This window comes from Mirounga leonina, unplaced genomic scaffold (assembly GCF_011800145.1).
Source record: "Mirounga leonina isolate KUSES-001 unplaced genomic scaffold, KU_Mleo_1.0 Mir_197, whole genome shotgun sequence".
NCBI lineage: Eukaryota > Metazoa > Chordata > Mammalia > Carnivora > Phocidae > Mirounga > Mirounga leonina.
The window spans coordinates 5,605,784-5,741,644 of NW_023270494.1; the positions used below are offsets into that span (position 1 = coordinate 5,605,784).

A 135,861-nucleotide genomic window follows, 5' to 3' on the forward strand; every position below is an offset into this window, starting at 1 on the left:
GATCCCAGAGTCTTGGGATCCAGCCCCGCATTGGGCTCCTGGCTCGGCGGAGAGCCTGCTTCTCCCTCTTCCTCTGCCTGCCAAGTACTTCCCCTGCTTGTGCTCTGTCAAATAAATAAATAAATAAAATCTTAAAAAAAATAAAATCTTGGGGCGCCTGGGTGGCTCAGGCGTTAAGCATCTGCCTTCGGCTCTGGTCATGGTCCCAGGGTCCTGGGATCGAGCCCCACATCCGGCTCCATGCTCTGCGGGAGGCCTGCTTCTCCCTCTCCCACTCCCCCTGCTTGTGTTCCCTCTCTCGCTGTGTCTCTCTTAAATAAAATCTTTAAAAAAATAAGTAAGACTTTAAGAATGTTGAATAATAGGGCGCCTGGGTGGCTCAGTTGGTTAAGCGACTGCCTTCGGCTCAGGTCATGATCCCGGAGTCCCGGGATCGAGTCCCGCATCGGGCTCCCTGCTCGGCAGGGAGTCTGCTTCTCCCTCTGACCCTCCCCCCTCTCATGTGCTTGCTCTCTCTCATTCTCTCTCTCAAATAAATAAATAAAATCTTTAAAAAAAAAAAAAAGAATGTTGAATAATAAAAGGGGGGTAAAGTCCTATTCACACATTTAGTGAGTAGTAAACTAGGAAAATATGTAAAACTTTGGGAATTAGGAAAACCTGTTCAGGACTTAAGGGAGGTCCTCCGTTTCTGACTACAAAAATCTCCCATTGACTAGAGGCTATACAAACAAGAGTGTCGGTTTATGAAAAAGTCCGAATTGCACAAAACCCCTTTTGGAAGGAGAAATGGCCAGTTTGCAGCAGGGATGGTTTGCTTGCAGGGCGAGGCTGGAGGGCAGGAACCCTGCTGGAGGCTCTGGCTCACTTCCGGGACCTGTAGGTAAGAGCAGGTTGGAGGGGTTAGTGCGTTCACCAAAAGGCTTTGCTTTCCAGTCAGTTTCTAGGATGCTGATGCTTTCCTCAAACAAGGTAGAAACTTTTTTTTGTTTTTTAAGATTTTATTTGAGAGAGAGAGAGAGAGAGCACGTGCACGAGCAGGGGGAGGGGCAGAGGGAGAGGGAGAAGCAGACTCCCCGCTGAGCAGGGAGCCCGATATGGGGCTCGATCCCAGAACCCTGGGATCATGATCTGAGCAGAAGGCAGACGCTTAACGACTGAGCCACCCAGGCGCCCCAAGGTAGAAACTTAAAAATTACTATTATTACAAAACAACCCAAAAGATTTTAATTGTGGTAAAAACATATAACATAAAAATTACCATTTTAATCATTTGTAAATGTACAGTTCAATAGTGTTAAGTATATTCACATTGTTGGGCAACAGGTCTCCAGAACTTTTCAACTTGAGAACTGAAACTCTATACCCATTAAACAGCTCCCCATTTCTTTCTCTTCCACCCCCTGGTTAACTACCATTCTATTTTTTTGTCTCAATGAATTTGACTCCTTTAGAAACCTCATATAAGTGGAATCATACAGTATTTGTCTTTCTGTAATTGGCTTATTTCCACTTATAATGTCCATCTATGTTGCATGTGGCAAGAGTTCCTGCCTTTTTAAGGTTGAATAATATTCTTTAGTATCTAAATACCACATTTGGGGGCGCCTGGGTGGCTCAGTCGTTAAGCATCTGCCTTCGGCTCAGGTCATGATCCCAGGGCCCTGGGATTGAGCCCCGCATCAGGCTCCCTGCTCAGCGGGAAGCCTGCTTCTCCCTCTCCTACTCCCCCTGCTTGTGTTCCCTCTCTGTCACTCTCTGTCAAATAAATAAATAAAATCTTAAAAAAAAATAGTGTACAATGGTGATGTGATATAAGAGATCTATATTTGGTCATTGTCCATGATTCCTGGAGCAGCTCTGGAGTGATAAAAGCGAAAGGAGTGTCTTTTGTTATTCATAACAGGCCCCTTTCAACCACAACAGAGTTTATGTTAATGAGGTGACTTTTGGAAAGCCACGAAGGATGGGGGCGCTCTTTGTCAGGGGAACCAACCACGTGATTAGAGTTGGAACTTTTGGCTTGAACACTCCCCCACCCCTACCCCTGCCCCTACCGACCTCTGGGGAGGAGAGGGATGGGCTGGAGATTCAGTTCCATCACTAATACTCAATGATTTAATCCATCACACCTAGTAATGAAGCTGCCATGAACATTTTAACCAAAGGGGGTTCAGAGAGCTCCCAGGTTGCTGAACACCTGGCCTGCTGGGAGGGTGGTGTGCCCAGAGAAGGCATGCAAGCTCCAAGCCCCTTGCTCCATACTGAGCCTCTATGCATCTCTTCTATCTGGCTCTTCCTTAGTTGTATTCTTTTATAAACCAGTAATCCATTAAGTAAACCGTTTTCCTGAGTCCTGTGATCCATTCTAACCAATTATTGAGTCTGAGGAGCGGGTCATGGGACCCCCCAATTTATAGCCAGTTGTTCAGAAGTACCAGAGGCCCGGCCCTACAATGAGCATTTGAGTGGGGGGGTCCCCCCTCTTGTTGGACAAAGCTCTCACAAACTACAGGCAGTTGGTGTCAGAATTACATGATGTGGAAAGCCCATACATTGGTGTCAGAAGTGTTTTGTGGTTGTTGTGAGTCGTAGTGTACAGAGAACAAGGGGTTTTTTCCTTTTTTTTTTAAAGATTTTATTTATTTGACAAAGAGAGATACAGCGAGAGAGGGAACACAAGCGGAGGGAGTGGGAGAGGGAGAAGCAGGCTTCCCGCCGAGCAGGGAGGCCGATGCGGGGCTCGATCCCAGGACCCTGGGACCATGACCTGAGCCGAAGGCAGATGTTTAACGACTGAGCCACCCAGGCGCCCAAGAGATTTTAAACATATACAAAATTAGAGGGGATAATGAACCTTCCTGTGCCCATGACTGAGCCTCAGCAACTGCCAATGTGTGGACAATCTACAACAGGAAGCTGGGAGGGCAGGGTACGAGGGTCGGGAGCTTTCAGTCCAGTGACCAAGGGGGCGGGAACCACCTCTCCTTCCATCCCTCTGTCCCTCCAATCACCTGGGCACTTGGGCCACAGCCTGGTTGACCACTCTCTCTCCACTCACAAGGAGAACCAGGAGACCCGAGTGGTCTCAGCCCTGCAATGTGTATGTAGTTACGAGGCACGAGAAGGGAGTGATGAATGCCCAGGGGAGCCTGGGAGGGAAAGCCCGAGCCGCATCTGGAAGTGCTGCAGGTGCACGGGTGGGGACGGTTAAAGGGCAGTAGAGAAGAGGACCTGGAGGCTGGGAGGCTGGCAGTGGCGAGGCTGTTGGCAGCCCTGCATTGCCACACTGAAGGGGGGCCTCTTGGGTGGAAAGCAGGGGACCATGTGACCTGGTGAGAGCCCCATGGTGAGGGGGGTGTAGGATGAGGCCAGATGGGGTTGGATGGGAGTGGGGAGGCTGAGACAACATACAGACGAGGTCGGAGCAAACTGCCACGAGAGGGAGGAGGGCCGGAACTAAGCAGGAAGGATGGTGACGGGGAAAGGGCTTCCCAAGGGGCCCACGTGAGTGGGGACAGCACAGGATCCCAGGTATGGATCCTGAGGTCGTCACTATAGGTTAGAACTATAGGAAGAGGGCAGGGATGCCTGGGTGGCTGGGACAGAGTTCAGTTTGTCCAGACTGAGTTCTCTGTGAGAAGGGGCCAACCAGGCAGAAATCACTTGGGTCCCTAGTGCCTGCAACATCCAGTCTCCACAGAAAGGTACTAGTAATTCGACCCCATGCCACCCTCAGTGGGACTAAGGTGGGCAGAAACTAATCCTGTCTTACAGAAGAGTAAAGTCAAGTTCAGAGGGATTTGAGGCCTTGACCCAACTCACAAGGCTTCTAAGGGGAACAGCATGGCCACCTGGGGCTGCCCAACTCATTGGGCGAGTGGTCATTACTGCTCAGGGGCAGGGCAGGGGGTGCCCAGAGGATAGCCAAGGGCCATGACTCTGGCCAGTCTTTTTTTTTTTTTAAAGATTTTATTTATTTGACAGAGAGAGCACAAGCAGAGGGAGAGAGAGGGAGAAGCAGGCTCCACGCAGAGCAGGGAGCCCGATGTGGGACTCGATCCCAGGATCCTGGGATCATGACCTGGGCCGTAGGCAGCCGCTTAACCGACTGAGCCACCCAGGCGTCCTGTCTCTGGCCAGTCTTATCTGCTGTGCAGTCTGCGTCTCTCCTTGGTCTAAATGAAAGAACTGGATGGGCCAGCAACAAACAGTTGTACCTCACAGTTCATACAGCTCGTGCATAAATCACCTCGTGGACGCCTCACAGTCGCCTTAGGAAGCTTTATTCCGGGGACCTGATCGGGAAGCCTCACAGAGCTAAGGGCCCAGGACACACAACTCAACACAACTCGTTCAAACCAGGATCCAGAGCAGAGGTGCCGGGTGTCTGCCGGCCACTCCCGCGGCGCCGCACGGCCTCCCGCACAAGCCCGGGGGCCCTCGCACGACGGAGGGGCCTCCGCTGGCGGTCGCAGCTCCTCTCCAGGGTTGCTAAGTCCCATCAAAGGAGGGGAGGGTGACCACTGACCTCTCTCAGCGCCCACGTGTGTGGAGGGGGGCGAGGCGGGGAGGGATGCCCATGAGTCAACAGTGATTTTGGGGATGGGGGGCAGGATCGTCCTGCTCCTCTGGTGATGCAGCAGTTGCCAGACGTCATCTCAGCACCTCCTTCCAAATGCTCCGCCTGTGCCACCGAAGCAACACGGCTCTTCCCGGCCCGGCTTCCCTCTCTGACACGGAGCCCTTCTGCGGGCCTGGAGAGTGGCCAAGGAGCAAGGAAGGCGAGTGAATTCCTTCTGGACTCATGGGCCGACGGCAGCTGGAATCGGTTTTGGCCTTAAGAGGAGCCCGGCGGCCGCAGGCGCTGCCCAGGCGCTGCTGTGGGGCCGAGATAACAGGCACAGGAAAGGTGGGGTGGCAGGAGCCTCCCAAGAGCCTGGCTTCCACGTAAACAGTGAGTTGCCGCGGGCCGAGGCAGGAGGTGATTCATGACGCACACCGCGGGGAGCCTGCTGGCCGCGCTCGTTGGGCACTGAGGCACCAGGCAGCCCTGGCCAGGCGCTCAGGCCTCCCGGGCTCCCTGCATGGGCTGGGGATCCAACCCAGGCCTTCTGGTAACTGGCTTGACTTCAAAAGCTGGGGTGTGTCTAAAAAGTGGTTGGGGAGGGCTCAATCCCCCCCCCCCGGAGGCCTCGGCTCTTGTCTGAGAACTGGCCGGGTTTCAGGATCAGGGCAGCGCAGAGCGGGAAGAGCCCCCCCACCCCCCCGGCTCTCTGGACTCCCGCCTGCCCGCGCCGAGAGGCAGACGCTGGGAGTGAGCACGGCAACTTCCTGGGCCACCCCCACGGACTAGTGCCGCGGGCTTCGGCCGCTCTACCACCAACCCTGAGGTAGCCACCCCAACAAGAGGAGCTGGAGAGAGCACTCGGAACTTCCACTTCTGCCTCAAAACTGACCACAGAAGAGGCCCGAGCTGTGAGAATATGGCGCTTCTGAGAGGGCACCGGACTCCGAGTGGTGTGTGGACACTGTCCACAGCGGCCGCCTCCTCTGTGCCAATGTCCCCTTCCCGGCTGGGCGGCCGCACAGAGGCTTCCCGGGGGGTGGCATCTGGGAGCAGATCCCAGTCCTGAAGTCAACAAGGCGGCACCTGGGCACCGACGTCCGTCGCCGGGTTGCACAGTCTCCTCAGGTCCTGGAGCGGCAGCTCCCCTCGGAGAATGTCCGAGCCACCCCAGGCTGGGCCCTCGGGTCACTGCTTGGCCTTTTTCACGATGGTGCCCACGGCGGAGATGACCGTGGTCTTAGAGCCACTGGCACTGGTGGTCACCGTGACGACGGCGGGCAGGGTGGCCGTGGTGGTGAGGATGGTGGGCTGGGCTATCGTCGTCACTGGGATGGCCGAGTCCCACTTGCTCTTCCTCTTTTGGGCATCTGGAACAAGGCGAGGGAGGCGTCAGGGCCAAGACAAACCGAACAGCAACAGCCCCTTTTCTAGCAGGGCCAGCGGTCAGAGTCTGGGGGCCCAGCCACAGAAATGTGAGGGGCAGCCAGTGAACGGGGGACCCCAGCCCAGGCTCCCAAGAGGCCTTAACAAGCTCGGGAGTCAGAACAAAGCACAGCAAGGTGGAGCCTAGGCCCAGATCCCCAAGGCCCCTGCTCCCCCAAACAAGGCAGGGAAACCCTGGCTCCATGTGTGGTGCGGTGGGAAGTGGACAAGCCGCCTTCTACCTGCCACCGCTGTGCTGGCCGTGCTGGTGGTCGTGGCTGCGGCGTTCGTCGTGGTACCTTTCTTGGTGCCCGTCACAAACTCGATCTGGAGGGAGAGAGGAAAGAGGTAAGGGCGGTGCCCAACTGTCTATCCACGTCCTTCTGCTGGCTCACTACCTTTTGTTTTTTTAAGGTGAGGGGGAGAGGGAGAGAAAGAGTCCTGAGCAGGTGCCACACCCAGCATGGAGCTGACTCGGGGCTCGATCTCACGACCCAGAGATCCAGACCTGAGCCAAAATCAAGAGTGGGATGTTTAACTGACTGAGCCACCCAGGGGCCCCTTTTATTTTTTAGGAGTGGGGAGGGACAGAGGAAGACGGAGAGAGAGGACCTATTTTTACTACTTTGAGGAGACTTTTTTTTTTTTAAAGATTTTATCTATCTATCTGACAGAGAGCGAGAGAGAGCGAGCACAAGCAGGGGGAGCGGCAGGCAGAGGGAGAAGCAGGCTCCCTGCTGCGTCCAGGAAGCCCGAAGTGGGGCTCGATCCCAGGACCCTCAGATCTTGACCAAAGCCAAAGGTCATGGTCTGACTTAACTGACTGAGCCACCCAGGCGCTCCGAGGAGAGCCTTCCAAACACACCAAGGAATGCTCCCGGTGTCACCAAGTTTCTGCACATGCAGGGCAAACCGACTTGCTGCCCTGCCTCACATTCTGGGTGGAGGTGGACCCACCCGCACAGGAACAGCACAGCTTTGATCCCCGGGCGCTGCAGACATGGCCCACACTAAGCCTGGGGTTTGGAACGGGGAGGGAAAGGGCCAGAAGGGACATTCCACCAGCACTAAGAATGAGAAAACCTGATCACCCCAGCAGCCGCTCCGAGAGCTGCCAGCACACCAGGGCTGCAGCCCCTGCCTGGGGGTGGGGAGGCATCCTGGAGCCTCAGCTGGTGCCCTGAGGACATTCAGTCTCAGAGCCAAATTTCTGTTCCCCAAAGGATTCAGATGGTGCTGCTTGGGAAGAAGTGGTGCTCAGGGCCCTAAAATAAGGGGTCACCTGGCCACTGGACACGGTACCTTCAAGGAGGCACTGAGGCGGACTGAGGAGATCAGATCTGGAGGCCAGGAAAGCGCTCTCAGAAGGAAGACCTGCCAGTCTATCAGGCCGGGGAGGACCTTGACGCCAGCAGCGAGAGCCAGCGGGGCGCTGCGGCTGCGAGGGGAGCAGGGAGCTACAGCAAACCCCAAGACCCCAGGAAACCAAATGGAAGCACCTGAGAGGCACGCTCAAACTGAAGGTGAGGGCTGGGGAACGACACTGCACATACCTGCCCCTCCCAGCAGGACATTCACCCGTCACTTACTTTGGTTCGTTCCTTTTTGGCCTTTTCCAATTTGTCCATTTCAATCTTCTGGGCTTTAGCTACAAAGACAAGAGAAGATCTGAGAAAAGCAGCCCTGGGAACAGCTCCCATGTGAAGGGCCACTTTAGGCCGAGGGACCCCACACCAGCACTTGCCGTGTCCCCTGTGCTCTTGCTCAGTGCACACAGGTAGCCTCCAGGCCACGGGGCTCACTGTCCTTTCGTGAGGGACAAATGGAAGCGCTGGCCCTTGGCCAGCATCGAGCAGAGGCCTCACACTGGAAGGCTCAGGGGCTGGGACTGTGCACCCTGTGGGGAGGGGCCGGCTGCTCCTGAGCCCCAGCTGACTGTCGCCACGTGGGGATGCAGGCCACGTGTGGACGACCTTCCCGCTGACCAAGAGAAGCCGGGACTACAGATTTGAGGTAAAATGTTGGCAACTCATTCAAATTAAAGCAAAACTTGTGCGGGCCAAACAAAACACACCTACAGGCCAGATCTGTTCCATGGGCTACTGGGTTAAGATCTGTCAGTGGAGGGCTCGGACTCTGAAATTCCTCCCCGTTCTCCCTGAGGGACACTTGAGAAAATGCTTTCTCACTGGCTTCAGGACATGCTGTCCCCCCACCTGGGACACTCTCCCTGCACCTTCGAACTTAGCCCGTACAGGACTTCCTCGGCAAGGCTGTCCCCCCTTCCGGCCCCCTTCACCTGCCTGCACCCCCACCACACCCCTCACTGCTGGGACTGCTCCCTCTTTGCCTTCTGTGCCAGGTCATAAGCCTCCTAAGTCACAGTGGGTCTGTTTCATTCAAGGCTGTATGCCCACCTCCTTGGACATGGCCTGACACAGAGGAAACCCTGAAATACATGTTGGCTGGCTGACTGAACAGACAAAAGGACAGACGGATGGACGGCTACCTACCTAATGCCTCATAGTAGGAGTCCTCAGACCAGCCGTGGGGGTCAAACATATCCTGCAAAAGAAAGAGTTAACATTGCACCCAGCAAGGGTCATTGGATGACAAATGGCTTAGAGACCCAAGTCCCTTCTCCCCAAGTCTTTCCATGGATTTTTCCTGGCCTGGAGGCCCCTGCCTTAAGGGCACAGGGGCTCAGCTGTCATCCCTGGTCTCCAGCCACAGGGGCGGCCGATCTGCTCCCGGAGTGTTTGTCTGTGGGCTGGGCTGTAGAAGCACAGCGAGTATGCACTCAGGCCCCAACCACTCAGGGCCCCGGGGCCAGGTCTGTCGCTGCAATCTCTCTCCTGGACTATTTCAGAGCCACGGGGGCTCATGCAGGGGAGACGGAGACTGAGCTCTTCAGTCAGCACTACTGCTACATGGGCCTTTCAGTGGCTCCAGGCCGAATCCAGCAGAGTGAGCACAGGGCCCTGGACAGCCCCCTCAACCCTCCGCCTGTGTGTGCAAGGCATACCTTCGGGTAGTTGGTGCCCAGCTCATCGATTGCACAGAACTGGATCAGCTTCTCATAGATGCTGAAAGAAGAACAGCAGAAGGCACTGAGCAGGCCCTAGTCCCATGCCTTGTGTGGCAGCAGATTTTGAGAGATCAGAACTGTCTAATTCCTGGGCTCAGACGAACCCTTTAAACCAGCTGAACTGTTCCAAGCAAGCTTCCTGATAGAAGAGGAAACATTCACTGGCCTGACATTAAATCATTCCGAGTCCTCCCCACTCCCAGAGAGATGGGTCATTAGCCAGGCACCAGGACAAGTATGGTGTCCAGGTGAGGGCTGTGTTTTTTTGGTCTTATCCAGACAGCTGACCTAGAGTTTGTGGGGCTGGGCCGGGGCTACCATACACAGGCCCACATAAGGGCTGGGGCAGGTCCCTGATGTCACCATACCGGACTTTTTACCACGTGTGCCACCTGCTAGGGCCCTGGATGGAATAAAACTTGAACACAGCTCTGTTCCTAAAACCTGTCACCTGCATGCAGCATCAGTGACAGTTTGGAGGAGAAAGAGGAACCCATAGGGACTGTCTAGTCCAACTCCCTCACTGTAGAGATGAGGAGACTGAGGCCTCGTGTGGCTGTATGCCTTAGGAGCAGAGCGAGGAGGAGAACCTAGCTCAGGCCTCTCGGCGTCCACTCTTCATCCTGGTTTCTGTGTTACTGCAGCCTGGGTGGTGGCCCCCTTGGGCAAAGGCGGGATCTTAGCTGGGCCTCTCCCTGCCACCTCCACGGGGGCATTCCAGTCCCTGGGCCAACATCAGTGACTCAACTGACCCTGTAGGCCCATGAGAAACTCACCTGGGGTTCCGAAATTCTTTTTTCCTTTGGATAATGTAGTTCATATCCATTCCTTCCTTTATCTTCCGCTCATAAAGCTTCTGGATCTTGTCCTATGGAAGAGAAACAGAAGGGCGCTTATGACACCGCCCAACCCACTGGCAATCCCAGCCTGTGGTCACATGTGCTGGGTGGACACTTGGACCCAGGAGACCCACAGAGCCATGCGAAGCCCTATTCCAGCCATATTGTCTTTTTCCACCCAGCCTGCGACCAGCGCTGAGCACAGATAAGATAAACCGAGACCGGTCTGTTTTCATTTTGCTTTCTCCTGACTCCCTCTAGATGGCTGACAGAGGAAGCAGTAAAAGGTCAAGGCAGAGAAACCACGGAGAAGAGAATGGATGAACCCCCCCTTGTCAATCGGCTCCTGATTCATCCAAAGAGGATGGGCAGGGGGGCTCAATGCTGGTTTTGAATTTTTTATTTTTATTTTTTAAAGATTTTATTTATTTGACAGAGAGAGACACAGCAAGAGAGGGAACACAAGCAGGGGGATTGGGAGAGGGAGAAACAGGCTTCCCGCTGAGCAGGGAGCCCGATGAGGGGCTCGATCCCAGGACCCTGGGATCAGGACCTGAGCTGAAGGCAGACGCTTAACGACTGAACCACCCAGGCGCCCCTGGTTTTGAATTTTAACACGGGGTTAGGTCCTCAGTGGGAGACCTGGGAAGGTTACGTCCTTTCAGAGGAAGGAAGGAGTAGTGTTTTTTTGGATTTGGCCTCACAAACTTCCCAAAGTGTCCTTTGTAGGGAGGCTCACAGATGGCCAGTCCCCACGACAGAGGCACTGTCAGGGGTCAAGAGCCCGTCTCATTAACCGCCCCCCTGCCCCAGACCCCTCTTCTGGCTTTCAATGGGCAATAGGAGAACCACCTGGCAGAGATCCAGGCCAGTCCCACAGATGTCTCAAGGCCCACAGAGAGGAGGCCAGCAGCAGCTGGCAGCCGCACCACCCAGCGCAGGAAGAGGCCCCAGAAACCCGAGTGTCAGGGCAGATTCACCTCTGAGGAGGAGCAGTCTTACCCAGCAACGCTGGGGCTGGCCCAGGGCAAGGTCTCTCTGCAGCCTCCCCCACTAGTGGTGGCTAAATGCACAGACTCTCCAGAAGGAAAATATTTGGGGTACTCTTCACCTGCAAGAGGAGGTGGGCAGGGCTGGAGGTCCTGTGTGACGCCCTTGGGGTACATCAGGAGAGGTGATCCACTCCCTTTGTCAGAAGGCTGAATCTTTCTGCCGAGACTGGCCAGAGGAAGCACTGAAGTGCAGAGAGAGGTTTGTAATACATTTACCAGGGAAGAGACGACCAAGAGTGACAAACCTCAATGTTTATCTCTTCAAGGGCAAAGCAGGAGGCCTCATACAGAAGGCTCAGGAAATTGAGGCCAACCTGTATCTTACAGATTACTTTCCTGGGTTTCCTGGGCCATCAGATGGGTTCTCCCATTTCAGGTCAACTAAAGTGTTCACTTAAGGTCATGGTTTCTACCATTAGGAAAATCTAAAAATGAGAAATACACTGAACTTGAAGGCTGAGCCAGCTGGTTGTCTCTGTCTGGCAGACTGCCGGACTGTCCCTACAGGCTGTGGCTTGTTGCCTGGTGGGGAGATGAGGTGCTATGCTCATGGACAACTCAGCCAAGGGAGGAGACTTCTGGGAAAGGAAGAGGATCTGCACTGTGCCCCCAGCCCCGACTCTGGCCCTGCCCAGCCAGCTGCATTCCGCAGCCGCAGGTCCCCTTAGTCATCCATCCGTTAGGATGGTGCCCTGGGCCTGTGTGTGGCCAGAGGCACCAGCAGAACCTATGGGATCAAAGGCAGAGCAGGTGGACCGGATGCCCACGATGGGCAGCCCTGGGTGTCTGCCCTCGTGTCAGTCACGAGGTTCCACACACAGGGGAACCCGCAGAGGGCCAAGGAGAAACAATCGCAGGTGCCGAAAAGGAGGTGCAAGGCCCAGCTGCCCCCCGAGGTCCTGCTCCCAAGGGAGTAACTGCACTAAATGCTCCAACTCCTTGGGATTTCAAAACCTCAGGCCAGGTCTGTATGCGATTCTGTCAGGAGAGGAGGACAGGACTCTTAGGCACATCAACGGTTGTGTTTTTGCATTTCTATAATCTATTTTCCATTCTCACGGTCCCTTGGTTTCTTAGCAAAGTTCCCCACTGGTTCAGCTGGGTCACACAGAAAACGGCGGTATTTTCTCCGTCTAGGCTTAGGACCCCACTGAGGGCAAGCTGGGGTCCCACTGGAACAGCACCAGGGGATGTGGCAGAGGGCAGTGGGCTCAGAGCAAACTCCTGACGCAGGCTAAGACAGGTAACCAGGACGTTCAGGCACCTGCCCGCCTGGCTGTCTCTCCTACAGAAGGCTATTAAAGTCAGACCAAGCCGGACACCTGAGCAGCCCTTCTCCCCCACATGGGCTGTGGTGGCCGAGCTCCGCACTTACTTGTAAGTGGTTCGAACACCTGCCAGGGGGCTCGGGCGGGATCTTGATTTCATCGGGTGACATGTTCCGGACTCTTTCAGAAAAGGAGGCTGTGAGAGAACAGAGTGAATTCCTGTGGATGTATGTCGGGGAGGTGGGTGGGTGGGTGGGTAGGATGGGGCTAAACATGGTTAGGAAAAGAAAAGGCACATAAGACCTTTTTAGGGAGAGAGAAAGGCTATGAAACAGTACAACAGTGTTCAGAGTGGCCCCTCTGTCATCTGAGTTGAGATCGAATGACCAGAAGGAGTCAGCCATGTGCCGACTCGGGGGAAGAGAAGTTCAGGCAGAGGGGACAGGTGTCAAGAATGCACGCTACCATGTCCCAGCAGTGAACTTTTCAGGAAAGGGTCTGTCCAGGGTGCGCTGGTGAATGTCTAACAACCTGCTGGGGGAGGAAGGGAGGAGGAGCTTTGATCTGCAGCATCTGCCAGTTTCTGGGGTATCAGCTGATGCTCCTGTTGCTGGACCTAGGCACAGGAAGAGAGGGGAGCACCAAAGGCTGACAATGTGAACCAGCTCCAGCTCCCCACTGGCTATGTTCCTATAACACCCTCCCAGAATTCTGGAAGCTCTTGCCCAAGATAGAGGAGAGAGAGTTCAGAGTTCCTCTAGGATTCAAAACATTAAAAACTGCCTTGTGCATAAATGATGCTTTAAAAAGTTACCTGTTGGTTATTAACTTAGTCCTTTAATCAACTCTCCTTTGGTCCACCTCATTCTTGGGAACAAAAGGCCTGATCCTGATGTGAAGAACCTCAACTCCCAAGGGATAATTCCCCCGGAGATCTGCCACTGCCCACCCAAGTTGCCTGCTCGCTCTCTGTTCTCTTCCCCATAGCCTCTGGCCACCCTGGACCTGCAGAGTGTGCTCTTGATCACTCAGACAATGCACTGCTTGTTTTAAGATTCTGTCTGTGCTCTTTAAAACATTCTCTCATGAAAAGGACCATACAATGAGCAAACAGCAGGCGGAGTGGGGTGGGGCAGGAAGAAGGGAAAGAATGAACAAACCAGCACCAATAACACCCAGCAAGTACTTATTGGGTGCCAGGCCCTGGGCAGACTATTTTTTAGCCCTGAGTAGCTGCCGGGTCTGGCTGCTGATAGCCTAGCACAGCCTTTGCCTTCTTCTCTCCCAGCGCTGGGTTAATATTTTCTTAGCAGATAAGGTACTTGGATCTCCACTCAGAGTTTCACTATTACTATAAAGAACTCAGTGCTAAGCAGGGCTGAGGGGATGGCTCCGTGGGCTTTGCCAGTCTCAGTTGCTGCAAAACACGCTTGCACACACTGCAAAGCCCGAGGCTGGGGCAGAGTCCCAGCACACTACACATGCCAACTCCCATGGTCGGCAGCGGGTTCTCACTGGATGTGTCCTGACAACACTAGACCAGCCATTTTGGGTGAGGGAAAGAGGACAGGATGGGGTGACCTATCCTGCTGTGGACCCAGGACATCAGTGCAGCCCAGGAGCGGTTTCCACCAGGGGACTACGTGTTCCTCTTTCCCCGGTCCCTTCTTTCTGTCTCCTAACTCTTGAAGCAATGGCAGAACCCAGATCTGGCTGGAGTTCAAGTCTCGTCCTGGCTTCCCCCTTCTTTTCAGCCCTGGGAGGGGCTGGGGTTCTCAGCGAGAGGCTCAAGCAGGCTGCAGAGGCCAGATGAAAGTGGAATTGGCTGGGGTGAGCTGGTCCTCATTATTTCTGGAAGGCAAAAGCAAGGAGGGCCCGGGCAGGCTTTGGGCAAAAGCGAGGAGGGTGCAGCTCTTCCCTGGGGTGGAGTGAGAGACAGAGAGAGAGAGAGAGAGACAGAGAGACAGAGAGAGAGAGAGAGAGTGTGTGTGTGTGTGTGTGTGTGTAGGACGGAGAGACAAAGAATGCCCTTTGGCATTTGCCAGGAAAGCCTTTTGGAAAAACAGGGTGTGACACCGTTGCCATAGCAACCTAACCACACTAAGTCTCAAGTGGTATATAGTATGACAGGGAGGGAGAGCCCCTCCTGAGCTCCCAGGTTAGGAACAAAAGAATTCCTATGAAGTAACTGGCAAGTGAAGGGACAGTCAGAAAATTAGGTAAAAAATTTTCCACAGCTTCCAGGAGCAATCTTTCAGGGATTCTCCTTCCTAAGTCCCAGCATGATTTGAAGAAGAAGACATCAAACCCACAAATATGGTCACTTGTGCAGCCACAAAGCCTCAAACCATTTTCCCAGGAAATCCATCGAGAAATGTGTCCAGGCACTTGGGGCAGCTCCAGGTACCGTGGCTGCTCCTGGGTGTGCTGGGGGCATTCTAGAAAGGCAGCCGTACTCAGGATCTGAGAAGTCTACCTCGGTGATTCACCCCTGTGCACACCCAAGCCAGGAAACAGTCATGGTATCCATAGCTGCCAGGTATGAATCTGAGCAGGAGCAGCTCGTCAGTTGGGCTTACGTAATGGTGGGGAGTAAGGAGTGCCTGGGGGGGTACTGTAGGGCTGGGAGCAGGAAGCAGTGGAGTGCTCTCTAGTTCACCAGAGACACGGAGAACCCAACTGGATTACCACCCCAGGCCGCCGTTCCAGGTGTGACCACGGGGCATCAGTGGGCCATCTGGAGGGCATGCGCGCTCAGCTCTGCAAAGCGGCCACAGTGCTGGAGAGACCTATGAGATAGCTTCTCTGCTTTCATTTGCTCCATTAAACCTGGGGCTGTCTACACATATGAAAAGCCTTCCCATATTGGGGGAACAACCCGAGAGTCCTATCTCCAGAGGTATTAACGAAAGGAGCTGAGTGCAGATAGAGCTGAACTACGACCTCGTCAGTGAGAAATGGTAGGAGGAACCAAGGCTATGAGGCTTCAAGGTCTACTGGGGTAAATGGAGAAAGAAACTATGGGGGTAACCCGACCGTGAAAGAATATACTTAGCAGTCAAGTGAAACTATGGATATGTCCAGGAACAAGGAAGGATCTCAAACATGGTAAGTGAAAGAAGCCAGACAAAAAACAAGATGGTCATTTCATTTCTATCTATGGTTCTCAACGGGGGGCAATTACCTCCCCCAGCCCCCAAGGGGATGTCTGGCAATGTCTAGAAACATTTTTCCCTGTCACATCTGGTGGGGGAGGGGAGCACTAGGGGCATCCCGAAGACTGAGGATGCTACCTACAACATGGTGTCAAACACAGGCCAGGCCCCCATGACAAGGAATTCTCCAGCCCCAAATGTCAAGAGTGCCAAAGCTGAGAAATCCTGCTCTTTAAGAAATTCTAAAAAAGGCAAAACTATAGGGAAGAAAGTAGATCACTGCTTGCCCGAGGCCAAGGGAGGAAACAGTCTGCAAGGAGAGGGGTACAGGGAATATTTTGGAGTGATGGAAAAGTTTTTTTTTTTTTAAACATTTATTCATTTTTAAGTTAGCTCTAGGCCCAATGTGGGGCTTGAACTCGTGACCCCGAGATCAAGAGTCGCATGCTCCATCAACCGAGCCGGCCGGTACCCCTGGAGTGACAGCAGTGTTTTAGACTGTGATTGTGATGGGGGTTAACACTGACTATGTGTATCTGCCAAAGCTCATAAGATGGCACAAAGTGGCAAGGAGAGAACAGGTGGAAGCTAGGGGAAGAAGAAGTCCGGGTGGAGATGGCTGATGTGGCCCCCCCACCCCCCACCACACTGCTTGCCGGACACCGCAGCCTCGAGCAGAGCATCAGGCTCCCGGGCAGGCTGTTTTTGGACCCCACAACCCCACCCCAGTTTCTTGGGAGTATACAGCAGGGACTGGTGAGGCGTGGAGGGAACGGGAGACCAAGGCTCTGATCCATACCTGCCCCTGTGGATTACCCACTTGCAGGAGGCCGTGCTTGGCTTCCTCTGTCTGCAAAGCCAACGGGCGCGTCCCCTGAGGGCTATTTTCTAAGGAGTGAACACTAAGGTCTAGGAAAATTCTGGTTTTTTATAGGATTTGAAAGACCCACACTCAGGGATAAAGGCAGAATCCCGCTGAGGGTCTGGGCTGGTCATTGTGGTATGTTCCTACCCAAGCCTTCCTCAAAAAACAAATGTAATGGAACAATTTTTAGTTCTTTTAGTTAGGAAAACCAGAACGGGTCCCCACCTCCCATACCCCATGAAAGGATCCTGTCCAAAAACAGGACAGGTCCAAGGGGCTGCAAGCCACAAAGCCTCCATCTGGACACGCAGGAGTAGCTTCTGTAGGCCGCATTCGTAGCAGCCCTGGATAAGCAGGACCCTTGCTTTGTGAAGGTTAACAGAGCAGGCAGGGAAAGATGGTCACAGTCATCACAGAGAGGGAGGGTCACCCTGTCCGTGAGGTTAGGACAGGCTTTGGAAGAGCTGTTACAAAGTCCACAATCAAAATGACAGAGTTATTTTGGTCCCTGCGGACTTTCTAAAAAGGGACTGCTGGAACGGACTTTCTAAAAAGGATTAGGAGGCTGGGGTTAGCACAGGACTGGGATGACATGTGTGCCATTTTTCAGAAACATAACTGCCCTGCCCTCCCAAGTCACATAAGGTCCTAGACTCTGGGGCTATGAGGCATGTTCCCTCCTGGGTACAGAGCGAAGTGCCAGCAGAGGCCACATTTGCTCAGTGAGTACCCGAATATGCCAGCAAAGTGGGGCGGGGGCGTACAAGGACAGAGGACAGGCCTAGGGCACAAGGGGAACGAGCTCCCAGCTGAAGGAGGCCCTAAATCTATCCTGACAACATTGGCAACCGACCAAAGCCCAATGAAATGCACCATGAATATGACTTTCAAAGAAGAATTGTTCCCTGGGTGTCTTACTCAGACATCTTAGGAAATGCCAAAGGCCCCGAGAGAGCACATGAAGAGAAGGCTCTCAGGAGACCAGTGGCCTTGGCTGAAGCAGAGAGAAGCCCCATGCAGTGGCAGGCCCGGGCATGGCGGGAAGCCAGTTCACTCTGGGCAAGCCTCAGACATCTGACCCTGAGACTCCCCCTGGGGTACTTACCAACTAATTCCTGAGGATCTCGCTTTTCTACTTCTGGGTTATCCTGCAAAAGAGAAACAAATACAAGGAAGTAAGCCCGGGACTCCTGACCTGCAGTTCCTCTCTTCACTGAAACCACTCAGGATTTTAAGGGAGGAGAAAAGGTGCAAGCGACACAAGGAATCTAAGAGCGAGTCGGTGCTTTGGGGGCCTTCTGGGACCCCTGAACCTCCTAAGCCCCCTCTATCATCAGAGCAGCCAAGATGCTCCACATGCCTGCTTCAGTCTCTCCTCCACAGCCTCCAGCAGGGACCAATATCCACCAATGCCAAGGAGAGCAAACGCCAGCCATCCGTCCCCTGGACACATGGACTCTGCCCACTGTCTCCCCTGGGGCCTGGTCAGCCACCCCTACCTGGTACTAAGGAAGCAAGAGATGGCAACTTTCTAACATGAGAATCCGAAGACTAAAGCACAAAAGACTATCTGCTCCCAAGAGATTGTTCTCACTTTCAGTTTAATCAGAAAAGGGAGACTTTATCATCAGGCGGTAGCTCATGGAACCCTGGAGCGGGCATGTACTGGGCCTTTAATAAGTGACTGACCCAGGCCCCAGAAAGGCCCTGGCACACTGGCGGCTTCTCTCCTGGCTCTCCTGGGCTCACCTCTCGACTCTTTACATTGGCTTTATCTCTCTCCAAAGAAAAAGCTTTCTCTGATCCTTAGCGCAAACTTCCGCCCTACAACACCTACTTCTGCAGGTCCTTCAGGGCTGGCCGAGTGCAGAAACCTAAGAGCAAAGGTTTCTTATCAGACGGTTTTCTGGACTCGCTGTGTATTTCACTGCTCAAAGTGCTTCATTCAAATCCAAACCACATCCACCTGGAGAAGGCTATGGTCCCAGCCCCCGTCGCAAGCCTGGGCACAGGAGGTGAGGGGGGGTGGGGGGGTGGAGGTGGGAAGGCCTTCCCTTGCTTGCATTGTCCCAAATGTCCACTGGCAACAACACACCTGTCTTCCCCATCTCGGGGGGAACCCGGCCCCTCACACACATTCCGATCAGGGCTCTCAAGTGCCACCACGTGCTAAGGATCAAAGTGGCAGAAGCTGGGCTCACAGGTAGCTACTGGATCTCCTTTCTTTTCCCTTTGGTGGAGGGACAGAGGGAGGAGACAAGACAGTAACAACTCTGAACAAAATGGGCACACGGCCACAGCTGCAGAGTTCTGCATACTCCACTTACTGAAGAAATGTTACACCAAGTGACGCTTCAGAAAGGAAGGTGCCAGGAGGCCACCAAAATCCGCCCATGCTATGGCTCCCTGCCAAGAGCAAAGTGGTAGTTCTTAACCCCCTTCCCCAAAAAGTCCCTCCTGACTCTGGGACAGGCCCAAACCCCTCACCCTTCTGAACACTGCAGCTATTCATTTGACCTGAACGGGCCTAACGTCCAGGCCAGGCTGCTTAGCAACCTGTCTCCCCCAGGCACCCGCCCCCTGCCAATCAGGTGGGCAAAGAGGAGGCAGGCCTGTGCTAGGGAACAGAGGGGTTGGGAGGCGTGCCTGGAGGACTGCCATACCAAATTCAGGTTGGTCATCACTCAGCTGCTCTATAGAGAGTGCCCGTCTCCAGAGGCTCCACAACAATCTCTTTGTAGCAGGGACTCCTGAGGAACCAGTGTTAAAGAGCGTGGCAGCAACAAAACCTGGGCCTGTAAAAGGTCCTTAAATTTTCTCTCTAGGGGACAGCTTTCTGGGTGCTAACTGTGGGAAAACATCAGTTGGGTACATCCTATCTCCCCTCCCCCGACCAGTTGGCGGGTATTCCAAGGACTGACCGTTAACCATTCAAAGGCCCCCTGGGGGCTCTTTCCCAAAGCACTGCAGGGCACCAGCCCCTCAGCTGGCCCGAGGAAGAAGGCAAGACAGCCATGTGGAATTCCACTGGGTCTACTACTCCAGAGGCACAGGAAGTTAGTCACCAAACACAGTGTCTCTTCTAAAGGGAAAATACTTGTTCACCTGAGGGCTCCCTGGGCAGGGCTAAGGGCTGTGAGCCACCTGGGGGCCTCCAGCAGCCTGTGCCCCAGCGATGGGAGGGGTCGGGGTGGGAGGGGCGGGGATTCCTGAATTTCACAAGGTCCTTGCCTGGCTTAGTTGAGGATGTTTAGTCACATCTCAGGAAGAAAGGCAATGTTGGGGCAAAATCACCAACAGGAAGGTGTTCCCCCTTCTTTCAGTCTTTCCTTTTTTGGCTTGGTTACTCATTCTTTCAAATTAATCTTTCTGCACAAACACAAAAAGTGATAAAATTGATAGTTGTTTTCAATTTGCCAACTGGTCTACTCTTTGCTTTTTTATTCTTATAGCAATGTGTGCACGCACACATGCACATACATGGGTGTGGTGTGTCCAGGGTGTACCTGGAGCCCCACGGAACCATGGACTCCTACTCAAACCCAAACCCGACATCCCCAGGAACATCCCCTCCCCTGCAGAGGACTTCAGCTCCATGATCCCAACAAGCAAAGTGCTAACCTATGAACCATGGACCCAACTCAAAGTGCAAGAAGATTCCTTTGCCTTAATAGAATTCTATAAACTGAAAATATAAATGAGCCACCATGGACTGGGAGCCATATAGTTTTGCTCAAAGTTCTCCTGGAAAGACTATGGAATCTGTGGTTGTTCAGATCTCTCCTCCGTGTCACAGCCACCCATGGGACGCCCAGGCCCCAACAATGAAACAATGGGAATCTGTGCTCCTGGTGGCCACATCTTGTTAGGTTTTAGAATGTAATTCTTCTGTCCTCTGATGTGAATAAGCTGGGCTGTGAGCCTGCTGAGCTCCTGGCCAGGATGTCCCCAAAGAAGGCCAACAAGCCAGGTTCTTTTGGGTCCAAAAGCAGTTTAACCCTACATCCTGCCCTGAGCACAAGGACGCTCAGTTATACCCCACACAGAAGGGCCTAGAGCCAAACACCAGTGTTCTTCAAAGGGGGATGAGCCCAGAACTTCAAACAATGCTGAAGAACCATTAGCAAGGAAGGAGAGCTGGGGGGTCTGCTGAGATCACAGAGGATGGCTGTCAAATACCCCAAAGATGCTTTTTGGGACCATTTACCCTCAACTGTCCAGTAAGGTAAATTTCATTCAATAAAAGCAGCCTCAGGGGAAGACAGTCCTGGGGGCGGAGGTGGTCCACACTCAAGAAGAAGACCTAGAGAGACACCCTCCTACCAGTCATGCCTCAGATACCAGGAATTCAGTACAAAATGAACCAAGCATCCATGATAGTTATTTTGGAAGGCAGCCATAAAAAACATCAGGTAAGTATTTAATATGACACAGCTAAGGAGAGAGACGAAGATTCATATGATTAAACTCCCAGGCGTTCAACACAATGGTTATAAACCCTCCATAGGTTCTCTTTGTGCCCTTAAGGAGGCCAGAAGGCAGCAGTTAGGAGGATACAAGTAAAAAGCAAAAAGAAACCACTGTTCCTTTTCTTCTCCCAAGGTGGTGTTTTGAAATGCGCAGGGGGTCCCTGTCTTGACGTGTATGAATCCATCCCCTTGGCCTCCAGGGGGATACTCTCAGTTGGTCAATGTCATGAACTCAGCCAGGAGATCTATGTACCAGACAGGTGTCTGAGTCAGCCGGGAGGCACGGAACCCACAGCCCAGAGACTGGGACAGACTGGATGCATGGCCCTCAGATGCAGCAGGCCGAGGGCTTCCCCCCCACAGTTCACTAGGAAGGTGAAAACAAAGCATCTCACTTAGCAGCTCCGAGAAGGAAAGACCAGGTAAACCACTTTCAGCTGTCTAGTTCAAGTCTACTTAAGACACAAAGAAAAACAAAACAAATGCACAGCTTCTGAAGAAGCCAAGTGAGAACACGGGAAAGGCAGGAGAGGGAGTGCTGAGCTGGCCAAAGACACAAACTGAAGCAAGGCCTCCCCTCCTGGCTGTCGGCACTCCTCTAACCTCCCCAGGCTCCCCCTGAGCCTGAAGCCTCAGCGACCAGGGCACCAGGGCACGAAGTGGCAGAGGCAGACCAGGGGGTGGCCCTGATGAACAGTGATCTGAACGTGCCCAATTCTGGTTCCTTAATCAGCTGTGTCCGAGACCCGTAAGAATGCAGCAGCCACAACAGGGACCTCGTTCTCAGGGACTGCAGAACCTGGAATGTGGTTCCCCCTGCAGAGAATACAAAAAAGTCCAGCCACTCAGAAACTATGACTGGAGCAGAGTAAGGAAGTAGAAACAATATGGCTCCATGACGTGGGATAAGCTGCTGGGAGATTTGAGCTGGGAGGATTTGCTCAACAGAGAAGTACCAGATCCTGGTCAAGAGAATGGAGGTTTATTTAGAGCCAACAATACTTCATCGATCCTTCCCGGAGCCAACCCCACAAAGCACGCTCAAAGGTTCAGCGTCCGACTAGAGACAGGGCAATATAGCCTCCAGCAGCTGGATTCTGCCAAATCTACAAACGCTGCTTCTTTGCCCCAGCTTTAGGGAGCATTAGGCACAGAGAAAGTACTCTGAACAGAGGGCAGAGGGCAGCCTCTCCCCGCTGCTGGGGGAAAAATGCTACACACTGTACGTTTTCTGTTAGATGACTGACGTAATCCTGCTTCTTAAAAGTAGGTGGCAGCTGGGGAGGCAGACTGGTAAAACAATGCCTTCCAAATCTTCGATTCTCTCAGACCTGGGACTGGCCGAGTAGTTATTAAGTCCTGGTGATAGCTCACTTAGAAATGATTGCTCACTGTGGCCCGAGGCCCTGGGGACTCCTTGCAGGTCATGTCAGCCCCCTTCTCTCAGCACAGAGCCGCACCAGGGCCCGGAGAGAACTTGCTCCCTCTCCGGAGAACACATCCTCCCCACTCTTGCTGAAAGTAAGCCTCTTTGAGACCTCAGTCCTCAGCTCAAGGAAGTCGTCTTCTGGCCCACCCCCACCCAGCTGATGAGGACGTTTGCTCTGTTCTGGGCCCTCACTGTCTCAGTTACCACTGTGTTCCTAGCACTTGCAGGTTCATGCCCTGCCCACAACAGGTGCTCAAACACTGCTCAACACTGATGAAACACACACACACACGCACACACATGTAGAGACACTCTCCTTTGTAACGGGCCAGTGGTCCATTCCTCAGCCGGGTTTAGGTTCCACAGCTGCCTTCAGCTGCAGTGCTCCACTCCGCCCCCCCCCCCAACTCTAGACGCGTTTAAACCCACAGTTAGCTTCAACGTGCAACTCAATGTCAGACAGGGAGGCAGCAGAGAGGAACTAAGAAAGGGGCCAGAATTGGCGATAAAAGGCTGATGAAGAAGGAAGAAGGCGGCGGGGGCAATACTGAATTAAAAAAACCCTTTAAATCTAGCTTGTTGCTCCTAATCCCTAAAACAAAAAGACAGAATTATTGTACACTCAATCCATTTACTTATTTCACAAATCATTTACTGAGTGTTTATTGTGTACCAGGTAGCGGGCCAAACACTGGGGACAGAATATGAACGCAACTCAATCTCAGGGAATAATTGTAGGTGTTATGCTAAGCACTTCAGTGAAAGACTTAATTCTCACAACAGCACCACGAAGTGTGGGCAGACAATGTTGCAGCTTCAGAAGTGACTAGCGTGCCTAGGAAGCCCCCTTGAAAGCATCAAGATGAGATGCATGTGTGAGTCACTTTGGGTTGTCAAGAAAGCAGTAATTCTGGAACTTCTGTCAAAACAACCTCCAAGCTCCAGAAAAAAATTTATGTGGTTTGATGGACAAGGATGGGGCATATTGAGGACTACCAGAAATCCCGAGGCTCGGGAGAAGTCACCGAACCCCATGCTGCACACGCACAGCCCTCCAAGGCACAGATGCCCCGCGTCTGTGCCCTGTGCTACCCACACACGCAGGGGTGCCTTGCAGAAAGCCCGTCCCCAGCACATTTCCTTCAGTTGTATCCTGTTCGCCGGAATTGGGTCACTGCCACGGCACACTGCCTGTCTGGGGATGGAAACACTCAACTTATCAGAAAAATGGGCGGAAGTTGGTGGGGTCAACTTTGGATCCAACGGACTCACCTTCAGTCCCAGCTTACTGACGGGAAGGCTTAGTTCCCCAAGCAGAGGTTTCTACAGGAAAGGGTTAAACAGGCATCCGCTAAGCCAAATTAAGCCAGCTCTAGAACTGGCCTCGTAGACTGAAGAAAAGAGGAAAACAGTTTCTTTTCCCTATCTGAAAAATTTAGCTCAACAAAGCTGACATTGCTCAGAGTGGTGCTGATGCTCTGTCATGTGGAACCATCCAGACTTCAATGTAAATGCAAGGCTCTGGCCAGGAGCCATTTCCAAAGGGGAGACTTTGTGATCTGACTATTCCAAGTGTAACCTCACATTTAATTCAAGACATTCACTTTGATTCAAGACATCTGAAGACTCTGAGTTTCTAGAAAGTTGTAGAAGATGTTCAGGGAGGGTCATTCCACTCCTCCCTCTTATACCTAGGGTCTCTGGGCTTGGGTAAAGAGGTCACCTCACATCAAGAATTTGAATTAAGCTTTCGGTGGTGGGTCAGGTTGCACTTTTTTCTTAAAGGTTTTCCATAAAAACAGTGTCTCTACACTTCAAGTTGTTATTTGGGGACAGGGTGGAAGGGCCTGGAGCCACACAGGACAAAGGAAACAGCTCTGTAAGGCTGAGGACAGAAAAGTGAAGTCTTTCTGACACATACGGCAACAGGGTCACCGAATTAAAATAGCATTATCCCACCTGAGAGGTCAGACACCAAACTGAGGTGTTAAGATTAACCTGTAGGACAAAAGTAACAGATACCAGAAAGCCAGAAGACTGGAAAGGCAAACTGGTCGCCATCTACAAAGTGGCAGGAAGAGGAATTCACAATCTACAGGGCCAAAAGCAAAACCAGTACCTTTAAAGCACTGTTTAGGAAAAATTTACCTAACTCCAAAGTTAGGAACGCAAACGAGCAAAATCTTATCGAACCCAGAAATTGCACAGCAGCATTTCAAGGGACAAGGATTAGAACACAGAAGGAGGGTGGGAAGTGCTGGATCCCTCCCCCAAAGGACAGGCAGCTTGCTTTCTGAATCACAGAATTTCAAAAAGATAAATCCTGACTAGGGAAGGAGGCACCCAGCCACACCTTGGTTAGTAATCTGTGGCATCTGGGCCCGAAGGGAAGAAGTATGTTGGGGCTTGTAGGGCTGAAGGCGGGCCGACTGGGCATGTAGGGGCTCTTCTGGCTACAGACCCACAAAGGAACGGGGTGGGGCTTCTGGGAGTCTGAGCTTCAGTTGACTTGGAGCGAGTGCAGTCTGCTGGCAGTTCAGTGGAGCCCAGAGGGGAGGTGCGAGGGAGAATAATGGTCGTTCTCCTCTGCAAGAGATCACCACTTCCAGCAATTGCATTTCTACCAGAAGTGTTCAGCTTAAGATGTAGCCAGACCTTCTTTGGAAGGTGGCTAGACAAAGGATCTAGCTTGGAATTCTTTCAATCTGGACAACAAAAGAGCTACTTCCCTCTACAAAAGAGCCACAGCCTGCACCCTCCCCCTCTCCCAATCTCTGTCCCGTCTGCTGCTCGGATCAGGTCACCACTTAGAACCACAGTCTCCAACCTGGGGTGGGTGGGTTCTCCCCAGCATGGAAATTCCATGACTCCCACTTCTTCAAGGGCAACCCTAGCCTTGTTAAAGATGAATGGCCATTTGGCCATCGTGGTGAGAGCAAGGAAACATGAAACGTTAAGTAAGTAGGCTTGGGCATTCTCAACAGTTCAAAGGCCACATTACAACTTCCAGCAAGAAGTTCTGAGTGGATGACTCCCCCAATCCAGCAATGGTCAAGGGCCATTTCCGTCTCTGGTCCTAGGTGAGTCATGCTGTATTTTTTCTTATCAGCACTCAAAGGGTCATGAGGTACAGGAGGCACAACATGGGGGAAGGCAGGGTAATAAAACCAAGATGGAGGGACCAAGTACATATTCTCCCTCCCAGGCCCTGAACAACAGACCTCACTAAAAGCTAACATATATCATCCAAATCTCCCAACAACTCCATGAGGCAGGCATTATTATTCCCATCTTACAGATGATTAAACTGAGGCAAAGTCCAACGAAGTGGCTTCTCGTCCATGAAGTGGCAATGCTGGGACCCAGTCCCGAGTTTGTCTGACCCAAAGCCTAGCAATACCGCTTCTCAACTTCTGATGTCCTCCCTCTAGACTATGAGGCGGCAGATAATAACGGTTTCTATGAAGCCTTTGGTTCAACCACTGGGGAAGCCAACATCAAAGACCAAGGAGGAAAAATACTTCTCCAGGAACGACTCCGTAGGTCACAGAGCAAAGGAGGTGTTAAGCTCTCAACTTAAGGGGAAGACAGCCAGAAGTATTACCTTTTAACTATAACGAGTAGGGGAAACAGCTCAAGGGTCCCTGGTGCTCCAGTGAGTTATGTCTGAGTTGACCTGAATGGAATGGCTGGTTCTGAAGAGTTAGTCATATAACCAGTGGGTGCTGCCACTCTGTCCTTAGCCTAGAGACTTCCTGGGCGCTTATGGAAGGAATGCTACCAAATCCTGACTGCTACTAAGCCCTCCTCCCTTACTGGGTGAACAATCATGGGGACTGTGAGGAGAACTCAAGTTTTAAAGAGTGAGTTATTTCTTCTGACCCATGTAAAGAGTACTAGAGAGTCTAACCGGAAAGAAACTGCTTCCATGGCATTTTATTTGATAACAGTTATAAACATAAATTAATTTTTTGCTACTAGAGCATACGAACTCTGGTTTGTATTCTAGCTAGCTCATACGAGAAGAGCTATGGGAACTGATGTGAAAAAGTGTGCTAATGACTGGTCTCGCCCCTAGAATAAAAGCTGGATCTCAACCTTTTCTTTTTTTCCCCTTTGAGGGTTTTTAGAAAATGACAAAAAAAAAATTTTCTTCTTAGAGCAGTTTCACTGAGATGTAACTCACGTCCCATACAATTCTTAATTCTTAAGTGTTTAGCTTCTAATTTTTCACTTGTGTCCTGCTATTATAATTATTCAGACTGTGACAACACTGAAAACATTTTCTTTTTTTTTTTAAAGATTCCATTTATTTATTTGACAGAGAGAGACACAGCGAGAGAGGGAACACAAGCAGGGGGAGTGGGAGAGGGAGAAGCAGGCTTCCCACGGAGCAGGGAACCCGATGCGGGACTCGATCCCAGGACCCTGGGATCATGACCTGAGCTGAAGGCAGTCGCTTAACCAACTGAGCCACCCAGGCGCCCGAAAACATTTTCTATTCAGATGGAAACAAAACTGGATGCAAAATATGTATGCTATTATATGGGCACACATAAAAGAAGAATGAAAATGGATTGTGGAATTAGATGACTTTTTGTCTTTTACAAAATATTCAATTCCTGCTATTATAATAATTTGACAATAAAATAAAAACAAAACCCTGATACGATAACCAGCAGAAAAACAGGACCATATAACCCTTTCGGGGGTCAAAGACCCCTAAGAAAAAGTCCAAGTTTAGGCTTTAATAGATAACCTTTGTTGTACCATCCTGAGAAGTAATTCTCAGTAGAACATTCCACAAGCATGGGTTCTCCTGAAGTTCACCAAGCGAAGGCCCACAATGACCCACCTGTGAAGGCTGGAAAAGGACTCATGGTTCCTATACCACACCATACAACCTGCCCCCCCCTTTTAAAGATTTATTTGAGGGCGCCTGGGTGGCTCAGTTGGTTGGGCAACTGCCTTCGGCTCAGGTCATGATCCTGGAGTCCCTGGATGGAGTCCCGCATCGGGCTCCCTGCTCGGCAGGGAGTCTGCTTTGCCCTCTGACCCTATCCCCTCTCATGTGTTCTCTCTCATTCTCTCTCTCTCAAAATAAATAAATAAAATCTTAAAAAAAAAAAAAGATTTATTTGAGAGAGAGAGAGGGGAGAGAGAAAACGAGCATGGGAAGGGAGGGGCAGAGGGAGACAGAATCTCAAGAAGACTCGGTGCTGAGCATGGAGCCCGATGTGGGGCTCCATCTCACGACCCTGAGATCACTACCTGAGCCAAAACCAGGAGTCGCATGCTTAACCAACTGCACCACCCAGGTGCCCCACAACCTGTCCCTCTTAAGTATCCTTCATGATGAACTGAACCCTATGCCACTTGCTTATGGAAAGCCTTAGCATCTCCCTATCTGATTTCAGAGTCCTGGAGGTAGAGCACACTCAAAGCCCAAAGAGGAAAACATTTGCTCTGCAGCAATCCTGCAGAAGCTGGAACGTGTTCTGGAGCCTCTTTCCTTAGATGGTCGATAAAGAGAATCAAGGGTTTCTTTTCTTTTTTTTTAAATATTTCTTTTTCTTTTCTTTTTTTTTTAAAGATTTTATTTATTTATTTGATAGAAAGGACAGCCAGAGAGGGAACACAAGCAGGGGGAGTAGGAGAGGGAGAAGCAGGGTTCCCGCCGAGCAGGGAGCCTGATGCGGGGCTCGATCCCAGGTCCCTGGGATCATGACCTGAGCTGAAGGCAGACGCTTAATGACTGAGCCACCCAGGCGCCCCGAGAATCAAGGATTTCAATGGGAAATGCTGCCCACCTGCAATTGCTGATAGGCTCCTGGAAGTTCTTCCTAAAATCAGTAATCAGTAACAAATTCCTTGGAAACAAGCTCCACGGGCAGTTTCCAGTCTCCAGATATTTGATTCTGAAACTTGAGAAGATCAATAAGAATGCTGGGTAGGGAGACACCTGGGTGGCTCAGTTGGTTAAGCATCTGCCTTCAGCTCAGGTCATGATCCCAGAGCATCGGGCTCCTTGCTTGGTGGGGGGCCTGCTTCTCCCTCTGCCTGTGGCTCCCCTTGCTTGTATTCTCTCTCTCTCTCTCTCTCTGACAGATAAATAAAATCTTAAAAAAAAAAATGCTGGGTCAGGGGAGAGGCTGGAGAGGAGAGGAAGCGGGGGATTACTGAGTCAGCTCTATCCATTGCAGATCCTTCCTCTAGACTTCAAGCCTATTAATAACACATGGCGACTGAGACACTTGACCTTCTTAAGAGAATTCAAGTGTGTGAGGTACAGTAGCAGAAGGTGAGACCCGCTTATTCGGCTGAGCCAGGACTCCAGGGAGGGTGAGGACCAAGTCTCATGGCTCTGGAACTCAGAGACAATCTACCACTGCAATTCCCAAACTGCCATCAAGGCACCCCAGGGTGCTGCAGCAAACTCACAAAGGTACACATGACGTTTAAAAATTTCAAGGGAGGGGCGCCTGGGTGGCTCAGTGGGTTGAGCGTCCAGCTCTTGATTTTGGCTCTGGTCATGATCTCAGGGTGGTGAGATCGAGCCCCATGTCGGGCGGCTCCACACTAGGTGTGGACCCTGCTTGGGATTCTCTCTATCCCTCTGCCCGTACCCCCCGCTCACGCTCTCTCTCTCAAAAAAATAAAAAATTTCAAGGGAAACACAGCATTAATCAACATCTATCAGATACCACACAAATTCATGTATTATCTTTCCACGCGGCTACCAAATTGTGAGGGTAGGAATATTGTTTGGAGCTAATTGTTTGGTATTTCTTTTGGCCTGTGAGTTGTGTGAAAAATTCCTGAAACACCAAGGATGCCATGAACTGAGAAAATGTGGCAACTTCTGACCTACAGGATGAGGGCATCTGAGCAGACCCAGTTTTGTTAAAAAGCCCGCCAACAGCTGCCTTTTAGACTGTTGAACGCACGCCTGCACGCATCACATCACATGAGCTGAGGGCAGCTGAAGCTATGTGCCTGTGGTCCCACAGCTGGAGGGAAGCCAAGCCAGTGCTCAACCTAGGTCTTCTGACTCCAAGTCCACTAACCTGGCTCGAAGGTATGAACTCACATTTCTGCACTATTTTTGGGGTCAAAGAATTTTTTTTTTTTTTTTTAAGATTTTATTTATTTGACAGAGAAAGAGAGAGTGCATGCACAAGCAGGCAGAGCGGCAGGCAGAGGGAGAGGGAGAAGCAGACTTCCTGCCGAGCAGAGAGCCTGACGTGGGGCTCGATCCCAGGACCCAGAGATCATGACCTGAGCCAAAGGCAGAGGCTCAACCAACTGAGCCAGCCAGGCGCCCCTTGGGGTCAAATAATCTTAGAAATGTTTTATTTTGGGGTGTCTGGGTGGCTCAGTCAGTTATGTGTCTGTCTGCCTTCAGCTCAGGTCCTGATCCCAGAGTCCTGGTATCGAGCCCTGCATTGGGCTCCCTGCTCGGCAGGGAGTCTGCTTCTCCCTCTCCTTCTGCCTCTCCCCTCCTCTTGTGTTCTCTCTCTCAAATAAATAAATTTTTTTTAAAAAGTTTTAATTTTAATCAGAATTATACACACCTTTAAAAAAAAAATGCCAGAACCATATTTTCCCCCACCCGATGCCACCTCCTTGACCCAGAGACACTATTTTGTTTTGACAGATGTTTGCTCTTCGGGCCAAGAGGATTCTTTCCCTGGGTCAAAGCCGGACTGCAACACCGCAGGGAGGTCGGCAATCCCACCCTGCAGAGCGAAGCCAGCCCTCCCAGCTAGCTGGCAACGGGCCGCCCCAGCTTTTCCGTGCCAGGTCATCAATGCCCGTGTTTGTTTTCAAAGGAAGGGTGTGTCAAGAGACAGTAAGCCAGTGGAAATACCTTCATCCACAGGAACTGTGGGAGTGGGGAAAAAAATAAACAAGGGAAAACGTTCCAGGGTAGCCGTGGTAGACCACGCACAAAGGACAGTGGGAAAAGAAAGCCCATATGCCAAGGGCAAACAGATGGAGGAAACACTTAAGCCATCTGGCACCCCTGTCCCTGCTGTAAAGAGCTGAACAGAGGCCTGCCACTTCCGGTCTGACTTTTTCTAGGACAGCAGTGCCACCTTCTGTTGAGTGATCAGATCGGAGTCAGAGTGCTTACAGAGGAGGTAAGACCAGAAAACTGGAAGTTGGAGAAAAAGACAGGATGGAACAGAAGTACAGAAGCATTCTGCTTCCCTTGGAATGCTCAGCCACCTCCTCTGCTCTAGTTAGGGGCAAACTCAGCAACCCAGAGCTCGATCCCACCTCCCCAGGCTGATGGATCAGAACCAAAAGCTCCCTCCAGAGGTGGGTCTGGAGTTATCGTTTCTTACTCAAACCCCCAAATATGGGACTTTGCGCTCAGAGGTAACCCCAAACATCAGAGTGATAAAAATTAGGGCAATTCCCAGTCTTTATACTCTACACTTGTACTTTCTAAAGTCAGCAGATAGTAAGTGAAGTGAGAGAACATTCAACTTTGCTTATCCATAATGCCCAAGCCCCCTCCCAGGAGACCACTTGGGGTGGGGGGTCAGTCCAACCCCAATCCACACATTTCTTTAGGACATTCTTGGCAAAGGCCTTCTTAAAACTTGTCTGAAAAAGGTCCAGAAACAGGGAGCTCACTACCTTGTGAAGCAAACGTGTCTCCCGTAATTCTGTGTGTTGCTTCAAGGTCTGCATGTGGCCCTCACCTCCCCTCCCCTACGGGACCTTCAAACAGCAGACGTAACTGCAGGCACTTCCCCAGTAGCCTCTCTCAGCTCCTTAACCTCTCATGTGACGTGGTTTCTAGGCCCCTCTAGTCCATTCACCGTTATGACTGCTCTCCTCTGAATGCACTCCAGTTTCAAAATGTGGAATTCGATATTCCCAAACAGGCCCAACGACAGGGTGAGCAGCCTGGGAAGCAAGCATGGGAGGTACTGGTGGTGGCGACCCATGTGCCAGACACTATTAAGCTAATTATCGGTTCGCGTTTATTCAGTTAATCCACATAAAATAAATGAGGCAGGTTTTATTATGATGCCTGTTTTCCAGGTGACAAACCCTGAGGTTAAGGTAACTGCCGCACCCCCTCCCCCAACCGGGGCTGTCTTGTCTTACTCTGGATACTCTCCCCTCTCAGCTCAAGGCCCCGTATGGCTGACAGCCTACTGGACAATTCCAGAGCAATGCAAACAGTTCCCAAACAACTATTTAGTATTACTGACCCAAGATTCTTGTTTCTGAAGAACAGTGGTTCTCCAAGTTGATCTGTGGACCCCGGGGGGGTCTACGTGATCAAAACTATTTCCCTAATACTAAGACATCCCTTGCCTTTCTCACCGTGCTGATGTTGGTAGGAGCAATGGCGGGTCAAGCTGGCCCTTTAGAACAAATTGAAGCAGCTACACTGAGATTTAGCAGTAGGCATACTCTCAATTACAAAAAAAGCCAATTTCACTTGAGAATATCCTTGGTGACGCAGTCAAAATGATTAATCTTATTGAGTCTCGACCCTTGAGTACAAATTTATTTATTAATTTGTTTGCATTTTGTTTGATGCCATGAGAGGTCGCATCAACACCTCTGCACCCCGAGGTCCAATGGTTACCTCAAAGAAAAGCACTTAGGTGAGGGAGTTACTAGCTAATCTAGTTGATTTCTCCATGGAACATCATTTTTACTTGAAAGAATGACTGACAAACTACTGTTAGTCAAATTTGGGTAACTGGCAGACATTTTCTAAAAAAAAATGAAGCCTGTCACATCAAGGAAAACTCTAACAGAATTTATTGGTAATGATAAAATTCAAGATCTCGAGTAAAAACTAGCATCTTGGAAAATGTATATTCCCCACTGCGAACAGACAGCTTCCCAATACTTAATGGCTTGTCTGATGAGATTAGTAATGTCATTAACAAACATAATTTTTTGGATATCAGAGAACAAAATACATCAATATATGTACTATATATATCGTATAGCTCGGAGGACCAACATTTCCCAAATCACCAGCGCCCGAGGATGGAGATCATGGATGGGTAAAACAGCCATTCAGAGTGCAAGGCCGACCCATGGACTTAAATAAAGCAGAATACAAAAAGTTCACAGTCGGTTGGGCACCTGCCTTTGGCTCAAGTCATGATCCCAAGGCCCTGGGATCAAGCTCCACATTGGGCTCCCTGCTCCGTGGGAAGCCTGCTTCTCCCTCTGCCTGTCATTCCCCCAGCTTGTGTGCACACGCTGTCAAATAAATAAATAAAATCTTAAACAAAAAAGAAGCTCAGAGAACGTTTCACATTCCATAGTGCAAGCAACTTTTAGGAAACCATCGCTTGTTGAATTCTGATCAAGTATCAAAAAAGATCTACAATCACCTAAAGGGCTATTAAAATATTTCTCCTCTTTCCAATGACCTGTGTGTGAAGCCAGATTTTCTTCAACTACTTCAACCAAAACAACACACTGCAACAGACTGAGTGCAGAAGCAGTGATGAGAACCTAGCTATCCATCTAGATGGACATCAGATGCTAGGGAGACCCATAAAATGGGAAAGCCATGTGTCTTTGCATCAACTTTTTTCGGTTTCAGAAATAGTTATTTTTCGTTAAAATGTGATTTATATTAATATGTAATGGGTTTAGGGGTGCCTGGGTGGCTCAGTCGTTAGGCGTCTGCCTTTGGCTGGGGTCATGGTCCCAGGGTCCTGGGATTGAGCCCCGCATCGGGCTCCCTGCTTTGCGGGAAGCCTGCTTCTCCCTCTCCCACTCCCCCTGCTTGTGTTCCCTCTCTCACTGTGTCTCTGTCAAATAAATAAAGTCTAAAAAAAAAAAAAAAAAGAAATGAGGATTTAATTGTATAAATGCTTGGAAACTAGGGAAAAATAATTTATAAAGAAATATGTAATGGGTTTAATTGTTATTTTAAAAAGACAACTATTTAAAATTTTTCTGTTTTTTTTTTTTTTTTTAAAGATTTTATTTATTTATTTGAGAGAGAGAATGAGAGAGAACACATGAGAGGGGGGTCAGAGGGAGAAGAAGACTCCCTGCCAAGCAGGGAGCCCGATGCGGGACTTGATCCAGCGACTCCAGGATCATGACCTGAGCCGAAGGCAGTTGCTTAACCAACTGAGCCACTCAGGCGCCCAAAATTTTTCTCAGTTTTAACTTCTAAAATAGTAAATACCAATAGATAAAACCAAAATGAAGTGAAGCTCTTTGGGATCCTCAGTTTTTAATTGTGAAAAGACACCAAAATGTTTTGAGAACTGCTGTAGTAAAAAACCAAATGCAGATTTTAAAAAGCCAAAGCAGGGGGTGCCTGGCTGGCTCATTTGATTGAGTGTCTGACTTCAGCTTGGGTTGTGATCTCAGGGTCGTGGCACTGAGCCCCGTTGTTGGGCTCCATGTTCAGCAGGGAATTTGCTTGTCCCTCTTCCTCTGCCCCTCCCCCTGCTCTCTCTCCCTCTTTCAAACAAATAAAAATCTTCAAAAAAATAATAAAAATAAAAAGCCAAAGCAGGAAGGAGTGCCATCTGGTGGAAAAGACAGTTATGACATCAATCCATTTGCTAACAAAATAAATGGCGCTTCTAATCCATCCTGGTGACATTCCTATTTTAGAAACTTCACATACTTAAGGCAGAAATATTCAAAATTGAAGGTTTGGAACTCAAAAATACTGTTAAAAGCTGGGGCGCCTGGGAGGCACAGTTGGTTAAGCGTCCAACTCTTGGTTTTGGCTCAGGTCATGATCTCAGGGTCATGAGATCGAACCCTGAGTCAAGTCTGCTTAAGACTCTCCCTCTCAAGGGGCGCCTGGGTGGCTCAGTCGTTAAGCGTCTGCCTTTAGCTCAGGTGATCCTGGGATCCTGGGATCGAGCCCCGCATCGGGCTCCCTGCTCAGCGGGAAGCCTGCTTCTCCCTCTCCCACTCCCCCTGCTTGTGTTCCCTCTCTCGCTGTCCCCCTATCTGCCAAATAAATAAATTTAAAAAAAAGAAAAAGACTCTCCCTCTGGGGCGTCTGGGTGGCTCAGATGGTTAAGCGTCTGCCTTCGGCTCAGGTCATGATCCCAGGGTCCTGGGATCGAGTCCCGCATCGGGCTCCCTGCTCCTTGGGAGCCTGCTTCTCCCTCTGCTTCCCCCTCTCTCTCATGAATAAATAAAATCTTAAAAAAAAAAAAAAAAAAAAAAAGACTCTCCCTCTCCCCCCACACCCACCCGCGTGTGCATGCATGGGCTTTCTCTCTCTAATAAGTAAATAAATCTTAAGGTGCCTGGGTGGATCAGTTGTTAAGCATCTGCCTTCGGCTCAGGTCACGATCCTGGAGTCCCGGGATTGAGCCCTGCATCGGGCTCCCTGCTCCGCGGGGAGACTGCTTCTCCCTCTTCCACTCCTCCTGCTTGTGTTCCCTCTCGCTGTCTCTCTCTCTGTCAAATAAATAAAATCTTAAAAAAAAAAAAGGTAAATAAATCTTAAAATATATATATATTGTTAAAAATCAATTAAGTATGCCAGAAGAGTTCTGGAATAAAGGAAGGGTTGGTAGGGGTTTCAGGTGGAGGCCACTGCCTGAAGACAGTCTGAGGCCAGCTCAGGCAGGAGAGTAAGCCAGTACCAGGACTAAGGCACGGGGAGCACAGAAGACTGTTTCCAGTCCTTGGGATGCCATGAACAGTCATGATTTTTGGACTTGAGGACATGTGAGCTGGAGAGCTCTGTCTGACCCCTTCCACACTCATCCTCCAAAAGAACTACAAGTCACTATAAGGGTGGATTCTGTGTTCTGTTCTCCGAGGGCTTCTCAAGAACAGAAATTGTTCCAGGACACTTTAAAGAATTTATTTATTTATTTGACACAGAGATAGAGACAGCGAGAGAGGGAACACAAGCAGGGGGAGTGGGAGAGGGTGAGGGAGAGGGAGAAGCAGGCCTCCTGCTGAGCACGGAGCCCGATGCAGGGCTTGATCCCAGGACCCTGAGATCATGACCCGAGCTGAAGGAAGTTGCTTAACCGACTGAGCCACCCAGGCACCCCTCCAGAACACTTTTTATTCCACAACCAGACTCGAAGTTCAAATGACTGAATGAAATACAGTAAGGCACATCAAAGGGTGAGTATAAATGACACGTCTTCCCAGCCTTCATGTGGTACTGAGAAAGGCTGACACGACGCACGTTAACAGATTTCCCAATTCTACCCCCCTCAGCCCCAGCCCTGGGTGTTCTTCCTCATTTCTGGGGGACGTGCTGTTTAGTTTGCTGTATTCCAGAAGGGGTGACAGTGAAGTACCTATACCTTTTTCTCTAGCCAACTTCCCCAGAAGGCCTTCCAGCCTTAAGCAAAGGCCAGCCACTACACAACAAAGGCTCCAGGTCCCACACACCCTCCTTTTCCTCCACAATGAAGTTCCAGCACTTGGGAGCTCCTCAGGTTTATCTCCCGCATGGGCTCTAAGGCCCACATACCCCAAACACTAAGACAGAAGATTACTACCACTACTGCCAATTTTCTTCCGCAAGCCCAAGCAGAGCTGTGGCCGCCCTTGACCCAGGCCACAGGTCTGCCCTCCTGCTTATAATGCTTGGATGAGTTAAGCCTGAGTTCCTTACTTGGCACAGAAAGGAGTGGCATTTGCAATGTCTAGGGCTCAAGTTTTTTCTTTCTTCTACATGCTGGGGCCCAAACTTTATTCCCTGGTAAAATGTGTTATCTGCATCATCCACAGCCTTTCACAGGCTTATTTCAATGGTCGCATACAGTTCTATCCAAACACAGAATCAGTTCAAATTTGGAACAGCTCGTGCTATATTTTCGGATATACTACTGTTTTGATTATAATTTGGTACAATTTTCCGAAGTTCTACTATGTCGCCTTGAAGGCTTCAGTTGGTTTCAAAGTAGCTTTTAATCACAAAACTTGGCCCGTATTCCCGAGGCCTAGAGTGATAGAATTAGACTTTCTCTTTGAAAGAGAAATGTTTGTTCCCTAAAGAATGTGTCCTCAACAGGCACAGTACAGCAAGCCTACCTGACACAAAAAGGGGTGGGGCAGGTCTTAACCATCGTCACAATAGGTCAAGGAGCATGACAGGAAATGCTGCTAATTACTCCCAGCTGCTACCAAGAGGGAAATATCAGAAAAAATGGCAATGTCGGTTTCAGAAAGACCATTCTGTTTACCTAAAAGTGGATGGGCACAGGCCTGGGGAAACAAGGATTAGGTGCAGCTTCTCTAGCAGCTGGGGAGAGGCCTCACTCTGTCTGACCCTCTCATGTCCCTTCCTCACTTCTAGATGACTAAAGAGTACAAAAGGCAGCCCTATGGCTTCCTGATTCTAGAAACATTCCCACATCTAACTCACCTGCAGGTGCAGTGACCCCACCAAGCTCACCTGGCTACGGAGCAGATGCAGGCTGCTATGCTCAGCCAGGCCTCTCGCCTTTCTAGTCTGGAGATATGGCACTATCTACAAGGCTGGAAATCCAAGCTGCCTCAGGACTTACTCATTCCACGGTGACCTCCTTTCTTTAGAAAGCTGGTTTCATCCCAGAAAATGTACCCGTGGCTGCACAGTATGTTAGCACGGTGTTAGCGGGACCGAGCTGGCCCAGACACAGGAGCTGAGCCACCATGTTACAATGCCTTGTTCGCATCCAGCCACCCCACCACAGCCAACACCAAATACCTTTGGGTCATCAGCCTCAGGTTTTTCAGTCTCTGAATCGTCATCTTCCTACAAGACAAAGAATTTAGAGGATTAAGCTTAAAGGAGTGGGCCTGAGGGTTCTCACATGCATAACTAGGGGCTGGAGCAAGGTACCCAGGCTGGGCCATCCCAAGAACCCCTCCCCTGCCCTATGACCCAGAACTAGAGAAAGAGAAGGGGAAAAGGAGATGTTCCGGGGGGTGGGGGTGGAGAAAAGAACATCAGCAGCTCAAAGTCGTGACTCCCGCAGTGCCACAGTCTAGGCAATGAAAATGCCTGAGATTAAAAATCACATACATAAAAATGGAAAAAGGTTGCAATGCGTCAGAAAAGAATAAGACCAGGCCCCACAGGATAAAACACGCATAGTGTTTCCAATGAGATATCACTTATTTAAAACCAGGAACATGAACCTTTTTTTCCTTCTCTGCCTTTCATACACACAAGGACGTCAGACTCAGACCTACCATGACATCATTCACGGTCAGAGTGCCATGACCCCCACACAACTACACCCCAGCACTTCAGCTCAGCAGTAGTCACAGCTACATGAACAGCAGGAAGGCAGGTGTCAAATGACCGGGGCAAGTGACCCAGGGAGGGGGGCTAAAGAGCAACACCCGGCTTTTCCTGGGTCCCGGCCAAGTAGGCCCTGCCTCCATCCAAGCTCTCACAGAGTTGCCACTGACCCGTTCTATCCAGTCTTGTTCCTGATCCAAGCGGCGTGCCTGACACAAAGCACCATGTGAACAAGGCATTCTCCAAAGCGTGCACTGGCCTCACACGGCTAGCCCACCCTTCCAATGAATGCTACTGGAGTTTCAAGATCAGTATCTGTATCTGTTCCAAGAACACCCCAATGCACAAGAGCCTTTAACTTAACACCCAGGAAAAAATTAAGTTTCATTTGAAATTGCTTTTCTCAATCGAGCTATGCTTTAACCCAAACATTAAGTAGCGCCCCAGATGTTAATATAGACATCACCTGCGAGACTGGAACAAACTATACTGATGGCTTTGAGATTTAACGGTCCTGTCAGTTGCCAGTGAGCCCAAAGGTTTAAATGCAATCTCCATGATTTCCTCAAAATGAAATCAATCAAGCCAAATAATCAGAGATGTAGCTCAGCCAGATACAATCACATTTTAGAATGTCTATATTGGGATTTGATGAGAGGATTTTAGTAGAATGATATAAAGCTTATATATGATGAAAATTCTAAGCAAAGCAATGTGGAACAACACTTCAGAGACACACCATACACATTTACTAAGAAAACAGTTATGGTGTTAAGCCAGTATGTGTGCACTTAAGAAAAACCAAGAAAAGAAAACAATTTGCAAAGCTTTTCTAAACTATTTTAGTCAATTCTGAATTATCAGCATTAATGGTGGGGCTAAGGACATGAAAATATCTTCCAAAAGAGCATCCAATACAAAATGCTTTTTTGTTTTACTTAGAAAGTCTTTTAACGCTAATATTTAAATATCAATGCATAAGAAAACTTCCAAACAAATAATAGAGAACATTGAGTATCTCAGTTAAAGATACTGCTGAATATCCAGATTCTATATCCAGATTTCACCTTGTATGTCTTTGTGCTAAGCACCAAGTTAAATCCTTGCTTTCTCTCCAAACTTTTAAATTCTGGCTCCTGAGGCTCAGTTAATAGTGTATCCAAAGGCTTTCTGGTTAATTAAGACCAAGTTCTCTTTTCTTTGTTGCCAGCACATACCAAACATCAGGCAAGATTTGTGCTCAAGAACCGTGGGCACTCTGATAAAAAGTTTCAAGTAAAATATCAAGAAAGAAGTTAAGAAGGGTCAAACCACAAACAAAAAACTATATAATTTCCCTTCCAAAAAAAAAAAAAAAATTTCCCTTCCTAATCTTTTTGATAAGCTGAAAGATTTGAATAAACCAACCAAGATTAAAAATAATACAGAGTTGATTGCAGATATTAATGATACATCAGTTAGCATGAATGCATTGTTACAAACGGAATAAACTATCTTAACAGGGAAAACCAACATGAAACATATCTCAGTTAAATAAAATAGTCCATTATCTCTTCCCCCAAATTTCAATTCAAAAGTTAATACAAAATGGTTCAGATGAAAACAACTTTCGTTTTCAAACAGAGCACTGATATCCACCTGTTTCCTCAACTGATACCAAACAAAAAGCGGGGGAAGGGAGGCGAATGACTTTAGCTGTGGAATGGAACACTGTTGGTACAGTTCGAAGATTTCTGACAAATGAAATGGTGCTTTGAGCAACTCTGGATTTTGGAACAGATTTACTTACCGACTGTTTGCTGTTCTCATCCTCTTCTTCTTCATAACCATCTTCATCACCTCCGAGCCGAGAAAAGTCATCCTCTCCATAGGCATCAGATACTAATCCACCTTTCTCCTCTGAAACAGAGGAAAAAAGAAAAATGAACGAAGGCATACAAAAATGCAAGACAACATTTCGGTTATTTGAGTGGCCAGAACTACCCCTGAAGATCAAAGGGGTGCCTAAATCTCATCTAAGTGACTATAGATCCAGAATCTGCCTTTGGAAAGACCACAATTTAGTGGATAAAATCATTAAAAGAACATGGAAGAAAACCAAATGCTAAATTCTTTCTTTCATGCTTCCCATCCACCTAGTATGCCAATTGAAGCCTTCTGAACTACTACTGTTGCACGTTGTCTGAAAACCTCTTGATATGGGTATCTCTACCTTGTATCAGAGACACCAGAACTTGTCTTCTCATACAAGGACAAGGACTCTGTTGCCCTCATTTTTGTGTGTCCTCCCCTAGGAACAGGAGCTTTAACTGGGGCCCTCAGAGGGGCTACCAATCATATCTACTCCAGAAGCAAAATCTTCTTCTACCTTTAAACCAAAACAACCAACAACAAAAAATATAAAATGCTACAAAGTACTGGGAAGCCACCAGAGAACCTCCTGACTGGAAGACACCACACAAAACTGAGAGCAGCTAACCTCCAAATGAAGAAAGGAAGGCCCCCATATGTTAGGTAACTTGCTGCCCTCTCTATGATCCCAAAGAAATCTGTTCCCATTTCCTAACACTGTGATTCTCGACCTGAGTAGGGCAACAAAATCACTGATGGGCTTTAACAGCTCACAAAGTAAGCGAATCACTGAGGAGCATTAAAAAGCTCACAATATGCCCAGATCCTACCCCGTATCTACAAATTACTCCGTCGCCAGCGAGATCAGACATACATATTTAAAAGCTCCAAGATGCGTCTAGGGTACATTCCTAATGCGAAGTTATAAATTTAACAAGACACAACCTTTATCACCCTCCACGTACGTTCTACTCATCGCTCTCCCCATTATCCAATGAACCCGGAGGTCCATCCCTATGCTCCACGGTGCCCGGCACGCAAACTTTCAATAGTTTCGGCAGAATAATTGAATCAACGAAAGGCGATGGCCCATTCTTATTCCAGAGCGTCTATTCTGTTCCAACCAGGGCCTCGATCGCGCTTCGCGGCTCCCGGACCCGACCCTTGGGGCACAATGACCATCTTTCCCTCCCGCCCTGCTAGGGGAGCAGCATTCCGCGCAGACACCAGATTCTCCCCTTCCAGTTCCCTCCTCGGGCCTCACCAGGCGCGCCGCCCGCCGTTTCGACCCCAGCCTCGCCGTCGGACTCGGGCTCTGAATCTTCCGCGTAAACTGCCAGAGACGACAGAACATTCTTCTTCCCCGCCATCTTCCTCCCACAACCCCAGAGTGCCTCACTCCTATGCGTCAAAAAAGCCGACTTCCGTGAGGAAAGGCGACTTTTTCCTATCCCAGGAGAACCCGCGCCGGTTCCTGTGCAGAAACCAATCAAAACGGCCGTTTCTGCGCCTGGCCCCACCCCTCGCAACCGATCTGCCTAAACGTCATCACTGCGCGACAGATACAAGGTTGAGTGGGTTTTACCTGACGCTGACTCCCAGCCATTTGGCTCCTCAGAATTTAGGGTGGTTTATGGGGGTTTTCGAGTAGTTCCCGGTCGGCGGGCAGCAGCGACCCGGCAAGAGTCCTTCGCTCCTGGGTGGCCCACGCCCAGCTCTGATATCTTGGGGTGAAGAGAGGGAGGCTTGGGCTGGGGAAGGGAGAAAAGAGCGGATCTGGGGCTTAGAGGAAGAAGACGGATGAACTCTCTTCTGGGAGGTGGGAAGAAGGGATCGGGGCTCTGGGGCGGGAAAGAATGGCCGTGATAGCAGCGCTTATAAAAGGAGCAGGAGGTGATCTTAGAAAAACAATTACATCTTCTCCAGATTATTCCAAAGACACAGTTTGTGTTTCTTGTGATCTGATTTCTAGCTCTGGGCTGTATCATGGCATGGGATAGTTCAATGTTTCTATTTTCCTGAGCATAAAAGTGGAGATGTTAATTGCCCAGGAACGTGTTGCTTGAGGCTGTTCATCTGGAGCTATGTTAGTTGGAAATAATCTATTGCTTGAGAGTAATAAAGCAAATTTTCTTAGAGAAAAATAAGCAGTATTTTAAAAGCGGAACAGAGTTTTCATCGTAATCATGCGATCATCACCTTTACCTTAACTTCTGGCCACTCTCTGTCGCTAAGATGAGCACCCGCCCTTCTTTTGACCCTGAACGTCGAGTCCGGAGCACATTGAAGAAGGTCTTTGGGTTTGACTCTTTTAAGACACCTTTACAGGAGAGTGCGACCATGGCCGTAGTGAAAGGTAACATTGCCAAACCACCTGTGTTTACATTTGTGCTGCCTATACTGTAGCGTTGCCAGAAGGTGCCAATGCCCTCCTTTTGACCCTTCCTACTTCCCCACCCTTGGTCCATAATTGTTGGAAATCTTGTAGACTTGTCACTTAAAACTTGCAGTTTTATTGGCAGAATCACCCACCTGTTCTGATTCTTACATTTCATAGCCAGTGCTGCAGATTGTCTTTGAAAACAACTCAGAGATTTCAATTCATGTTCGTTTGTGTGTAGGCAGTAGCTCGAGTGGCAGGAATAGCCTAATCCAGTCACTGACCTTCTAAGCCGTTTGTTGAAGATTGAGTGACCTGGGTCCTAAATAGGGAAGAAAAGAGTCATAGTATTATAAACCTGAGATATATTGGCAAATGGAGCTTCTCAAGAGGAAAGCAACAATGTAATATTAATTACATTATAACAACTTACAAACCAAAGATCTCTAAGTGATGTTGCTTCCATGTCTCCACAGCTATATACACTCATCTAGAAGTATTCAACGTTTATGGCTGTTTAATTCAATCATCCATATCCCAACAGATTCAGACTTCTCACCCTTGTGGTTGTTATTGCCATTACTGGAAATGGTTTGTGCCCATTTCCAAATCTCTCTGGATCTCTGCCCTTTACACGGGAAGGATGGGAAGGAAATTAGCATTATATTGAGACCTTTCCCCGTGCCAGACACTCTGCTAGGTGCTTTTCCTATACTCTCATTCAGTTTTCAACAGCCTTGAGGAAGAAAAAGATAAGAGGCGGGAAGCATTTATTTATTTATTTATCTATTTTCTTTTAAAGATTTATTTATTTATTTGAGAGCGAGAGAGAGCGAGCTCGTGTACGAGTGTGGGGAGGGGCAGAGGGAAAAGGAGAATCTCAGGCAGACTCCTCACTGAGCACAGAGCTTGAAGTGAGGCTGGGCTCGAACTCACGACCCTGAGATCATGACCTGAGCTGAAATCAAGAGTCAGACACTTAACCGCTTGAGCCACCCAGGTGCCCCTAGGCAGGAACCATTAAGTGTTGTTGTCTTTTCTTTTTGCAGGTGACAAGGATGTCTTTGTGTGCATGCCCACAGGGGCAGGAAAATCCCTTTGCTATCAGCTCCCTGCTCTGTTGGCCAAAGGCATCACCATCGTAATCTCTCCACTCATTGCTTTGATTCAGGTGAGGCTTAGGGGAGTGAAGATGGTAGCCCAAAAAGTTTAGGGGAAAGTTTTCTTGTTTTGTTTTGTTTTCTGCTGGAAATGTCACTTCTCATTTGTTTGGTCTTTTGCCTTTTCTTCGATTTGCCTATCTCCCTTTCTGTATTGGGTTTCTGAATTGCCCAAATGTGGGGGCTCTACTGGTGGATATCAGGGTGATACGGTTATGAATGAGTCTCTGTGTCTTGATGGCCTGAGGTCTCTCACCCTCCTTTGTTACTTTTCACCCAGAGGAGTATGGAAATGTATCTGTATACACATAGACAATTACTCGTGGACACGGACACACGTGTGTACTCTTGACAGGTTAAAAGATGCAAACGGATAGAAAGCAAAATTGATATAAACGGGTTGGGACGTTGTCAACATCTGCTCTGCACCTCTGGCTATATTTAAGGCCTGCAGATGGGCTGACAGAATCAGAAATGAGGAAGTGTGGCCATGCGGTTAAGAGCCATCCACCATGAAGAGAAATGGAATGACAGGAACAGTGCTTTGTGAGTTTCATGAGGTCTCAGGCTTTGTGCTCAGTGCTTTATGTGCATTCACTTCACCTTTGCAGTGTAAAATTTCATTTAATGCTAACAACTATCCTGTTAGGTAGTTACTGGTTTTACAGGATAGAGAGAGAGAGGGAGAACGAACAGAGTCTTAGAGGCTAAGAGCCAGCCAAAGAGCCTGTGGTGATTCAGTGAGCCAGAAATGAGCCAGGACCATCTGCCTCCAGAGCCTGTGCTCTCAGGCAGTTCGCCTCCTGTCCTTGTTGTATGCACAGAGAAGAACTTGGAGGTTGGGAGGAGGACGTTTATGGCTGGGAAATGCCCAGTGAGCGAAGGTGACATTGACTACTGGGTCCTCCCCTTGGTGGCCTGTTTCCTTTCTTTCCTCAGGACCAGGTGGACCACTTGCTGACCCTGAAGGTACGAGTGAGTTCCCTGAACTCCAAGCTCTCGGTACAGGAGAAAAAGGAGCTGCTCTCTGATCTAGAACAAGAAAAGCCACAGACCAAACTTCTGTACATCACGCCGGAGATGGCGGCTTCAGCCTCCTTCCAGCCCACCCTGAACTCACTGGTGTCCCGCCGCTTGCTCTCCTACCTGGTGGTGGACGAAGCTCATTGTGTTTCTCAGTGGGGGCACGACTTCCGTCCTGACTACTTGCGTCTGGGCACCCTCCGTTCACGCCTGGCACATGCCCCGTGCGTGGCTCTGACTGCCACAGCCACCCCACAAGTCCAAGAGGATGTGTTTGCTGCCCTGCACCTGAAGCAGCCGGTTGCCACCTTCAAGACTCCCTGCTTTCGGGCCAACCTCTTCTATGATGTGCAGTTCAAAGAATTGCTTTCAGATCCCTATGGGAACCTGAGGGATTTCTGCCTTAAGGCTCTTGGACAGAAGGTTGATAAAGGGGTGAGGGCCCTAAGGCTGGGAGGCCAAGGTGCTCAAGAGCAGTGGGTGGTATCTGCAGCATAGAGATGGAAATTGGTTTTTTAGGACCTTTGCTTAGAACTAGCTGAAGCTTCTTCTTTTTTTTTTTTTAATTTTTATTTATTTATTTATTTATTTGACAGAGAGAGAGATAGCGAGAGCAGGAACACAAGCAGGGGGAGTGGGAGAGGGAGAAGCAGGCTCCCTGCCGAGCAAGGAGCCCAATGTGGGACTCGATCCCAGAACCCTGGGATCATGACCTGAGCCGAAGGCAGATGCTTAACGACTGAGCCACCCAGGCGCCCACTAGCTGAAGCTTCTTAAAACTTGTGCACAGAGAGTTGTTCCTTTGGTTTCCTGGCATTATTCCCCTTAGTGGAGTTCCCTTGTCCTGGAATTCTTCTCTGGGAGATGAACAGCCAACCCCTGAGTGAGGCCTTTGCAGACCTATCCAAGGTTTCAGCACAGGAAGCAGAGGAGTTAGATGAGTTATTTTGTTGCAGTGTCAGAGCTCTGCTGGTGGCCTGCCTCAGAGGAACCTGTGAGGCTGACAGGAGAAAGAGCGAGAGCTTCTTTTAAAGGAGGCCACAGTAAAATGGGCAGATTGTTCTATTTATTTATTTATTTACTTACTTACTTACTTACTTGACAGAGAGAGACACAGCGAGAGAGGGAACACAAGCAGGGGGAGTTGGAGAGGGAGAAGCAGGGAGCCCGATGTGGGGCTCGATCCCAGGACCCTGGGATCATGACCTGAGCCGAAGGCAGATGCTTAACAACTGAGCCACCCAGGCGCCCCAGATTGTTCTGTTCTTAATGCGCACTCTCTTCCCATGTCTCCTCGTTCAGTTGGTATCTGGCTGCGGCATTGTCTACTGCAGGACCCGAGAGGCTTGTGAACAGCTGGCGACAGAGCTCAGTTACAGGGGTGTGAGTGCCAAGGCTTACCATGCAGGTAAGGGGCGCCTGGGCCATGTGGTCACTTCTATCTCCGAAGCCTCTCGGTGGGTCTCTTGTTCTTTAAGGATTCTGGATAATCAGATGGTCTGTCGTCTTTTTCTGGATACCCAGGCAGAGCTAAAGCAATTCCCTTACATCCGTAAAAAGGAGTCTGAACACAAATGAGATCTAAAATGAGAACTATGGCTCCTGAATTCTTTTTTCTCACCCTGTGCCCTCAAAGCAGCAGATGATGAGTTTTTAGAAGCCCAGGTATTGGTGTTGTGGAAAGAGCACAGGTTTTGGAGGCCAGTGGACTTGGGTTGTTTGAATCTGGGCTTTAATGCTTATTGAGTGCTATGTGCTCCACACGGGCTAGGGTCTTTTTGAGGTCAAGTGCATGGCCCAAGGCCACACAGGTGGTAAGTGATGGATTCAGGGTGTGTGTATAGCACCCAACACAGTATCAAACCCAAGGTAGATTCCAAGGGAAATATGGGTTCCTTTTGCCACCTTCCCCTCTGTCATAGGGCTGAAGGCTTCCGAAAGAACGCTGGTGCAGAATGAGTGGATGGAGGAGAAGGTCCCGGTCATTGTTGCAACCATTAGTTTCGGGATGGGAGTGGACAAAGCCAATGTCAGGTGAGTGATGGTTCTTGCCTTACCTTCCCAGTCGGGGCCTGGCTCAAGTGGGCTGCCTAGTTCTCTGCCTCAAGGACCTCCTTCTAGGGCCAGAGGGGAAGGAGGCCCCAAGAGAGAATCCCCAGTGCATAGTCCACATGGTGACAAGTGCTACACAGCCCACTCTCCTGGTGACTGCACAGCCGGGTTCTGCCATCCCCCAGTAGAGGGCAGCACGCAGCCATCAGGCCCATCCATTAACGCAGCCCAGATCCCTCACATCTAGCACAGGGTCCCTGTGAGGGGGTGGAATAACTATCTTAAACTGCCCCCTGTGGGAAATCAAAGGCAATGTCTTATTCCCAGCATTCCTTGTTACTGCTTACTGACAGTCCAGAAGAGAGAGTGCATCCCAGCCTCCTAGACCCACCCTGGCAACTGTTGGGAAGTCTTTTATCTCTAGCCCCACCTAACCTTCCAGAACCATTTTCAGCTACAGCCTGAAGCCCTTTGCTCTGATTAACACCAATAATGCCTTGTATGATTTGCAGAGCACTTTTGCATACATGATCTCATTAAGACTCACAGGGAAGCTCAGTTGGTCAGGGGAGGAATGAGTCTATGTGCTTACATTACGAAAACACAGGTTTTGGAATCAGAGTTTGGACCCTGGGTTGGCTGTGGCTTGTAAGGGCCCAGATTTGAAATCAGACGCAGCTAGGCCCAAGTCCTAGCTCTACTGTCCCCTTGCTATGCCACCTTGTACACATTTTCCTGATCATTTCATTGTCTATAAAATGGAGTTATCTCACCTGATAGTAACTACAATTAAACGAGACAAATAGATAAACTGGCCCATAGTAGGTATTTAATAATGTTATGCCTCCCTCTCTCTTCAAAGAGGTTAAAGGGATTTACTCGAGGTTGTGCTGCTCATTAGAGGCCTTACCTTATTTCTTTAAGCCCAGTCCTTTTTCCTCTGGGCGGAACACTCTGTTGAGTGTTTTTGGTTTCTCATATGTGCTGGAATTGCCCCCCTTAACTCTGCTGCGGCCTCTAACTTGGGCCACTCCGTGGCAGGGATGGGATGTGGGGGTCTTGGCCACATTTACTCTGAAACCTGCTAGCCTCCCTGCTCCTGGTCACTGTCGAGAGCCCTGCTTCCCTGACACTGATCACTCCTCCCCTCAGCTCCTCTGCCACAGCTCACGCTGCTTGTCCCTTTGGATCCTACAGGTTTGTTGCCCACTGGAATATTGCCAAGTCTATGGCTGGGTACTACCAAGAGTCTGGCCGGGCAGGCAGGGACGGGAAACCTTCCTGGTGCCGTCTCTATTACTCCAGGAATGACCGGGACCAAGTCAGTTTCCTGATCAGGAAGGAAGTAGCAAAACTCCAGGTAAATCCTGGGCAGCAGGAGCCCTTTCCGTCCAAACCCCTCGCTCTCCAGTTTCATGCAGCTTATTTCTGAACCCAGGTGGAGCTTCTGTAAGCTACAGGGTTGCTCCTGGGGCTAGAAGGTATAGCGGCAGGGGGAATGGTGTACTGGTGAATAGGCATCTTGCAACAGCTAGGTTAGACTCTTTCCTTTGTATTTAGTGTATCTTAGTGCGATCTCTTGTGTGCCTGTTATTTTACATAGCCAAGATCAATCCTGCCTTGTGGTTTTTTTGGTTTTGTTTTGTTTGGGGGGGCAGGGGCAGAGGGAAAAGGAAAGAGAATCTTAAGCAGGCTCCACAACCCTGAGATAACCTGAGCCAAAATCAGGAGTCACACACTAAACCAAGTGAGTCACCCAGGCGTCCTAATCCTGCCTTGTTTTAATTAGCATTGTTACATAAGCATTTTCCCATAGTGTTGAAAGTTCTTTGTTTATGTTCTCAGCCTTTTTTTTTTTTTTACTGGTTGTACATGCTTTACAGAGAGCCTAGAAATAGACCCAAGTACGTAAATGAACTTGATGTATGATAGGTGACATAAAATATCAACAGGAAAAGGATGCACTGTTGAATAGTGCTGGAAAAAGATAAAATCAGGTACTTACCTCCTGTACCATACACATGTGAATTACAGGTGGAGTAAAAACGTCAAAAAAAAAAAAAGTAAAATTGGGGGAAAATATTTTATTTCCTCGACAAAGGGAAGAGCATGTCAAGATTTTAAAAGTGGAAGTCATCAAGGAAGACATGATCTATTTGACTAAATTCAAACTAAAAATTTCTGTGTAACGAAAGATACCATGAACAAGGTGAAAAAATGAGCCATTGTTGGGGAGGGTATTTGCAATATATATGATTGAGTACGTAGAGAACTCCTACAGATGAATCTATAAAAGGCAAACAGCTGCAGAGCAAAAAGTATGAATTTCACAGAAGAGGGAACCAGAATATCTAATAAAGGTATGAAGAGTTGCTCAGCCTCCCTTGGGAATCAGAGAAATGCAAAGGAGATTGTGAGCTGTCACTTGATACACGTCATACTGGCAAAAATGTACAACATCTTTATAATTACTGTTGGCAAGGATGTGGGGAAAGGGGAACCCATGGTGTTGTAAGGAACATGAACTGGTATGACTGCTTTGAAGAGAGACGAGGTGATACATGCAATGGGAGGGTATTGGTGTTCTGTGATTCAGTAATTCCACCTCAGGATAAACAAACTGTCATGTGCACAAGGATGTATGGGGGTGTTTGCTGCAGCTCTGTCATAATGAACTCTTCCTCTGTAAGGTATTGGGTAAGTAAACAGTGGGTTAGTCACACCGGAATGGTCTAAAGCAGTTAAAAATGACACAGGAATTCTATATTAACCAAGAAGGATCAAGTCCCCCAAAGCATCATTTATGAAGTTGCAAATGGATACATGGAGACTTCTCCTTATAAGAAATATTGAATGCCAAAAAAAGAAATACTGTATGCAAGTATTATGTCTGATCTTTGCCAAAATGACATTAAAAGGACAAAAAATACATAAACCCACAGGGACAGAAAGAATAGAAAACAAGGTAGAAATGTCAACAAATGTCTGCCTAGAAAACCCCAGACTCTACTGGAAATCTATTAGAATTCGTAAGAAAACCTGGCAAGATGGCTAAATATAAGGGAAATATTTTAAAAAGCCTAGCTTTTCTCCACACAACCATGAATGCCTAGGAATGGAAATGAAAAAAGTACTTAGTTTGCAAGAATAAAACTTACAGAATACCTAGATGTAAATGTTACTGACTTTAACAAGAGACTTAAAAAAAACAAGCAAACAAAAACCCTCCCCAGTTGGTTTTAACATGCAGCCAGGGATGAGAACTACTGATTTAGATGAAGAAAACTAATATCTTGTGGAAAGAAAACAAGCTCTGAGTAGTTACAAAAACTGAGTGGGAAGACATAAAACTGTCAATTCTCCTCAGAGTTAATATAAATGAAGTTCCAGTTGAAATCCCAAAAGATCTCTACTGGGAAGTGGAATCGTAGAACTTATGTGAAAGAATAAGTGCCCGAGAACAGCCAGGAAAAGTCTTAAGGGGAAGAATGGTGAAGGGCTCGAGCTTAACCCAGTGTCAGAATGTGCTGTGGTGTTGCTGTAACCAAATCCACGTAATACAGCAACAAGGAGTGGCCCAGACAAGGAAATTAGAAATAAGGCCCAGAGCACATGAGAGTTTACTATGTGATGAAGCAGACAGCTCAATTTAATGGAAAATGAAGGGACGGTCTAGTAGGTGGTGCTGGCATCCCTCTGGAATAAAATGAAAGTGCCCCGTTTGGCACCTTATATAAAAGATTTAAGGACCTACAAGTGAAAAGCAATATCTTACAAGACGCTTTATTCCAGTGTATAACCTAGGGCTCGAAATAGTTTTGTAATGAAAATTAGAAATTCAGAAAGCCATCTTTTAAAAAAAGTATTTGAAATAACGTTTTTTTTTTTTTTTTAAGATTTTATTTATTTGTTTATTTGACAGAGAGCGAGACAGCGAGAGAGGGAACACGAGCAGGGCTAGTGGGAGAGGGAGAAACAGGCTTCCTACTGAGCAGAAAGCCCGATGTGGGGCTCGATCCCAGGATCCTGGGATCACGACCTGAGCCGCAGACACTTAACGACTGAGCCACCCAGGCGCCCCTGAATTAACGTTCTTGAACCTTTTTTGGGGGGATGGGAGGGCAGCAAAGCAAGGTTTATTGAGCGATTAACAAAGTGATAGTACAAAGCTCCCAGGGAGGGAGGGGACCCGAGAGGGTTGCCCCTGGAATTTCCTAAGTCTTGGGATTTTTTATGGGCTTGTTGGTGGGCTGTTTTAATCTGATTAACCCTCCCTGCGCCTGTCACCCAATCAGGTGTTTGTCATCTATCATATGGGAAAGGATGGAGGGTTCCTTCCAGGGTGGTGTAAAATCCTTTTAAGGGTGGTTTCCTCTTAGGGCAGGGACTCCAAGTGATTGAACTTCTAAAATCCTGAACCCATGAAAAAAAATGTAGGCAGCAAAAGATACCGTAAACAAAGCCGGTACATAAGCCGCAAATCTGAAAAACTGGTTACCGTAGAAGGCAAACCAGAGGTTGAAGTTGAGGGTAAATGGAGAGATTTCACCATTTTTGGTGAAAGCAGTGTGTGAAAGCAAGTTCCCAGAAAAGCTCATCCAAACGGCACGTCCAAAGATGTTCAAATTCAATAGTAATCAGGTGAATGAAAATTATAGTAAAATGACACATGTGCAAAAGGGCTCTAACACTCGTGGCTAGTGAGCACGTGCAGGAGAGGGCCTGCACTTTGCCTGGAGAAGAAGAAAGCTTTTGGGGGGAAGCATTCTAGAAATATCTATTACACTTCATTTTTTTAAAAGATTTTATTTACTTGAGAGAGTGAGCATGAGCTGGGGGAGGGGCAGAGGGAGAGGGACAAGGAGACTCTGTGCTGAGCGCGGAGCCCGATGTGGGGCTCGGTCCCAGGACCCTGAGATCATGACCTGAGCTGAAATCAAGAGTCAGATGCTCAACTGACAGCCACCCAGGCAGCCCCCCTATTACACTTTAATACACCCTTTGCCCCAGATACCGTATTTCTGGGACCAAATCACCTGAAATAAAAGCTCATGTGCTGGAGGGCCTGCATGGTAGAATTGGTCATGAGGAACTGACACTGGGGAACAAACTGAATACCCAGCCACGAGCAGTGATGAAATTACAGTACGTGCTCACCATGGGCCTCACAAGCATAGCTGAGCGCCCAGGAGGGCTCTTCTGCTTTTGGAAAAAGAAATCATGTACTGTGTGATGTTAGAGATTTGCTCATTCTCTGTCTGCTCTGTTGAAGTATAAGTTCCATGAGAGCAGGGCCCTCTTGTTTCCTGCGGATCTGTAATGGCCAGACTAGTGCTGGGAACATAGTAAGTGCTTAACATTTTTTGACTAGATGAATGAATGAATGAACGGGGAGGGGAGTACAAGTTGGGATGGGGAAAGAAGGGGCCTTGCGTGGACCTGGTACTTTGCCAGGAATGAAGGGGGCGTGATTAACTGGTCCCTTTTATCTGAAATTCAAATTAGATGAGATTTTGGTAAGGTGATTAGGTATAAGATATTTATTTAAAACTTACACAGTGGGGTTTTTTTTTAAAGATTTTATTTCTTTATTTGACAGAGAGAGACACAGCGAGAGCAGGAACACAAGCAGGGGGAGAGGGAGAAGCAGGTTTCCCGCTGAGCAGGGAGCCCGATGTGGGGCTCAATCCCAGGACCCCGGGATCATGACTTGAGCCGAAGGCAGACGCTTAATGACTGAGCCACCCAGGCACCCCTACACAGTGAGTTATAAGAGCTCACACTAGGCTTATCAATAAGACATGTAAGACAAAGAGAAGATCCAGAAAGCCTCCAGAGAGGTGATATGTGGAGGGCTGGGAGCCAGAACAGCACCAATTTTCTCCATCATAATATCAGAAATGAGAAACGATGAGGCAATGCCTTCTAATTCTAGATAAACCATTGCCAACCTAGAATTTCCTACCCAGCCAGCCAGTTAAGTGTGAAGACAGGTTAAAGACATTTATAGCTTCCGGTTTGCTAAGCAGACATCGGACTTTGGAAGTGCTGTTCTTTACAGGCTCTGGGAGTAGAAGGGTGTTGATAGCGGCACGGAGGGGGTTAACCGAAGTGCTCATATTCTCCCGCTGGGCAGGGATTTAACCGCCACCATGTCCAACAAAAGGGGCAAAGACCAGGACCACCAAGAAGCACCCCCAGTGCTCAACATCCAACGTTTTCGCCATGTTTGACCAGTCACAGATTCAGAAATTTGAAGAGGCCTTCAACGTGATTGATCAGAGCAGGGAGGGTTTCACTGACAAGGAAGATTTGTATGCTATGCTTGCCTCCCTGGGGAAAAATCCAACTGTTGAGCATCTGGATGCCATGATAAATGAGGCTGTGGGGCCCATAAATTTCACCATGTTTCTCACTGTGTTTGGTGAAAAGCTAAATGGCACAGATCCGGAAGATGTCCTCAAAAATGCTTTTGCTTGCTTTGATGAGGAAGCAGCTGGCACCATCTGGGGCGATTACCTGAGAGAGCTGCAGACATCGGTGGGAGGCCAGGTTACAGGTGGGTGAGCTATACAGAGAAGTGTCTGGACAAAAAGGGAAATCTCAATTCATGTGCTTCCTTAAACATGGAGCAAAGGACAAAGATGACTGAAAAGAAATGCAGATTCCAGCCAAACATTCCTTGTTGCCACTTGGGGTCTTTCTGAGACTTTCTCTTAGACCCTGTTGCATGCTCTTAGTTTTGCAGCTTTTGCCTGTCTTGTACTGATTCTCAGCCATTTGGGGCACATGCATTCCTATAATCAGATGGGAGGGGGGGACTTTTTACGATTTTCAGAATAGAAAAATGGGCAGTTTAACTTACCAGCCCCCTCCCCAAAATAACTGCAGTCTACACAGAGTCAGTATGTATTTTCAGAGAAAGATAGAGATCTGACCCGAGCCAGGCAAAAGGAATGTCCTGGGGTGCCATGGAAGGGTGGTCTCGGCTGGGCGCCAGGCTGAGGGAGGGGCAGTTCAAGTTGAACCGGGGGGATAGGAGCTCCAGGGGGGAGGTTTCTAAAAATAAAAGTGGAACCTGCCATCTTTGGCCCCTGTTGACATGAATTTTTTATTATATCACAGCATTTGGGGGTGAGGTAGTAATACACTAAAATTTAAGTGAAAAAACAGCTGTTAATTTTGGGAGAACAAAGTTGTACAAGAAAGGATATGTGATCATGAGAAATGTAAAAATGTAGTCACATGGTTTAGCTCTGAATGATGTTGCTATTGTTTCCTCACCATAAGGAAAATTATGATTTCAGAAGAAACTGTGATATAAACAGATTAGCAGAATGAAGGGAGAGGTAGTAGGTGTATTTATGTGTGTTTAGGTGGTGGGGATGATTCATTCACCTTCCAGAAGCAGAAAACCAATAGATGAGATCTCATATACCAGTGTCTGTTATATTTTCATTCCTTTTCTGTGTATTTTTCTGTATTTTCAAAAATTTCAATTTTTTGAAAGGAAACTTTGACAAATAGACATGTACAAAAAGGCAAATAATGCATAATCCCAGCACTCAGAAGAAATCACTGCTCACATTGTAGTATATATCCTTGTGTACACACAGAGGTATGTGTGTCCCTTCAAATCTAAATACACCTGTGTGTATATTTACTATTAAATTGGACACATGATATTGAGACACCTGGTTGGCTTATTTGGTGGAGCACGCGACTCTTGATCTCAGGGTTGTACGTTCGAGCCCCACGTTGGGTGTAGAGATTACTTAAAAATAAAATCTTAAAGGAAAATATGGATCATATTATATATGGTTCCCAAATGCCAATCCCTGGGCCCTTTGTATGAGAATCACCTGAGCAGCTTTTTGAAAATAAACTCCCCAAAGCTCCCGTTCCAGAAAGTTCAATTCAGTAGTATGGGTGTGGGCTCCAGGTCACTTTTTGAAAGTTATCCAGGTGGGGGATGCCTGGCTGGCTCAGTCAGTGGAGCACGTGACTCTTGAGCTCAGGACTGTGAGTTCAAGCCCCTTGTTCGTTGTGGATGTTGCTTGAAAATAAAATCTTTAAAAATAAAAAATAAATAAAAAATAAAGTTATCCGGGTGATTCTGATGCATGGTTTGGTTTGGGGACACCATTTTGTAAATGGCTTTCTTACTGTCATTTGATATTTTTCTCCCTCATGATTGTTTAGGCTGCAAGGTAGTTCAGCTATGTAAGACTTTTGCTAAGTGGTCTTTTCTTGTCTCCAGGAAAAGAGAGGGAACAAAGCATCTGATAAAGCTGCTGTCTTGGCCTTTGATGCCCTGGTGACCTTCTGTGAAGAACTGGGGTGAGTGACTTATTTAATATGTAGAGCAATGGGTTAGTGAGATCTCCCTCCCGCCCCCGGAGCGCCTACTAGTTAACCAGCTAACGTAGGGCAGCTGTTGGGTGACCAAGGCATGCTGCCTGCTGAAGGCTGCTGTGTGGGGCATTTCCTATCGGGCAGTCTGGAAGTCTGTATCCTTGACAGGAAGGCCCCAGAAACTAGCAGTGTGAAGACTCATTCAGTATTTTGGGTGGTCATCCGTTCACCCCACTCCATCCACTTCTGGAGTAGATGGTCCCATGAGTGACCCTGTCATGAATCATGTGATTGGTTCTGAGCCATGAGCATTGTGGTCATCACTTGGCATTGAGCTGGACCACTGGCTTCACTTGAGTAGGATTCACTTTTATCCTGGACCCAGAAAGAGCCATGTGACCTGCCGTATCTCTTGGGGGTGGATAATAAGCTTGGAGAGAAGTCACCTTTTCTATCGTAACACCAGCCCGCCTGCTTGGAATCCACTTCTCTGTTTTATCTGTATGTGCTGGTGGCAGAGGCTTGAGAGAGCCTGATGGCTGGTCAGTGACAGGCAGGTTGTGGCAGGACAGGTTCGGGACACGAGGGACAGCTGGGGTGATTGTGGATGAGCTGGGAGCACTTTGCATGCGTGCAGCCCTTTGATCTGAAAAACTCATATTGGTCTACCTTTGAGGTAGATGAGGCAGAAGTGATTGCTTCAGACCTAGAGATGAACAGACCAATGCCCAGAGAGGTCATGGTCACAAAGCTCACAGTAGACAGACACCACTAATCCTGGGTCTCCCAATTTTTAGTGACATGCGCATTTCATATATATGCCCCATCTTGGTTTTTGCAAGACTAGATTTTTGAAGCCTGGAGCTGAGCAAGTATATAGACCTGGTATCTAGCAGATGTTTGGGGCTCTCCTCTGGAAACTAGAGAGGTACTTATTTGGGCTATGTATTTTGATTCCCACCCCCTCCTACTCACTGATGATTTGGTGGCTCCTCTGAGTCTCTCCTTTGGCCTCTGTGGCACAGCCATGCCCAGCAGAGGTGGTTGGCACCCTTGCCCACAGCCATCTCGACCAGAGCCCTTTTCAGGCACTAGTACAGGGAGTTGTTAAATTAGGCCCTCTCGGGCTCCTTGAGCAAAATGCTCATAATGAAAGGGCCGGGTGTCCTTGCTCGTTGTCAGAGTCCCTTCTGCTGGAAATACCCCTGCTGGGTTCTTTTCTGGGATGAGTCTGAGGCTCTGTGGGACTGTCTGAAGGGTTAGCTCTGCCATGTGCCTCTGGGCTGCAGCCGCCCAGCAACTGGCCAGGTTTTGCTAGGGGCCCCTGCCTTTATTTCTCCTGTGTCCTACTGGGGAGCTGGGGCCTCTCAGTGCGCCCGGGGGTCTCCGCGTTAGTGGGCCTCCCGCTGCGCCACACGCAGCCTCATCTCTCCTACGTCGTGTGCTGCGTACGAGGGCTCCTGATTCCAGGACTGCCTGGCATGAAATAAGCACTGCTGTCGTGGCTGAGTGTGCAATTGCTCTTTGAGTGAAAAAGAAATGTCTCTTTATTTGGATAAGTGGTGTATCGCCCATTCCCCACCAGATATTTGCTCTTTTTCTAAGAATAGTCCTGGTTTGTGGTTTAAGTGAAAGCAGCTGTTTGCTAAGGGAGGGCACCTGGCTGCCAAGGCCAGGCCGGTGTGGCGGCTTTGGCAGAGGCAGTTACACGTCTACAAAGATGGTGTCGTAGGGTGGTCTGCGGTGCGTGGGGGCTGTGGGACCCTGTGAGGGAGACCTGGGCATCTCTGGGACCAGTGGCAGAGACACTCAGGTCAGTATGAATGAGGTTGGGGCGGGGCATCCAGCAGTGCTCCGCTCTCCTCCATGTCCAGCTGTGGCCGTGACAAGCATTTGTTCACTCCGGACGGTGCTCTTCGTCTCTTAGTGTCAAAAGGAACTGTCATTAGGTTGAAGCAACTTCCAGCTTAGAGACCTCTGTACCTTGTCTGAGATAGGAGAACAACTTTGTGTTTGGGCCTCAACTGAACTGGGCGCTGTCATCTGGGGACTGGTCTGGGGGGGCCGGCAGCCCAGCATCTTTCTGTCTACCCATTTGTTTGATCATTTATTCATTCATTCATTCATTTATTCAACCAACAAATATTGTTTGAAACGGACTCCGCGCCAGGTACATTGGGTATGGGGATACAGTGGTGAGCAGAAAGAGACCCATCCCCTGCTTTTGTGGTTTTCTGTTCAGTGGGGAAGACAGGCACTTATTAGACAATCACATTAGTTAATTAATTAATTACGTTAACATGTATGTATAATTGCAGACTCTTAAAAGGGCTTTGAAGAAAAGGTACATGGTGTTTTGAGAGTTAACAGGTGGGCCCCTTCTTGGCCCCCAGAAAGTCAGGTCACGACTCTTCATACCGGTTGACCTTCTTAAGTGGAGGGAGTAAACCAAATATAATGGCGAACACAATGAGAAACAGGATCATGGTGATGAATAAGCTGATCACTGCCAGGCCTCCCTGGTCCCATGGATTCTGCCAGAACTCATCATTCCACATGAGCTTCTGGTTTGTCAGTTTGTCCGTGTGAACCTGGAAAAGAGGGGACAGAGGCCTTGAGTGCCAGGGCCTCTCCAAGGCCCTGTCCCAGGAGCTGCTGTCCACCCCCACTTCATCCTCTGGAGCGGCCTCAGACCAGCTGTCCCACCTCTGCAGGGATGCTGGGCTCGACGCCCTGGTGTGAGCAAGCACTTTCCCATCCCTGAGATCTACTCAGCTAGAATCTAAAACGCACCGCTACAGATCCTTGCTGTTTTCCCTGCCTCAACTGCCAAACATTTGGGAAGCATTTTGAGAGATCAGCATCAGAGTCAAGGAGCGGACTGAGTCCAGCCGAGGCCTCAGTAGCTCCCCGGGAGGCAGCTGGAAACAGAAGAACTAGCTAATCGTGAAGCAGCTCAGGTGGGCAGGCTGCGGGCCGGGAGCCAGTTGAGGGGAGTAGCGGCAGGAAGGAAGGAGTCACTACCTGATTCTGCTGTTAACACTCCCGTGTCCCAAGAGCGGGCCGGTCAGGGTAATCCCGCAGACCCCACGCTTTGGGGGCCCCAGCCGCACCCTGACTGTTGGGAGGAAAGGTGTTGTCATGGCCAAGTAGCCCTGACCAGACCTCATTGCTGTCACGGGAGCGAACAAAGGGGGCTAGGGCCTGTTGCCTAGCAACTGCCTTCCCCTTCTGCCTTTCATACTTACCCCTTCAGCTGCGTTCTGTTCTTTTTGTGATGTCGTTTTGGGGGCTGCTCAGGGTAGTATGTTCAGGCGTCCTCACCGAGAGAAGTCAGGCTTGGGGTAGGGTGGGGAGGGAGACTGGATCCAGGACCCTTGCGTCAGGCCACCTGTCTGCCTTACCTGTGGCTGGGTCCTGCCTCTCCTCTCTGTCTAGCTGCCAGCCTGTGGACTGGGAGGTCCAGGCCAGAGCACAGGAAGCCCAGGACTCCAGGAAGCCCTGGGCTGGAGCCGCACCCGGGCTGCTCTCTTCCTGCGGTGCTGTGGGGCTGGTGAATGGTTAACTAGCTCTAGCTGGCGCCTTCTGGAACGAGGTCTTTATCACCATTGAGGCCCCAGGGTCCTGTGGAGGCTAACTTTTCCCTAGTGCCTTTGCCAGCCTCTCAGCTGCTTCATGTGGTTGGGTCCTACCCACTGGTGTGATGGATGGGGCAGCGAGGAAGCAGAACTGGAGACCTAGCGGCCACCATTTATTCCTTAAAGTTAGGATTCAAGTGCTTGGTGTGGCCAGGAACTGCGCGAGGTACCTCATGTCCATTGTGAACCAAGTGAGGCAAGTCCTGCCCATCCAGCCTTCCATTCTAGCTCGCTGGTCCTCAGCCCTGCTCATTAGAATCATCTGGGCCCTGCCTGGTATCACTTAGCTCAGTCTCTGGGCAGTCAGAGCCCCGTGCTCTATAAAGCCTCTGGGCCAAGGCTAACGTGCAGCCGGGGTTGGAGGAGACAGATGATGAGCGAGTTCAGTAAAGTCCTTCTTGACTGTCATGGGCTCACCTGATGTTTCAAGTTTCCCTCCATAAAACATACTGACGCTTGGCTGCTGAATGCTTCCAACCGGCAGGCTGGTCTCTAGCACAGCCGTCTACTTCCTCCATCAGTGAAGTTGGATGCTTATCAGGAGTCAGCTGTTTGTTCCCAAACCTGTTTGTGGCATTTGTCCTTGTTGTACTGACATAATCACACTTAATGTTACATAAAAACATGGAGCAACAGGAATCGTCGAAACCCCAGTTTTACAGCTGGGGAGCAGGCACCGAGGTGAAGCAACTCACCCAAGGTCATCCAGCTAAGAAGTAACTGCTCAGGGGTTTAAACCCAGCTGTGGAGCTTGGCTGCAGAGCTGAGCCCGGAAGCTCCCTGCCACACCTCAAGGGGGCGGGGGTAGTGTGGGGTCCGGGGGGGTGGTGGTGGGAGTTGTTGCTATAAGCACCTATTTGACCACTTTGGAATGACTTTGGAATCACTCAGTATGTCTGTCAAAACAGATGTGGCAAGACAACTGGAAACATGTTGCAAAAATCCAGGATTTCACACGCCGATTTCTGTGGATGCCTTTTAAGTTCTTGTTCTGCTTTGTAGTAACCACAGTTAGCAAATAGCCAATATAGGAACTCTGGCCAGCAAACCCCACACTCGGAGGAAAGGCGTTGGCCCTACAGCAAAAAGATTGGCCAAGGAATGTGCACGTATATGTTTCCATTTAAAATGAGATGCATGGGGAACGTTTTGTGTCATGTATACAAAAGTGGCTTTAACCAACTCTTCCAGTTAATTGCTGGCCCTGATCAGAAAATCCTATGGAAATGATCATCATGAAGGGGACATTATGGGAAGAGGTGGAGAATGCTGTTGGTGTGTGTGGTGTAGCCTGGCCTGGGGGCGGAGGGGATCCCCCGTAAGGAGTGAGGTTAGGCTGAGGCATGAAGACCACGGAAGAGGTAGGACCAGGGGACGGTGTTTCATGGCAGGCAGCAGGTCCTGAGGAGGGTGAGGAAACTACTTTTGAGAACAAAATTGTCCTCAGTTTTGGGGTCTGGAAGTTGTGTTACCCACAGGCAACTATGTCGTGAAGATTTTTACTGTAGGTTGCTCTTGAACGTTAATGCTTGAGAAAACAGCTTTAGGAGAAGAGTGTTTTATGTGCTCTCTGCCAGGTTTTGCTAATGAGATTCTTGTACCCGGGGCTCTACTGTGGTTTCTGATAAGGCATAATAGCCGGTAAAATGCACAGATCTTGAGTGTGGACCTTTGGAGGAAGCGAGAGGCTCCTGTGGAGTAGAGGCCAGAGTCAGGGGAGGCCTGATGAAGCTGGGAAATCGGTGCAGCAATGAGCGCAGGCAGACTTGGGGGTGGCTTGTTCCAGTGGGCCTGGTGGCAGGAATGGAGACCTGTGATAGCCAGATGCCCTTCAGGGCGCAGACAGCCTGCTGGCCTCCCCTTCCATGGCCACTATTGCTGTACCTCTCTTTTTGTTCTTTCCCACAATGGGGGGATTGCTGCTTCCTCTCCCTGCCTCTCTTCCCTAGAAGACCCGTGCTGGGAATGTGCCAGGCTGCTGTCGCGCTGGAGCCGATCTGATTTGTTGAGCTGAGTGGGACCAAAGCCTGCCCAGGACTGCCGTGGGGAGCCGTTAGTGGTGGGGCTCTGCGTGGGCCAGTTTGCTGCCAAGTGGGAAGGAGTGAGCCTTCCCAGCAGCGCAAGGATGGCATCTTATTTGGGCTCAGCAGTTAGGAGGAGGAGAATGCCAAAGAAATGGCCCATGGTCGCCACCTCTTGGCAGTCAGACCATGGAGCCAGAATCTCCTAGCAAAGAGGTACAGCCTCAGGAAGGGACGTTCTTAGTGCTGATGTAAACTTGCTTAAGGGAGAGGCCCATGGGAATTGGGCTGCCCCGCTGTTGAGCATCTCCTCAATTGAGGGCTTCCTGGGGCCCCTCCAGCTCTTGGTGCCTAGACTGAAAAGGGCAGGGTTTCCCAGCTGGGTCCCTCCCACCTTCCCTGTTTTCCTTCTGGGAGGGAGACCTAGTTGGGCCCCACCCTAGCTCTTACTTCTTCGGGCTCCACCCACTCACAGGGAGGTGATTTTAAGACAGTTTTGGGTATGGGATCTAAGATTGGTTGATGGAGGATAATGGGATGGGAGCCTTATCTGCACTGCAGCTGGGAGGCCTCAGGGCCTGGGTGTGGTGGGCAGGGGTTCTGCAGCTGGGTGGGCTGGGTCCAGAGGCTGGCTCTGCCACTCTTTAGCTGGTTGAACTTAGGAAAGTGACCCAGTGTCGCTAAGGCTCAATTTCCTCATGTCTAAAATAGGGATAATAATGGTACCCATGGCACTGAGGCTGTTGTGATCAAACAAAATCACCTGCATCAGAATGCTTTAGGCTTGGGGCACCTGGGTGGCTCAGTTGGTGAAGCGTCTGCCTTCGGCTCAGGTCATGATCCTGGGGTCCTCGGATCCAACCTCACATCGGACTCTGCTCAGTGGGGAGACTGCTTCTCCCTCTCACTCTTCCTCTGTGCCCTCCCTGCCCCCCCCCAAATAAATAAAATCTTAAAAAAAAAAAAAATGCTTTGGGCAGTGACCAAGCAGACATAAGCCTTCAGGGAATTTCAGCCAAACTGATCATCACCTGCCACCTTCACCATCCTCATCGTTATCATTGTTATTCTGAATCCCATTCTTGTGGGGTGGGTTCAGGCTGGTTCTTGAATTTCTTTTCTTTTGTGTGGAAGTACTTCCTCTCTGGGTCTTCAACCTAAACCAAACCCGTCAGACAAGTCAGTGGACACCAGGAAGTGAAACCAGCCAGAGTTTCTCCCACCTGCTCGGCATCCCCTCTGCACTCCGTTTTTCTAGATAGGGCTCCACCCCTAGTGACTCTGGGGGACCAGCGGGGATGGAGGGGGAGGTACCACGGAGAGCTTTTTGACTCCCCCAACCTCTTTCCTGGGTTGGCAGCTCTACCTGGAAGAGAAAGTGAACTGAAGGGAGGGAGGCAGGGTGGTGTTACATTGTGACAGGGCCAATCCTTAAAATGGGTCCATGTTGCTCTTGTTTAGAGGGGCAGATAATGACGATGGTTCATATCTCCAGAGCTCTTAGGATATGCCCAGTACTGTGCCAAGTGCTTGCTGTAGATCATCTCAGTTTCTCCTCAGAAGCTCGCCCCAGGAGGCAGCTACCGGGGTTAGCGAAGTCTCAGAGGGGAGGAAATGTGGCTCGAGGAGGTCGAATCACTAACCCGCATTCACACAGCTGGTGAGTGGCGGGGTGAGGATTTCCTCCCGGACAGCCTGGCACACGATGGGGAAAAGACTGAGGGGTCAGGATGCAGGTTATGGACAACAGTAGGGGCCTGACCTCTCTTCTCTGACTCCAGAAGTTTGGGAAGACCCGGTGGCCTGAGCCCGCTGGTGTGGGGTGTGCAGGTAAAGTAAGCGGTGGCGGAAGCTGTGGAGCGGCCTTCCTGAGTCCAGAACCCGGGTCCATGCAGTGGGGGCATCTGGAGCCAGAGCTCGTTAGCAGTTGCTGCCGACGGGACTTTCACCCTCACCCTTCCCCTGGTTCCCTCTTGCATGGCATTCCTGCCTGTGTGTTTTTCCAGCTTTCGTGGGCACAGGGAGTGCAGAGGCCTGGCAAGGACAGTCACCGGCCACACCCCTGGAATTCTGGCACATTGCCCTTCAGAAGCACCGAGCCCAGGCCAGGGAGTCTGGCGCCGCAGAAACACATAAACAGAAAGCTTTTACTGGGAAAGAAATGGGCAAATACCGGAGCAGAATACTGACATGCTCCCCTCTGGTGGGAAGCTTGGGATCCAGTAGCTATTGCACAAAGCCCCTCTTTGGCGTGGGGGCCCCAAGGGCCAGCTCCCCACAGATGCAGGCTGTTCTCCATCCAAGTATGGGGACCCTGCTTCTGTGTTTTGTTAAGAGGTGCAGGTTGGGAAAGAATCCCGTTTTTGTTTACTTGGTGTTTGAAACAGTTGACTCCTCCCCGGCCCCCGGAGTTCCCTGGCAGGTCAGAGTTTGGTGGCTGTCCCAGCCCTTGCTTCCTTGGTAAGGCTGCAGGTGGCAGGTTCCTGGGCAGGGCCGGAGCCGGGGCCACGGAGTGCCGTCTTGTGGGCTGAGGGCCACAGGGCCAGGTGGCACCTGGGGTCATGGCTCTGGCAGCCTCCTCGCCAACGTGCCGTCCTCGTGTCTGCCCCTCACGGTGGGGTTACGGGCCGGGCATGGACCTTCCCGCGTCTGCGCTCAGCGGGGCAGCAGCAGCAGGCGCTCAGCAGCAGTAGCAGCACGGTAGCTGGGTGGGGGAGAGAGGAGCAGGGAGCACGGGAAGCCCGGGCGGGGGCGGAGGGGAGCACACACCCCCGACTTGAAAGGAAAGCCCTCTGGAGGTGTGCGGGATCTTTGCCCAAAGAGTCTGGTGGGAGGTGTCGGCTGTCCCCGTGCCGGCCACGGGGCCCTGACCTCCCTGTCCTGCCTCCTCCGCTGCCCACAGCCTCGCTCCTTCCACCCCTGGTTGGGATTCCGGGCTGCCTCTGGGCCCTGCTTCCAGCACCACCCCATCACTGGAGCAGCTTGTCGAGGATTAGGGCGGTCCCTTGGCTTTCCCCCAGGGACATCTGCTTCTCCTCGGTCTGGGGGACACCTAGCCAGTCCTCTGGCCAGCACCACGGTCTCAGCTTTCCCGGATGCCAGGAAGAGCCAGGGCCGCCGGGGAGAATGGGAGAGCCCCAGCTTACCTGTGAAAAGGAGGATGACCGAGAAGGCCACGATCTCCACAGGCTCGGCCTGCGGTAGTCTCTGCAGCTTGAGCAGCAGCTTCTCACCCATGGAGCGCATCTCCTGCACAAAGCTGGCAGCTGCCATGGTGCGCCGGCTCCTGCCGGGCTCCTGCCGGACTCCTGCCGGGCTCCTGCCGGGCTCCTGCCGGGAGTGCTGAGCAGAGACAGGGCTGGGAGGCCCCACCCACCTGCAGCCCGCAGAACGAGTTCGTCAGGTCTCACCCCTGTACCCCTGTGGCTCATGAGCGGGGAGGGAACCACTGGGGCCCTCAACCCCGACCCAGCTGACACCACCCGTGGTGGGGGAAGCTGGTGACGGCAGGGAGCCCGAGGCCCTGCCATGGGGGCTGCCCAGCACAGTCAGACATAGGAGAGGTCTGTCAGCCGGCCACGGTTGGCCAGGGTTCCCGACTTCAAGGTGGGGTGACTTCACTGTTACATTCCTTTGTCTCAGGCACCACTCCTGGTTTTGCTGGGGCGCCTAGGGCTGGCACAGCTCCCCTGGTGACCCCTGGGTCCTTCAGGACTTTAGGTGCCTCCCCAGTTCCCAGCAGGGAGACTGGGCTTTAGGATTCCAGCCTGGTACTCTTGCCTCCCATCATATGTGGGGCAGAAGGATTAGGTTCTTCTTCCAGCACGCACATGGGGGCTTCTAGCTAGGGTCAGCTGGAAGTGAGAGCTAACGGGGAGGTGGTCTGAGCCCCTTCAGGCCCCCCCCCCCAGCCCAATTTCTTTACTCATTCAGTGTTCTTTGAGGAGGAAGAGATGACGTTGTGTTCCTGCAGTTTTTCCCAAGGGGATCCTCTCAGGATGGGATCAGCCTGGTTTACCAGCCCCTCCTCTGCTGGTTCAGGCCAGGAGAGTCCCCTCTGCCCCTACCCCTGCCCCAGCTATGTGGCAACTCAGCCCTCCAGGCCCCTGACTGAGAGCTTCTTCCTGTCCAAGGGTGCCCGACAGGCTGAAGGGGAAGGTCCAGGCTGGGACTGTGAGTTGGGGCGTGCTCGATGTCAGTGTCTTTCCCCTCCGGCCTCAGCCAATCAGTGGACACAAGGGAGCAAGTGCCTCTTCAGAGATGGACCAGGGACAGCTTGTGCCAACCCAGCCTGAACTTGTTCACCAAGGCAGCTCTAATCCAAGGGAGGGTAACAGGTGGCCAGGGGCTCGTGCCAGACCTGAGGATCTAATTACTGCTGCCTTGTCCTGGGTCGGGGCCAGGCAGGTTCTCCTGAGATGGCCGCAGTCTTGGAAGCCGGTCACTGCTGGGACTCCCGCCACAGTAGAGCTGTCTTAGAACTACCTTGAAGGTCGTCTGCTTGAACCTTTTACCCTGTACCTGGCTCCCTGCACTCCTTTTGGCATGCAGCCTTTTTGTGAGCCTCTCTTGGTGAGATGGGGGTTCCCACCTGCTATGGCAGCCTACCGTCTTCCTTCTTGGAACAGCGCTGATCGTTGTAAGGTGGGACCTCCTCCTCACCTCATTGGTCCCGCCCGTGGTCACACAGGACACTTGTACCCCTCTTCTGCCTCGCGGGCCTTCGGGACCTGGACGGCAGCTGGCATGTGCCTCCCGTGTCTCCTCTTCCACAGGGTAACTGCTCTCCGTTGGTCAGCTGCCGCTCCAGGGGGCATTGTTTCGATGCCGCCTGCCCCCTTCCCGCTTCCGTGACATGGACGTGTCTCACTTTGCCTCTCTGAGTCTGTTTCTTTTCCTCATTTTACGTGAGAGGAGATGCCCATCTTTCGAGGCTGTTGGATTGACTCCTGGAAGCATAGCAGTGGCTAGCCCAGATCCTGGCACACGTTGGGGCCCTGCACATGTGATTCCCCTCGGGGCGGGGGGCGTCTGGCCACTGCAGGAGCATCGAGGAAGCCTTTGGGGGCAGTCGTACCCCCTTGTACACTGTTTCAGAGACCCTCCCCAAACACCTCTGGGGAGCTTCATCTATGTCCTGCGTTCCCAGGATGTTTGTGGTGTGTGAGGTGAAGGTAGGTGGTGGGGCAGGCTGGAGACGGGAGCTGTGTTTTAAGTGATGGTGAGGGTAGCAGGCAGATGGGTCCCTGGAGGATTAGAGGGTTTCCTGTCAGAAGTGGGAGGCTCCTTGGGCGCCTGGGTGGCTCAGTTGGTTAAGCGACTGCCTTCGGCTCAGGTCATGATCCTGGAGTCCCTGGATCGAGTCCCGCATCGGGCTCCCTGCTCAGCAGGGAGTCTGCTTCTCCCTCTGACCCTCACCCCTCTCATGCTCTCTTTCTCATTCTTTCTCTCAAATAAATAAATAAAATCTAAAAAAAAAAAAAAAAAAGTGGGAGGCTCCTGGAGTTTAGATCCCCCCTCTTCTCTCACACCCCACCCCAGGGTCAGCATGTTTCTGCAAAGGAGATCAAGATCCCGGTTTCCAAGTGTACTAAGGGGCACGGGGTCCTAGAATGCCGTGGTCATCTACCCCTGCTTCCCTTTATGTATGGGAAACAGAGCTGGGAGAGTAGGAAGAGTAAGTGGCTCCTCTGAGGTCACACAGCAGGATGGGGAGCCTGGCCAGCCCCCCTACTGCATCACGCTGTCTCTCATGGAGGCCTATCTTAGGCAGCCTGCTCTCTGGCTGGCAAGGCAAGTCAGCCTCCAGCGCGGCCTACTGAGGGCACCATCCATGCAGTAGGCGCAGTGCAGGGACTAGGGCCCCAGAGCCCTCTAGAAGTGGGTGTGCTCTGCCTGATCAGCCCCATTCCACACTCATGAGTCTGGAGCACTGCTTTTATTCAGGCACCTCATGCCCAGGCCAGGGCCACACCTATTCTCTGAGAACCACATGTAGCTTGTCACCAGACGGCCAGATCTTGTCTCAGATTCACCAAACTCCTTCCCACGCATAGGGCCCCTCTCCTCTGGTCACACTGAACACGCCCCGCCCCCGCCCCCTGTTGACCAGTGAAGTGGACTTGCACCAGGAGGGTGGTCCCCTCTCATTCTGGGGCCTCTCTGGGCATCCCCAATTCCCGTGTTTTCAGGAGTGCAGTAGCCTACCTGCTGGTCTCATTCCTGGAGGAGGGAACAGAGGTGCCCAGCAAAGCCCTGGGGGAGACTTTGCATAGGGCTCAGGAGTTGGGCACCTTTTCTCCTCCCCTCTTCGTCTCCGCTTGGTCTGGCTTCTTCAGCCTGATTGGCCCTGTGCCTGCATTGCCTAATGTAGCCATCAGAGACTCCTTGAAAGAGGAAGCGGGCAGAGGCCACCTGGGCAAGAGCGGCTTTTTCACTTGTGTTTCCAGGTCCAAAGACCCGGGGAGGGATTGTGGAGGGGAGGGCTCTGCTTGTGAGCAAGAAGCGGTGTGGAGACCTGGCCATTCTGAGGGGTGTGATCCCCAGAGCAGGGAGGATGCAGGTTGGGCCCAGGCTGCTTGGCTGTGCAGGAAAGGTGGGCTTTGTTGGTCAGAAGCTTTGGCTCTGAAGTCGGCCATCCTCCAGGCATTATGAAGTCAGGACGCTACAGAGTCCCACCCAGAGGACTCTGGGGCATAGGGCCCCACTCTGGGAGGAATGCCAGTCCACGCTAGTGGCAGGCCGTGCCTGTGGCCGTGTGGCCGTGGATGGCATTGTGCCTTTGCGCCCAGGGCTCCTCTGGTGAGCTGAGTTAGCAAGCTGTACCAGCTGTGGGGTTTCATCCCGGGCTGCTCACTGATTCTGTCTGGGCTATGAACGGGATGGGGCCACTGGACAACCGAGGTTCTGCCCCGAAGGCTGACAGGGAACCCCCTTTTTTTTCAGTTGACGTTCTGCCATTTCCACCTTGGGCTTGAGCAGAATAAACTTCAGTGGGTACCATGGGAGCTGGAGGGACCTTGTTCTCCTAAGAGGGAGGAGGCACATTCTAGCAGGTCCCAGGCACTCTTCCCAGTGGGCTATTTAAAGAGAGGCCCGGGGGGTGCCTGATGCCTGGTGCCCAATATAACCAGCAGTCGTCAGGTGACCGTGCGGTATGTTCCTCAGCCGTGGTTCTGTAGGGAGTCCCAGTTCCCAGCTGTGACCCAGGAAACGTGGGTACTCTGAGGCTGGCTGCTTCTTGTCCCTTTTACTTTCTCAGGTTTGGAGGGAGGAAGACAGGGAAGGCCAGAGCGGGTACTGATGATCACGTTTATCTTTCTGGTCTATCTCAAGGAGATAGGAGGGTCATCCATTCTCCTTCCAAAACTGTACTTCCCCATGAACCAAGGCAATCAGAGTCCGTCCCAGCCCTATGAGGCTCGGGAGTGCTTCGGTTGGAAGCAGCCTAAGCAAGTGGCTTCCCATGGCCCCAGGAAGGGAGAGCAGCCTTGGCTGCCTGTGTGTGGCCCTTCTAGGAACCTTTGGAGGGTGCTCAGTGGCTGAAATGGCAGCCCATGGCAGGGGAGGTGAGCCGGGCAGAGGTGAAGGCTGGCAGAGTGGGAGGGACCAGAAAACATTCCTTTGTGTGGCATCTCCTGGCACAGAGAACCTTGTGAGAGAGCAGGCGGGCATCCTGCAGGCCAGACAGCTGCCACTGGGTCCTGAAGCTTCCCGGTTTCCTCCTTGCAAAACTGATATTCCAACCCCAGGGGCCCTTTGTGGAAGAGAGCAGGCAGCACGCCGGCCTGTTTAGGACTGATAAGTGGTGTGCTGATGGCTCGGGGCCCCTGTCATCTTGTCATGGTGGGTTGCAGCCACTCTTGCCCCACCGGGCCCTGTCTTGTTTGAGAAACAGCTATGATGGGGCAGACTGATGGTTGTGGCAGATTTGCGGGGTCCAGGGGCCTGACCAGTAAGGCAGAGGTGTCCACTGGGCACTGCATCAAGCCTTAGACGATGCCCTTTTCTGCCTTGGCTCCAAGCTGCTGTGGGAAGTAGACATTTGAACCCAGAGCAGTCCTGCTTCCCTAACCCCGTGGCTTTCCAGGACCGGAGGAGGCACTTCCTGCTGCTAGGGATGGTTCCCCCAGCCCCAGAAGCCAGGCATCACCCTGCTGTTCCAGCTCAGCGCCTGTGTTCAGGGGACCCAGACCACCTATGTCCTGTGGCTGCAGGGACTCAGCTCCCCACCCGCTTGCCTTGCAGATCCGAGCCAGCAGGGGTAGCCCTGGGCTCACCACTGCGCCCTTCCCTTACCCAGCCCTGCCCACTGCCTGCAACACGGAACTGGCGCCTGGCCCCTCTCTGCCATGCCTGGCTCATCGCTGCAGGGCTTTTAGTCTCCCCAGCCACCAACCCAGGCCAAATCCCACAGCCTCTTATGAGCCAAGAACACTTGGACTGATCCTTGGTTTCCACTTTTCCCTAGATTGTTGTTTTTCTTTCTAAGTAGATATTAGCTTGTTTGCTTTGGGGGAAACATCTGGGGGGCGGGGAAGGGAGACTTTAACCCTAGGGTGGGGGCAGGGAGGCAGGAGGAGCAGGCAGCCTCGGCTCATGGGGCCCTGCCCAAGGGGGCTGCTCCCGGGGCTGCTTGAAGAGCCGTCTTGGGCTCAGCATTCCAGTGGCACGGCAGAGGGCCAAATACCAGGCGGGTCCTCCACCAGCCTCACCATCATCGCCTTCTCCCCACCCCACCCTCAGAGTCAGGCCCTCATGCTTCTGGCGCAGCATTCAGGGAGACTTGGGAGCTCACGGGATTCCAAATGGGCCCAGGGAGGAGCACCTGGGCTTAGCTCTGAGCTGAGGACACCTGGCAGTGAGTGGGCCAAGCCCCTCACGCGAGGTGGCAGCTGCCTCGCTGATGCAGGACACAGATGGGCAGGGCTGCTGCGGGTACCGCCACGTTCCTGGGGGGCGCGAACTGGCGGGGCAGACCCTGCGCCGAGCCGCCTCCACTGGGAGAAAGCAGGCACACAGAGGGCTCTGCATTGATCCTGGGAAAAAGGGAAGCTCAGCGGGCAGGCAGCAGTTCTCTCCCAAGCCAGGAAGGCCAAATCCCTTGTTTAAGCCCCCGAATAGAACAAGCTTAAACTAACTTGCAGAGTAAGCAGGCACTTGGGGCCCCTCTGCGTGCTCAGCAGGCCGGGAGGAAAGCGCTCAGCCCGTGTCCCCCCAGTGCCGGGTCCCAGCAAAAGAAGGGAGAGCCCACGTTTAAATGAAGTTGCACCCCCGTGAGCCTCTGTGTTCCAGGTAGATGGTGGCTCTCCACCCTTGGGGCAGGGGACCCTGGCTGCCCCGCACCCCGCCCCCCCCCGCAACCCTATCATCTGTGGCTGGCACCACTCACCTAGGAACTCGGGTGTGGGGTTGGGGGGCAGCCGCACATGCCGGGGAGCCCAGCAGCCTCCTGGGGCTGTCTTCGGCCCAGCCACCACCTCTTCCTTCCTTCTCGGATGCCTCTTTCCTGACCTGCCCCTGGGCGCCTTCCTCAGAGCGTGTGGAACTCCCGGCTGCTGACAGCCAGCTGCTGTCTCGGCCTTAGCTTTTCTGTTGTTGGTCGTCCTGGAGATCCAAGTGTCAGGTTACATGGGGCGGTCACCAAGTGGGGGGGGGGGCAGTGCCACTGCCTCCTCTGCCCCGGTGAGGGAATCCCTGCTGGGACCTTGGCAGCTGGCTTCAGGCTCCTGTGCGCTGTGCTGCCCCTGGAGGTCTGGCTGGGCGCGCTCGGCTCTCCTGTTCCTCCTCTTCCTCTCCTCTCCCTCTGGGCGGGTGTGTGCTAAGCCATTGTGGGCTGGGCCTGGGCCGGGAGCTGATAAAAGAGGAGGTCCGCTCTCTTGTTCCCTGGGAGGCTCCACCTGAGCCTTGGGGTGGCGGAGGGAGGCCGCACAGCACTCCCAGCTCTTTGGCCCCCTCCCTACCCTCAGAAGGGCTCTGGGCCCATCCCCCCCAACCTATCTCTCTGGAGACTCCCTGGCTGGTCCCGCCCTCTGGCCCCTCTGAAGAAAAAAAGTGAATAGTGGGGGAGCTGCCAGCCCACCCACAAGGCCAACCCCCTGGGGAGGCATCTTGGGGAAGAACTTGGGGGTGACTCGAGAGTAACCTGAACGTGGCCTGCTTGCCCGGGGAAGTGCCTGGTGTTCCTCAGCCCCAGGAGGAGGGAGGACCCTACTGATCAAAGTCTTTCCAGTGGGTGTTTGCTGGAGCTGTCCCCGCACGCCTGGCCCTGGCTGGCAGGGACGGGCTCCAGGGCTCAGTGGCTGGCAGGGCCCTTTGACATTTGGTTGGTTGTGCCACCCCAGCAGGACAGGAGCCGACCCCAGCCCGCATCTGTGAGCTCTCAATGGAGCCCTTTGAGTGTGAGCACAAAACCCCAGTGAGTCCGGGCTTGAGGGAGGGTGGGGGGAAGGAAGCCAACCGTGTAGCCACACCACTTGGATGCCAGAGCCTCCCAGAGGCTGGACAGGCGGCCACTGTGCAGATGCACAGACTGGCGATGCAAAGAGTCCCACGGTGATTTAGGAGTGGCAGGAACAGTGCCCTCTGGTGGCTGCCTGGGCCCCCTTGCCATCTCCTGCCGTTCAAAGCTGCATTCTCTAAACAAGGCAGCCAGACCCCACTTCCTAGGGCCTGTGTAACCATCAGCTCTTGTTCCTGGTGCCTGCCCCTCAGGGGCTCAGCTCCTGAGAGTGTTTCTTGCAGTTCCAGGTGGTGCCCACGTTGAGAGGCGTTCTGGTTAGTGACGCCACCTATGCTTGTCCCCGGCCGGGATGTGGTGCCTGGACAGCCCTCCCTCTGCCGCCCAGTCTCACAGTCTCCCCTACCCCGTGCCACATTCCTGCGGCAAGACTGGCCCTTGGGAAGGGCCCTGAGAGATCTGTGGCCCCTTCGGGGGCCTCTGCAGCTGCCCCAAGGACCAACTGTGCCCCCATCCTGGGACTCATAGGAGAGACAGCTGGAGTCTGGTACCCGCAGCAAGGGGGCTGTGGCAGGGTTGAGGCACTGGGGGGTGTGATGAGACTCCTGCCAGGGCTGGTCTCCTCGCTGCCCTCACAGTGAGCAGCATATGATGCCGGCTCTCAGAGCTGCTGGTTTCCGCTCTCGGGCAGTCTCCCAGCTCCGGGCTGCATACGCAGCCTTCTTGGGAACAAAGAAGGTTGCCAAGAGATAGAAGCAGGGCAGAGTGCTGACGCAGGGGTAGGGCCACGCTGTGCTGGTCCTCCCGTCCCCCGCCTCCGGGAAAGGGTGAAGAGTCATAAAGAGGGCTCGCTGGGCGCCGTGCGCCATGCCTCAGAGCGCCATCTCCCCCAGGCCTGCAGGAACGTGTGGGCTTTGAGCCGTCCAGTGCTTCCCCTAAGGATCTGTGCCCAGAGCCGCAGCTACTCCCAGGGCGCCCCACCGCCGGAGGGCAGAGGAGAGAGCAGGAGGCCAGGACCTAGAGGAGCAACCTGTAGTGAAGCAGGACAGAGTGGGGGTCACACCCTGGCTCCTCCGGATGTGTTGTATGCCCTTGGGAAAGCTCCTTCACCTCATTGTCGTCATCTGTAAAATGGGTGACCAAATGATGCCTTGTCGGGCTCGTACAGCAGGAGGTGTGTGAGGTACTGAGTGTGGTGTCCACGTGTAAAGCTCCTCGGCCGGAGTGTGGGGAGTGGGTGGATGAACGCTGGCCTGCCTGGGTCCCTCACCCCTCACCTCTGCTGTGCTGCCCCTGCCAGGTGCCGCCATGCTGCCATTGCCAAGTACTTTGGGGATGCGCCCCCTGCCTGCACCAAGGGCTGTGACCACTGCCGGGACCCTGTGGCCCTGCGGAAGCAGCTGGAGGCCTTGGAGCATAGAAGCAGCTGGAACAAGACTTGCATCGGGCCTTCCCAAGGGAATGGCTTTGACCCTGAGCTGTATGAGGGAGGCCGCCGGGGCTATGGGGGCTTCAGCAGGTGAGGGGCTGTGAAGTCAGTCAGGGGCCCCCAACCCACTGCAAATAGGCTGGCCTCCCCCCTTGTGCCAAGGCACCCCAGTGCCATCGTTCACTCCCTGTCCCCGTGGGCCATGTCGGAGCTAGGAGCTTCGTGTTGTTCCTACCTGCCAGGCTATCAGAGACATCAGTGCCCCACCAGAAAAGCATGACAGGAGGGCCGAACCCAGGCCCAGGGCTGCTTACACCTAGCCTGTCCCCTAGGTACGACGAAGGTTCTGGAGGTAGTGGGGACGAGGGCAGAGATGAAGCCCACAAGCGGGAATGGAATCTCTTCTACCAGAAACAGATGAGCCTACGCAAGGTGAAGGGGATGGGGGCCTGCTGGGGTCACAGGTGGCCCCCCGTTCATATGCCCTCAGCCCCTACCCTGGAGCTGGATGGGGGGGGCTGTCCTACAGCTAAGTGAGATGCCTCATAGGCCCTTCATGTCATCTTCCAGGGCAAAGACCCCAAGATAGAAGAATTTGTGCCCCCAGGTTAGTACAGAAATGTCCCCAGGGGCTTTGGGGCTATTCCTAGGGTATAGATGTCTCATTGGGGGGCTGGGGACTCCAGAAAGCAGAGGTAGAGTGGACGGACCCACCCCTCTTTGCACTCCCCCCCAGATGAGGACTGTCCCCTGAAAGAGGCTTCTAGCAGGAAGATCCCCAGACTCACTGTGAAGGTAAGCGGTGGACAGCTCCTCACACCCGCCCCCCGGACTCCTTCCCCAACCCTGAGGCTTGAGTGACCGACTTCCCTCCCCTGTGTAGGCCCGTGAGCACTGCCTGGGGCTTCTGGAGGAGGCTCTGAGCAGTAACCGCCAGGCCACAGGTACCACCCATGGGTGAGTGACCTGGGTCACAGGGGCCAAAGAGGCTTCCCCAAGCCCCCGTTCCTTGTAGACCACAAGAACCCCCATCCCCTCTGGCTTATTTGGGCACCCCTCCCGCAGATTGTGACCCACCCTTCTCCCAGTGCCTGCAGGACAGTAAGCCCCCCGGGTGCCTGGGGTCCGGGTCAGAATCCCTGTGCCCACGGCCATTCCCACCAGGCCCGAAAGTCATCTCCAGGGTCCCCAGGGAGAATCCCATAGGAGCTCCACAGAGAGAGGGCTCAGGCCCGCCTGACGCCTAGTGCTCCTTCCTATCCTCAGACCCGATCTCCAGGCCAAGGCTGTGGAGCTGGAACATGAGATGTTCCGAAATGCCAAGGCGGCCAACCTGTACAAGGCCAGTGTGCTGAAGAAGGTGGGCGCTGGGCAGGGCATGCTTCTGGGCTAGGGTGGGAGAGACGGTCCCTCCAGCCTTCCAGGCTGTCTGCCTTCCTGCTGCCAGGAGGCCACTTACACGAAGGGAGCCTGACCTCCCTTTGCCGGCTGGAGGTGTTTCCAGCCAACCCCGTCAGGACTGGAATTCGACCAGTGTCCAGTTACCTGCAGCCACGAGCCCCAGAAGCCCACTTGTGGAAAGCCTGGGTTGGAGCTCTCAGGAGCTAGTGGGTGTCACGGCGTCCCTGCCCGTCCCTGAATCAGGTGGCTGAGATCCACAGAGCCTCCAAGGATGGGCAGCTCTACGACGTGGGGAGCAATACCAGGAGTTGCAGTGCGCAGGCCCAGCCCCCAGAGCCCACCGAGTATGACATCCGGCCGGCCTCCCAGGTGTCCTCGGTGAGCAGCGTCCTGGCATCCACCCCAAACCTGGGTCTGGGAAAGGCATCACGTCCTTTGTCCTCAGCCAGGGCATGGCTGCTTGCCTTCTCCTGGCATCGCAGCCCCGGCCCTAGGCGCCCCGCGGCAGACCCTCCAGCTTCCCTCTGCAGCCCCCACAGCTGTGCTCTGCTCAGCCTGACCGCCCTGAGCTGTCCTGCCGGGTCTCTCCCTCCCCACTCCCAAGAGCCCACCAGCTCAGCCCTTCCTGGACCAGCCCATGAGTGCCCTCAGAACCCTTTCTGTTCTTCACAGCTCAAACCCAAGCGGGTAGGAGCTGGTTTCCCCAGAGGCTCCTGCTCATTCCAGACGGCCACTGAGCTGATGGAGAAGATGTGGGCTGAGGAGCAAGCCCCCCAGCCAGTGTGGGGAGGTGAGCAGGAGCCCCACAGCCAGCCCCACAGCCTCCAGGGGGACTACAATGAGCCCCTCCCTGGGCCCAGAGGAGAGGCCCTTGGAAGCAGTGCTCATTGTGGGGGGTCCTCCCCTGAGAAGAAGGTGAAAAGCCCCTCCAAGGGCGGTGCCAAGGCCCGGGCCAGCAAGAAGCAGCAGCTCCTAGCCGCAGCGGCCCTCAAGGATTCACAGAACATCGCCCGCTTCTGCCAAAGGGCCAGGAGCCCATCTCCCCTCACCTCAGCCCCAGGGGCAGAAGGTGCCGGCCCTTCCTGTGAGGGAGTACAGGGACCCCCAGCAGCCCCAGAGAAGTGCACAAGGGAGGATGGAGCCCTGGGGTGTTTGGCTGCGCTCCCCCAGACCAAGGCGTGCACCGGGGAGAGGCCAAGGTAAGGGCCCTGATAGTTCTGAAATTCTCTGGAATCCTTTTTGCTAACTGGGCCTCTGAAGCTCTGGCCGTTCCTAGGGTGCGCTCTGCTGGGCCGGCTGAGCTGAGGGTGCAGCTGGTGGCTGGAGTTCTCATGCCTGCTCTCCCCTCTGGCCAGAGCCTGCACACTCAGAGACCAGGGGCCCCCTGAAGGCCAGTCCACCCCCACAAAGGAGACACACAGGGGCAAGCGGTCCAGACCCCAGCAGGTACTGACAGGGACAAGGCCATAGGGGAGGAGGCCTGTAGACCAGGCCGATACCTGTTCTGCTCTGGATGAGGGGTTTGGGGAAAATCATCTTTTTTACATCCCAGGGATAGACGGGACAGGCTGGAGGAAGCCAGCGGATGCTGAGGCCCAGTCTTCCAGAACGAGGGGAGGGGCCAGTGACAGGGAACCCAAGAGTGACTCTCCACTCTGGTCCTACACAGGAGAACCCAGAGAACCAGGCTCAGAAGAGGCCTCGCCCCTCAGCCAATGCCTCCATCTTAGCTGAGGCCAAGGAGAGCAGCTCGGCCAGCAATTGGGGCACCTTGAACCCCACAGCCCAAGATTCCCGCCTTCTCCCAGCCCCTGGCATCTCCCTCAAGGAGGCTGCAAATGTTGTGGTCAAATGCCTGACCCCTTTCTACAAGGAGGGCAAGTTTGCATCCAAGGTAAGGTAGATGGGTGGGTTCTGCCCTCCGCTGGGCCTGGGACACTTGGGCGCCGTGGGGCCAGGGAGCAGAGCCAGAGGACAAAGCAGGGTAGAAGCAGGCTAGTCCTGAGGTGGACTGCCTCCCTCCCTGGGGTCTGCCTTGCCCTTGGGTCATGGCTGAGGGCCACTGGAGGAGGGGGGCAGGGTAGGGGTCTGTGCTCTTTGCTCCTGTCACCCTCTGCCTCCAGGAATTATTTAAAGCCTTCGCCCGCCACCTCTCACACTCGCTGGCTCAGAAGGCCTCTCCTGGAAGGAGCGGTAAGTGCCCACGTCACCAGGCCAGAGGTGTTTGCGGGGCTTGGTGGTGGGGAGGGGACTGGCCCTCACGTTCCCGCTTCCCGAATCTGTAGTGAAGGAAGAGGCCCAGAATTTCATCAAGCAGTTTTTTCACGGTCGGGCCCGGTGCGAGAGTGAAGCTGACTGGCACGGCCTATGTGACCCACAAAGATGACCAGCTCCTGCCCACTAGGGCCAGAGTGCTCCCCCAGCCTCAACTGTGGGCCAGCCTGGGCCTCACTCAGGAACAGGGAAGGTGGAAAGCCTGCAGCCATCAGGGGCATCCTCTTTGCTCAGGGGCCATACCTTCCAACCATACCTTGCTTTGAAGATGGCCCCAGTCACCTCCCAAATCAAGGCCAAGGGACAGAGGCCAGCCACTTTCTGCTTGCAGGGTCTCAGGTCTTCTTCCGCCCAGCCTCCCTGCCTCTTGGCTGGGTTTTCCGAACCAGATCCCCATATTAGAAGCTTGGGGCGGGGTGGGGGGGTGGGGGGTGTGTGGCAGGAGGAAAGAATTGTAGGCCAGGGCGACGCCACCTGTCTGAGGCATTGGGCCGCCTCAGGAAGAGCCTGCTGGCCTCGGCTTCTTGGCCCACTGCCCTTTTCCCTTGCGATGCCAGCTTGTGGCCTGGCCCCAGGTGCAGAGCTTGGGAGCAGGGCAGCAACTAGGCCCTGCTCTCTGCTCAGCTCCTGGTCAGGAAGGCCGGGCCGGACGGAGACTTAGCAGAGAAATAAAGTCCTGTTGGTTTTGACACACACCCCCACAAACACAGCCTTTTTCTCTTGGGAGTTTTATTTCCTCACTGTTTGCTTCCCCCAGGCCTGGATTCGTGCTGATGTTAGCCAGGGCCTGGGGCCAGCTGGGCACCCCCCCTTCCCCAGCCTGGGCAGCATCAGATGCCCAAGCGAGTTCCTGCAGCCCCTGCTCCAGGCCCCCCCCAGGGGGAGTCCTGCTTTCTCAGCTGATGTCACTGGAGCAGCTCCTGCCTCGAGGCCTCCACATGGGCCAGCAGCGCTGTGCTGTGGCAGGTTCCAGAACAGCCAAGTGGGGAAGTCCAAACCAAAATGGCCTGACAGCACCCAAGGGAGACCTTCCCTGTCAGACTTGGACCTGGGAGGGGGCCCCTTCCTCATCTCCTCCCCTCCTCCATTCCTCTTGGGTGAGGCCGGCCGCTAGCTGGAAGCAAGGCTGCTGTCCAGCAGGAAGGTGATGGTGTACTTCAGCTCCTGGGCCTGCCCGGGGAACAGGCATGTGAGGACAGGGCTCCCCAGTGTGCCCCCCGCCCTGGCCCACACCACACCTGAGCCCCAGGCATGAGCATGGGCCCAGGCTCCGGGCATGCCAGGCCCGGGTCAGGCACTCCCCGCCTTGCCAGGGTGTCTGTCGTCAGAGGCCCCGGCCACTCACCTTGGGCAGCTCAAACCAGATGGTGTGGGGGCTGTCAGCAGAGCCGTAGTTGAGTTCCAGGCCAGGGGGCCCCCTACTCTCCAGGGGGCTCAGCAGGTGGAGCCGGTGCAGGTCCCTCAGGGCGATGGAGCAGCACCGTTTCTGGGGCAGCAGAGACAGCAGAGCCTGGGGTCACCATGGGGGACGGGAGAACGGCACAAGGGTGCTCAGACTGGTACTGGGGCAGGAGCCTGCCCACCTGGCTGTAGGGGTCCATGAGGAGGAGATGCTGGCGGTTCAGTCCCAGGAGGCTGGGTCCGGGCAGGGCCAGTTGACTCACGCGCAGCACCACATAGACAGTGTAGCCAAAGAGGGGCAGCTGGCTCACAGCCTCTGGGAACGGAGGGGCCAGGATAGGTGTTCTGGCCGTTCGGGCCCTGGGACCTGCCCGACTTGGCCCCCAGGTTGGATGAGCGGGGCAGGGCAGGTAGAGAAGCTTCCTCAGCCCCTCCACCCCCCCTTCCCTTCTGGGCCTCTTGCCTCGGCCCCTGCAACTCCCGGGCCCCAGACCCACCGATGAAGTTGATCTGTGCCTCTTGGGAGCTGCAGACTTGCAGCTGCCTCAGCTCCTGGTCCATCAGGTTCTTTATGATGGCTATGTTCACCTTCGATTGCAGCGGCTTTGGCAAGTAAGCCAGCAGGTCTCGCCTAGGACACAGACCGGTCAGTCAAGGCTGGGTATACAGCAGGGGCTAAATAAATGAGCAGGGGCTACTGTGAGTGAGATTGGGGATCCAGACTTACGAATGAGGCCTGGGCCCTGCCTATGAGGAGCTTGGGGTGGGCAGGTCAGGTGTACATAACCTCCACGACTCCAGGCCCATCAGGTTAAGGCCATGAAGGGTACAAGTTGAGCAGCCTTGACATTGGAAGACCGGGTGGGGGATGCGGGGGCTAAAGGAGAGGCCCTTAGGGTACGTGCTGAGGTGTGGGCCTCAGCACCAGCAGGGATCAGGGGTGGCAGGAGGTGTGGGGCCGTGTGCACACTCACTCCGACAGGTGGTCCTCTTGGTCCTCTTGGGGCTTGCTACGGTGCTGCAGGGCAGCCAGCCTGGCGAGTCGGGTGCTGGCCTGGGGGCTGACCAACAGCTTCCCCTGTAGGTAGTCCTGCAGCACCTGAGAGGGGACGGCAGTGAGGGGAAGGAGGCCTGGACATCCCCCACCCGGGCAGGGCTTCATTTGCAAGCTGCAGCCCAGGGTCAAGCCACCAGCTGGCTGGGGTTGGGGGGTCACGGGGTCGCGGCAGCTGACCTGCATGTAGTGGGTGGTGATGTAGGTGGGGTTATCGAAGTGCAGCGGGGTCTCCCAGCCGAGCCGCCGGCTGTGCAGGCTTATGTCCTGATCCACCACGTTGTTGAGGTACTCATGGGGCCACAGGGGCCGCACCAGCTCGCCTGCGTGGGGAGCCCAAGTCCACAGCCCGCCCTGACATCCAGGGCCAGCCCTGCCCGCAGTCCTGCCAGCCCCAGCCTGGGAACTTGCTCGCACGCACACAACCGGCAGGTAAGCCGCCTCCTGGAACCCAGCCTGCCCCCCCGCCCAGGCGAGGGGCTCACCTTCCCTTTTGATGAGGAAGAGGGCAAATTCCTGCACTTCCTGGGGGTCCGTGATGCCCATTTGCAGACATAGTTCCTCCAGCACTTCTGCCACCACCTGGGCCGTGTCGACAGGGCCGTGTGTGATGGGGGCAACTAGGCCGGGGTGGGGGAGGCCCAGATCTGATGCCACAGCTTTCCTGTCTCTCCCCAGCCCCTCTTCCCTGGCCCCATGCTCACCGTGAAAGTCCGGATACTGGTTTTGTAATCCATACCCCCTGGCAGGTGAACTACAAGCGAGCGGATTCCTTGCCCTTTCTGCCAAGGCAGGTTGTAGGGTTGGTCCACCAGTGGCCAGAGGCCCCAACTCCCTGTCCCCCACCAGGGAGTTCCATGATGCCCAGCCTCCTGAACCCGCCACCGCCGCCCCCCTCCCCAGTACCAGGAGAGCCTGAATTTCGCCTGGGGAGGGCAGCTGCGGGCGCCCCCCATATTTGACTGTGCGCTGGAGGTGTTCCTGACTGTTCCAGGCCAGCTCTGCAGAGGGGAAGCAGGCTGGGGTCACAAGCATCTCCAAACCCCTCCCCAAGCTGCTGAGACCCCAGCCTGGAAGGCCCTCCCCTAGGCACCTTGGCTTGGGCCTGAATCCTGCAGAAACTTCGTTACGTAGGGCATCAGCGTGGCTGACGGGGCAAAGAAGCCTGTCAGGAGGCTGAGGAAGCTCCAGCCGCGAGCACAGTGTTCCCTACAGGGCAGAGAGCCTGGGCTTCAGGCTGGCCAGACCATGCCCCAGCCCTGGGCCGCCCTCTGCCACTGCCCCCCAGCCCTGCATACTCACGGCCGAGGGTGTTTGGTGACCTGCTTGATGACTTGGCAGTAAATCTCATCCCTGAGGTTCTCCTTCTCCTGGCACAACTGTGGGGACGGAAGAGCAGAGGGCAGGGTGGCATGGGAGCTGAAGTCAGAGAAATCCTGCAAACAGCCAAGGCCGGGGCCACCTCTCAGTCTTGGACACAGCTTGTGCCTAATTCACTGTCTTCATCTGCTTATGGGCTCTGCTCAGCCCTGTCTTCTCTGCTGGCTCCCCTTATTTCCTTGACCTCCAGGGCTGCAGTGCCCTTGGGCCTCAGTCTACACGCACTGATGATCTCAGCTGTTCCCACCTGCTGATGACTGCCAGTGCTGGCCTCCAGCCCAGGCTTCTCCCTTGAACCCAGGACCCCCACTTGGAAGTCCGAACTTCACACTCCCTATGTTCAAAACAGATTCCTGCATCAACCCAGACCCATTCCTCCCTTAGGCCCCCATACCGAAGACAGTCTTGACTCTGGCCAAGGCCTCCATGACATCCTTGGCCCCGCTCTGTCACACCCCACATATAATTCATAGCAAACCCTGTTGTTCTGAGTCTTCTCCCCTCTGCTGCTACCTCTGGGCCTGGCCCTCACCATCCCTCACCTGTGATCATTGCAATAACCTCCTCTGGCACTTCTATCCCCCTGGGAGGGGTGGCAAACAGCGTCCCCTGAAAATGTAAGCCAGTCTCTGCACACCCCGAGTGAGTGCCCATCTCTCTTGAGAAATCAGAGTCCCAAGAGTAGCCTACGATGGCCTGCCGTGAGCTGTACCTGCCACCTCTCCCCAGCCTCATCCTCCACTCTGTCTTGGCTCACTGGGCGCGCCAGCTACGTGAGCCTTGCTGGTGCTAAGGCTCACCCTCATCAGGACTGTTGCCCCTGCCCCTCTCTGCATGTGATACCCCCAATTCACACCTGCCTCTCCCCCCAGCTTCCCTCAGATCTCTGCTCCAGGGTCGCCTCGCCCCCGAGCCTCTGCCTTAGAGCAGCCCCCTCCCTGCTGTATCATGCCCCACAGCACCTTTTACTCTTAGACACATTGCGTCATGGTTTACCAGATGTCTCCTCTCACTAGACTGTAAGTTTTGTGGGGACTGAGCCTGCTTGGTTCACCGCCATGCCCCCAAAATACTTTTGGATGATTTGAATGACTAGTGACCGAGGGAAGGGGGAAGCCACTCAGGCCCAGGCAGGAGGACAGGAACAGACCCTCAAGGCACACAGAATCCCACCCAAAGCTTTCAGCACACAAGCTCTTGCTTACCCTCAGCAGGTCATAAAGGAGCTCCATCTCATTCTTGCCCCGGGGCTTAGGCTGATCCCCCATAAATTGCATCAGAGCTGCAGGCAGGATGAGAAGCATGGTGAGCTGGGTTGGGGGCCTGGTTTTGGCTCATGCTGTCGCCAGACAGGGCTTTCCCTGTCATCTCATGCCTTGCTCCCAAAAATGCATGTGAGCCAGGCAGAGCAGAGCAGTCTCCTCTTTACTGATGAGGAAACAGGGCTCAGAGAGGTTCCGTGGGCACCTGAGGCTGCTTATAGCACGTAGACATCTGGAAATAGCACTGCCTTCCTGTCCAGACTCCACGCAACCCACCACCCCTTGGGAGTGAGTAGAAATAGGTGAGAGCTATGGGGATTCAGTAACCACCAGTGAGCTTCCCTGAGTTGACAAAGGACAGAAGGCAACCTGGCGCCTAGGTCCGAGGCACCACAGACATGGGGACCCAGGATGCTGTGGTCACTCACCCTGGAAGCTTTCCACAGCCTGCCTGTTTGTGTCCTCATCACTGAGGCTGATGAGCGATTCTCGTATGGGAGCCTGTGGCCAAAGAGACTGGGTTGTGGGTCTGGGGTCCATGGGAGCCAGCGGGCAAGGTCCACTGGCCCGACTCTTCCCCACCTGTCTCCCTCACCTTGCTGTACTGCACCAGGCCGGCCATGGCCTTCTTAGCATCTCCACCGGTGTGGTCCAGCCTGAGGGGGCAGAAGCAAGGACAGCCCTGCTTGCTCGGCCCTCCCGCCCCCATCACAGGTTGTGTAGGGAGGGTGCTAAGAACACTGGCCTGGTGGCTCCGAGCGGGGAGGCCGAGGATGGGCAGGCAGAAGGGTGGGCCCAGGGCACTCACAAGGTCTGGGGCTTCCGGAAGTGGTACAGGGCAAATTCCTGCATGGTGTAGTGGCAGGAGTCCGTGGACAGAGAGATGGAGGCTACAGAGTCATCGCTGTGTGCCTGGCTCCGGGGGCGGGCATGGCACTGGGAGCACAGGAGACCTCATGCCACCCGAGGGCCCCGGGCCTGTCTGGAGGCCCTGCCCAGCCCCCCGCCCAGCCCCCCGCCCAGCCCGAGCCAAGGGGAGCAGGCAGAACAGCAGTGAGCACACCACCAGAAGCCAGGGAAGTCCAGAGGCCTTTACTGAGCATCTTCTAGGGCAGCACTTAATGAAGTGCTGCGAGGGGGCACAAAGGGCGCATGGCCCAGCCCCTGCCCGCAGGGGGCTCACACTCTTGCTGGGGAGACAAGAAATCGGGAAGGGCAGAGGGGCAGCATCAGACCAAGCGCTACCCTAGCCAGGAGGCAGGTGGTCCTGGCCGCTCAGGGGAAATCGAGCCCTTCCTGTCCTCGACATGTTAGGCTTCGCCTCCGCCTCTCCTGTCTTCCTCACCTCCGCTGCCCTCTCCCACTGAGCCAGCCCTGGCTCTCTGTGCTGCAGCTGACTCTTGTGCCGGCCACTCCTCTCTGGCAAGAAGGAAAAGTCTGGGGCAGCAGCTGGCTGAACTATGTCGGCAGGGAAGAGTCCAGAACGGCCCCCAGTGGAGCCAAACTGCCAGCCTGGAAGGTATCCGAGGACAGCGCCTCACCCACCTGGCCCCTCTGCCCCTCCCAGGCTCTGCCATGTGCTGGCCCCCCCGTGCCGACTGCCCTGCTTGCCCCCAGGGATACCGGGCTCCAGCGAGGCCACTGGCAACAGCTTGATGAGGTCCCCACGGTGGAAGCTGAGGAGGCTGTGGTCATCGGTGATGTAGGTTCGCAGGGCGATGACGTAGCCGGAGTCCTACAGGCAGGAGGGTGAGTAGGCAAGGGAGCCAGCCTGCCTGCCACCCCAGTCCTTCCGGCCCCACCTGCTCCCCCTGTTGGCCTCACTCCCCACCCAGCAGTCCAGAGTTCCAGGAATCCGGCCTGAAGGCCCAGCCCCACCCCGGGCCGCTTGACGGAGCTTGGCTGACAGCTCCGGGACCAGCCAGACCAGACGCAGCCTGGGTGGAGGCCCCCCTACCCGGCCCGGGTCCCCCAGCCCAGCCGCCCACCAGCCCCCTGCCCGGCCTACACTTGCCTTCTTGAGCTCACTCAGGAACAGCTCAATCATGGCCTTGATGGCACTCGCCCGGGCCGTGTGCAACACCAGCTGCTCACTCTTCAGTGACAGCTCCAGGGTGGAGCTGCGCGGGCACTCCACGCCCAGCACCTCCGCAAAGCTGTGCACAGGCGGAGGCATGAGCTGAGAGCCGGCTCGCCCCCGCCAGCCCCCGGCCCAGCCCCGGGGCCAGGTTCACCTGTATGAGCACAGAGTCTTCAGCTGGTTCGGGTGGAAGTCGGGGCCTTTGGTCGCCTTGAGCAGTCTCAGTCCCCGGTGGGACACGCCCAGCAGTTGCACGTCACTGCTGCTCTCACCCTGCCCGGAGGGAAGGTGGCTGGGTCACAGACAGGCTCCTGGTCCCCACCACCATCCAAGGCGCCCCGGGGCTACTCAGGGCCCGTGCTGCTCTTCGTCCTTCCGTTGGGGCCCACTCCAGCCCCGGCTCTCATCCCTGCCACAAAGGCCCATGCTGAGCGTGCTGGGATCCAGACCGGGGTGCCACCTCCAGCCCCACTGACCGAGACAGGGAAAATTCGGGAGAAATAATTGGCCCAGTTGTCCCTAGCGGCCACCACGATGCGCTTCTTGACACTGTCCTCAGTGGTGTTGAGTGAGTCCAGACCCACCTCCAGGTCTCCTGTGGGCAGCAACGACCCCAGACTGTCCTCGGGCTCCCTCAAAGGGGGGACCCCAGAGTTTGCCCCCCCCCTCCAGACAGACCTAGTCCCAGCACTTAGGCCCCTGATTCCCGGGTCCCTGGACCCTACCCAGCAGCTCTTTCATTTTGCTCCGCTCATCCTGGGAGATCCGGATGCAGGACTCGGCAAAGGTGTCCCTCAGGATCTGGGGGCAGAGCCAAGAGGTCACCACCAGATCCCAGTGCCAGAGCCCACCATGGAGGCAGCCACACATGGAGGAAAAGCTGGAGAGCCTCGTGGGCACGGGTGGAGCAGGGAGGCATGTGGGGCCTCTGAGCCCAGGGCCGCCCCCCGCCTCCCACTCGCCTCCCTCAATCACCCGCACTAGCGGGTTACCGCTGCTCGGTCAGCTGAGAGGAATTCCCTGAAGGAACAGAACCGGGCGGGGAGGAGGGGAGACTGCTATGGAATTTGGGGGAAGAGGCAGGGTCCCGGGAGCATCCAAGGGCGGCACAGGAACAAGCATCAGCTGCTGTGTGCCGGGGCCCGTGTTGGGGACCGTATACACTTCATTTTGAATCCTCACTGCGGGCCAGTGATGGTCCTTACTCTCAGGGATGTGGTGAGGATGAAGTAAATGAAGGCAGGGCTTGAAACACAGCCCCTGCCCTCCAAGTGCTGGCCGCCCTCACGCCTCTCGCACTGGCGGTGACCTGGCCCGGTGCGGGCGCAGTCCGTCTACCCATGCGCAGGTGGCCCGGGCTCTCACCTGCTCACAGAGGAGCCGGAGGCAGTAGGGGTGGCAGAAGTTCTCCCGGGGGTAGAACACCTGCAGGAGAGCAGGGGCGAGGAGAACAGATGGGAAGGGTGCCCCCTCCCCGCCTACCTCCCAGCCCACCTCTGCCTCCCAGACCCGGAAGGAAAACCAGGCCTGAGGAGGTGGGTCGTGGGGAGGCGGCCCTCAGTGTTTGTGTATGGGGAGGTGCTGGGGTCCCACCACAGCCTGCCGCCCCTCCCCAGCCCAGAGAGAGGCCCGGCTGCGGCCCCGGCCGAGTGCCCACCTCCTTGCGTAGGAACAACCTCCAGGGCGGGTTGACGTAGGAGAAACACACACTGCCGGAAGGCACGAGCAGCTGGGTGGAGACTCCCTGGTCCTCCATGGGCTCCATCCAGCCTGGCAGAGGGAGGGGCCAGAGAGCTTCAGGGGAGGACCCGCCAGAGCCAGAATGATGGGGACCCGGGGACAAAAGACCGTCCCCTCCCTCGGGCCCTGCGAGGGCTCGGCCTACTCAACCTTTGCTGCCTCCCTCCTGTCCACATCCCGGCTCCGGCCTCCATTTCCAGCCTCAGACTTTCCCTGCTGCCCCTGACCACGTCAGCAGGGCCACTAAGTTCCTGATGGGGCTGCCAGGATGCACCGAGGACAATATCCCGAGACGGTCCCTCAGTGCCACAAGAGCCCCAGAGGTACCCGTGCCCTGCCCTGGATGGGAATGCGGAAGCTGGGGCTCCTTGCCCATAGTCCGGAGCCCCGAGCGCCTGAGCGGCTGACCTCGCAGCCCTGGGCACTGAGAGGCTTCTGGGGACACTGCCCGCCCCAACGAAGCCCACCACAGAAGGCTAGAAGGTTCCTTACCGCGGGGCCCAGCTGAAGGGGTCCCTGGTTCCTCAGGCAGAGGCAGCGGGGGCGCTGGTGGAGGGGAGGGTGCCCGGGCAGCAGGCGGAGTCTGGCCAGAGAGACCCTGGTTCTCCTTGGTGGAGCTGGAGGGCCCAAGCTGTGGCGGGACCTTGGGGCGAGGGGCCACAGCCGGTGGGAGGCCCTTCCCTGAGCTGGGGGATGGCGTCTGGGGAGGCACAGAGAACGGACACAGCTGGGTCTAGGGGTAAGGCCAAATTTCCCCCAGAGAGCCTTGGACCCCCGAGGTGAGAAGCCACGCCCTGGACGGGATGGAGCCTCACCGACACGCACGCGTGGGCACCGCTGATCCCCAGCTTAGCCAGAGCCTCATCCTTAGGGTTGTTTTTCTTCAGGAAACTTTGTGGGGGCTTCCTGAGAGAAGGAAGAGGTCCTAAGCGCACAGAGCGCCTCCCGGGGGAGTGGGCAGCCCTGGTCGCCCCGAGGCCCACCTGGATGGCTGCACGGGCACGGGCACGGGGCCCGGGCGACTCTGGTACATGCGGATGATGTTGCGAATCTCCCTGCTCGGTTCTGCCCGCCGTTGCGGGGCTGGCTCAGGGTGACCACCAGGCCCCACCCCTGGGGCCGCCGGCTCAGCCTCGGCCTCTTGTACCCCTTTGGCTCTACCTCGTGTCAGTGGCTTCTTCACTATGGGGGGAGGTGGGGGGGATGGCACTGACCAGGAGGAGAGGAAACGTGTGAGACCGGGCACAGACCCACGGCGCCAGGGCTCCCCCGCCCCCCGAGTCCCCACCACCTGCTCTTGGATTCTCCTCCTGCTCCTGTTCCTCCTCCTGTTCCTGCTCCTGGGGGATCTGTACCTTGGGTGGAGGCTTCACTGTCTTCACCTTGATCTGCTGCTGCCCTGTAAGTGCCCCAGGTGACCCGATTACTCTCCGTGGCGTGCCCAGCGGGCTCCTGGACAGGCCGGCCACCCCAGGCACGCTCACCCATCTTCTGGAAATAGTCCTGTTTCTGCTGGAAGCTCCTGGGCCGCTGGGGCTTCTCTTGGGCCTCCTGTGAGGTCTCCTGTGGGCAGGAAGGGGAAGTGAAGGAGCAGCCCCGCCAGCCAAGTCGCCCCTCTCCCAGCACCGCCCCCCTCCCCGCCCCATCCCTGTGGGGTCTCCCGCCCACGCAGCCCTGCCACCCGCCCGGCCTCGGCTCCTCCCCTCAGACAGGCACCCACCGATTTCAGCTCTTGCTCTGGCTCCCCGCGTGGGGCCAGGGGCTTCTTGGGCTTGGGGGCGACGGCTGGGGGTGAGCTCGGCGAGGCAGCTCCGGGGGCCCGGGCCTGAGGCTGAGCCTGGTGGTGGCGCTGCTGTGTCTGCTGCTCCAGGGACAAGGTCATGGCCTGGGCGGTCATCTGCTGGGCCTGGTGGGGGGAGGGGGCGGCGGGCCTGGTGAGAGCGCCCCGGCTCTGCCCCGCAGACCTGGCCCCGCGAGGCCCTCTGAGGGCCCTGCCCACCCTCACCAGGATCAGCGCCTGCTGGGTGATGAAGTTCTGCTGCTGGGCCACCAGCTGCCTCGGGTCCACGCTGGGAAGCAGGGGCTGCGGCTGCGGCTGCGGCGGCGGCACCACCATGGCTGCAAGTGGCATGCAAGTGCCCAGCTGGCACGTGGCCCCCTGCCCACTGCGCCCTCCGGGCCCCAGGGAGGACCTCCCTTCCTCCCTTCCTACCTGGGAAGGGAGCCGCCACCCGGCCTTACCTGGCATGGCAGGGACTGCACCCATCGCTGGCATCATGGGCACAGGGGCTGGCATCATGGCTGGCTGGTATCCGGGCATCTGCATCATCCCTGGGTAAACTGAGGGAACAGGGCCCCCCCGGGGTCGATCCTTATCTGCGCCCGCAGACCCCCTCCCTCCAGCTCCAAGCAACAAGAAGAGGATGGGCCCTCAGGGTGCTGGCTGGAGCTCTGACCCCAGTTGCCTGGGGGTCCCGGGCCATGCTTGCCCATGCTGCTGGGCTGGGGAGACCCTGGGTGGATGCTCAGCCCTGCACTCACCCATGGGGTAGCTGCCTTGCTGCATGGGCCCAATGGCGCCCCCTCCCTTCATGCGGCTGCTCAGAGCCCAGCCTTGCTCCAGATCCTGTAGGGACAAAGGCCACAGGCCACAGGGTCAGAACTGGAGCCCTGGGAGAGATGGGAGAGGCAGTGGAGGCCCCGGTGGGGTAGGGCCAGGGATGGGGTCGGGCGTATGTGCAGAACACTCACGCTGTGGCCCGGGGAGAGGACTGGCTGGAAGAGGTGGTCCAGGAAGCCATCCAGGTTCCCTGAGGTCTGAGACTCCCCTGTGGGGCCAGAGGAGGGTGTCACCCTGGGGTGTGGGGCACCCTGCACCCCCATTCGCATTGCACTGCCAACCTCGCTGTGCCCATTCTGGCCTTACCTGACTGGCTCCTGCTGGGTAGTGCTGGGGCTGGCCCCGGGGGTGGACCTGGGGGCAATGGAGGGGCCTGGATGCTAGGGGCGGGGGGGATGGCCTCAGCTCTGCAGGAGACAATGGGCCCAGCTAAGGGGGTGCCTTGGATAGGGGTGGTGTCCAGGCTGAGGCAAGGAATAGAATCTGCTGTGGGGGGTCATCCCCGTGGGGTGGGAGAAGCAGAGGTGTGTGTGGGGGGGTGCTGGGCCTGTAGCAGGTCCTGCGAACCCCGGGGTGTGATAGGGTGGCTATGGGGGTCACCTGTGACAGAACAGAGACAGGAACAGGCTGGGACAGGGGTGCTGGGGTGGCACCTACAAGCCACGGGGGGCAATGGGGTAGCTGTGGGGACTGACTGGGTCCCCCAGGTCCTCAGTCTGGCCGATGAGGTCCAGCACAAAGTCACAGCCCACCAAATCCTGCCAGGAGTCCCCGGAGTGCAGTGACACAGACCAGCCACGGGGGGGCAGCTCCAGGCCTCTGGGAGGGACAAAGGGGCGCCATAGGGAGTGATCAGCCAGGAAGATGACCACCCCGAGGGTACCCAAGGGGAGGCGGCTGAGGAAGGCAGAACCTGGGTGAGGAACTGGTTTCCTCAGACAGCTCTCCTTTATTCGCACCTCACGACCTTCTGCTTCCACATCGGCTCTGATGCACCCATTTATTTATTGACCTATTTCATTAGAATCTGGACCATAAATATAACCTCTACTCTTGCTCCCTAGCTTGAACCTACTGTCTGGCTCCTGCCCACTTACCCCTCTGTGCCCCCGCCCTGCCAACGCCCTCGGGGAGCAGGCTTTGGCCCTGGGTTTGCAGGAGGCGCCCCATGACAGGAGAGTGGGCAGGGAGGATGAGGATGGGACAGGGGTCCGTGTTGGCTACACTCCCCATCCCAGGTCCCCGTACCTGCTCTGCAGAATCCACCCGGCGAATTGCTCCCCCGTGGTCCAGGACTCCACCTCGGCTGAGTAGCATTCCTCTGTAGGGACAAGGGGTGGGGGCTGGAGTGAGGGGCAGCAGGTCCTTCCTGACGGGAAGGGGCTGCTGTCCCCATGGGGGTTCCAGAAGCAGGACAGCAGGACAGGACCCTGTGATCAGAGTCACGGGGGGGCAGCTAGAGGGCTGAGGCAGGAAGGGGGTCCAGGGAGGGTGAGGAGGCAGGGCTGGCTCCACTGTGGGCCTGGGGAGGCCTGAGCAGAAGGTGAGCATCACCAGTGAAGGTAAAGACGTCCAGAGCCATGCGGCCCCGCCGCCGCCCGGCGGTCCACTCGAGCTGGGTCGGGGGGTGGGCCCGTGCCATCCCAGGAGCCAGATGCGTCTGCTCCAGGGCCCCCAGCAGCTTGTGCTGACACAGCGCTGCCATGCCTCTGGGGGCCTGGTTGGACACAAATCTGCGGGGACAGCACAGGGCTGCTGTGGGGGTGGGCAGTCCACCGATCCCACTCACTGGGCCCCGCAAGGCAGGCCCCTTACTTCAGCAGTGGCTTCTGTAGGGTGGGCATGGGGGGAAAGGCGCTGAGCAGGATGGCCATGAGGACCCAGCTGCGCTGGTTGTGCTGCTCGTCCGTGTTGTGCCAGATCTGGGCCACGAGCTGGCTGAAGAGCTCGTCCCGCAGCCCTGGCCGGCGCTGGCCCTGTCGCACCAGGTATTCGCCCATGCTCTGCTCCTGCCAGGGGTGCAGGGACCCATCCCCCAGGAGCCGCAGCATCTGTAGACGGGGAACAAGGCGAAGGCAGGACATGCAGGGCTCCCCTGGCGCTCAGCCAGCACCCAGGAGCCAGGGTCCCCCAGCCCGTCCCCTCCCCGATGCGTCACTCACCACCTTGTTGATATCCAGGGCATGCTGAGGGTTCTCACCATCCAGCCGGGTCAGGGGCTTGGCCAGCGGCTGCCCAGGGCTGGGCAGGGCTGGCTCCTGCAAGGAGGGGGGAGACAGCACCTGAGCAGGTGCTGGTCTGTGCTGACCTGCTGGAGATAGCCCGGCGGAGCCCACGGGAGCACGCGCCCTGGGAGACGGAGAGCGGCTGGCGAGGAAAACCACCTTAGAAATGCATCTCAGTGGCTCTTTCTGATTAGAAAATTGATGCCCGTGCATGCAGAAAACTCAGAAAACATGCAAAAGGATAAAGAATAAAAAACCCATTACTATTTCCCTGCCAGTCGTGACCACAGTTGACATTTTAGCTTCTCTTTCCAGTCTTGCTTTTTTTTTTTTTCCCAAGATTTTATCTATTTATTTGACAGAGAGAGAAAGAGCGCAAGCAGGAGGAGCAGCAGAGGGAGAGGGAGAAGCAGGCTTCCCACTGAGCAGGGAGCCCAATGCGGGGCTCGATCCCAGGACCCCAGAATCATGACCTGAGCCGAAGGCAGAGGCTTCACTGCCTCAGCCTCCCAGGCGCCCCCTCCAGTCTCGCTTTCTACGCACAGATACCTACATCGCCCTCCCACACCTATTGTTGTTTTTAACAAAACTGGGATTCTACTCTATGTCCAGTTTGGAATCCTGCTTTTGTATCCAACACTGCAGCCTGGACACACGCTAATGACATGACTTCAACGGCAGGACGATGCTGCAGGGGTAACAAAGTTGTGGCATCACGGATCTCACTCTCAGTTGAGAGTGAGACGTTTGGCTTCAGGGGCTATTCTCCAAGCAGTGTGGCTGCACCCATCACCCCCGTGATAGGAGAGGATGGGTGGAGTGGGAAGAAGGAACAGGCCCAGCTTCTGCCTGGCAGGGCTAATATCTGGGGAGCCGTGGAGGTCCGCCAGGGAGAGCCGAGGTCTGGGGGCCCACCTGAAAGTTAGTGGAGATGAAGCTGGAGAACGGGAACTGGTCGATGTCGGGTGGGAGGGTCAGGCTGCTCCGGACCGGAACTTCAGGGGGCATGGACTCGGTGATGCTCCCAACCAAGGCATGGTGATGGCCTGGGGGAAGCGCCGAGAGGCAGCCCAGAAAGGCCGACATAAGGCACCCGGCTGTGGACCACCTCCACCCCTCATTACCCGCCCCCAGCCCTGGGGCAGAGGGAGCCCAGGGGAGCCCAGAGCATCACAGGGAGGGACCGCGGGGACAGACTGCACAGCAGAGAGATTGGGGGAGCGAGGGATCATGGTAAGAGGGACACCAACCAAAACCCACCTTCTGCTGTCTTTAGCATGACGGCCACCTCAGCGGGGATCTCCAAGCGCCCCAGCTCCTGGCAGAGAGGAGCGATCGACTATGTACTAAAGGAGGGGGTCCAGGGACCCAGTGTCCCTCCTCACCCCCAGGACCATAAACTTTTCCAAAGATCAAGGATTCTGATCCTGGACACAAATAGGACCCCAAGAGCCCTCAGAAGGAGACCGAGGGTGGCCCAGGCCTCTTCTTGGGGGGCCCAAGGGATGCACACCCAGGACCCCACACTCGTCCGCAAGCCATGCCAGTTTTGGGAGGCTCATAACCCAGTGGACACCCTTGAGCTTCCAGGCCACCTACCATGCTTGGCGCTGTCTTGGAGGCTGGGCCACTGTGCCAGCCACACTGAAGCCCAAGCTGCTGAGGGAGATGTGAGAGGAGCTGGTGCCCCGGTGAGGGGTCTCCGTGAACCTCCTGGCAGATCTTCTCCACCTCAGCAGTTCAGCTGCCCCCTCCAGCCCCCAGTGGAGAAACTAGCCCAGACCCAGAGGGGCCAGCTGCCTGCCGCCAGCCCTCCAGAGCCCTCACCGGCCGTTGCTGCCCGTCTGCAGGGGTGCTGGGGAGGAGGTAGAAAGAAACGGTCCCAGGGGACAAAGTCCAGCCAGGGAGGGGCCACAAAGAGGAGCAGTATGTGGGCGCTGACCTTTGAGCGGCTTTATGGCCCCCATGTTGGAGTCATCAGGCAAAAGAGGGAAGCAGGGGCGCCTGGGTGGCTCAGTCGTTAAGCGTCTGCCTTTGGCTCAGGTCATGATCCCAGGGTCCTGGGATCAAGCCCCGCATCAGGCTCCCTGCTCCACTGGAGGCCTGCTTCTCCCTCTCCCACTCTCCCTGCTTGTGTTCCCTCTCTCACTGTCTCTCTGTCAAATAAATAAATAAAATCTTAAAAAAAAAAAAAAAAAGAGGGAAGCAGGCTGGCCCTGAGGAAGGTCTGGAGGGGATGGGAAGGCATCCCCGGCAGGCAGGGGAGACTCACACTCTGGAGGGTGGGCAGGGATGAAGGAAGTGACCTCCCGGAGGCCCCAGACTCCCCTGGCCAGGCAGCGGGAAATGGGAAGAGCTGGGCCAGCCGTGGTCTCTGAGCCCTCGGGCCTCGTGCGCTTGGGCCAGGAGTGACTCAGCTACGGTCTGGCCAACTTGGCCAGCAAGGCTGCCTGACTTCTCTACCCTGAGCTGCCAGGGGCAGCAGCCCCACCCAGACACTCACCTGCAATCTCTGTCGCCTCCGGAGCAGGGGCCGGGCCACCAGCAGGACGCTGTTCAGCTGTCCCAGAGCTGCCCGCTGCTGGAGGTATCGCTTCCTGGAGGCCGGGAAGGGGGTTGGGGAGGAGTTCGAGCTTAGAGCCGGTACCCAAACCCTCCAAGCCGAGACATGAATGTAGACACGGACCCCAGGCCGATGACCCCTAGGTCCTTAACAGAAGCCACAGGGAAAGGACAGGACAGCTTGAAAGAACAAGTACATTGAGAAGGGGTTTGGTACCGTGGATTACGGTCTCAGGCGGCAGAGCCGACCGCCGGGCTCATTTCCCACCCAGTCGGTCAGTGTGGTTGTGGGTAAGTCCCTTCCTCTTGGTTTTATTGTCCTCATCTGCGAAGTGAGGATCCGTGTAATCCCTGCCCCACCACAAGATGAAGTCAATCAATCGACATGTTGAGAAATGTCTGGCGTATTTTTATTTAAGAAGCAAAACTTCTAAAAATGAAAAAATGCTATCACTGGAAATCTAATAAGAGATCACAGAAGAGATCATGTCTTTGAAAACTGTCCAGATAAAAGAAAGACAAGACTCCTCACGGAAGGAGCCCTGAGCAGGATTAAAATTTAAAAATAAGTATATAGCTTTGAGGCGGCCGGCTGGCTCAGTTGGTAGAGCATCTCGGGGTCGTGAGTTCAAGCTCCAAGTTGGGGGTAGAGTTTACTTAAAAAAAATAAATGTACAGCTTTTGTGCGAAGGACACCATCAAGAGCGTCAAAAGACAACCCATGGAATGGGAGAACATTTGCAAATTACGTATTTGATAAGAGTTTGATATCCAAGATGTATAAAGAACTCCCACAACTCAACAACAAGACAAACTATACAAAAAAAAGGCAGACTGAGGACTTGACTAGACATCTCTCCAAGAAGATACACAACTGGCCAAGAAACACATGAGAAGATGCTCAACCTCGTTAGTCATTAGAGAAATGCAAATCAAAGCCACAATGACGTATGGCTTCATGCCCACTAGGATGGCTATCATTTAAAAAGTGGAAAGTAAGGGTGCCTGGGTGGCTCAGTGGGTTAAACATCTGCTTTCAGCTCAGGTCATGACCTCAGGGTCCTGGGATTGAGCCCCGCATCGGGCTCCCTGCTCAGCAGGGAGTCTGCTTCTCCCTCTCCCACTCCCCCTGCTTGTGCACGTGTGTGCTCTCTCTCTCTCTCTCAAATGAAGAAATCTTTTTTTTTTTTTTTAAGTGTTAAATAAAGTGCCAGAAATGCTGTAGAGAAATTGGAAAACTGACACATGCTGGTGGGAGCGTAACTCCTCAAAAAACCAAACACAGAATTACCATATGACCCAGCAATTCCACTCCTTAGGTAAAGACCCGAAAGAACTGGAAGCAGAGAGCTGAACAGACATACTGGCACACTCGTGTTCCCGGCAGCTTTATTCGCAAGCACCAGAAAGTGGAAACAGTCCAAATGACCGCTGACAGATGAGTGGAGACACAAGGTGTGGTCTGCGCACCCAGGGGCAAAGAGAAGCGAAGTCTTGCCACCTTTTACTATATGGATGAACCTCATGAACGTTCCACTTAGTGCAGCGAGCCAGATGTAAGAGGAAATATTGTACGAGCCAACTCACATGGAATATCTGGAATAGGCAAATTCGTAGGGACAGAAAGTGGATGAGAGGTTCCTGGGGGCTGGAGGAAAGGCGAGCAGGGAATGATTGCGTGAGGGATCCAGTGTTTCTGCTGGTGATGACAACATTTTGGAAATAGAGTGTGGTGATGAGTGCCCTGTCTTGGAAGGCTCCCCTGGGGTCCATGGCACTGTCCTCACTTTGTTCTTAGCCCTTTACCACCCCCTTGGGGGTGACTGGTGGCTGGTTTACTGTCTGCACCTGACTCCCCAGTGCACTTGGGAGGCGCCACCTCTGCCTCCATCCCGGGGTCACCAGCGCTGGGCCCAGGGTAACGGAGAAGGTTGAGCCACAGCTATTGGGTGAAGCAGCACAGACATTCCCAAAAAGCTGTGAAGGTGAATAGGCATTAATCACATGAGAAGGGGGAAGGAAGTGCTATAGGACCAAGAAGTCCAAAGAGCCTGGAGAATAAAAATCTGGCCTAGAGGCTGGAGAGATAGGCAGGGCCTCACACAGCCTGATAAAAGATTATTCTTGGGGCAGAGTGGAGAACAGACTAGAAAACACTCAGGTTCAGGTGGCCTGAGCAGATAGTGAGCTTCTTGTCCCTCGGGGTATTCAAGCAGAGGTTGCATGGGGATGCTGACAGGATGACCCCCGGGGCAGGTAGATTTCCTTGAGGCCCTACCCTTCCCACACCCCGCCCCAGCACCTGGAGGAGGCCCCCAGTCTCACGCCACCCCTGCAGACCTGGCCTGAAGCCCTCGCGCCTGCGCCTGCATCCGCGGCAGGAGGAGGCCGCCGAGGTGCTGGAGGGGGATGCAGGTGTGCAGGCCGAGGTGCGGGCTGAGCAGGGCCTGGGAGCGTCGCCGGGCCCAGTGCTGCTCCAGCTGCTGCCAGCCCGGCTCCCGCAGCAGGACCTGGGGGCAGAGGTGAGGGTGCCCAGGCTGGCGGGGCCGAGGCCCACCCTGCTCTTCTCCTCAGGCCTCGGCCTCCTCCCTTCCGGCAGGACAACCGATTCTTGTGGGGAGCCCGGGACACCTGCCTCCCAGGCCCACTCCATCGCCTCCCCACCCAGAAGGACCCCTCCCCCCCATTCCTGAGTTTGTCCCGGAATGCTCCTCTCCCTTCCCAGCCACGCCTGCCTCTCCGCACACACACCCACCTGGGTGGCCCCGAGGTGGTAGAGGGGTGACTCGGGCCCCAGCACCTGACTCAGGATGGCGCCACACCTCTCGCGGTCAGAGGACTCTCCCCGCGCCTCTGTGTCCAGGGCCCGGAACCTACCCCGAGGAGGGAGAAGCTGAGGTCAGAACAAGCACAGAGAGGACCTCCCTCCACGCCTGTTTGACACCCCCCGGCCCCTAAGCCATTCAACAACGATTTGCAGCGCACCTACTATGTGCCCGGCACCCAGCAGAGTTTTGCTGAGTGGCGGAGGGCCAGGTAGAGGCATGGGGGTGGTGCAGATAGTGAATAGGGAAGGAGAGGGACGGAGGGAGAGAGAGCAGTGAAAGGAGGCGGGCTGGAGGCCAGACCTGGGGTCCCGAGGAAAGTGGGCCCACCTCCGCCCTGAAGGAACCCCAGGTCTGCCAGCCACTCTGAGGGGCTGTCCTTGTGGGTCCCGGCCCGAGGTGCCTGGGCCCTCGGCTGCCTCCATCCTGGGACCCTACCTAGCCAGGAAGGCCTGGAAGGGCAGGCGCACAGGGAAGTTGGCACTGCGGGTACACACCGCCTCCAGGATGTTGGCCTGGCTCAGCTGCTCAGCCACGTGTCCCACGTCAAAGAGGCCCGGAAGCTGTGGCCACCGAACAGAGCCAGTGAGAGCTGGAGTCGGGGCGGGGCGGGGTGGCGGGGCCGGGGGGGGGGGCTGCTGAGCAGGGCAGGGCAGGTAGATGGGAAGGCTCTGGGGCCAGGTGCGGTGGGTCGGGGGAGCTCACCTTTCCTGGGTTGGGGTTGAGGCACTGAATGAAATAGACATGGCTCCTGATGGGAGGAAGGGGGGGGTCATGTGGGCGCAGACCAGCCCCCGAGTCCCTGGGGTCTCCTATGCGGGGGGCACTGTTCTCACCTGCCCAGCTGGGCTAGGAGGTCCTCCAGGGAATGCTGGAAGCAAGAGGCCAGTGTGGGTTTGCCTGGCCCAGCCCTGGACTGGCACTCTGCTTCCTGGAACGGGCTGCCCAGAAGCTGTGGGGCAAGAGGAGGCTGAGCTGGCTTGCTTCCCAGGCCCGTCCATAGCCCGTCCCCGGGGAGCCAGGGTGGGCCAGACCATGGCGTCCAGACCCCAGAAGCCTCAGCCCACGGTCCAAGGGGCAGGGGGACACAGTGTGGAGGGGTGGGGGGCACCTGGAGACGGCTCTGGGCAAGCATTTCCACCACGGCAGGGTCAAGATGATCCCGGTTTCTGTTTATAAATTTGTGAACCTGTAAGAGACAATGTGGGGAGTAGAGGGGGAGCCAAAGAGAGAAGACTGGGGTGGAGCCTGGTCCCTTTGTCACATAATCCCGCCTCTCCCCACTGGGCTAAATAAAGGACCACCTTTGTCTCGTCAATTAACGGCTCTGAGAAAACTGGAAATCCCCATGCAAATGAATGAAGTTGGACTCTTATATCAGATATAAAAATTAACCCAAAATGAATGGATCAAAGACCTAAATTTAAGGCCTGGAACTCTAAAACTCTTAGAAGAAAACGTGGGAAAAAAGCTTCATGACGTTGGACTTTGCAACGATTTCCTGAATAGGACACTAAAAGTATAGGCAACAGAAGAAAAATTAAACTGGATCTCATCAAAATTAAAGCTTTTGTGGGGCGCCTGGCTGGTTCAGGAACACATGCGACTCTTGATCTCTGGGTCATGAGTTCCAGCCCCACGTTGGGAGTAGAGATTACTTAAAAAAAAATTTTTTTTTCTTGGGGCGCCGGGGTGACTCAGTCTGTTAAGCGTCTGCCTTTGACTCAGGTCATGATCTCGGGATCCTGGGATCGAGCCCCGCATCGGGCCCCCTGCTCATTGGGGAGCCTATTTCTCTCCCTCTCCCTCTGTCCCTCCCCCCAGCTCATGCTCTCTCTCACTCTCTCTCAAATAAATAAAATCTTTAAAAAAATGTTTTCTTTTGTGAGCTTCAATATAGTTTTGTGGTTTTCTTTATCCAATCCCCTTGTGTGTATGGGTTTTTTTAGGTGTGATTGGGGTTTTTTTGCGGGAGGGAACAGAGGTATAACTGATAAACCTTAGGTTTCTTGTTTGGGTAACTTCTGGGTGGTCTGTGTTTTCTTCTACAACCAAAACAGCTCACCTCCTCCAGGAAGGCTTATTGGACTTGCCCTACCTCAAACTAGCCATATGGTCCTACCCTTTATACCAGGTCCCCTCCCCTCAGCAGTTCTCCTCCTGGGTAGGTGTGTTGTCACCGTGAAACTCAGAAGGAGGAAAGGCGAGTCCCTTCAGTGAGCACCTTTATGTGCCAGGCACCTGCCTGACCACTTCCCCATTACTGCATTTAATCCTCACAAGTGTTATAGGACTCCCATTCCCATTTTACAGGTGGGAAAACATAGGCTCAGGAGGAGAAGCAGACAGCCAGAGGTTATCAGAGTCAGGTTTCCACGCCCCACACATATGCTCCTCCCCTCCTGGTCTTAAGGCTCCCAGTCTCATCTCCCTCTACCCCATGGTGCTCAGCCAGAACTCACTAAATCATGCTGGGAACTGTGTAGGAACAAGGGCATAGGTAGAAACATATGGTCAAGCCCCGGGAGGGGCCTCCCCTCACCTACTCCTCTTAGCTGTCAGGTGAGTCAGCTCTGGGGAGGGGACACCCGGGCCACATCACCCTCACTGATTCACCCAGGGGTCTGTCCCTGATTTACCCCAGTACCTGGTAGGTGACAGGCCCAGCGTAACGCCTCACGGTGAAGATCGGAAGGGGCAGCTGGGGCTTGGCGTAGCAGGGGTGATTGCCATGGTGATAGTGACACTTCTGGAGGAAGGTGTGGTCTGTGGCCTGATAAGAGGGATGAGCTTCCCTCAGGCCTTTGCACAAGATGTGCCCCTGCCCGGACCATGCATCCCTCCAGGGTCATCAATGAGTATTTGTGGAATGGGAGGACCACGGCCCCGAGGCTTGCTCCCTACTAGCTGGAGGCCCGAGGGACCACCACAAGCCCTGCATGAGCCCTGCGCAGTGCCCACCACCCTGCCCCTTCCGCAGCAAGGACTTGAGGAACCCCAGAGAGGTTCACCCAGAGACAGGATCTGAACCCAAGCTGTGCTGAGAAGCTACGCGCAGGGTTTCTGGCCCCCATCACCTGTGGCTCCTCTCGGAGGCCCTGCTGGCCCTGGCCTGGCCACCAGGGCCCCCACCGCTCGGGGCTCACCTGGGACAGCCATGTCTGGGCATCCAGGATACTCAGGAGGCTGTGGGGCTGGTCTATGAGGAGGTCCAGACAGGTGTCCCGCACAGGCTGGGGAACGGGCACCCAGGGCAGCAGCTCTCGCCGACAGGCCTCCTGGGAACAGTAGCACGGGGCCGGTTCCAGAGCACACCCGCGTTCGTGGGGGAGCTCACTGGACCCAGAGCAGGGATGGCCCTCCCATTGTCCAGATGAGTAAAATGAGGCCCAGAAGGGCTGAGATGGCCCATAGTGGGGCGGGGCGGGATGAGGGGCTTTGGGGCCGAGCTCTCAGTTCAGGGCCCTCTGTTTCCCAGGGATGGCCCCTGCTCGGGAAGGCCTGGGTGCCACCGGCCACCGCCAGGCCCAGCGCCTCTCACCTGCTCCTGGGCCCGCAGCATCTGGCTGGAGAAGAGCTGCAGACGCTCGCTGGCGAGGTTACTGCATAGTTGTTCCAGGCCGTTCACCCGCAGGGCCTGGGGGCACCGGGGCAGCAAGGACGTGGGCACCCACACGGCAGGGGCATGGGGCGGGGGAGGGGGGGCTGCACACTGCCCTCCCAGAACTCAGGGAGGAGTGGGGCCCTGGGGCTGAGGCTGCAGCCCACAGGGTCAAGTCCAAAGGCCTCAGCCCACACCCCTCCCGCTGCCTCAGCATGACTGTGAGCCTTCAGGCCACGGGTCACAGCCATCCTGGGGTCAGGAAGGCACGTCTTCCTATGACCCAGTAGCTTGCTGGCTATCGGAATCCCACATCCTCCTAAGCAGGGCTCCAGGCCGCTGCCTCCGAGAAGCCTTCCAGCATTCTTCCTGTAGGGATTACAGGTTCCTTCCTCTGCGTCCCCCAGCATGTTACTCGCAAGCCCAGCAGAGCCCGCACGCCATGCGGCTTTGTACAGAGAGCTTTGACACACTCTGAAACACATACACAGTGCACATGCGCACGTACACACACACTTGCCGTCACCCCCTCCCCCCTCGGAGAGGGCATAGTCACCAGGGGCAGGCTGGGGAGGAGAGAGCAGGGGACAGTGCCCATCCGGGAACGAGGGTGGAGGCCACCTTCTCTTGCTCAAGCCCCCTCCTCCCTTCCCTGAGGAAGTGGGATCTTCTAGAAAGGGGTTGAAGAGCTTATGAAAACTCAGGGCCGGGGCGCCTGGGTGGCTCAGTCGTTGGGCGTCTGCCTTCGGCTTAGGTCATGATCCCGGGGTCCTGGGATCGAGCCCCGCATCGGGCTCTCTGTTCGGCGGGGAGCCTGCTTCTCCCTCTCCCACTCTGCCTGCTTGTGTTCCCTCTCTCACTGTCTCTCTGTCAAATAAATAAATAAAATCTTTAAAAAAAAAAAAAGAAAGAAAACTCAGGGCCATTCAGGGGGCTGTCCCCTTTCCTGTTCCTCTTGGGGCATGGGAGGGGAGGCTGGGGGCTGATCTATCCTAGGGCCTCTGTCTTCCGCTGCCTTAGAGGCGTCCGTGAGGCTCTGTAAGGCCAAGCAGGACAGAACTCTCCAGAGGCGATGTCAGGGCTGGACAGAGTGGAGCAGAAAGGCTACCCCTGTGGGGTGTGCGCTGTCTCAGGGCTAGGCAGGCAGGCGCTCACGAGCGCCCCCCTCAGGCAGCGCTGACCCCAGAAATGATCAGGATGAGGTGGCCACCCGTCCCAGGCCCTGCCCCAAGGGGCGATCGCAAAGCCGTAGACGTCCACGACAGTGACGTTATCCACGCTCTCTCCCTCCCCGGGAGCTGCCAGCTTCTCATTGCTCCTCGTCAGAAGCCAGGTGAAAAGCTGGGAACACAGGGCCTTGGCCAGGGTGTCCCTGTGGGCAGGGTGAGCAAGCCTGTGCCGTAGAGTGCCAGGCCCGGCTGCGGCTCCCTCCCGCCCCCAGGGCCACCTGGCATCAATGGCGCTTTCCACCGGCAGAGACCTGCAGACGCAGCCATACGGTGTCTCCTGGGGGGCAGAGGAGGTAGGTACACGTGGAACAACAGGCCTGAGGCCCATGTGGGTGGCCCCGCCCCTGAGGAGCCCAGCGCTCACCGTGACCCTCCTGGTGACAGCCCCCTCTAGGCGTTCAGGTGGCACCACCAGCAGCCGGGCTGCCATGTGGATCTCAGCCCAGCTGGACACAGCAGCCACCTCCTGGGACTCCCGCTGGACAGAGAAGGGAGGGGGCGCGGAGACCTCTGCTGGGGATCGGCCACATCCCGCAGCCGGGTGCAGAGGAGGCAGGGCCTCGCTGCCCCGGGGAGCTGCTCTGTTGCCCCAAGTTCGATCTGGGTGGGTGGGAGCCGACTCTGCAGCCTGGGGGCCCTGAGTTCGAGTCCTAATTACCCCTTCACTAGCTGGCTGCCTCTGGCGAGAGTCTTTCCCTCTCTGAGCCCCCACTGTCTCATTGTTTTTTAAGCAGGCTCCATGCCCAGCGTGGAGCCCAATGCGGGGCTTGAACTCACGACCCTGAGATCAAGACCTGAGCTGAGATCAAGAGTCAGACAGTTAACTGACTGAGCCGCCCTGGCGCCCCTCCACTGTCTCATTGTTAAAGGGCAAACAACAACCCTAAAGTTAGTTGTGGTGAGGACGGAATTAGGAAACATACAGAAAGTGATTTACACAGTGCCAGGTACATAATAACTGCTCAGTCAGTGCAGGTCTCCCTTGTGGGGTGGTGGCTTAGCGGAACCCACGCTGGCATAGATGATCCAGGCCTGTTTTCTCACCCATACGACAGGAATCTGCCCGCTCTCCAGGGCCGCTGTGGGGCCGTGGGGTAGCCCAGGGCTTGGTAATCTACCTACAAGTGTTTGGTATCGTTTCCGCCCTGATTATGCAAACAAGCCACTGCTGATCCAGCGTCCGAACCGGCCACAGCGGGAGCCCACCTCGGAAGAGGAGAAGCAAATGTTGCCCAGGTGCAGGATGGCGGCCAGCACAGCCCAGGCGGCAGTCACCTCCTTGGGGCACATGACCTGCAGGGCCTTCCACAGTCCTTCGAAGTCCCGGGCATCATCCTTGCCCTGGAGACTGCAGGCCTGGCCCTGCAGAGTACGAGGGGGGTGAGGGGACAGGGCCCGGCCGCCCAGAGCTCCCCTCTACTCTGGCCACTCCTTAGACCCCCATGCCAAGACCTTTCCCTGGGCAAGCCCTGTCACCCAGCGCCGAGCGGGCCTTCCTTCCCCCACCTGGTTGAGGCAGTAGTAGGTCTCTGGCCCCTGTAGGGAGAGCTGCTCCCGTTCCGCAGGGTCGAGCCCCGCCAGCAACTCGTAAAAAACATGGAAGCTCCGCTCAGCCTGGGCCTTGGGGGAGAAGGACCGGCTTAGGGGGAGCAGTGGTCCGGTCCTGTGCCTCAGGGGAGCAAGGACAAGGCCTGGGAAAGGCAGGGATGGGGGGCTTAGCGACCACGACCCCCTACAGTGGCCCCTCCCCCTTTCCCATTCTGGGAGCTAGAGAGAGGGGAGCCTCGTTGGGGGGGAGAGGTCTTACCTGAAACACCACCCTTGAGGTCTCAAGCAGATAATGTGACACAGAGGCTCCCACGATGACCCCGCTGTGGGCACAGGGCAGTGGGTGGGGGTGCCCAGGGTGCCTGAAACCTAGGGGCGCTGCTCAGAATGGGACCCACTAGGGGCTGGGCCCAAGGGCGGCAGCCTTGGGTTCCCAGGAAAGGGAACTGATCCTGAGTGCCCCCTGTGCCCGCCAGGACCCCCGTCACTCACTGCTGCAGGTGGAGGCAGAAGACCCGGCCGGAGCGGCTGGCGTTGGCATCGAGGACTGTCTTGGCGTGGCCAAAGCTGCTGAGTAGGAGGAGCACACCGTCCAGCTGGGTGGGGAGGAGCATTCAAGTATCCCTGGACGGCGGTGGAATCCACTGACCAGCCATCCCAGCTGAGGACACGTTGCGCCTGGGGGTTGTGTTCTTCCACGGACAGGGGCAGTCCCACCCCCCCTCACCCTGCCCCACGATAGGCAATGCCTGGGGCTGCCCCCAAGGAGAAGCCAGACGCCTGGAGACCACCCTCCGGGCCCAAAGGAGAAGGATGGTCCCTCTTGGATCCCCGGGAAAAGGCCAGCGGCTCCTCACTTGACATCTTCGGGCCCTTGCGTGTTCCTGCTCCAGGCTGCTTAGGGGCTGCACGACCTTTTGGGCAGCTTCTGTCTTCCCTGAGCCACTGTGCCCACTCCATGAGGGAGGGGCTGACAGGGTCTCCCGGGAGGGGCACACAGGACACCCCACGGAGCCCAGGAAGTGGGGTATGCCCGCCTGGAAGTGATACCAGCCCCCGCACCCCGGAAACATGGAGAGATAGACCCAGGGCATGCAGACCAAAGAGAAGTCTCCAAGATGCCACATTCAAGGGGCATGTGGATGACTTCAGCCAAGAGCACAGCCCTTACAAAGTCCAGCGCTGCTGCCTGGCAGTGGACCAGACCAGCAGCTTCAAATGCAGACCCCGTGGCCCCTGTCTCCCAGCCCTCAGAGTGGCCTGTGGGTTCCGTGAGGCACCACCACTCACCCGAGGAGAATGCACGTGCCCTGCCCAGTACTCCGAGACCGGCTATGGGCCGATACCACGATGGCCGAGATGTGTCTGAGGCAGGAGAGAAGGAAGCAAATGAGGAGGTTACCAGAGATGGGCTTCTGGGCCTTTTTAGGTGTAGGCAGGACCCTCAGTCCCCAGGATCTCGGTGAGTGGGACATGCTGGGGCTTAGCCACCCGGGGGGGAGCGGTGAGCAGAGGGCTGGTGGGGCTAAGTCACGTACCGGGTGGTGTTAGGGGCCTTCTTGGTGTGGTAGCTGGCCAGGACCTCAGCTGAGAAGAGAGGCAGGGGCCGGTGGGGGTTCAGAGAGAGCAGAAGAGGCCCTCCAAAGGTCTGGGGGAACACGGAGGAAGCAGGGGCTGCAGACAGAGTGGGGCTCCAGTGCTCCGCAGCCCGGCCCCCTGCCCCCCCTCTGCAGCTCCCCAGCAAGGGTTCAGCACCCAGCCCAGGGAGGAGAAGGAAGAAGTTCTAGAAGTGCCAGAGGGCCCTCAGATCCCAGGGGACAGGGAATCCCAGCCCCTCAACCCTCCCCAGGTGCCCCCATACGTAGATTCGGCCCAGATGAAATCTCTTCTCGAGGCATCGCAGCACAGAGCCGTGACACACTGGTCTGTGGGGACAGCAGGAGAGCGGAGCAGGGAATCGGGGCAGAAGGAGGTCCTGGGTTAACGCTGCCACTGGCTGTAGAGATACTTTGGGCAAGTCATGCATCCTCTCTGGGCCCTGAGCATAACACAGGGCACAGCTGCTAAGTGAGGTACCCACTCCATGGGGCCTGCAAGCACCACCAGGCCGCTGACCAGAGGGAAGCTTTGTGCCAGTTAGGGAAGCAAGTCCCAGGCCGGGCACCTGATTTTCACGCCTCACTTGCCTCTTCCAGCCAGACCTTTGGTTAAAAAGTACAATCCCTTCTAAGGTTACAATTTATAAAACTGGAGGCAGGATGGGGCCCAGACAAGACAGATCTGGAACTACCCCCTGCTCACCGCAGCCGAGCCAGGTCCTCCGTGTCTCCCAGGCCTTCCCCAAGACTCCTGCCCTCAGCGCCGAGTAAGGGCGGCCCCTCCACGCCCGGCCCCAGGCTCAGCTCCAGGTCCTCCTCCGTCTCATCCTCTGGCTCCCACCGCTCCCTCGGGGACCCGCAGGGGCCCGGGCTTCTCTCCCACAGCAGGCGGGTCTCCAAGGTGAGTCGGGGCAGCAGCGCGTCGGTGCCAAGCCCAGGGTCCTCGCGGGGTTCTGAGCTCTGAGCCCAGTGGACCGGAGCCTCGGCCCCCAAGGTCTCGGGCTCCGCCTGGCTGCTGGAGCCGCTTTCGTCGAGTAGGGGCTCGTCGTGGGGAGTAGGGCCGAGCAGAGAGCCTCGGCGGGGCCCGGCCACATTTTCTCCACTCGCCCTGCGCCCCTCACTGTCCCCCGAAGCTCCTGCACAAGGCAAAAACGTGCCCCTCCCCGGGTGGGGCGTCCGTGGACGCTTCCTCTGAGCTCCGACTGCTCGACGCCCTCCCAGTCCTGTGGATCCTGGGGCTTGGAATCCGGAGTCGGATCCTCATCCTCAGAAGAGTCTCCGGGAGCTGAGCTCTTCGCAAACTGTGGGGAGCTCGAGTCGCCGCTAGGGGGAGCCCTGGGCCGTCCCCCCAGTCCCGCTACTCCCGCCAGGCACAGCCCTTGCCGTCGTCGCAGTCCCGGCCCGTGACCCCGCCCCGCGGCCCCGCCCCCCGGCCCTCGCCGGCCGGCCGCCGCCGCCGCAGCTGCAGGCAGCGCAGGAGCCTCTCCTTAAGGCCGGCGCGGCGGGGAGCCGGAGCCGCGGCCCGGGGAGCCGGGTTTGGCGGCGCTTTCGCGCGGAGCCTGCGGAGCGCCACGAGGGCGGCCAGCGGCGCTGGGGTTCCGGGCCCGTCCCGCTCTCCAGCCCCAGATTCGCTCTCGCCCGCCGCCACTTGCACTTTCCCCACCAGCTTTCCGTCCTGGCGGCGCCGAGTCCCGGCGGCCGAGGCCGAGGCCGAGGCTCTTCCAGGCTCGTCGCCCTGCGGCTCAGCCTCCGACCGCGCCTCATTGTCTGAGTCCGGGCCGGCCTGGGGTCCCCGGAAGCCGGCGAGCTCCGGGAGACGCACGTGGGGCTGCCCTCGAGGGGGCTGGAGGCCTTGGCTTTTTTGCCCGGCTCAGTCTCTTCGGCTTCAGTGGCCCGGCTCGCAGTTCCTGGGGCTGCCCTTGGGCCCCCTCCCCGCCCGGCCCCCTCCAGGCTCGACTCCGTGCCTGTCCCGGAATCCTCGCTCTCTCCCCGGGGTCCCACCCCCGACGACCCTTCCCGGCTCCGGGGCTCAGGGCTGTCCCCGCCGTCGCTGCTCAGACCGTCGCTGCTGGGGCGCTCGCCGGGTTCCAGCGCTGGCTCCGACCCAGTTTGGGGGTCTCCCGAGCCCGTGTCCGTTTGCTCCGGCTTGGGCCGCAGCTCCGGGGCTCCACTGCTCTGGCTGTCGCTCTCCTGGGCCTCGCGGGCTTCGCTCTCCTGGCCAGAGCTGCCCCCGTCTCCACCTGACGCGTCCCCATCGAGGCGCCGGGTCTCTCGGCGGCCGCACCGAGCCGGGTGTCTCCGCCCTTTTCCTCTCTTCCTGCGGCGGCAGAGCTCGCCGGTCCTCCCTTCTCCGGGGAGACTCTCTTCCTCCAGGCGCCCGCCACGGCCGTCCCGGTGCTTAGACCTGGGTCCCCGACACCGCGCGCGGCCTAGTCCCCGCTGGGCCTCCGCGGGCGGCCCAGCCGCTGGCCGTCTGCAGCCGCCGTTCCGCTCTGCGGTGGGCTTCTGGCGGCCACCAGGGGTCCCGTGGCTTCCCGAAGTGGAGGGCCCCAAGACTGGCCTGGCGCTGTGGGCCTTACCGCGACCCTGTCGCCGTTCCCGGCTAGGCGCGCCGTCTGCGCTGGCCGACCGGGACTCCTGCTCCCCGGAGGCCGGCCTCTCCGGCCTGTCCTGGCGCTGGGGCGCTTTGCCCTTGCTCCCGCCCATGGCAGGCTCAGTGAAGAGGGGCTTCCCGGTGTCTGTCCTCTCCGGGAAGATCTGGCAGCCCCTGGCGCCCTCAGCCCTTGGCAGCGCCCACACCGGTTGTGCCCTGGCAGGGCCTACAGGCTCAGTCTACCCCCCGGGGGCTCCAGCCTTACCCATGAGCATTAATAATGCAGGTAGCTGCGGGTCCTGACCCCCTAGGCCAACAAAGGAAGGGAGGCCGCCCAAGAAAGAGACGCTTCCGCAGGGGACAAAGGCCGAGGACAGGGCAACCGTGCCACCTGGGAGTGGCTGCCCGCCAGGTCAGCCTGGCACCCCGCCAAACTGAGGACCCACATGCTCTGCTCCTGTCTCACTGCTTGCCCAGTGGAGGGGGGCGGGCGGTGAGCCCTCCTTCAAAGAACCTGTCTGGACCATCCTGGGGGCTCTAAGGGTCACCCACTCCTTCCTTAGTTCTCTTGGACTCAATATCAATAAATAGCTAACATTTCAGGGCTTATGTGCCATGCACTGTTCTAAACACTTCACTATGGAGTCATTTAATTCTTTTTTTTTAAATATATTTTTAAAATTTTTATTTATTTGACAGAGAGAGAGCAAGAGCAGGAACACAAGCAGGGGGAGTGGGAGAGGGAGAGAAGCAGGCTTCCCGCTGAGCAGGGAGCCCAACACGAGGCTTGATCCCAGGACCCTGGGACCTTGACCTGAGCTGAAGGCAGATGCTTAACAACTGAGCCACCCAGGCGCCCTGGAGTCATTTAATTCTTGAAAGCGCACTAACAGGTGGTACCCTAAGAATTCCCATTTTATGCCTGATATGACTGAGGCACACAGCTGAGTGTCACAGGGAGTGTGAGAAATGAGATGCCAACCCAGGCAGTCTGGCTCCCAAGGCCCTCTGGAGCATAGGTGTGAGGGACTGCCACCAGCAGCAAGCTGGACTTTCTCTGGCTCATTACAATGTATCCTGCAAGCTCTTGGGCAGACAGAGCTCGGTGCTCCTCTCCAGTCTCTTGCCTTCTTGGTGCCCTCCTCGCCTCCGGGTTGATCCAGGCCAGGTCTTGTAGCTCACTCAGCCGTGTGGGTGTGGCAGGCCTCAGGTCTCTTCCCAAGCAGCCTTACATTCAAATCTCCCCAAACCCTAGGAAAGGGATAAAGTCTCATTCTACAGAAGGGGAATCAGCTCAGAGGATAAGTGGCTTAAGGACACACAGCTAGAAAGTGAGGAACTGGGTACCAAACCCAGCTCCCTGGATCCTGAGGACCAGCTGTTCTGCTCCGCGGAGCTTCTGCTGGGAACCGGCTTTGGAACCAGACAGCCTTGGTACCCCTCCAAGCCCACCTCCTGGGTGTGTGACCTCCAGCAGCCTCCAGGGAACTCCGTGGACAAAGGACAGCAGGCGGAGAGGAGACCTCCCCCCACCTCTCCACCAAGCCCAGCCCTCGCCTCTGGCTCCTACTTGCCCCACCCATTCCTTCACCTGCTTTGCCCCTTGATTCTGTGTGAGTCCTCCTCCGACCATGCTCCTTCCTCCCTCCCTCCCTCCGGGCCCTCCCACCAGCCACAGTAACTTTCACCTCCCTTGCTTGGGTGTTAACGTGCTCTGCGATTTTATAGACTCTCATTTAATCCTTACCACCCTCCGAGGTAGGCCCTATTATTATGCCCTGTTTTATAGGTGAGTAAACTAAAGCACAAGGGTGACATCATCTACCCAAGGTCACACAGTGGGTCATGGGCAAAGCCAGTGTTTGAGGACTGGGTCTGCCTGCCCGACTTCCAAGTCTAAGTGAGCACCAAGTCTCCCACCTGTCTATGCTGAAGACCCTCAGATCCGAGTCTTCAGATTACGCGTCCAGCTGCCTGTGGAACGTCGGCAAGGGCCTTGGAGTCAGCGGTGACCTCTGCCACTCTGTCACCTTCTGGCAGAGGTCCTGTCAACTCAGCCTCTCATTGTCTCCACCGTGTGGCTACCAGCACCCCTCCCTGGACGGAAGCTGCAGGAACCTCCAGCTCCTCTCTCCATGCCAGCCCAGCTTCCATTAATCCACTTTCTAGACCATGCCAAACCCTTCCGCTTGTGCTCGCCTATCAATAAAAATTGTTGATCTCACTCTCCCGATTAGGAGAAGGTTTTTTAGAACCAAAATAGGCGAGCCACCAACACTAGCTAATACTATGATAGCACAGAGTACTTACGGCAAGGCTCGTCCTCAGCGAGCGTGGATGTAAATCCGTTTGCAGAGTCTGGGTATTTTCAGATGTGTGTATGGCGGTGGTCGGCTTCTGTTCAGTCTGGTTAGCTGGGTCATGGCTGTGGCCATGAGGCTCTCTGGGCCCTGGAGGTGCTTGGTGTGCCGTTTTCTTCTGATTTCTTGGTGCTTGCGTTCTTACCATGGTCTTCAATTCTTGGTTTCTTGGCAGGAAACTTCACGTCACTTGTCCATTTGTGTGAGTTAAGTTAGCTGACTGGATAAAACAAGCAGTAAGTCCCTCCAAACGGGTGGTTTGAAAACCACACGAGTCCCCATAGCTGTGTGTGTGTGTGTGTGTGTCCAGCTTTCTGGGGTGTGATGTTCTCACTCCCTCCTTGGCACCCACTTTTGTTGCATAACCCTCTGACCTACAATACTGAGGACCCAGTGTTAACTCAAGATGTAAACAGCAGGGACGCCTGGGTGGCTCAGTCGGTTAAGCCTCTGCCTTCCGCTCAGGTCATGATCCCAGGGTCCTGGGATCGAGTCCCACATAGGGCTCCTTGCTCAGCAGGGAGCCTACTTCTCCCTCTGCCTGCCGTTCCCCATGCTTGTGCTCTCTCTCTCTGATAAATAAACAAATAAAAGTTAAAAAAAAAAAAAAAAGATGTAAACAGCAGAGCTTAATTTCTTTTATGATAAAAATAAAGATCCTGTGCATCAAGCTGAAACATATTCTCCCTGACCCCAGCAGGACCCCGTGAACCTTGTGGACTCCCGTGAACCTCGCAACAGATCCCGAGGGGGTATGGTCATCATTCCATTCCCCAGAAGAAAGCGGGACGCACAGCAGGTGGGCAGTTTGCCTGAAGTCACACGAGTGGAGCTTGCTGGGATTTAAACCACAGGGGTCTTTGGAAGCATACATTTCGTAAAGGAACTTCCCTGCTTCAAGCCCCTCAGAGGCTTCCAGAGTCTCAGGATCAAGTCCAGGCTGTCCGACGGGGTATACAGCACTCTCCTCCTGTCTGTAGCTTTGTCTTTTGATCTACCCAGCCTCCCTTCTCCACGACTTCTGGGACCGCTGTCTGTGTCCCTCTTCCCTTTGGGGAACTGTTCCTCTGCATTCCTTGTGGCTTTGGGGGCTACCTCAGTAAGCACCACCCCCACTCCTAAGGAGAACATGGGGGGCTGGAGTGGCCCAAGTTACACAACCCAGAGACTCTTGAGCTGCACATGCTTGGCTGGAGGGCGGTGGGTAGGATGCTCCCCCAGTGCATCCATCCTGGGCCCTGGACCTTGGCTCCTCCTCTGCCCTGTGTGCTGATCCAGGTCCTTCCAACAGGCCAGGTGAGCTCCTGTGCCACACAGCAGTGCCCCTGCCCTCCAGGCTCCAGGGGTCCCGGTCTGGCCCTGGCCATGGGGTGGTCTTGTTTCCAGCACACTTCCTGCCGACTCCCCTCCGCTCTTGGCCCGTTCCCGCAGCAAGCAGGCCGGTTCCTCGAGTGCTACCAGCCCTCTATCTGTGCAGAACGGCCCACCTAGCCCACCGTGGCCGTGCCCCTTTCCCAGCTTGACGTCTTTCACAGGCCCCTGGATTGCCTGCATCCTCAGACGTCCTGCCCTCGTTAGGACGGTGAGCCCCACAGGGCAGGGACCACGTTGTCTCGGCCGCCTCTGACCCGTGTGCCCGGCATGTAGTAGGTGCTCAGCAGACAGGTAAATGAAGCAGAACCAAGTAGACTAAACCCCTTTATAAGGACCAGAAGAGCAGTCTGATCTAGCCCCTCATCTGGGGGTAAGACCTTTCACCTCTGGGCACGGCCTCCGACCTCAGCAGCGGCTCACAGTCCTTCCCTGAAGTCTGGAAGAAGCCACCAGGTCTGAGATACTGTGTCTTCCCCTTCTGACAGCAAGGAAAGGCCAAAGGGGACTCCCTCGGTCCCGGCCCAGGGATGCAGTCACGCAGACTCGTGACGGTTAACTCTTGCCATTCATTCCCAAACACAGAGGTGTCAGCGTTCAGACACAACCAAGCACAGTTTGCTCTGACTCAAATGGCTTCCAAAAGGGATCCTCTGGACTACCGGCCTGGTCTGGCGACAGCACCCTAGGGCCAAAGGCAAGGGACCGGCTAACAATCATTTCCGTTTCCGCAGAAAATCTCTCCACGATTAAAAAAATTAGTCATTGGACCAGCTTGGTGAAGAGGTAATAAGGTGTTTATTAAAAACTCTTTTTCACCCAGAGGCAGTTAAAATTTATAATTTAAAACCCAGCCCACTACAAAAAGGGGAGGGAGTAAAAACTGTGCAACATTGACAAAAGAACCAAGACAGACAAGGCCCAGGAGTGGCAGCCCCGCGGCCCGGGGTCCCACCTCTCCCGAGGCCAAGAGCAGCAGCGGGGTGGACACAGGTCGGCTCCAGCCCCTGGCGCAGCCCCGGGCACGGTCCTCGCAGGCGGGGCCGGGCCCCAAGGAGAGCCCTCAGTAGTGTGTGTTCGTCGCGCAGCCTGCACTCACGACCTGCTCACTCCGCTGCGGAACGAGAGAGAACAAGGGCGCAGGAGCCTCCCGGGCAGGCCAGCGGCCTCCGTCACCCACTCGGGGCCCAGACGCAGAGGTTTTCAGGACCCCCAGGGGCCCGTGAGGGCGCTCTCTCCTATCCCTGCGCATCAGGGGGTGGGCCCTCCCAGCTGCCCCCAGCCCTGCAGCAGTGCCCAGAGTCCCTACCTACCTCCCCCATTGCTGAGGCTATACCCCACGGCCATTTGCTGAGGACGCCAATTGCCGTAGCTCCTGCGTGGGCAAAGACAGGGCAGTCACCATCTGCGGGGACCTCGGGGAGGTCAGACAAGGACCCTCATTCCCAGAGAGCTCCTGGCACCTCACGGCCCACCCTGCAGGCCCAAGCAGTGACTCACCCTCGGTCTCCCTCCAGTGTGCTCTGGATCTCCTTCAGGACCCCTGCAGGAGTGAGCAACAGACCCGTGGTGAAGCCAGCAGAGGCTGGGCCAGACACAAATGTTTCTCCCCCTTCTCCTGGTGGGGTGTCGGATGGGTCCGCCCCCCTCAGGGTAATGGCCCTCAGTTCTACCCTGGCCTTCTAAGTCTCCCTTGGGACACACCCCTCATGCCAGCCCACCAACCCCTGCCCCAACTCACTCTCGTCATTGAGCAGAGCGTGCTCCATCACTGGGCCAGGACTTCTCTCTGGAAGACAGAGGCCAAGTCAGGCGAGCCCTGGGGCCTCCTCCGTCCCAGCTCCCTCTTTCCTGGAGTGGGAGTGCCAGAGCCCAGAGCTCAGGACTGGAAGGGATGCCGTTTCTACTCAGCCGCACACCACCTGCAGGCCTGGGGTTCCTTTCCCTCCCCTTGGGTCTGGGTCTGGGCCCAAGTATCACAATGCCTCTGTCCCCCCACACCCCTGGCCACAGGGAAGCCCATCTTACCCTCTCCATCACTCTGGCTCCCTGAGTTCCTGCGGGGAGAGAGATGGTGAGGACTGGGCGGGGCGGGGGGGGGGGGCGGTTTGGTGGCCTAGGCTCCCCATTGTGGCTCAGAAAGCCCTGATCCCATGAAGAATGAGGTCAACTGACCGGGCCTACCCTGAGCCAGGGTGGTGAACCAAGCTCTGCAGGGGGTGGCAGCTTGTGCAGGAGGGAGGGGCCTACGAAGTGGGGGTAGCGAGCCAGAGCCAGGAGGGTGGGCTTAGCTCACCGGGGAGGGGATTTCTGGCCTGCCCCCGGTGGGCACCTCAGGGAAGCACCCTGAGGCCACCTGGCCTTTTACTGACCTGGCTTGGCCCAAGGCCTTCTCTGGGCCTGATCCGTTGGGGGGGCGGCTGTGGCTCTTGGTCGAATCCACCAGACACCGGGGCTCAACCAGCCACTTGGTGGAGAGAGAGAAGCGCTCAAACTCTGAGGGTGAGATCAGGTAGAAACCTGGGCGGGAAGGAGGAGAGGTGCGGCAGGTGAGACCAGCCCCTGGCTCCTGCGCTTGGCAGCTGCCGACGGGACTTCCCTCCCTGGAGGCCTGAGGGGCCAGGGCCTCCCTCACAGTCCTCCGCTGAGGTCCGTCCCGCCTGGCTGGCCATCTCAGCAGCCCCTGGCAGACCCGCCTGCAGAGGTCCCACCGCGCCTGCCCCGTGCCCACCTTGGCCGTATTTGGTGAAGACGCAAGAGGCAATGCCGCTGACGTCCTCCCGGCGGATGCAGCTGTACCGCACCTGGGGCTTGAGCAGGGGCAGCGAGACCACCTGCACGTCGCCCAGGTTGGTGAGGACGGCCAGGTGGTGCTCCCCGTAGTCCTCGGCTCGACAGCTGCTGAAGTGGGCCACGCTGACCCGCCGCACCCGCGAGCCCTCCAGAGCGGTCAGCTTCAGCTTCAGCTTGGCACTCACCTTGGGCAGCGTGAACACCTGGGGGCAAGGGCATGGCTCTCAGCCCGGCCCGAGCACGGCTCGCAGAGCTCCGTCCAGCCAAGCGAAGACTTCTGGCTTCCTTGCCCGGTGCTGCCGCATGGCTAGGCTCCCTGGCAGATGCTCCCCCCCCCCCCGACGCTTCCCAGAGAAGTCGGCTCCATCTCTGTGTGCCCCCCCGCCCCGCCATGCTCAGCCACGCAACCACTGCACTTGGACTGCAAGGAGGCAAGGGCTCCTTATTGCCACGTCTGTGCTTTCTGTCCCTCCCATAGTCACAGGTCCGGCTTCAGCATCCCTTGTGCTGACCCGGGGGCCCAGGGGCTCCACCCTCTCCTTTTCTGTGCCTCAGTGGGCCTCCCTTGTGCACATCAACTGCAGATACAACTTCAAGGGGATCCCAGCTCCTGTCATTTGTGCCCAGGATCTGAGCTCCCCAGATGTCCCCGGGATTCCCGGGGGCCCCGCGTCCACCCAAGCAACACCTTGAACTGCTCCTCTGACACCACTAGCAGCTGGTGGCTTCCCTGCATGTCCGGGCTCTTTGACAGGTCATGTGCCACTTCCAAGGGCTCAGGAAGGGGCACGCTATGTCCGTCCAGCACCAGGATGCCCAGCACGGGCGCTCGGTGCATCAGCTGGATCTCCTTGGCTACGAGGCAAGAGGCAAGTGGTGGGTGCTGGTCAGGCGGAGGACAAGGCTAGAGAGAACCCCCACCCCAAACCCAGGCAGACAAGCACTCACCCTGCTCTGCCCGCACGGGCTCGTCCATTCTCCGCTCGGCGGGGGGTACGCGCAGGGCGAAGGCGTAGACGGTACCCCCATTGGTGCCAGCCCACAGCGAGGGGCAGTGGCGGGAGCCTGCCAGGAGGCAAAGGTTTACATCTAACCCACGGCTCTGGGCGTCGGGTGGAGCCCAGTGACCTGGGCTTACATCCTGGTCTTGCCACTCACTACCTGTGTGACTCCAAGGTCAAGTCAGCAAACCTTGTAAGCCTCAGCTTCCTTCTCTGTAAAATCGAATGGCTGTGGGTCCTGCCTACCTGCCTAGGGTGTAGACAGGAAAAGCTGGGAAGGCTGTCTGACAACCAAGGGCCCCATGCACAGATGATCTCAACCCCAGGACAGCTCGACCCTCAAGACCCAGCAGCAGATACCCCCTGCCCTGCCACCCTTGCCCTGGTGGGAGGCCAGCAGGGGAGCTTCTGCAGGGCCCACTGGACACCAGCAGGCATTTGACAGGGGGAGAAGCCGAGGCCCAGGTTAAGTGACATGTCCAAGGTCACACTTCTAGAGCGTGGTGCAGCCTGAGTACGAAGCCAGGGCAATCTGCCTTGGAGACCCAGGCAGGGGAAAGAAAGAGGCAGGTGGAGGATCCGGTCTCCCCATGCTCCCAAGCTGAAACCCCTCTTCGGGTCCTCCCAGTCAGGCCAGGCAGCAGCCTCCAACATGCCCTCAGGCTGAGGAGTGTTCTCCTGGGCCCCCCACCTCAGGCTGGCCACTCACTGTCCCTCAGATAGGTGTCAGCGAAGTAGAGGGTCCGGACGAATCCCGTGAAGGAATCCTCCGCCGAGCGAGCCTCGATCTTGCGTTGTACAGGTGCCAGCTCCATGTTCTGCACCCCCGTCCGCTCGGCCCTGGCGCCCCCCTCCTGCACCTGCAGTGGGTTGGGTTGGGCCTGAGGCGGCGGGCTCTGGCCTCCCCGTCCTGGGGATATCGGATCGCTCACCACCAATCCTTCATGCCACCACCCGTCTGATGATATTTACTAAGGACTTGATCCTTTACGCTTGGGGAAGCTGAGGCACAGAGATGCAGTGAGATGTATCTAAGGCCACATGGCTGGCGGGCAGGGAGGCAGGAGGCAGGAGACAGGAACCTACTTGGTGTGGCCCAAGCAAGTGCAGGAGGGAGGGCTAGCTGGGACCTGCTGAGGGCTGCTCAGAGCCCTCCTGGGCTCGTGGCTGGTCTCAGCCTCACCTCTCCAGGGGGACCAGCTGGTCGCCGCTTCCGGCTGGACACCCGGCTCCGACGTATCCGGCGGAAGGACTGGCGCAGGGACTTCTTCAGGGACTTCACACGGGACAGCGGGCCCTCCAAAGCTAGCTGGTCACTGGGGTGCAGCGTGCATCTGGGGACGAGGGAGGGGGGACACGTCCGGTCATCCGGGCTGCCAGGGCCCAAGGGTCACCGCCCAGCAGCAATCCTAGCTTCGGGCCCTGGCCACCCTGGGCAGGCTGCTCACTTGACAAAGACCTGCTGCCGCTGCTGGTGGTCAAAAAGGCCAAAACCGTGGCTCGTGCCGAAGGCCACAAGCCGCCACTCGGAGTGCAAGGCCAAGGAGGTGACCACAGCTGGGGGCTGGCACTGCACCAGCACGAAGGGCTGGAAGCCGGGCTCGAAATGCACGGGCCCCGGGCGGGCACAGAGGCGCTCGTGGCCCTTCCAGCGGTAGCCCTCTTGGTCCTGCAGCAGGTCGGCCTCCACCTGCTCCACGGCATGCTCCGCCTCCTCGTCATTCAGTTCCAGCACCAGCACCTGCAGGAGACGGCAGGTGGGCTGAGCGACAGCCAACATCAAGGAACAGTGGGACCTCAGGGACCCTGGGGGTGGACAGTAAAGGGCCCGGGACCCATGCCCAGTCCCCAGGCCTAAGGAGAGCCAGAAGGCCTCTGCCCAACCCCTGGCCCTTAGTCCTGGTTTCTGGCGGAGACACAGTCATCCCACAGGCCCGTCTCTAAGGGGACCAGGCAACCCCGATCCACAGGGAAAAGCCCAGAGCCACAGGAGCAGGTGATGGTCCTGGTGACACCACCCGTGGGTGCTCAGGAGACTGGCTCCTGTCCTTGCTGCCTCCCAATGCCTGGACACTGCCCAAAGTCACCTGGCCACTCCTCCTAGCTGTCCCCCCCCACCCCCCGGCCCAGCCTGCTACCTGCCCTGCCGTGCCCGCCACAGCCAGGTAGCCACTGTACTTGCAGAGGAAAATCTTCTGGATGCCTAGCCTGGGATCATCACTGTAGGGGTCGAAGGAGCCCACCTGACAACAGAGAGGAGGTCCACGGGTGGCCATAAGCGCCAGACCCAGCCTGTCCTTGCCCTCCCTGCTTTCCAGGCTCCTGGCCTCACCTTGCGGAGTGGGGGCCACTCGTCCTCGCCCTGGGCATTGAGGTTGTCACTGGGGTCTGTGTCGGTGACGAACACCCGGACCGTGCTCAGTTTGTAAAGCAGTCGTAAGCAGACGCCGGAGGCATCCCAGAACCGCACTGTGCCATCCTCATGCCTACGGGCAGAGTCCACCTGCCAGTCACGAGGGAGGCTGGGCTGGGGGCGCCCGGGGCAGCCTGGGCCTGGCACGCACCCCGCTGGGCTCTGCTCCCGCCCCGCGCAGTCTACTGGGCAGGGGGAGGGTGCCGTGAACGTCGCCTACCCCGTGAGCAGCAGGTCCCTCTGGGGAGGGGCTGGGGCCAGGCTGGTGCCACCGTCAATGGGCCACTCCTAAAGGAGGACACCAAGAAGTCCGTGGGCGAGCTGGGCCCGAGGCGGGGCCGGGGCTGGTGCCGGACCTACCATGGTGGAGAAGTGTGTGTGCTGCTGGCTGCCCGCGGTGACGAGGCGCTCCCACAGCTTCAGGGGGATGTTGGAGACGTGGTGCGAGCAGGTGATGGCGGAGCAGTGCAGGGAGGCCAGGTAGGGGGGCTGCACTGGCGGCCAGCCGGCCGCCCGCAGGTCAATCACCACCAGCTCCTCCTCGGCCAGCACCACCAGGGCGTAGGGGTCGTCAAAGGCTGAGGGACAGGCGGGGGGTCAGAGGCTGCGGGAAGCAGTTTGCCCCAGCCCAGCCCCGTGGAGTCTGAAGCTCTAGGGCTGCACCCAGAGCACGTGGATTTTAAAAACAAGCTCCAGATCCAGCAACGTGGAGAACTACACACCACGACCAAGCACGATTTATCACAGGGGTGCGGGGCTGCCTCAAGATGTGAACATCAGGGCGCCTGGGTGGCTCAGTTGGTTAAGCGACTGCCTTCGGCTCAGGTCATGATCCTGGAGTCCCGGGATCGAGTCCCGCATCGGGCTCCCTGCTCGGCAGGGAGTCTGCTTCTCCCTCTGACCCTCACCCTTCTCCTTCTCTCTCTCTCTGTCATTCTCTCTCTCTCAAAAAAAAGAGATGTGAACATCAGTGAACGGAACCCATCACATCCCCAGGCTAAAGAAAAACACATGATCGTCTTGGTATATGCAGGAAAAGTATCTGACAGAACCTAATGCCCATTAATGATAAACTCTCAGTAAACTAGGATGAGGAGAACTTCCTCAACTTGGTAAAGATGACCTACCAAGAAGCTACAGCTTGTGTAACTTAATGGTGAGAAATGGGAGGCTTTCCCACTAAGACCAAGAATAAGGCAGATGGCCCCTCTCTCTGCATCTTTACAAGTCCTAGCTGATGCAGGAAGGCAAGACAAGGAAATAAAAGGTATACAGGTCAGAAAGAAAGAAAGAACGTTGTCTTTATTCACAGATGACGGGGTTGTCTCTGTAGAAAACCTGAAAGAATCGACCCTACTCCCGGTATCCTGCATCAGGTGCGCAGAGGGAAGGGGCTGGGGCAGAAGGAAAAGCAGGTTTGGAGTCTCCCTCCAAATGACCCGTGGTGGTGAGGCTGGGAGAATACGGCCCGGAGCGTGCCGAGCAGGCCCGAGCCCCTCACCTGGAGGCCGTGGCCTCGTCAGGCCAGACTCATGTGGAGGCGAGGCCCGCCCTCCTGGAAATCTCCTGCCAGGCCTCCTCTCCAGGTTTCTACATCAGCCCTTTCTGGTCTTGCCTGCACCAATTCATGAGGCTGACTCAGGGCTTTGCTGTCTTGGCCAGGTTCCAGGAGGCCGGCTCAGGGCAGGCCCCACACTGCACCCTCGGCCCCACCCCACAAACGGGAGGGCTTCACGTGCCCAAGTCAGGACCTCCTTGCCTCAGCCGGGTAGCTGTTCACCTGACAGCCCAGATCTGCCTTCTTCGGGCTAAGTCCCGTCAGAGCCAGGCGAGGGCAAAGAGAGCTCGGGGTGGGCGGGAGGCCTGGCCAGCAAGGACGAAGCCACAGGCCAGTGGGGGTAGGGGTGCGGTGGGGCTGCCGGACTCAGGCAGTGGCGGCCACCTCCCCACACCCCCCCGAGGCTAGCCCTCCACACCCACTCCCGAAGCCACCTACCCGCCGCAGGGTCCGCCTCGGTGAGGACAGTGAAGTCGATGACACGGGAGGTGAAGTCGAAGGCTGTCTGCTGGCCATCGTGGACCACTGAGATGCAGTGGCGGTCCCCGTAGCTGGCCCGCGGCATGCCCCCCTGGAAGATGGTGAAGGGCAACCTGGCAGGCACAGAAGAGCCATGGGCTGGGCTGGGCTGGGGCCCCCAACACCAGCACAGAGAGCCCCGGGCTGAGCTAGCAGCTTGGACTGTGCTGTGACCGGAGGGGCAGGACCCGGGAGGGAAGCCAGTCTCCAGGTCAGCACTCACTCAAGGTCCCCAGGAGGGGTGGGGTGGACCCCCACCACTTCCTGATTGCAGTGACTCAGGAGAACTTGGGCGTGAGGTGGGGCGCACACAGGCTGTGGTTCCCGAGCCTCTGCTTCAAGCAGGACACCCCCCCACCGCCCCGCTCCTGCTCCTGCTCCTGCTTATACTTCGGATCTCCCTGTATGTTTCTGTTTGAAGAAACAGGTCTCCTGCTACAACAGAGTTTGAAACCTGCTGATGTGAACCATCCCTCTGGGAGGGTGGAGGGAAAGGTCAAGGATGTTTGCTCAGGAATTAGCCACGAGAGGTATGAATAGCCCGCTCGCCCTTCGCTGGCCTCTGAGACCCGGTGTGGGACCCAAGGCACTCCCCTGATGCAGCCTGCCGCGAGCAGAGGCCGGAGCAGCCCCCCGGGAAGGCTGCAGACCGGGAAGGGGACAGAGCACGGACACCTACCCCTGCCTGGTGGTCAGCCAGAAGATTTTGGTAATAGCTTTGCAAGGAAAAGGACCTACAAGAAAAGGAACTGGCTTGCATACACTTCTTATAGAGAGTCTCAGATCGAACTTTTTTTTTTTTTTTTAAAGTAGGTCCCACACTGAAGCCCAACACCGGGCTTGAACTCACGACTCTGAGATCAAGACCTGGGCTGAGATCAAGAGTTGGATGCTTAAACTGACTGAGCCACCCAGGTGCCCCCCCAAAAAAGGAACCAGCTTGAATGGGGCCCTCCACTCCAGTGTCCACAGGGCACAGACCCTTCACACCCCCACCTGCACAGCAGACCTGTGCTCAGGAGTCCTGCTCTGGGCGGTGCCCGGAGAGAGCCATGACCGGTCACAGAAAACCCACCACGTGGCTCTGGACAAAGCCTTTACTTCTCGGGGCCCCGGTTTTGCTGCTGGGAGGTGGGCACCTACACCCAATCCCGGGAAGGACAGACCGGGAACAGAGGACACTGTTTTGCCAGAGGACAGGGGGTGCCCTGCGACGGGGCAGGGCCGGGCCCCCACGGGTGGGGAGCACTGACCATAGGGCACGCAGTTGCGCAGCGGCTCCGCTCGCTGGCTGTCGCTGGACACGGGCCACTGGCCGTAGCTGCCGTCGGAATGGCAGCTGACAATCAGGTGGCCGTCCCGCTGCCAGCAGACATTCTCCAGTTGCTTCAGAGGAGAGGGAGAGTGCGCAGGCCAGGATCAGGGTGTTGCTGCTGCCGCCGGCACCCCCAGGTCCCAGCACAGGGCTGTCCGCGAGAGCCACGTGGCATCCGCCCCCATCCCCGGCACGGCCTACCTGGCTGCTGAGGAAATGGCAGAGCACCCGGCGGCCCCGCAGGTCCCAGACGACGACGAGGCCCCGGCTGTAGCCGATGAGGACCTGGTTGGGGTCGCGGGGGTGTTCCTGCAGAGCTTCCACCATCTCAAACACCCGCCGGTGGCGGGCCTCCTCGGGCAACCTGGCGGAGGGAAGTGCGGTGAGGCTGTATTGTCGCCGCCGCCGGCAGGCAGGACCCACGGCGTGGCACAGGCGCGCACCGCGTGGATGGGCAGTGTGGGAAGATCACGGGGACACACCGTCAAGGGGGGAGCCATGCAGAGAACAGGACAGTGACAAACAGAAACCTAAGGATACAAACACACGGGACACCACTACAAGGAAAGGCAAGGGGGTGACTTCCGGAAGAGCCAATGTGGTGGCTACCTCCGGGGAGGGAGGAGCACGTGGGGGCTCCGGGGAGGCCGGCAAAGTTCTAGTTCTTTGCCCAGGGAGTGGCTGCGGGGAAGCTCACTTTACAAGAATCCACTAAACCGTACATTCATATTTACTGCATTTCTGCATAGAGGTGGTGTTTCATAATAAAAGTTTTTAAAACCCACAAAACAAAACTCTATGTGAGTTGGCCTGGCCTTGAGCTTTGATCCCTTCCTCCTTCTCTGGGCCTGGAATGCTGATGTTAAGTCTGGAGCTGCTGCAGCCAAAAGAGGACTATGAGGTGGCAGGTCGGCAGAGGACCCAGAGCCAACACCGCAGACCAGATGGAGTAGACAGGCAAACAGCCTGGACCCCCAGGGCATTTCTAGACACCCAACCAAGCCAAACCTCTTTTCATCTAGAACGAGGATTTAGATTGGTAGGAGGGGGTTCCCAGGGTACTCAGGCTGGGGGGGGCCCCCAACTAGACCCCTACCAGCAGAGTGAGGTGGGCACTTGGCATGGCGACCTGTGAGGAGCAGGTCCTCCCGCGGCCCTGCCCACACACCTGCAAACAGTCCTGCTCTGACCATGGCCGTGATGCCCTGACTCTGCCCTCCCGAATGGGAAAGACAGAGGTTTGTGCTCAGAGGGACCCAGCCCCAAGCACAAAGCCTCCTGCCCCAGCCTGGACAGCAGGCCCTGAAGGACATGAGTGAGTTGGAAGACTGGTCCTTTCAGGAACAGGGTTCCACTGGCTCAAGCCTGAAGCAGCTTCACGTCTGAGGACTCTGGCCTCCTCTCCGTCCTGTGAAACTGCAGAACATTCCACCATGGCTAATCCTTCATCTCCTCCTCCTTTGGGCCCCAGCACCTTCTCTCCACACCCAGACCTGATCTGACCCCCTCTCTGTTGCAGACATCACCATCATGGGACAAAGCCTCCAGAATGATCTAAAGAAGCCTACAGGGTCATGGCTGTCCAGGAGTTTGGGCCATGGGGCCTGCATGCAAGTGAAAACTCAGCACAGATTCCAAAGCATAAACCTCCCCAGAAGTTGCCCCACCTGACCCAGTGAGGTTCGGGCCTCATCTGCCCTGCCGTGGAGCCCCTGGGTTTTGAAATTCGTGGTAGCAGTGTGAAGAACACTGGACTAAGAATTGGCTGACAGTGCAAAATCATTTTGAACCTTACTTTCCTCACCTTTAAATGAAATGACAAGTTATCCCCAAGACCCGTTGGAGAGTTCTGGAACGCTAACACATTATGGGGTGAGAGTCTCCATTTAGGGGACAGGTGGGGAGCTGAGAGTCTCTCCTCCCATCCCTACAGACTTCCCAGGAGAGAAATTAGAAGCCCCTGAGATATTCCTGGGACAGAAGGGAGAAGGCCGTGGCCGGCTGGAAGGGCCGGCTTCCTGACGGCAAGGCGTCTGCAGGCTCACCGCTGGAGCACGGCGTCCGAGCTGATGGTCTGGTCCTCCAGCGTGCGGAAGGCCGGCAGCTGCACCACGAACACGTTCCCACTCTCGGTGCCCAGGTAGAGGAGCTCTCCGGAGGAATGCGGCAGGACCACGGTGATCTGTGTGGCACTGGGGGCAGCCCTGAGGATGGGAACGGCTGCCTGTGAGCTGGCTGCTACTCCGGCAGGGGAGGCCCCAGGGCTAGATCCCAGGACTCCTGGCTGCCCTCACCGGCCCCAGGAAAGGCCATGCCTCGGGGAAGGCAGGCCCGTGAGGTCCTTTAATGGGGTCCGATGGTTGTCCCGGGCCAGGATAAATATATTGATTACTTTCAGCCAAGACAGAAGACAGAGGGTGGAGGGCTTGGGCTAGGAGGCAGACCCCCCCCCCCCCCCCCGCCCCCCAGAGCCCCCTACGCAGACGCCGCGTGGGGATGGAGGGAGGCAGGCCGCAGCCCCACCCGCTCCGCCAGAGCACCTGCAGGTGGGGATGCGTCGGCTCAAGCAACTGCCAGGCCCCCCAAGGGCGCCACAGGACCTTTACAGGGTGGTTCCACCCTGGAGCTGGGTGTGCAGGTCAGGCTGGCTGGGAGAGGACGGGCACCGAGTCCTTACCCGGGGGGACCACGCAGTGTGAAACTCTCATCTTCCTGTAGCTCTGACACGCTGCCTTTGACCTTCAGGCTCCACAGGTGCAGGCTGTTGTCATCCAGCAGGGTGACTAGCTGGCACTAGGAAGGGAATGGCTCAGGAACCAGGAGCATGCTGTCTCATCAGCTATGGAGGGGCCAGCATTCACCATGGCCTCTCACCCCCGGGTGGCCCACCCTGCGCCAGTTGATTCAGAGAGCCCCAGAACCGAAAGACCCCTGGTTACTCTTAGGGTGGTCCATGAACCTATAGCTGGGAAAAGGGGGGTGGTCCCCGGCCCGATCAGACCCAATCCAGGGCCACCAAATGCCTGCCTCTGTACTTCCCTGCTGGGGGACGTGAGAGTAAGGGGGCGTGGAAGGCCCCTTACCTGGCCGGGTAGGAAGTGGATCTGTACCACAGCGTTGTTCTCCCGGTGCAGCCCCATGAACTCCACCCCAGGGGCACCATAGCTGCGAGCGGCAGGCTCAGGAAAAGCTCCGGAAGGCAGGACACCACCCCCTCCCGCTCAAGGGCCAGGACCTCTGGGCCCACGTGGCAAGGAATATAAATACCTAGCAACACAGACAGGCTCTCCCTCCCCCAGTTGGCCCCAGGGCGGGGGGGGGGGGGGCGGGAAAGCAGTGGCCCTGGCCTGAAGGCACGTGCTGCAGGGTGATGTGACCCCGAGGGGGAGCCAGCTCCAACCAGGGAGAGCTTTTATAGCCAGGCAGGTGGGGGTGCCACCTACTCTGGCAAGGGCTGGACTGCTTTCTACACCCTCCCCCTGCCCCCACTACCTGAGCCGCAACAGACCCAGCAGCTACCACAAGGTGGCACCTGAGAAGAGACAGGGCACCCCCCTGGGCCCGCCCCCAGCAGCTATGGCCATGAGTCTCTGCACCGGGGACTGGGAACCAGGGGCAATGATTAACCAGCTAAGAGCACGCTCTGTGCAGCCTCGGCCCCGCCTGCCCCGCTGTGCTGTGGCAGAGGACCGGGATGGAGGCACAGCTTCCCCTGAGGAGGGTCCCCCCATTTCCCAATTCTCCCAGGTGCCACCCTGGCTCACTCTAGGAACTCGGGTGGGATGTGGGGGTGGGGGAGCTCCCAGACTTGTAGTTCAGGCCAGCCCGAGGACCCAAGCAGTGATCCTCCATCCTGGAACCCGCGGGCTTGCCTCTGAAATAGCCCAGAACCAATGCTTTGGATAGAGGATGACCCCATTGGGCCATGTCCAGCCCGAGGCCAGGGAAGGGCTGTCCATGCCAACCAGGAGTCCACTCTCTCTGGTGTGCCTGTGTAGACACAGGGGGCGTGCATGGTGGGGCAGAATCTGGAAGCCTTACACTGTTCCTCCCACCCAAGGCCACCCTGGTTTGGAGAGCACCCTGGGACCAGTCTACTAACTGGGAGAAAGGGAAAAAAAAAAACAAACCCAACCTGCCTCCACTCACTGCATCCACGGCTGACTCCCAAGAGGGTATGTGGACCATCCCAGGAACAGGAGGGGTCATCTACAACCTGCTTTCCTTTGAATCCCACCAATGCCAGGGCCCCCGCCCCTTCCAGCTCCCCCTCCCCCACCCGGCTGGGAGCTGGGGGAATGGAAAGGATACAGCTTGACGGCTCCCGAGCGGGTGCCGATGGCCAGGATGCGCAGAGACAGGCTGTAGCCGAGGGCGCTGGGCTGGTGTGGGAAGCCGTGCTCCACCGTCTGCAATGAGAAGCACTCAGCACAGACCTGCAGATGTGTCCCCTCCGCCCCGCGCAGCTGGGGAGCCAGCACGGGACAGAGGAGTTGCAGCAGAGCCGCCCCAGCAGGAAGGAGCACGTCGGTCATGTCCAGGTTCCTGCCTAGATGCCTGAGTACAGAGCCAATCCCAGACCCATTTCTGACCCGGTCCTTGGCCTTGCGGCCATCCCTGGGACACACTCTCCCCTGACACCACACTGGCCACGCGTTCTCCAGGAACTCTAACCTGGTTCCTCCACCACCCACACTATGGGTGACTGACCCAGTCCTCCTGCAGGGGTATGGGGGCAAGGGAAGCTTTGGGGGGCTGGCACAGTGTTGGACCAGAATGCTCAGGAAGCCTGGCTGTACCGCAGTCCTGGGCCAGTGCTTACGGGAGGACAGAACCCACAGCAGCCTTCCCTGACTCTTGGCCGTCCGAGGCTCCTCCAGCCCTGAACATCTGTACCTCTGTTACCGAGAGTTCTCCACTATCCTTCCAGAGAAGGTTCTGGAGTTTTGTTGCAGACACTCGCTTTTGCTCATTTCTTACTATAGAAGTAATACACATTGTAGACAACTTGGAACATATGAAGAAGTTTGAAAAACGAAACAAAAATCACCCATACCCCCACAACCAGAAGTGACCCTTGCTAGCATCTTGGTGTGAGTCTTTGTGTTGTGACCGTATACTTGTGTGTCTTCACTTAATAGAGAGAGCTGATTGGGGTCGTGCCCCACGGCTATGTGCATACACGCAGAGCTACGTAGCCTGTCTGCCCACCCACAGCCAGCCCAAGTTGTCCAAAGCACTGAAGTGACTTTTAAGTGGCTAAGGAGGGGAGCCTGGGGGGCTCAGTCTGTTAAGCATCCAACTCTTAATTCTGGCTCAGGTCTTGATCTCAGGATCGTGAGATCGAGCCCTGCGTAGGGCTCTGCACTCAGCGGGGAGTCTGCTTGGGATTCTCTCTCCCTCCCTCTCCCTTTGCCCCCACCCCCACCCAAACCCCCCTGCACAGGTGCTTCATCTCCCTCTCAAATAAATAAATCTGAAAATAAAATAAAATAAAATAAACAGCTAAGGAATGTTCCCTGTGTCAAGGCGTCTGAACTCGCCAGGCTTTTGTTGGTGAACACTTTGTTTCTACAGGGTTTACCATTGCCAATTGCATTGATGACCTTCCTTGGACTCCTCTTGTCTTTGCCTGCAACTCAGTATTTCCTTAGGTGGATGTCCCAGTGGTGGAATTACAAGCTTAAAAGGTATGGATGTATATACTACAGACTTGGACTGATAAACTACCTTCGGGAAGGTTGTGGTTGTTTCTTGTTCAGAGCTCCCCGCCCCCCGCCTCCCACCCCAGGGGATACGGAACCTGCAGAGCTAGATCAGAGCAGGGCAAAGGATGCCAGCCAGATGCTTTACACTTTTTTTTTTTTTTTTTAAAACAATGAAGGCTCTACCCTGCAGGAAAAAGGTTGCACAAATGAGGCGGCTTTCCTTAGGCCCAGGGCTCTCCTCTGGGCTTCCCTTGGCTGTCCCATCAGGCCCAAAGGAGCAGAGACAGAAGTGCCAGTGGGCACGACAGTTTAGCAATCCCAACTGCCAGTTGTTGGCTTGTCTGGCCCAGTCCAGCAGCTCACAGGAGGAGGCCCTGAGGTGGGGTCAGCCAGGGAAGAGAGCTCCAAAGAATGCTATTCTGGGGACACATAGGTGTAAGCCCACCTCCCCCCCACCCCACCCCACTCCACTCCCCCGCCGGCTCTTTGCCAGGAACTAGTCTGCCTTAGAAATGGCTATACCTGGAAGGGACAGACTGGAGAGCAGGAGTGACCCAGCAGGAACCCCCCTGGCCAGCCCAGGTCCCTGTTCAGCTATGTAAAAAATGCAGCGCCTGGAAAAGTCTTGGGGAGATAGCACAGTGTCTGGAATGTAAACATTTCCCAGGAAAAGGAGGGCAGGGCACGTGATGGTGTGTGTGGGGACCAGCTCCCCCAGGGCCCCTGGGTAGGCCTCAGCCAGCCTCAGGTTGCTGGGGCCTCAGCAAGTCAGCAGCCAGCCAGGGCCCAAGAAAAGTTTCCTGGGATGGTGGCATTTTTCTCTCATCCCAGTCGGCAGCAGCGTGGGGTCAAAGCCTCTGGAATTTGGAAGGGTCTGGGGAAAATGTCCTGCAGGAAGGAGCCCTGTGCCCAGGAGGAGACCCAAGCCCTGGGTTGCCCAGTGTGGCAGCTTTGAGCCGCGTAGAGATACTGAGCACCCTGAATAAATAAAATCTTAAAAAAAAAAAAAAATACAGGGCGCCTGGGTGGCTCAGTCGGTTAAGTGACTGCCTTCGGCTCAGGTCATGATCCTGGAGTCCCTGGATCGAGTCCTGCATTTGGCTCCCTGCTCAGCAGGGAGTCTGCTTCTCCCTCTGACCCTCCCCCCTCTCATGTGCTCTCTCTCTCATTCTCTCTCTCTCAAATAAATAAAAAATCTTAAAAAAAAAACCAAACACCTAGAAAAACCCTCATTAATTTCTATTGACTACATGTTGAAACAGTAATATTTTGGATATATTGGATTAAAATATATTACCAAAGTTAATTTCACTCATCTAAAATAGGTAATGCAGTTGCTAGAATGTTTTAAATTACATATGTGGCTCATACCATAGTCCTATTGGATCGAGGCGTTGCCCTCAGGACGATTCTGCCTCAGGACAGCGGCAAGAGAATCAAGCCAAAGAGAAAACAGAGTGCAGCTTTCTCTTTCTGTCAGGCTCTCAGGCCACACACTATCTACCAACTCCCTGGCAGGAAGTTCTCCTAATATCTCACCCGAGTCACTCCTATTACAGGTTGGCCTCTTCTCCGAAACTGCTCTGGACAAAGGCTGGGCCCATCCTTCCATCTCTTGTACTTACTCCTATTTCCTTCAGGGTCCTGGGGACACCGCCACCACCCTGACTCTCATCCCCACCTTCTTTTCCATAGGCTGGTTTAGGAAGAACGGGGACTGAGTCAGGCCCAGTAGGCTCTGAATGCCCCCTCTGCCACTTAAAATGCCTTGGGACTTGGGTGAGTTCCTCTGCCTCTCTGAGCCTCATTTCACATCTGATCAATGGGATGATACCAATGACTGCACGGAGCAGGGCCGCCCGCAGCTTGAACGCCAACCTCTAGAAGACCACCCACCATCAGGCTCAGCTGGAAGGCTCAGCTCACCGCCACCCCCCCCCCGCCCCCCCAGCGCACAGGCCTTGCCGCACACAGCCTGCCTGCCTTCTAAAGGTCTCCATCATTCAGGCATCTTCATCAGCGGACCATGGCTCCCTCAAGAACAACATGAGGGGAGGAAATGTCGTGGTGCCCTTACCTGGCCAGGGGCCAAGAGAGTGGGTTCAAATGTAATTAGTGTGGTGATGGGGATTCCCCAGGTCTGGGGAGGGGTGCGGGGTGCGGGGCGGAGAGGTGGACATGCAAATAAGGCCCACAAATCCTCAAATGAGGCAGTTATGATCCGGTAGGAGGCCGCAAACCTGCCTGAAGGCTGAGGGAGGAGGTGTGGCGGCCCCAGGCCAGTTACAGGACGCCCAGGGGTCATGTTGGGAATGGGAAGGAAGGGATTTGGATTTGGGAAGAGGACAGAGGTCAACTAGGGAGGAGCCACAGAAACCCAGAGCAGCCTGGGGAAGCGGGAAGGTTCTGCAAGGCACCCCTGGCCTGTGTTCCAGCTGTCCTCCCAACCTCAGATGTCCTCCCTGTTCCTTGGTTGTCCCATCCTCCAACTTCTAACAGCCTTTAAAGACTCAGCCCCCCCACTGGAGTATGAGGTCCACATGGGGCACAAGAAGTGGGCTCAGCCCCAGGGGTGCCCTGCTGTGGGACTTCTAAGGCTCACAGCAGCCCCGAATCATCCCTCCACCCAGGACAGCGGGTGGGGTGGGGGCTCAGCCTAGGACAGCAGAGCCTCCAGCTCAGAGTCAAGCTAGGAGGTTACCCAATGCCTGACCACCACTGGGACCAGCCTCCCCTACGTCCTGAGCTCATCATCCAGCCTACCTGGCCCTGCCCTCACCCTGCTACCTGGCTCAGGTGACCTCTGCCAAGGGAGGAGAGAACAATGAACTCTTTTGACAGGAACTGGGAAAGGAGAGATTTGCAGGAGCTGCCAAAGTGCAACATTAGCCTGGTGCAGGAAAGAAAGCCCTGTCTGTCTCATGCTGGCTCCAGGACCCCATTGCAGGTTCTCGGAAAGGAGAGAGCAAAGGTTGTTGGTCAGAGACAGTGGGGGCCCTTCATCTTGCCCTCAGCGAGGGAGGATGCCGGCCAAGATCCAGGGCTGAGGAGTCCCTAGCCCTTGCTGGGGGGCTGGAAAGAGGGCTGCCTGGGGCCGGAGGGGGCATGCCCAGCTGCTGGGCTGGGTGGCACTGCCCTATACTGGGTGTGGTCAGCTCAGATTCCTGGTGGTGGCAGCAACCTGGCCCTCCCTGTGTGGCTGTCACCTGACACCAGGGGACCAGCCACAAAAAGCCAAGACAAAACAACCTGGTCCTGGACAGGGGTGGCCAGTCAGGAACACACTGTTCGGAGCCTGGGGGTAAGCAGAGCGTGGGCGGGCTGGACAGGAAGGGCCCAGAGCCTTTATTAACTGGCTGGTTTCACCAGGGGAGGGAGCTGCCGCAAGGGATTTCTGAGGAAGGAGTTTTACTGTGGCGTGAGTTTCCGTCCCCTTGAAATCACTTCCTCTCCACTGAGATGTCCAGTGGGTTCCACAGTCCCCTCATCTGGTCACCAATGGCTCAGAAGACTACTTCATAGGCAATCAAACTGAGGCTCAGGAGGTGAGGTCACCACCCTCAGAGTGCAGCTGGTGGGTAGATGGGGCCGGGAGCCCCTCCTCCGGCTGGCGCCACCACGCACCATATGCTCAGGCTACGCGAGCCCTGGAGGCCTCAGCTTTCTTACCTGCAGAATGGGAATGCCACCTGGGTGTGAGGCACCACGAAAGCCAGGTAAGGTACCAACTGGGTGCCAGGTGCCATTCCAAGCAACTTTGTTTTGCACACCAACCTGGACGTGGAGACCATGAGGACACCCGCTTCACAGATGAGGGAACTGAGGAGCGGAGAGGCTCAGTAACATGTCCGCAGTCACTCAGCGAGAAGGCGCACAGCTGACTCTAGCGTCCCTGCCCTGACCGCCGCACTCCCTGGCCCCTTTGCTGTTTGGCAGAGGGTTCAGGGAATCAGTCTGTCTACAGACACAGTTCCTTCCCAGGGACCACTGGTCCAGTCTGGACACTGCTTGCTTCACTAGCTGCGGGCACCCTTCCCAGGGCTGACCTTCACCTACATGTGAATGACACCTTCACGGACAGGCTCCAGCTCTGTATATCCCACTGTCTGCGAAGACCCAGGGATTCCAAGGCTCCCCAAACTCAAACTTGAGGCTAAATAATGCCCACAGAGCTGTGCTCCGAATCTGTGGCCGCCAGCCACGCACAGCCTTTCAACTTAGACCTTAACTCATGTAAGCCTGACACCAACTCAATGGGGTCGCTTCCACATCTTTTTTTTTTTTTAACGATTTTACTTACTTATTTGTCAGATGGAGAGCGAGAGCACAAGCAGGGGGAGTGGCGGAGAGCGAGAGCACAAGCAGGGGGAGTGGCAGGCAGAGGGAGAAGCACACTCCACCCCCCACCGAACAGGGAGCCCGAGGCAGGATTCGATCCCAGGACGCTGGGATCATGACCTGAGCTGAAGGCAGACGCCTCACCAACTGAGCCACCAGGCGCCCAGCTTCTATTGCCTTGTGGAGATGCGTGACTTGCCCAAGGTCACCCAGCTGGCGAACCTCGGCAGTCAGTTCTGGGGTTGATGGTGCCACTAACCAAACCCCGGGCTGCACCACCTGCCGATCAATGGAGACCATCGCTGCTGCTCTTCTGTCCAAATCAAACGCATCACTTTCCCTTTCACCCACTCCTCACCTCTCCTGGGCTTCCCCCTCCCAGGATGGAGCCTCCACAGTCGTGCTGGACACACACTTCCCCTCCCTGCCCCCCTCACTCCTACATCCCCATCTAGCACCAGGCCTCATGCCCTAAATAGTTCTCTAATCCAGGGGTCCTCGGCCAGGGGCCACTGGGCAGCGTCTGGAGACGTTTCTGGCTGTACATCTTGGGAAGGTAGGCCCAGCGATGCTGTTCAACATCCTCACCACACGGTCAGCCCCAAATGTCAACAGTGAGAAGGCTGAGAAACCCTGTCCTATTTGTGCCCTGCACCCCACCCCACTGCCTGGGACTCATCCAATCCCTGCAATGCTCCCCTTGAAAAACAAAAATAAAAAAAGTTCTTTTGCAAACTGGAAATGGGATTGCTCATTCCCCGGCTCAAAACCCACCATAGCTAGCTATGGCGTGTCAGGCCCCAGACTCCCAGGTTCCTGGCTCCCTCGAGCTGACTCCAGTGAAGCCTGGTGCGGGGGAGGGGCTGGCATGGGTGGGACCGCCCAGGTTTCTAAATAGTCCAGGATCTGGCCTCATCACCCAATCCCAACCCTTCAGGCTCCACATTCACTCAGTGTCCAGATGAGACCAAACCGGCCCACCTCCCTTCCCTCCCTCCCCTTCCTCCTTTCTACTCCCAGGAAGTAGCATTTCAGACCCTCAGCCCCCTCCCTCCTTCTAGACTATAAAAGTCCTGGAGGGCAAAGATCTTATCGGAGATCCCACAGCCCCAGCCCTGGGTTGTCTTTCAGTAGGTGCTCAATGCAGGTTTCTAGCAAATGAATGGAAGGAGGAAGGAATTCCAGGAGCCTCCCCTCCCTCCAGCCATCCCTAGGGGTGGGGCAGCCAAGTTTGGGGTCCACCAGTTGTGGGGCATGGGGGGGGATGATTCCTCTGCCCCAGCCCCACCCCAGCCCCACCCCGCTGCACAGTTGGAACTTAGGGCAGGGGTTCCTCCCTCTGCTGAGCCTGTCTATCCGGTTTCTACTGGAATTGGCCACCTTTTTGGGGTGTGAGATCTCTCGGTGTTATCAGGGGCAATGGAGGCACACAGGGGTCACCCCAGCCCCCAGGTGAGTGCTGAGGTTCTGAGACCGACACCCATGTGTTACTCCCTTGGAACCAACGGCGGCAGGCACCCAGGGGCTCCCGAGATCTCCCATTCCCAACACCTGCATCCATTTCCCGAGGTCCAAAGATCCTGCCCACAGCTTCCTTCTGCCAGTGGGAGGAGGTGCTCATTCAGGGAAGCCCTCATCCCACAGGCGAGTGGCCTCAGCAAAGCTCCGTCACCACATCTGCCACAGGCCAAGAAAATCAGGGGAAAACGGCAGGGCGCCTCCACCCACCTCACACAAGCCCCTGGGAGCTCTCTCTCTCCCTGGGGCGCAGCCCCTGAGAATGGCAGCTAGTGCTCCTAGACCACAAATTATCTAACTCCATACAAGCCTTGTAACAAGCCTACGCTGTGGGCGATGGGCACAGGGTCACCCAACATCTAAGCGGCCAAGCTGGAGGGGAAGCATGTCCTGGAGGGGTCCCTGGGCCCCCGAGGAGCAGAGCACCGTGGTGCTCCGCTTCCTGCAGTCCACCTTCGGGGGCAGAGGGAAGCTTGGGCATGCAGGTCACGGGCCTAGATCAAAGCCGCTGTAAGACACGCTAATTACCCCGAAACGGCGGCAGATTGCTAGGTGGCTGCAGAGCTAATAAACCGCGTTGCGCTCCTCCTGTTTATAGGCCAGCTCTGGCCTTCTCAGGCTCCGGCCACCGTGAGGAAGCTAGTGGAGCTTCTGGGGTCCTCCCCGTCATCTCGGGGGACAGGTCTCGCTCTGGCTTCAGGGGGCCTTAGGAGCAGGTTTGGGGTTGGGGTAGCCAAATGCCAGCCTTGGCACATTGTTTCAGGTGCCTCTCCCCCCTCACCCAGGCCTAAGCCTGCCACAAGGAAGCCACAGGGATCACTGCATGCTGCCTGCCGGGAAAGCTGCGTTTTCCTGTGGGGGCGATGTGAGGAGAAAGGGGACAGCCATGGGCTGCGGCCACTGCCCCAGGGACCGGGCATCACAGGAACATTGCTACACCTGGCAAGGTTCAGCCTCCTTTCATCTTTCCTGTCCCTGAGCCTCCTCCACAGCCTGTGAGGAGGTAGGTTGTTTTAGCCTTATTTTTTAGGTGGGGAAACTGAGGCTGGAAGAGGCAGAGTGATTTGCAGAGGTCACACGGCCAGTGAGACTCGGGACAGGGAGTCCCGATGCCTGGGGATCCCACTGCCCTTTCCCAGGAAAGCCCACCAACCAGACCCCATTTCCAAAGTCAGGCGCCCATGTATGGCAGCGCCCAGGAAGTACCTTAATCCAGGTAAAGGCCACCTGAGTGCCCCAGCCCCAGCCCCAGCCCCAGCCCGTGAAGGTGGACAACACGGTGCTTCCCCTTACCTTGTTAAACTGGAAAAGGTCCCTCTTGAGCCTCTCCCGTGCAGGGTCATGTCCTGACCTCAGGAACCGCCTCATCGTGCTTAGTGTGCAGCCCCCTAGAGAACGACGAGCAGCCATTGACCACCAGCGAGAGGCAGCCGTGCAGCCCTGACCCCAGCACCCACAATGGCTCCCAGGCACCAAGGGCTTGGCCCAGCCCAGCCGCTCTCCCCAAGCCCAGCAGTGGCCAGCCCTGGCCCGCAGCGGCTTCACCATCCACCTTCCTGTGCGCCCTCGCTCCATCTGCGAAGGACAGTCCAGGAACCGCAGGGACGTCTATACCTGGAGGTCCGGGGCTGGTCGAAGCTCTAACGCTTGTTCCAGGCCACCGTGGCCTTATAAAGCCAGCGGGAGAAGCTGGGGGAGGAAGCCATTTAGCCTGGCTTTATAGGAATGGAGGCCCTGAGGTTAATGAGCTTAATTGTTAACCTGTTTTCTGAAAAACCATAAAACCCCAGCTAAACAGAAAGGGAAACTTCACAAGCCTCTCTCTCCAGAGCCCAATTGGGAGGCAGAAATACAAAGGCTGTCCACCTGGGCGCCCAGACCAGAACCCCACCAGGGGGAGGGGAGAGGCCTGGCAGAGGTCTCTGGGGTCAGCGCCCCCGGGCACACTCTTCCTGCTGACTTCGGGGAAGGCTCTCCCACCACAACTGTCAGGAGCCTGAGCGGGCGAGGAACAGAGCGCGTGGTCGGAGGCCCATGGCACCCCATGCCCAGGACCCATGGTGGAACCAGGGTCCAGGCTGGTGGGCTTCCTGGCTGGCCCCCTGCCCCCCATCTCTGGCTAACCGGGTCCCAGCTCCCCTGGGCTCTGATGGGTGCGCTTGATCGAGAGACTCCCTTTCCCATGGGCCTAAGTGGAGCCTTATCAGGAGAAGAAATCGGCTCCCAATAAAGAAACCAGCTCAAGGCCCAAAACCCATCCGCCCAAACCATCTGAATGTAGAATGCTTTCCCAATCCAAGGGGAACTATTTCTGGATCATCCTTGGGGGAAGGGAGAAGGATCTTCACTTCAGTTTCCGGCTTGCTTCAGCACGGCCTCCCACTGACCATAGGACACCAAGGCCTGTCCTCAGGAACACAGGGGCTCAGGGCTAGCTGGACTCGATAAAGAGACTAAACAGACCCGGTCCCTGCCCCGGAGGAGCTTACTTGGGGCCAGGATGGAGTGCAGGTTTCAGGGAGCACCTGGCCCCGACACGGTGGATGTCCTAGGGGAGAAGGTATCTGAGACCTGAAAGATGCCCTTTAGTTTCTGGCTTCTTGTGAGGTGACAAAAATTAACCATCGGGCCAGGATTCTGCATATGAAAGGACCCTGTGTGGTCCAAGACTGGGGGCTCCCTCTAAGGCATGTGGATGGCACAGGGGGGCCGTGGTGGTGGTCTCTGGCAGAACCACCAAGGGCTGGCCATGCTGGGAGGGGTCACCCCACTTGGCAGAAACACACATCATGGGGCAATCCAAAGACCACCCCAGTTGGGAACAGGTGGAGACCAGCCCCCAGAGTGCCCATCACCTTCTGGGGACACTGAAAAGACCCCTACTTGCAGGAGGGGGGGGGACAGATGCAAGAGATTTGTGCCTTCCCATTTTGGGGGAGCCAGAGCAGAATGGGGAGCCCCACTTCCTTCCAGATCGGCAGGTAGTCGGGGAAACTCTCGGGTGCCCACCGGACCCGAGGTCCCGAAGCGGGTCAGGGAAGAAACACAGGGCAATCTTGGAGGCTCTGGGGACTGGGAGTGAAAACACCCCTGGGCCTGTAGCAGTGACAGAGCCCTGGGGCTCCCGGACAAACAGCTGAGCCATGGCCTCACATTCCAGCTGCGGGGGAGGGCGGCACAGGCCCAAGCTCATAAATCGGCAGCTCCGCTCCAGGCTCCCGGAGGCGTCCACTCTCCCCTTTCTGGGCCGAGGTCACTGGGTCAGAAGTCAGAGGAAGCTGGGAGTGGTGCCTTGGAGGAGAGGGGCCTGCAGACTCCTGGGAGAGGGTGATCTGGGCTCTGCCCTGAAGGCTCGAGGGTGACAAGGCACAGCCCCAGGGGAAGGAGGTGCAGGTAGGAGGGAGGCAGATGGGATGTGGAGACTGGTGGGAGATGGTAGGCACTCCATCCACCCAAATGCCCTCAGAGCATCTGCTACATACCAGGCCCTATACCAGACCCCTACGTGTTATTTTTACTACTTTTTAAACATTTCGCTCGAGTCATCCCTGCTTATTGTACAAAAAATTAAAAAATAAAATAAAATAAAATAACCAAGAAAATCCCGAGGAGAAAATCCTCCCTAAATCCCACTATACTCAGGAGTAGGCACAGTGGCATGTCAGGACACGTCCTGCCCCCTCCTTCCTTCGAACTTCTGTACAAGGTACACCTAAACCCCGTCCCGGATGTTTGTTCACCCTCCACCAGCCTCCCTGGAAGTTCAGTGGAAGATCTCCACTTGGTAGACAAGGAAATGGAAGACCACAGAGGCTGGGTAACTCGTCCAAGGTCACTGAGGAGAAACCAGCAGAACTTGGATTTGCCCCCAGGTCTGGTGAACTCCAAATCTAAGGACTCTGGGAGGCAGGGAAGGATGGTGAGGACAGGACAGGGGGTGCCTAATTACAGCCCTGCAAGTGAAAGGCACGGGCGTACGCAGGCCCTCAGCTCAGAGCCAACCGAGTGGATTGGGGCCCGGGACCTCAAGGGCATGGAGTGAGGGAGCCAGGACCAACAGAGGCCTTTCTTCCTCACTCCCGCCAACCCCTCACTGTTGCTCCCAACACAGAAATAACTGCCCAGGTCAAGGCGTCAAAAGTGCCACCCCTTCTTGAAGGGGAACAGGTCTGGGACTGGCTAGACTCACCTCCAGGCAAACCCTCAGATCCACTGACCCCAGCTAAGTGGGTTCTCCAGAGAGAAGATCCAGGAACCCGGACCTGGAGCTCCCTGGTATGGAACTGATCCTACCTCCTCAGCCCACTCCTGGGGGTGGGAAATGGGGTGTGGGGGTTGTAAGGGAAAGAGCCAGGGCTTGGGACCAATAGCCAGGGCTCAACCACCACAGCTCAGCTCGTCTGAGCGGGGTGGCCTCCCAAGGCAGCTGCTCGAGGCCCAGCGAGCTCGTCTGTGAAGGGGATGCACCGGTCTGCTGGCAGGAGTGGGAGCCATGCCAGGTACCTGGCATGGAGCAGCCACTGTCCAAGGACTGGGGACACAACAGCGCAAAAAGACAGACAAGACCCTTTATTTCACCAAGCTGACATCTTTGCAGGGGAGTGGGTGATGACGCCCAAGTACACAAATCAGTCAGTAGGATGGTTTCAGATAGAGAGCAGGGCCAACAAGGAAATGAAGGAAGGGGCCCGGAGTGACCAGGGTGTGGTTGGAAGGACTCGGTGAACATTCCTGGGTCTGGGTCTATGGGTTTGCTGTTCCTTTCCTGAGATGCTTTTCCTCCAGGTACCCACCCACTCTCTCTCTCTCTCACCTCCACTCAAATGTCCCTTCTTGGACCTTCTCCTTCCTACTTCCCGGCTTGGCTTTGCTCCTTAGCACTGGTCACAGTGCAACAGTCCCCTTACTAATCTTGTTTATTACCCGTGCGCCCCTCTCTGAGGATCAGCCTTTGAGCCTTCTCATTCTTACTCAGGAATTCTGCCCTCTTTTTCACCGAGGCACCCCTGCTGAATGAATGAACAGAGGTAGGGATGCCTCCACCCAGACCTGAACGATAGGAAGTGGTCAGCCGCTTAAGATTCGGGGGCAGGGCGTGTCAGGGGAAACGGAACAAGCTTGCATCTTCCAGGAGGATGACGACAAGCAAAGGGCCAAGTGCAGGCAACAGGAGAGATGGAGTGGGTCAGGAAGGGGGGCCTGGCGGGTCACAGCAGACGGCTTCAGTCCCAGTTCACTGGGGGCCCACTGACAGTCCTGGGCAGGGTCAGCCTCGGTCTGCTCTCCCCCAACCCATAGCCCCCGTCTGCTCAGGGCCGGCCCATCTGCTCAGCCCCAACCCCAGGCCCCTTCTGCTATAGTCTCTGTGCTTCCATCTGAAATAACCCACTTGCCCCTCATGCAATCCATCTAGAAAAAGCATTCTCTTTCTGAATCTGTCCTGATCACTCTCCCCCTCCTCTTTCAGTGCTCGACCACCTTATGCTAAAACGGTCCCTAAAACTTCCATGGACAAGGGCACCCATCTAGCTCCTCGAATGTTCTTCCCAGCCTCGTTGTGCTGGTCATTAAAGAATTATCAGAAGGGAGCAGGTGAAGTATGCTCAGGGTCTTGATCAAAGGCATACTATACTCATTAAAAGGGCAGAAAACAATGGACATAGAAACATATGTAAAATGTACCCTAAAGTCAGGTAAGCTCTACTAAAAATATCTATATATTTACATTTATATACAGATATTTTATTTATAAATACATATATTTGTATTTATTTAAATAGACACCACACTGGCAGGGGATTAGTAGAGATT

At 55.5% G+C, this 135,861-nt stretch overlaps 7 protein-coding genes across 11 annotated transcripts in view; 2 read left to right on the plus strand and 5 right to left on the minus strand.

The window, feature by feature from the left end:
- Window positions 1–4,042: 4,042 nt before the first annotated feature.
- On the minus strand, window positions 4,043–40,687 carry SAP30BP (SAP30 binding protein). The gene is made up of 11 exons (XM_035026015.1): window positions 40,511–40,687; window positions 39,185–39,294; window positions 36,856–36,903; window positions 17,365–17,407; window positions 12,347–12,435; window positions 9,857–9,948; window positions 9,018–9,078; window positions 8,506–8,557; window positions 7,582–7,640; window positions 6,235–6,319; window positions 4,043–5,937 (listed from the first exon to the last, which is right to left on the minus strand). The coding sequence occupies exons 1-11, from the start codon at window positions 40,614–40,616 to the stop codon at window positions 5,756–5,758; spliced, it is 927 nt and encodes a 308-aa protein (XP_034881906.1). The 5' UTR covers window positions 40,617–40,687; the 3' UTR covers window positions 4,043–5,755.
- A 124-nt stretch (window positions 40,688–40,811) lies between these two features.
- RECQL5 (RecQ like helicase 5) lies at window positions 40,812–76,143 on the plus strand. Of its 5 annotated transcripts, XM_035026017.1 has the most exons (20): window positions 40,812–40,966; window positions 41,468–41,602; window positions 42,676–42,797; window positions 43,726–44,244; window positions 45,112–45,217; window positions 45,732–45,843; window positions 47,059–47,221; window positions 54,122–54,201; window positions 71,635–71,853; window positions 72,096–72,195; window positions 72,334–72,370; window positions 72,500–72,558; window positions 72,647–72,720; window positions 73,030–73,123; window positions 73,408–73,542; window positions 73,837–74,363; window positions 74,520–74,610; window positions 74,834–75,058; window positions 75,288–75,357; window positions 75,450–76,143. In XM_035026017.1, the coding sequence occupies exons 2-20, from the start codon at window positions 41,482–41,484 to the stop codon at window positions 75,548–75,550; spliced, it is 2,955 nt and encodes a 984-aa protein (XP_034881908.1). In that variant the 5' UTR covers window positions 40,812–40,966; window positions 41,468–41,481; the 3' UTR covers window positions 75,551–76,143. The 5 variants fall into 5 exon arrangements, 3 of the variants coding, with proteins under 3 accessions (XP_034881908.1, XP_034881910.1, XP_034881909.1); XM_035026018.1 differs by lacking the exon at window positions 40,812–40,966 and having other exon boundaries at window positions 41,014–41,602; XR_004683060.1 differs by lacking the exons at window positions 75,288–75,357; window positions 75,450–76,143 and having other exon boundaries at window positions 74,441–74,610; window positions 74,834–74,979.
- Window positions 51,982–52,454, plus strand: LOC118024266 (myosin regulatory light chain 12A-like). The gene has a single exon (XM_035026020.1). It carries the CDS (start codon window positions 52,087–52,089, stop codon window positions 52,426–52,428), a length of 342 nt encoding a protein of 113 aa, XP_034881911.1. The 5' UTR covers window positions 51,982–52,086; the 3' UTR covers window positions 52,429–52,454.
- SMIM6 (small integral membrane protein 6) lies at window positions 56,562–61,821 on the minus strand. The gene is made up of 2 exons (XM_035026021.1): window positions 60,896–61,821; window positions 56,562–56,807 (listed from the first exon to the last, which is right to left on the minus strand). The coding sequence occupies exons 1-2, from the start codon at window positions 60,953–60,955 to the stop codon at window positions 56,619–56,621; spliced, it is 249 nt and encodes an 82-aa protein (XP_034881912.1). The 5' UTR covers window positions 60,956–61,821; the 3' UTR covers window positions 56,562–56,618.
- On the minus strand, window positions 62,059–69,342 carry SMIM5 (small integral membrane protein 5). The gene is made up of 3 exons (XM_035026022.1): window positions 69,267–69,342; window positions 63,022–63,251; window positions 62,059–62,579 (listed from the first exon to the last, which is right to left on the minus strand). Exons 2-3 carry the CDS (start codon window positions 63,146–63,148, stop codon window positions 62,485–62,487), a joined length of 222 nt encoding a protein of 73 aa, XP_034881913.1. The 5' UTR covers window positions 63,149–63,251; window positions 69,267–69,342; the 3' UTR covers window positions 62,059–62,484.
- Window positions 76,144–76,153: 10 nt separating the features above from the next.
- Window positions 76,154–105,269, minus strand: MYO15B (myosin XVB). The gene is given in 66 exon segments (XM_035026352.1): window positions 76,154–76,608; window positions 76,784–76,924; window positions 77,022–77,155; window positions 77,337–77,470; window positions 77,814–77,938; window positions 78,074–78,216; window positions 78,379–78,475; window positions 78,598–78,675; window positions 78,800–78,894; window positions 78,987–79,102; window positions 79,196–79,272; window positions 80,479–80,555; window positions 80,964–81,036; window positions 81,131–81,191; window positions 81,344–81,471; window positions 81,881–82,047; window positions 82,159–82,270; window positions 82,550–82,691; window positions 82,770–82,888; window positions 83,092–83,210; window positions 83,341–83,416; window positions 83,981–84,040; window positions 84,273–84,385; window positions 84,848–85,055; window positions 85,171–85,261; window positions 85,339–85,564; window positions 85,647–85,754; window positions 85,840–85,918; window positions 86,076–86,261; window positions 86,361–86,695; window positions 86,897–86,981; window positions 87,107–87,183; window positions 87,282–87,382; window positions 87,633–87,794; window positions 88,224–88,296; window positions 88,530–88,708; window positions 88,791–89,026; window positions 89,138–89,233; window positions 90,116–90,246; window positions 90,461–90,518; window positions 90,800–90,844; window positions 91,692–91,797; window positions 94,103–94,272; window positions 94,518–94,635; window positions 95,026–95,150; window positions 95,293–95,338; window positions 95,424–95,539; window positions 95,699–95,776; window positions 97,235–97,360; window positions 97,734–97,865; window positions 98,129–98,226; window positions 99,430–99,560; window positions 99,636–99,694; window positions 99,782–99,895; window positions 100,624–100,779; window positions 101,225–101,288; window positions 101,458–101,561; window positions 101,823–101,919; window positions 102,256–102,330; window positions 102,504–102,613; window positions 102,827–102,890; window positions 103,267–103,709; window positions 103,711–103,801; window positions 103,803–103,864; window positions 104,008–104,391; window positions 104,565–105,269. Coding segments are annotated over 66 exon segments (8,697 nt in total). The 3' UTR covers window positions 76,154–76,548.
- A 4,393-nt stretch (window positions 105,270–109,662) lies between these two features.
- Window positions 109,663–135,861, minus strand: part of LLGL2 (LLGL scribble cell polarity complex component 2) — a 33,468-nt gene continuing 7,269 nt past the window's right edge. Inside the window, exons 2-26 of the mRNA XM_035026023.1 lie at window positions 131,344–131,438; window positions 122,798–122,895; window positions 121,570–121,651; window positions 121,164–121,279; window positions 120,532–120,690; window positions 118,688–118,850; window positions 118,425–118,557; window positions 117,851–117,905; window positions 117,091–117,245; window positions 115,455–115,672; window positions 115,315–115,382; window positions 115,014–115,167; window positions 114,820–114,924; window positions 114,130–114,422; window positions 113,865–114,015; window positions 113,391–113,541; window positions 112,629–112,745; window positions 112,369–112,535; window positions 111,619–111,883; window positions 111,260–111,407; window positions 110,916–110,944; window positions 110,629–110,676; window positions 110,388–110,430; window positions 110,201–110,262; window positions 109,663–110,001 (exon numbers count right to left, since the gene is read on the minus strand). Of these exons, the coding sequence (XP_034881914.1) occupies window positions 109,994–110,001; window positions 110,201–110,262; window positions 110,388–110,430; window positions 110,629–110,676; window positions 110,916–110,944; window positions 111,260–111,407; window positions 111,619–111,883; window positions 112,369–112,535; window positions 112,629–112,745; window positions 113,391–113,541; window positions 113,865–114,015; window positions 114,130–114,422; window positions 114,820–114,924; window positions 115,014–115,167; window positions 115,315–115,382; window positions 115,455–115,672; window positions 117,091–117,245; window positions 117,851–117,905; window positions 118,425–118,557; window positions 118,688–118,850; window positions 120,532–120,690; window positions 121,164–121,279; window positions 121,570–121,651; window positions 122,798–122,895; window positions 131,344–131,418 (3,063 nt within the window). The 5' untranslated portion in view covers window positions 131,419–131,438 and the 3' untranslated portion in view covers window positions 109,663–109,993. The remainder of the gene's footprint in view (window positions 110,002–110,200; window positions 110,263–110,387; window positions 110,431–110,628; window positions 110,677–110,915; window positions 110,945–111,259; window positions 111,408–111,618; window positions 111,884–112,368; window positions 112,536–112,628; window positions 112,746–113,390; window positions 113,542–113,864; window positions 114,016–114,129; window positions 114,423–114,819; window positions 114,925–115,013; window positions 115,168–115,314; window positions 115,383–115,454; window positions 115,673–117,090; window positions 117,246–117,850; window positions 117,906–118,424; window positions 118,558–118,687; window positions 118,851–120,531; window positions 120,691–121,163; window positions 121,280–121,569; window positions 121,652–122,797; window positions 122,896–131,343; window positions 131,439–135,861) is intronic.

What these genes read in the sequence shown, in the direction of transcription:
- SAP30BP (XM_035026015.1), bottom strand. Translation starts at nt 40,616, where the DNA reads ATGGCGGGGAAGAAGAATGTTCTGTCGTCTCTGGCAGTTTACGCGGAA. An exon ending in CCAAAAAGGAACGAACCAAA is followed by an intron (nt 6,320 to 7,581) that starts GTAAGTGACGGG and finishes CTCTCCCTCCAG; the next exon opens with ATCGAGTTTGTGACGGGCAC. An exon ending in GGCCAGCACAGCGGTGGCAG is followed by an intron (nt 5,938 to 6,234) that starts GTAGAAGGCGGC and finishes GCCTTGTTCCAG; the next exon opens with ATGCCCAAAAGAGGAAGAGC.
- RECQL5 (XM_035026017.1), top strand. Translation starts at nt 41,482, where the DNA reads ATGAGCACCCGCCCTTCTTTTGACCCTGAACGTCGAGTCCGGAGCACA. An exon ending in AGAAGAATTTGTGCCCCCAG is followed by an intron (nt 72,371 to 72,499) that starts GTTAGTACAGAA and finishes ACTCCCCCCCAG; the next exon opens with ATGAGGACTGTCCCCTGAAA. An exon ending in GGCCTCTCCTGGAAGGAGCG is followed by an intron (nt 75,358 to 75,449) that starts GTAAGTGCCCAC and finishes CCGAATCTGTAG; the next exon opens with TGAAGGAAGAGGCCCAGAAT.
- LOC118024266 (XM_035026020.1), top strand. Translation starts at nt 52,087, where the DNA reads ATGTTTGACCAGTCACAGATTCAGAAATTTGAAGAGGCCTTCAACGTG.
- SMIM6 (XM_035026021.1), bottom strand. Translation starts at nt 60,955, where the DNA reads ATGGGATTCAGAATAACAATGATAACGATGAGGATGGTGAAGGTGGCA. An exon ending in AGGTGGCAGGTGATGATCAG is followed by an intron (nt 56,808 to 60,895) that starts TTTGGCTGAAAT and finishes CCTCTTTTCCAG; the next exon opens with GTTCACACGGACAAACTGAC.
- SMIM5 (XM_035026022.1), bottom strand. Translation starts at nt 63,148, where the DNA reads ATGGCAGCTGCCAGCTTTGTGCAGGAGATGCGCTCCATGGGTGAGAAG. An exon ending in GGTCATCCTCCTTTTCACAG is followed by an intron (nt 62,580 to 63,021) that starts GTAAGCTGGGGC and finishes TCCCCCACCCAG; the next exon opens with CTACCGTGCTGCTACTGCTG.